At 57.9% G+C, this 121,896-nt stretch overlaps 9 protein-coding genes and 1 long non-coding RNA gene across 36 annotated transcripts; 2 read left to right on the forward strand and 8 right to left on the reverse strand.

The window, feature by feature from the left end:
• Positions 1-3,271: 3,271 nt before the first annotated feature.
• ANO8 (anoctamin 8) lies at positions 3,272-12,762 on the reverse strand. Its single transcript, XM_080565911.1, has 17 exons — positions 12,536-12,762; positions 9,642-9,752; positions 9,325-9,457; positions 9,098-9,236; positions 8,723-8,819; positions 8,281-8,397; positions 8,073-8,200; positions 7,620-7,781; positions 7,250-7,402; positions 7,047-7,173; positions 6,901-6,956; positions 6,738-6,812; positions 5,437-6,117; positions 5,159-5,350; positions 4,928-5,059; positions 4,700-4,810; positions 3,272-4,596 (listed from the first exon to the last, which is right to left on the reverse strand). The coding sequence occupies exons 1-17, from the start codon at positions 12,633-12,635 to the stop codon at positions 3,919-3,921; spliced, it is 3,192 nt and encodes a 1,063-aa protein (XP_080422037.1). The 5' UTR covers positions 12,636-12,762; the 3' UTR covers positions 3,272-3,918.
• A 2,026-nt stretch (positions 12,763-14,788) lies between these two features.
• Positions 14,789-18,646, forward strand: GTPBP3 (GTP binding protein 3, mitochondrial). Of its 5 annotated transcripts, none has more exons than XM_080565926.1 (9): positions 14,789-15,037; positions 15,906-16,144; positions 16,665-16,726; positions 16,858-17,060; positions 17,186-17,258; positions 17,345-17,488; positions 17,650-17,815; positions 17,921-18,215; positions 18,340-18,646. In XM_080565926.1, the coding sequence occupies exons 1-9, from the start codon at positions 14,927-14,929 to the stop codon at positions 18,598-18,600; spliced, it is 1,554 nt and encodes a 517-aa protein (XP_080422052.1). In that variant the 5' UTR covers positions 14,789-14,926; the 3' UTR covers positions 18,601-18,646. The 5 variants fall into 5 exon arrangements, with proteins under 5 accessions (XP_080422052.1, XP_080422054.1, XP_080422053.1 ...); XM_080565928.1 differs by having other exon boundaries at positions 14,791-15,037; positions 17,940-18,215; XM_080565927.1 differs by having other exon boundaries at positions 14,912-15,037; positions 16,665-16,751.
• A 1,482-nt stretch (positions 18,647-20,128) lies between these two features.
• Positions 20,129-22,887, reverse strand: PLVAP (plasmalemma vesicle associated protein). The gene is made up of 6 exons (XM_080565933.1): positions 22,497-22,887; positions 22,123-22,213; positions 21,294-21,883; positions 20,685-20,814; positions 20,493-20,571; positions 20,129-20,393 (listed from the first exon to the last, which is right to left on the reverse strand). The coding sequence occupies exons 1-6, from the start codon at positions 22,872-22,874 to the stop codon at positions 20,387-20,389; spliced, it is 1,275 nt and encodes a 424-aa protein (XP_080422059.1). The 5' UTR covers positions 22,875-22,887; the 3' UTR covers positions 20,129-20,386.
• Positions 22,888-23,217: 330 nt separating this feature from the next.
• On the reverse strand, positions 23,218-27,689 carry LOC308181996 (uncharacterized protein). Of its 7 annotated transcripts, none has more exons than XM_080565940.1 (5): positions 27,258-27,689; positions 26,271-26,367; positions 26,019-26,151; positions 25,855-25,923; positions 25,534-25,672 (listed from the first exon to the last, which is right to left on the reverse strand). In XM_080565940.1, the coding sequence occupies exons 1-5, from the start codon at positions 27,585-27,587 to the stop codon at positions 25,663-25,665; spliced, it is 639 nt and encodes a 212-aa protein (XP_080422066.1). In that variant the 5' UTR covers positions 27,588-27,689; the 3' UTR covers positions 25,534-25,662. The 7 variants fall into 7 exon arrangements, 5 of the variants coding, with proteins under 5 accessions (XP_080422063.1, XP_080422062.1, XP_080422066.1 ...); XM_080565939.1 differs by having other exon boundaries at positions 25,840-25,923; XR_013941633.1 differs by having other exon boundaries at positions 25,619-25,672; positions 25,840-25,923; positions 26,019-26,367.
• A 142-nt stretch (positions 27,690-27,831) lies between these two features.
• On the reverse strand, positions 27,832-29,278 carry LOC308181993 (uncharacterized protein). Of its 2 annotated transcripts, XM_080565932.1 has the most exons (5): positions 28,984-29,278; positions 28,849-28,950; positions 28,589-28,685; positions 28,413-28,482; positions 27,832-28,329 (listed from the first exon to the last, which is right to left on the reverse strand). In XM_080565932.1, exons 1-5 carry the CDS (start codon positions 29,182-29,184, stop codon positions 28,179-28,181), a joined length of 621 nt encoding a protein of 206 aa, XP_080422058.1. In that variant the 5' UTR covers positions 29,185-29,278; the 3' UTR covers positions 27,832-28,178. The 2 variants fall into 2 exon arrangements, with proteins under 2 accessions (XP_080422058.1, XP_080422057.1); XM_080565931.1 differs by having other exon boundaries at positions 28,849-29,277.
• Positions 29,279-34,790: 5,512 nt separating this feature from the next.
• CILP2 (cartilage intermediate layer protein 2) lies at positions 34,791-42,635 on the reverse strand. Its single transcript, XM_080565910.1, has 9 exons — positions 42,361-42,635; positions 40,938-41,036; positions 40,186-40,458; positions 39,814-39,996; positions 39,094-39,252; positions 38,752-39,012; positions 38,506-38,614; positions 38,276-38,433; positions 34,791-38,143 (listed from the first exon to the last, which is right to left on the reverse strand). Exons 1-9 carry the CDS (start codon positions 42,419-42,421, stop codon positions 35,751-35,753), a joined length of 3,696 nt encoding a protein of 1,231 aa, XP_080422036.1. The 5' UTR covers positions 42,422-42,635; the 3' UTR covers positions 34,791-35,750.
• Positions 42,636-43,246: 611 nt separating this feature from the next.
• YJEFN3 (YjeF N-terminal domain containing 3) lies at positions 43,247-49,257 on the reverse strand. 5 transcript variants are annotated; one of them, XM_080565950.1, is made up of 7 exons: positions 49,080-49,221; positions 46,972-47,295; positions 46,444-46,552; positions 44,973-45,083; positions 44,775-44,888; positions 44,173-44,323; positions 43,247-43,583 (listed from the first exon to the last, which is right to left on the reverse strand). In XM_080565950.1, exons 3-7 carry the CDS (start codon positions 46,456-46,458, stop codon positions 43,384-43,386), a joined length of 591 nt encoding a protein of 196 aa, XP_080422076.1. In that variant the 5' UTR covers positions 46,459-46,552; positions 46,972-47,295; positions 49,080-49,221; the 3' UTR covers positions 43,247-43,383. The 5 variants fall into 5 exon arrangements, with proteins under 5 accessions (XP_080422076.1, XP_080422073.1, XP_080422072.1 ...); XM_080565947.1 differs by lacking the exon at positions 46,972-47,295 and having other exon boundaries at positions 44,775-44,858; positions 49,080-49,257; XM_080565946.1 differs by lacking the exon at positions 46,972-47,295 and having other exon boundaries at positions 49,080-49,257.
• Positions 49,258-49,895: 638 nt separating this feature from the next.
• NDUFA13 (NADH:ubiquinone oxidoreductase subunit A13) lies at positions 49,896-51,552 on the reverse strand. The gene is made up of 5 exons (XM_080565951.1): positions 51,378-51,552; positions 51,213-51,291; positions 50,638-50,709; positions 50,487-50,556; positions 49,896-50,158 (listed from the first exon to the last, which is right to left on the reverse strand). The coding sequence occupies exons 1-5, from the start codon at positions 51,469-51,471 to the stop codon at positions 50,039-50,041; spliced, it is 435 nt and encodes a 144-aa protein (XP_080422077.1). The 5' UTR covers positions 51,472-51,552; the 3' UTR covers positions 49,896-50,038.
• A 5,563-nt stretch (positions 51,553-57,115) lies between these two features.
• On the reverse strand, positions 57,116-120,443 carry GATAD2A (GATA zinc finger domain containing 2A). Of its 12 annotated transcripts, none has more exons than XM_080565925.1 (12): positions 120,319-120,443; positions 91,200-91,274; positions 81,522-81,793; positions 70,503-70,632; positions 69,876-70,007; positions 68,327-68,416; positions 66,073-66,204; positions 64,772-64,939; positions 63,793-64,072; positions 62,622-62,911; positions 61,641-61,755; positions 57,116-60,658 (listed from the first exon to the last, which is right to left on the reverse strand). In XM_080565925.1, exons 3-12 carry the CDS (start codon positions 81,782-81,784, stop codon positions 60,528-60,530), a joined length of 1,731 nt encoding a protein of 576 aa, XP_080422051.1. In that variant the 5' UTR covers positions 81,785-81,793; positions 91,200-91,274; positions 120,319-120,443; the 3' UTR covers positions 57,116-60,527. The 12 variants fall into 12 exon arrangements, with proteins under 12 accessions (XP_080422051.1, XP_080422040.1, XP_080422044.1 ...); XM_080565914.1 differs by having other exon boundaries at positions 61,572-61,755; positions 120,319-120,441; XM_080565918.1 differs by lacking the exon at positions 120,319-120,443 and adding an exon at positions 108,117-108,258 and having other exon boundaries at positions 61,572-61,755.
• LOC308182001 lies at positions 108,185-112,029 on the forward strand. Its single transcript, XR_013941635.1, has 2 exons — positions 108,185-108,321; positions 109,172-112,029. It is a non-coding gene; the product is annotated as an uncharacterized lncRNA (long non-coding RNA).
• Positions 120,444-121,896: the final 1,453 nt, after the last annotated feature.

The following is a 121,896-nucleotide window of genomic DNA, read 5'->3' on the forward strand; positions in this document are numbered from 1 at the left end:
TGTTCTAGGAATACATTTAAGGAGTCTGATTAGAAGTCTTAATGCCTTCTGAGGAGCTGGGTGGCTTTAACCTCTTGCGGTGGACTGCCAGGTTTTACCGACGTAAACCCAGAAGTAGGCATTCGGCCGGCAGGGTGGAAGGGCAGCACTGTGAAACCTCGACCCTGTTCCGAACGGAGATTTTCCTCCTGCGGAAGGTGGCTGGCCAGAAGGGTCGGGTGACGTGAGGTGGGCTGGTGTTTGCCACCCCGCACGCGGCGAGGTGCAGGCAGGGCTTTCCCCAGCTCATGGGCTGCGTTCTTGCCCCTTCCACTACCCAACTCCTCTGCCAGCCCTCGGAGGCGAGGGGCGGCCCCGCTCCTCAGCTCGCCAGCCCCCTAGGGAAGCGAAGCTGCCTTAAAGCTGCCTCGTGCACCACGAGGACAGCCGTTTGTCCTCTCCTTGCTACAACTCTGCTTTCGGTTTCCTCCCGTTCCTGACCAAAGCGAGCTTCGTTCGGCTAGGAAGCCAGCAGCGACGCTTCTCGTTGCTCCCAGCTCCACAACCATCACCGGGACGACTTGTCCCAGTCAGCTCCTCGGTGAATTGCCTCTGTTACGCGCGCACGCGGTGCTTTCTGTGCAGACGCACGCCGTGCTGACACCCGAACAGGTCAAACGCTCTCCCCTGCTTGGATAAGCAGCACGGATGCATGGATGTGGGTAGGGCTGGGGGAGCCGGCGTGGCCGCGGGCAGGGCCGGCCGCTTGGTTTGTTCCTTAGCCGCGGCTCTGGGGTACAGGGACGCGAGGCGACTGATGAGTTACTGCAAGAAACAGCGTGAAGTCTGCATGGATGGTCCGAGCTGAGTCACTGCCGTGTCTGTGCCGCGCTTGTGCTGCCTTCCAGATGCATTCGTTTGTCATTAATCAGCGCGCAGCGTGCCGTTAGCAGGCTTCGCTGGGTATTTTTAGTTAAACCACCCGGCCTTGGCCAGTCGCGCATCACGACCGAGCGTCTTAGAGTGGCTCTCGGCTTTCCGTCCTCCGTGCCTGCTTTAACTCCTCGCTCCGTTCAGCACATGCCATCCCAGGCTGGTTTTCGCAGCGCAGCGGCGAGCTCGTGAGTGCGTGTTACTTCCCACCTGTCTCCGCAAGTTCGGTTTCCCTCTTTTTTTGCAAAAAAAATCCTGTCTTGTGGGGCCGGGAGGACGCGGGTTTTTCTGACAGCTGCGTGCTGGCAGAAGGGCTGCCGTCGTGGAGTGACTGTAAATACACTGTTAGTCAAATGTCATGGCCATTGGAATTTTGCATTTATTTTTAAACTATTCCATGTTTGATACTGTGTACAATAAATTTGCAGAATTTAGAGGACTATAACTCTTCATTCTTCCCCTACCCTTTCCTGCTACTGACGGCACGCGGCAGAGCTGCGACGTGGCTGCGGGCGCTGCTGCCTGCGCGTGCTGTGAACCCACCCGTGCCGGCGGGGCTCGTCCTCGTGTCCCTGTCTCAAAGCCTCCCCCTGCCTGGGGGGGACTGAGGGGTGACGGTGGCCCTAAAGTGTCCCCTTCTGCTCTCCCCAGGGTCAGGAGCGCTGAGGTTCGCTCCCTGAGCGCACACGCGTTATGAAAGCCACTTGGGGCAATAACGTAGCGCACGCCTCAGGCTTGTTGAAATATATTTTTATTGCATTTCTGCAGGTTTTACAAAAATATGACAAAATAAATTAAAAAGAAATAAATAACCCCCTTCATTTCTTTTAGTTTCCAAAGAAAGAGAGCACAGCAAGGGAGAAAAGGGGGGAAAAAAAAAAAAAAAGGAAACAATTCCCTCCTTTGTACGGTAACTGCCCGGAAGAGTGAGATACCAGACAGGCGGCCGCTTGTAGAAATATTTTGTGTAGAGAAATGTTTAAAAATGCCCAGGACTGCGGGGGGCCGGCAGCAGTGGGCCCCTGCCCTGTCCCCTGGTAAGTGGTGCGGGGACAGCTCGTGCCAGGGCTGTTACCCCAGGAGGGAAGTGGGACGCGAACAGAACTCCCTTTAGGACCGGCGCGTTTTAACCAAGAACCGAGCTGAGAGCTGGGGAGCCAAACCCGGGGAGAAGCCGAGAACCGAAACGGTGAGCGGGGAACGGGAGGGGGCTCCGCACGGCCCCCGATGCGGAGGGGACGGCGGTGGGGTGCGCAGGCAGAGCGGCCAAGCCGGGGCGAGCTTTGCTGCGGTCCCCAGCAGGACTTTGGGCTCTGCCCAAACACCAGGAGGGTGTTGGGGTTACGGTTCCCCCCGCTCCGGGCTCCCCTCGCTCAAGGCGCTGCCGCTCCCGCTCCCTTTCCAGCAGCAGCTCCGGGGCGCAGCCGTGCTGCTCCTCCTGTCCTTCCCGGGGCCCGTTTGCCCCAGTTTCTCAGCGCCGTGGAGCCCGGCGCTCCCTTTTCCCTCGTCTCGCCCCAGAAATCCTCTGCTCTTCGTGCCTGGCAGGCACTGAGCGTGGTACCCGGCCCCGTGGGAGGGCGAGGGGGCTGCTCTGCCCCACCGTGCCCCCCCAGGGACCCCAAAGCTCGGTGCAAGGAGCCCCCCATCTGCCCTGGACCATCGCCCAGGCCCCTGCAGCGCAGGTGAGTGGAGCAACAGAGCCTTTGTGCTCCCCTGGCCTTATTGCTGTATAAAATGGCTTGGTTCAAAGACAAAAGGGGGAACAAAAAAAACCCACACGTTTTGGGGAGAGGCGGGGCGGGAAAAACAACCTGATGTTTTCTACAGCCCAGGCCTTGGGCCAGGCACAGTGATGGGGCGGCCGCCCCGGGTGGCCGGAGCCCTCCTTCCCCCTGCTTGCTTTGGAAATGGTCGGGGGCTCGGCGGGGGCAGCGAGCGGAGCTGGGGGGGCGAGGGGACAGCGAGCACCGGCCTTTACCCCGGCCCCCGCCACCCCGTAAAGCGAAGCAGCGCCGAGCAGAGCCGCGGGCAGCCTCCTCCCCACGAGGATGGCGGCTCTCAAAGCACTAAGCCTAGACCCAGCGGTGGCAAAACCTTCGCCCTGGCAGAAGCGAAGCTGCTTCCCCCCCCCCCCCCTCCCCAAATCATCGCGTGCCCCCCACCCCCTGCCCCGTCCTTCTCCCGGGCTCCGCCGTGACGTCCGTGTGCGCGAGCGCCTTATTGCGAGTTAATTCCACGAAATAAGAAAGCGGAGAGGGAAGGGGAGCGTCGCAGTCGCTGGGGCCCGGCCGGGCTGCTCCGAGCTCTCGCCTCCGCCGCCTCCAGCCGTCGCACGAAGAACGGGAGCGAGCCGCTTGCCTTGGGTTTTGTTTTGTTTTTAGTGCAAGAAATGCTGCCCATGCATGGGAATCCGAGTGGCCGGCGCTCGCCGCTCACCCCCCTCCCTCCCGGCCGGTGTTGGGGCCGGGGAACATCCCCGTGCTGGCAGGACCGGACCCCGTGCCGAGGCTGCGGGACGGTGCCGGCGGCCCCGGGGCGACGGCTGGTGCAGCAGGACGCGGCGGTGGCGGTAGGCACGGGGTGAATCGGGCTCCTCGCGCCGTCTCGTTCCTCTGCGATCGGAGACGCGGTGCCGAGCCCGGCTGCCTTCGCCCATGGGGGCTCTGCGGGATGCTCCTGGTAGGTCTGGGGACGCCGAATTCCCCTGCGTCCCCTTGGGTGACCGTGGCCTCTGCGGAGCCGTGGAGCAGGACCAGGATTTCACCTGCCTGTCCCCAATTTGCCGGAGGCACAGGAGGGGACGCTCCATCCGTGGACACGGCCGGGCCCTGCTGCTGCTCACACCGACGGTGCCTTCCTCGGGCGTCCGTGCCGCAGGTTGAGGCCGGACCCCGCCGGAGCTTCGGGTCCCAGCAGGGGGGCTGGAGGGGTGCGAGGGGATGCGACGGAGGGGGACGGTGCAGGGCGCGGGGCCAGCACGCCCGTGCTCGCTCCCGAAACGTCGGGTTAGATTTTATAGCCCCCGCTCTCCTCCTCCGTCCGCAGCTCCGGCTCCTCGCGGCCCCCGTCCTCCGGCACCCCGTTGAGGTGGGACTTGCTGGGGCCCGGCCGCTCGCCCCCATCCGTGGAGGGGCCGGGCCGGGGCTGGGGGGAGGCGGTGGCCGTGGCCCCGTTGCCGCTGGCCCCTTCGGACTTGCCGAAGTTGAAGAGCTTGCCGGGGTTGAATGGCTTGGTGGGCGACTGGACCTTCTCGGTCCCCGCGTCCCTCTTAGTCTCGGGGGATTTCAGGAACTTGAAGCTGAGGAAGCCGGGGAGTTTGTTATCGCTGCCGGTGGGGGACTGGGGGGACCTGGCGGCGGCCGTGCTGCCAGCCCCGGCCCCCCCGGAGAGGAACTTGCCCTGCAAAGGGATGATCTGCTTCAGCTTCATGACGTTGTTGGTGGCCAGCAGCGAGCTGGGGCGCTTGGGCTTGTCGGAGCCGTGCGAGGTGCCCCCGGAGCCCTTCCCCTTGCCCTGGCTCTTCTCGTGGGCCGGGTCCTGCCCGGCGGCCTCGGGCTTGGCCTCGTCGCGGCTGGACTCGCGCTCCTTGCGGGCCTGGTACTCGGCGTGCCGCTGCCGCTCCTCCTCCTCCCGCTTGCGCCGCTGCTGCTGCTGGAAGTGGTGCTGCGCCTGGCGCTCGTGCTTCTGCCAACGGGGAGCACGTCGGGCACGGGGACGCCTCGGGGACGTCCCTGCTCCGTGCTCGGCCCCGAGGGGCGCATTGCCCCCCCCCTCCGGCATCGCCTACCTTGAAGGCCTCGCGGCGCTGGTACTCCAGCTTCGCCATCTCCTCGGCCACCCAGGCGGGGATGTCGGGGATGGCCACTTGGATCACGTACTTCAGCAGCAGGGCGAAGTGCTGCGGGGGCACGGGGGGCACGCTGAGCATCCCCTCCCCAAATGCACCCCACGAGAAACGGGGACCGGAGAGGGCAGCGCACCGGGAGACCCTACAATAACAAGCGGAGCGCCGTACCTCCAGCACCACCACGGAGATGATGGCTCCCTCGGGGCTGAGCCAGGGGAAGAGGCGCTGGAGCTGCCCGCACTGGGCGATCAGGTAGCAGTTGACCACGATGGCCAGGACGCCCATGGCCTCCATCACCTTCTGCATGAGGGACGGCACCGGGGATGAGCTGGAAACCTGCGGCCAGCCTGGCCCCCGCCGAGACCCCCAGCCCGGCCCCCCCCACGGCCCCCATCCCACCTGCCACTGCCCGATGCTCTCGACCCGCTGGCCGAAGGGGCGCTGCAGCCCCGTGCACAGCTTGAAGGCGTCGCTGCGGATCTCGATGACGTTGTTCACCAGGGCGCACATGGCGGCCAGCGGGAAGGCGGAGGAGAAGAGCACCACGTAGCCGAATTGGATGAACATCTCCTGGTAGTCCTGGAAGGTGTCCTGGGGAGGAAGAGGAGGAGGAGGAGGAGGAGGAATGCATTGCAGTGGGGCTTGGGGAGGATGCCCCATGCCCTGCTGGAGCTCACCTCGTACTTCTTCATGCAGCTCTCCACCTCCGCCTGCGTCAGCTGCGTGGAGTAATCCTCCTCGGGCGGGTCGATCCAGGAGGCCCGGTTCCGCTTGCGCCCTTCCTCCTCACCCTCCTCCTCCTCCCGACTCTCAGCCGCCCGCCTCCTCCGGCTGCCCCGCAGGACGGCGGCCGGCTCCGCTGCCTTGACCGGGCTTCCCGGGGGGCCTTCGGCGTCGTCCTCATCCTCGCCCAGCTCGAAGACGGAGGCGGGGTCCATGCCCTTCTCCACCATGGTGGGGCTGCCCTCCTCCAGGAAGCTCTCGTCCTCGGGGCCGCCGGGCTCTGTGCCGCGCCGCTCCGCCTTCTCGATGAAGCTCACCTTCTTCAGCTTCAGCCCGCAGTCCAGGGCGCTCTCGTCCTCCGAATCCGACTCGCGCCGCTCTTCCTCCTCCTCCTCCTCCTCCGGCACCCCGCAGCCCCCGTTCAGACACTTCTTCTCGCCCCGCGGCCCCTCGGGGGCGGCCCCGGCAGCTGGGGGGCCGCGGGGACGGGCGAGCAGGCGGAGGACGGCGTGCGCGACCTCGCGGAGGCTGCGGAGGCTGAGGTCCCCCCGGCGCAGCCGGCGGTACAGGTGGGGCTGCGACACCTCCTTGACGTTCTGCAGGAACTGGCGGGTGATGAGCAGCGTGGCCAGCATCTGCGTGGGGACACCGGGAACCCGCTGTCACCCGGGGGGGGGGGCCCAGTTCCCGGGTGTCCCCCTCCCACGCCCCCATCGCCACGGGGTCCCCGCTCCTCCCCGTGGCCGCGCTGCTGGAGGGGGGCACCCAACGTGGTGTCCCCCCAGCGGCACCGAGCTCGCCGGCCTCGTGCGTGCCACCGTGGTGGGGACGGGACCCCCGGGGGTTGGGGTGCGCGGGGGGGGGGGGGGTCGGGGGTGGCATGCACGGCCCCCGCCCTCCCCGCTCCTACTTTGGATACTCCCAGTCTCCAGCAAAAGCCCAGGAGGCCCTTAAAGAAGATGAGGGAGAGGTGGAGGTGGAGGAAGATGAAGGGGAGGAGAGCCTCTTTGAGCTGACGCATGAGGCTTTGGGAGAGAGAGAAGATGAGCAGGAGCTGTGGAAGGGACAGAAGGACGGACAGACAGACAGACAGAGAGAGACCGTGAGCGGTAACGCGGCATGCGGGGACAGCGGGGCGCGGGGGGGGCCGGGTGCGGGTGCCGCTGGCTCGAGGACGTCCGTCTGTCCATCCGGGGGCGTCGGGGAGCTGGGGGGGTCCTCGCTGGCCCCGCCACCCCCGGGCGCTGCCCCTTACCTCCTTGAGCCGCTCCATGTCTTTGAGGTAGAAACCGATGTAGAAAAGACTTAGGTATGAATTTACAAACTGAAACTGCGGGGGAGAGAGGGGGGGTGAGCGGGGGGCGGCCGCCGGGACCCTCGCGTCCCCCCCCCCCCCGCCCCCCCGTCCGCCCCCTTACCAGGACGATTTTGATGATGAGGTGTTTCTCGTAGGCACTCTGCAGGCGGTAGTTCTCTGCGAAGCCCAGGGGGTGAGTTCAGGGGGGGGGGTCCCCACGCCCAGCCCCGACGCCCCCCCCTCCCTTTCCCCCCGGCCCCCACGCACCCATGTCGTTCAGCCAGTAGGCGATCTTCTTGTAAACCTCGTCGCAGGTCGTGACGATGACGGCCAGGACGATTTTGGGCAGGAAGCGGATGATGCGGGGCAGCTCCTTGATGCTCAGCACGAACTCCTATGGGGATGGGGTCAGTGGGGGGGGGGGGGGGGATGGAAGCCCCCCGGCTGCCGGGACCCGGGCTGGGACCCACCTGGAGCTGGAAGCAGCCCAGCATGACGAGGAAGACGAAGGAGAGGCAGGCGAGGCAGACGGGCAGGCTGACCAGGCACTGGAAGAGCAGGCGCTTCCACGGCGGGTAGTAAAACTCCTCCGCGCTGGTCACGGGGCTGATTCTCTTAATGCCCTAATTTTAGGGGGGACGGCAGCGTGTGATCCCAGTGCTGGCTGGGGGGGGACTCAGCCCAGACCCCCAGGAATAACCACAGGTGTCACAACGGTGCCAATTCTCCGCACCAAGCCCCCGGTGCCTTGAGCCTCCCCGCGCACACAGGACCCGGAGGGACGGTGCTCAGCTCCACGGGGACACCCCACAAGGACCCCCCTCTCCCCCACGTGCTCACCCTGAACTGGGGCCGGGGCTCTTCGATGGACTCGGCGGGGGTGTCCAGCGTCCCCCACTTGTAGGCGAACTCGGCCCCGCGGCGCTTCCACTCCTCCAGGAAGAGCGTGGCCCAGATGACGTTGAAGATGGCGAAGACCACGCAGCAGATGTCCTGGCTGGTCTGCGGGGCGGAGGGCACCCACCGCGCCGGGGTCGGTCCCCTCCCGTCCCTACTGCCTCCCGCTCAGCCCCCACCCCATCCGGTGGTCCCGGGGAGCCGCCTGGCCCCGACCCCGCTGCTCTGGGGGCTCGGGATGCGGTTAAGCAGCTGATGGGATTAGGGGCCTCCCAGCTCCGCAGCAATTAGGGCATTAAAGCATCAAAGGGAAAGGCTGGAGTGGGGAGGGGAGGGAAATGTCCCCTTCCGGCCCCCAAAAAGCTGGGATTTGCCCCATTTCCCAGCCCCTCGCACCTGGTCGCTCTCGGTGAAGGTGTAGAGGATGGAGCCGAAGACGGCGGGGTACACCATGGCCGAGGTGTAGAAGCCGAGCCAGGCGAAGTACATGGCGATCTTCACGCCGAAGTAGTCGCAGATCTCATCTGCAGGGGCCGGGGGCAGGGGTGTGAACGGGGCCGGGACCCCCCCTCCCCAGCCCCAGGACCCCCTGCCGGCGCCTCACCGAGCGGCTGAGCCTCGCAGATCGCCTGCACCCAGGACTTCATGAGCCGCTTGAGGATCCTCTGCTCGTGCAGCGGGAAGACCTGCTGGATGACGCCGCGGGCCGCCAGCTCCGGGACTGCGCCGCGGGGGCAGGAGGTGAGGCGTGGGGACGCCGCTGTCCCCCCCCCACACCCCCCCAGGTCCCCAATATGTGTCCCCAGCCAGGCCCGGCACAGGGGGCTTTGGGGCAGGGATCACGGGAAGGATGGGCTTGGGGTGACGGTGCCACAGCGGGGCTCTGTGCCCAACCCGGGTCATGGCACGGGGTGCGCACCGTGTGCCCGCTGTCCCCTTGTTTGTCACCCTGTCCCTGGGGACCCTCTGGGGGTCAGACGTGGTACGGCTGGGATGTGGGGAGGTGGCTGGGGGGGTGGGGGGGGTCCGTGCCGTGCCGTACTCACTGATGGGCTGCCCCTCGAGGAAGTGGATGTTGTGCAGCGCCTCGCCCTGCTTGGCGCGCAGGTTCTCCAGCCAGTACCTGATGATGTTTTGCCGTTCCTGCGGCACCGCAGCGGGGTGAGCCCAGCCCCCAGCGCCCCCCCTGTGACACCCGCGTCTCCCTGCACATCCCCTCCCCAGCCCCTGCCCTCTCCTGTCCCCTCTGGACCTCTCTTGTCCCCATCTTGGGGGTGTTTAACCTGGTCCCCAGCTCGGCCAGGGGGTCTCCAATCCCCTTTTCCCCCTGGGGACAGGGACATGACTTGTGTCCTTGCCCCGTGTCCCTGCCCCATGACCCAGCATCCCTGCCCCCTATCCCTTGCCCCTCCGTGTCCCACCTGAGAGGTGAAGAAGTAAAGCTCGTTCTCGATGTTCTCGTAGATGTAATCCTCCTCGCAGGAGAAGCTCCGCATGCCCCCGCCGAACTCGGCTTTCACCGGCTTCCGCAGCCCGATCTCATCGGCCCCACGCAGCAGGCTGCAGGGAGCGGGGACGCGGCTGGGGACGCGGCTGAGGGCACAGGGGGGGGACGCGGCCGGGGCCGTGGCCGTGGCCGGGAGCCTACCTCTCGTAGGTGGCGGTGACGAAGAAGGCGTAGACGCGGGTGTGCTTGTGGTGCCGGACCTGCACGATGAGCTCGGGGATGCCGAGGCGGATGTGGTTCAGCAGCCAGAGCAGCGTGTGGTCGTCCGTGGTGTCTGGGGGCGCACGGTGCCGGTCGCACCAGCCTGTCCCTCTGCCCGTGTCCCCCAGCACCATCCCCATCCCTCCCCATGTCCCCGCCTCAGGTACGGGGCTGCGAGGAGCTCTGGGCTGTGGTCCAGGTGCCATCGGACCCCTCCTCACCCCCCAGACCCAAGCCAAACCCTCGCATATCCCTACCCGGGAAGGTCATCAGCACATCGCAGTTCTCCGTGGGCACCGTCTTCATCCAGGCTTTGTGGGACATGATGTAGCGCCCGGCTTGGAGCAGCCGCTTCCCAAAAAGCTTGTCTGCCGGGGGGACGGAGCGGGTGAGCGGCCGCGGGCACCCCCAGGCCTCCCCCCCACCCCGACCCGCAGCCCCGCGCTGGGAGCCGGACCCCGAATCAACAATGATTCAGCTGCTGGCACGCACAAGGGGACAGGGACCCCGGTGTGTCCCCAGCGGTGGCCGTGCCAGCGGGTCGCAGCGAGGTGACGCCGGCTCCGGCTCAGGTTTCTCCTCCGGCAGCTCCGGGTGCCCGAAAAAGCCCCGACAGCTGCCGGGGAGGAGGCGGCGGCGCAGCCTGGCAGGGCCGGGATCCCCGGTGCCCCCCTGGACCCCCCCCTCGTGCTCACCTCTGCCCGCAGCCCCTCGGCGGGGCCGGGCTCCGGCAGGGCCGCGGCGCCGGAAGATGGAAAACGGCAGGAAAAATGGGGAGAGCGAAAAAGCAGCCGGTCTCCATGGAAACCCGGGGAGGCCCCGTGCCGCTGCGAAGAGCGGGGATGGGGACGGTCCCCAGGGTCCCCTTGTCACCCCCTGGCTGGGGCTTTTGTAGGGACACAGCCCGTGCCCTGCTCCGGGGCGGCCGTGCCGCAGGGGTTTGCTGTCCCCGTGCCCGGTGCCCCCATCACCTCTCTCGGGATGGATGGGGACCTGGCGCATCCCAAACCGGCAGGGAGGGCAGGATGAGGCCCCCGCCGTGCCATCAGGTCCCCCCCCCCCCCCGCACGCCAGCAGCACCCGGCTGCCTCCGTGCCTCAGTTTCCCCCTGCTGAGCCAGGGCGCAGGGGATGTCACAACAGCCAGCCTGCCCCAGGGCTGGGAAGGTCCCGGGGCACAGGAAATCCTGCTCGCACCGGGCACGCCGGCCCCAAAAAAACAGGAAATGCCGGACCTGCTCCGGGCCCGCTCCGTCCCAGCGGCTGCGCCCCAGCTCCGGGCCCCCATCCCAATTCAGAGCAGGGCCCCCACCGCCGGCTGAGACCCGACAAACTCATCTCCCCCGCTGCCGGTGGCTCCGGGTGGGCAGGGGCCGCGCTGAAAGGCCGCCCTGTGCTGGCACCGTGGGCGAAAGAGCGGGACGGCGCCAGGCTGCTCGGCACGGCTCGGCCCGGCTTGCCGGACGCCCCCGGAGCGGGGCTGATCCTGCACGCCGGGGGCATCGCTCGCCCGCCCCGTACGCAGAGAACGCCCTCGCGGCGGCGAGGCAGGGCCTGGCCGAGCACAAGCCCGGCATTGTGGGTGCCGGCACAGCTGCAGGGCCGGGATGGTGCCAGGGGAGCCGCTTCGGGTGGGGACGTGGGTGTCCCCGTGGGGTCCCCCGGCTCCGCTCCATCCAGGCACTCTGCCCCATACAGAGCCACTGGGACCCCCAGCCCGAGCGGGACCCCCGCTCTGCTCCGGCACGGACAGCGACGAGCACCCATCCTGCTCGGCTGGGGGGTGCTGAGGCCCCAGCTGGACAACGGCAGGGCGAGCTCGGCCGGCTGAATTATTTACGCCCCGCAAAGGGAGCCGTAATCCTAGCTGGGAGAGCGGGTGGCCGGGGAGGGGGCACCGCACGCACACCCCAGCACGCACCGTGTGCGCGCGCTCCCACGTGTGCGAAGCCACGGCAGCGCCCCGGTTTGCACCACGAGGCCCCCCGGTAAGGCGTGAGCCCCCCCCTGCGCGGGGCACGGACCCCGAGGAGCTGCGGGTTGGGGGCGCGGGGACCCCAACGCTGGGCTCAGCTGCTCGGGGTGCAGCGGGGCTTTTCCTTCCCAAGGTCACTGCAAGAGACGTGGAGGAGCCGCAGAGGGGTCCTGAGCGCAGGTCCTGTCCCCCTGACCATGGTGTGGGGGGGGGGGACACCGCATTGACCCCCCTCTGGCCACGGGGCTGTCCCTGCCTCCTGCCCCATGTCCCCTCCTGGTGCCACCGCCGGCAGAGCCACCGAGCACAGGGGGACGAGGGGACACCGCCGCTGTCCCTCTCTCCCCGCTTGTCCCCGCGGCCACCCGCTCACCTTGGGGTAAGGTCACCGGAGCCGCAGGGCTCTGGGGACCCAAAAATCCTTCCCCGGCCACCCCGCGGAGCCCGCGGCCGCTCGGGGCAGAGGCGGGCGTCATTTGGAGGCCGGACCTGCCCGCTGCGGGGGGGTGGGGGGGGGGGCACAAAGTGGGTCACGCTCCCACCCGTGACGCCCCGTGTCCCAGCCCGGCCACGTCCTCGGTGCTGTCACCTGCTGGGGGGGGGGGGGGGGGGGGGCACGCGTTCTCCTGCGGCCCCCTCCCCACGTTGGGGACCCGATGGCAAAGCCCCCGTCCTGCACCCTCTGTGTGGACCCCATCGGGGGGGGGGGGGGGGCACGGACCTGGCAAGGGGGGACAAAAGGACCTTCTCGGGGGGGGGGGGGGGGGGACGAGACACATGGCATGGGGGTGACAGAGCTGCCCTGGGGGGGGCATTGATAAATCCTCGGGCACTCAGCCCCCCTGCACACCCCCTGTCCCGGGGGGGGGGGGGCACATACATCCCAAACCCCAAACGGGCAGGGGAAGGCTGGGCGGGCAGCACGGGGCTGTGCTGGGACCACCGCGACCCCCCCCTCGGGATGGGAGAAAAGGGGGGGGGCAAAAATCATCGCCCCCCCCCCCCCCCACCGGAGCGGCCCCGCCGCATTGAGCCGCAGGGAGCGGCCCCGCCGCCCGGTGCCCCCCCACCTCCCCCCCACCCCGGGGGGCCGGCTCCTCCCGGTTCCGTGCCCCCCCCCACCCCTCCTCCCCCCCTCCGGTGCCCCCCCCCCCCATCCATCCCCGGTGCCACCTACCCAGGACGCCAGCGGGGGCCGCCGGCTCCGGTCTTTCGTCGGCGGCCGGGGCCCTCCGGGGCCGTTCGCCCTCCTGAGCTGCCGCCGGCGGCTCGGGCATGGTGGGGGGCACCGGGCGCGGCGGGGGCTCGGCGGGGACCGGCGCATGGGGACCGCCGCGGCTCCGGGCACGGGGCCGGTGCCTCCCGAAGCCGCCCGAGCCGCCGCCGCCGCCGCCGCCGCCGCCGCGCCCGGCCGGGAGGAGGGACAAAGGCGGCGGAGCGCAGCGCTCCCGGCCCCCCCCCGGAATCAGCCTGCTCGGACGACGGCCCCCCCAGCGCCGAGCAGGGGGACCCAGGAGTCCCTTCACCCCCCCCCCCCCTTCACCCCCCCCCTCCATCACCCCCCCCCCGGGGAGGAGAGGGTGCGGAGCATCCCTGCTGCCAGCCCCCCCCCCCCGGGATGCCCCACGTCCCCAGCGCCCCCCCCACACCTCGCTTGACCCCCCCTCCCCGATGCCCCCTGCACCCCCAACAACGCCCCCCCCTCCTGTTTACCCCCCCCCCATCCTGCCTGCCCCACATCCCAGCCCCTCGCCCCCCCCCCCCGAGCTGCCCCACATCCCTGCCCCCCCCCCCCGTCCCCCCCTAACCCGCCCCCCCCGGCACTGTGCCCGGGCCCGGTTATTTCGGGTGGAGAGGCACGCAGGGAACCCAACCGGGGCCGTGCTGTCCCGCTGACATTTGGGAGCCCTCCCCTTCCCCCCCCACCCCACAAACCGACCCCAGTGACCCCCCCCCCCCCCAAAACCCCCAGGGTGTCACCGGGTGGGGGTCCTGGTGCAGCCCCACCAGGCACCCCGCTGTCCCCATGGCAGTGTGGGCATCAAGGCTTGGGGACCCCCGTGGCCAGGTCTTGCCCCCCCCCCCCGTGCCCCCCCCAGCTCTGAACACCCGCGGCTATTTTGGGGCCAGCGCCGGGTGCCAGCGGTGACACGGTGCCACCGGGAACCGTCCCCTCCTCCGGCAGCTGCCGCTGGGGCTCACAAGCTGGCGCCTCGCCCGGGCCAGGCCTGGCCACCGTCCCCGTCCCGTTTTGGGACCCCCCCCCCGGCCTCGGAGCTGGAGCCGCTCCTCGCTGCTGTGTCCCCTCCGTTGGGCTCGTGGCCAACGGAGCGCGGGGAGGGGGTCGGAGGGATCTGTGATGGGCCCAGCGGGATTTGTAAAGCACGGGGGTGGTGCTGGTGGGTTTCAGCATCCCTGGGACTCCTGCGTCCCTCCTGCATCCCTCCTGTGCCCTCCCGCATCCCTGCCTCCATCGTCCCGCATCCCTCCTGCATCCCTCTTGTGTCTCTCCTGCATCTCCTGCATCTCCTGCATCCCACCAGCATCCCTGCCTCCACCGTCCTGCACCCTTCCTGCATCTCCTGCACCCCTGCCTCTATCATCCTGCATCCTCCCCCATCTCCTGCGTCCCTCCTGCATCTCCTGCGTCCCTCCTGCATCCCTGCCTCCATCATCCTGAATCCCTTCTGCATCTCCTGCATCCCCTCCATCTCCTGCATATCTCCTGCATCTCTTGTGTCCCTCCTGCATCCGTCCTGCACCTCCTGCATCCCCTCCATCCCCTGCATCCCTCCTGCATCCCTCTTGCACCCCTGCCTTGATCATCCTGCGTCCCTCCTGCAGCTCCTGTGTCCCTCCTGCATCCCTGCCTCCATCATCCTGAGTCCCTCCAGCATCTCCAGCACCCCCTCCATCCTCCTGCATCCCCTTCATCCCCTGCATCTGTTCTGCATCCCCTGCATCCCCTCCATCTCTTTTATCCCTCCTGAATCCCTGCCTCCATCGTCTTGAGTCCCTCCTGCATCTCCTGCATCCCCTTCACCTCCTGCATCCCCTTCACCTCCTGCATCCCCTTCATCCCCTGCATCCCCTTCACCTCCTGCATCCCCTTCACCTCCTGCATCCCCTTCACCTCCTGCATCCCCTTCACCTCCTGCATCCCCTTCATCCCCTCCATCCCCTTCACCTCCTGCATCCCCTTCATCCCCTCCATCCCCTTCATCCCCTCCATCCCCTGCATCCTCTGCCCCCCCCGTGCCCCCCACGCCGCTGCAGCCCCGGCCAGGCCCCAGCAGGCTGCCAGCAGCCCCCAGCGCTGGGGGGGGGACGGGTGGACCACGAGGGACGGGACTGAGCCCCGGCAGCGCTGCTGGCCCGCTGGGGACCGGGGGAGGGGGAACCGGGGGGACCCCCGCGGCCACCCCAGCGCAGCGCCGTGCCCCACGCCGGGCGGAAGCGCTCTGCCCCTGCGCGGCTTCAGGCGGCGCCGCGTCATTCCCCGCCGCCGCCCAATCAGAAGCGGCACCCCGGTATAAAGCCCGCCCTCTGAGCTGAAAGAACCAATCGGATGGCGCTGGCGGGCGCGGCGGGGCTCCCGCGCCGAGGCCGCCTCAGGGCTCGGGTGGGAGGGGCGAGGGCTGATGGCGCTGCGCGGGGCGCTGAGCGCGGCGGGACGGAGGTGGGGGCACCTTGGGGGCGGGGGGGGCACGGGGAGGGGGTGCACGGGGGAGGGGGGGGCTGTATGGGGGGGTGCACGGACGGGGGGGGTACTGGGAGGAGGGATGCACGGGGGGGGGTGCACGGGAGGGGGTCTGCAGGGGGAAGGGGGGTGCACGGGGAGGGGGTGCACGGGCGGGGGGGGTGCACGGGGAGGGGGTGCACGGGGGGTGTTCATGGGCGGGGGTGCACGGGGGGGTGCACGGGGAAGGGGGGGGTCTGCAGGGGGAAGAGGGGTGCAAGGGGAGGGGGTGCACGGGGGGGCTGCATGGAGAAGCGGGGGCTTGGGGGGGGGGTTGCACGGGGCGGGGGGTGCCTGGACAGGGGGGTGTGCATGGGGAAGGGGGGGTCTGCAGGGGGACGGGGTGCACGGGGGGGCTGCGTGGGGAAGGGGGGGTTGGGGGGGCTGCACGGGGAGGGGGGTACACGGGGGGAGTTGCTTGGGGGAGGGTACGTGGGAGGGGGTCTGCACAGGGAAGGGGGGTGCGTGGGGGGGTCTGCACATAAGGGGGGGGCACGCTTAGGGCTGGGGGTCCTGCGGTATGGGGCGTGCATTTGGGGAGGGGGTGTCCATGGAGGTGGGTCTGCATGGGGGGGGAGGGGTGCGCCCCTGGGGGCGGTGACTGGGGGGGGCACCCAGGGGCCAGTGGGTGTCCCATGGGGGTGCAGGGGGTGGGGTCACACCCCTGGGGGGTGCAGTTTGCAAGGGGCAGGGGCGCACCCATACATAGGGCAAGGTGAATGGGGGTGGGTCACACCCTTGCACCCCCTCTGCCCCATTTTGGGGTGTGCATGGGGACCCCCACCCCCAATTACGGCCCCCCCCGCAGGTGGGCGCAGCAGCGCCTGTGCTGCACGGCGCGGGGCGACACCATCTTCGCCGTGTCCTCCGGGCACGGGCGCTGCGGGGTCGCCGTCATCCGCACCAGCGGGCCGGGCAGCCGGGGCGCCCTAAGGAGCCTGACGGGGCGCCCCGAGCTGCCCCCCCCCCGCGTCCTGGCCCTGCGGCGCATCCGAGACCCCGCCACCGCCGAGCCCTTGGACCGCGGCCTCGTCGTCTGGTTCCCAGGTGGGGGTGGTAGAGGGGTGCCTGGCTGGTTTCGGGTGCTCGGTGGGGGTTTTGGGTGCCCGGCGGGGGTCTCGGTGCCTGGAAAGGGGGGTGGGGGGGGGGTCTGGACGCCCATCACGGCGCAGCGCAGCCCCTCTTGGTGTCCCCGGCACCGTGGCATCAGGGCTGCGTGGGGTCAACGCTGCCCCATTCTCCCCGACCCTAAGCTCGGCTGCGGGTGGGGGGCTCCCTCTTGCTCCCCTTCCCCAAATCCCTGTGGGGACCCCTGGTGCTACGGGTCTGGGTGTCTGGAAAGGGGTGTGGGGGGGTCTGGGGGGGTCTGGGTGCCCATCACGGCGTGGCACAGCTCCCCTCAGCATCCCCAGCACCGTGGCATCAGGGCCGTATGGGGTCAACGCTGCCCCCTTCTCCCCGACCCTAAGCTCGGCTGCTGGTTGGGGGGCTCCCTGCTGCTCCTCCTCCCCAAATCCCTGTGGGGGCGCCCATCCGAGCCGTGCCCTGAGCTCCCCGCACCCCGCAGGCCCCCAGAGCTTCACGGGCGAGGACTGCGCCGAGCTGCACGTGCACGGCGGGCCGGCGGTGGTGAGCGGGGTGCTGCGGGCGCTGGGTGAGGAGCCCCCGGCCCCATCCCCGATCCCCTCGGGTCCTGCGCCCCCGGGGTGCTCCCGGAGGGTTTCACCCAGCTCGGGGCTCACCCGGTGGCCCCGTGGCAGGGCGGCTGCCCGGGCTGCGCCCCGCCGAGCCGGGCGAGTTCACGCGGCGAGCCTTCCACCGCGGGAAGCTGGACCTGACGGCCGCCGAGGGGCTCGGGGACCTCATCCACGCCGAGACGGAGGCGCAGCGGCGCCAGGCGCTGCGGCAGATGGAGGGCGAGCTGGGGAGGCTCTACCAGCGCTGGAGCGAGACCCTCACCCAGGTAAAGGGGGTGTTTGGGGGGGGCGGTCCGGGTGCTTGGGTTCTCCTCCCTCGATGCGTGGCAGGAACGGGTTGGGGACGCGGGGGCCGTCCCCGCTGAGCCTCGTCCCCCTCGCTGCCCCCCAGGCTCTTGCCCACCTCGAAGCCTACATCGACTTCAGCGAGGATGACAACGTGGAGGAAGAGGTGTTGTCCCAAGGTAAGGGAGGGTGGGGGGCACGGCACCCTGTCCTCGCTGTCCAACCCCCCCCCCCCCACCGACACGTCCCCGTTCTGTCCCCGCAGTGGACGCAGCCGTGCGGGCGCTGGAGCAGGAGCTCGGTGCCCACCTGCAGGACGGGCGCCGGGGGGAGCTGCTCCGCGGGGGGGTCCGCGCAGTCATCGCCGGCCCCCCCAACGTGGGCAAGAGCAGCCTGCTCAACCTGCTGTGTGAGTGGGGCGCGGGGGGGTTGCTGCTGGTGACGTTTAACCCCCACCCCCGATAACAGCAGCCACCTCCCCATCCCCGATGGTGCTGTACGGGCAGGAGGTCCCTGGCGTCACCCCCCCCGGCCCTGAGCCCCCCCCCCCCTGTCTCCCACCCCCCCCAGGCCGGCGCCCGGCAGCCATCGTGTCGCCGGTGGCGGGCACCACGCGGGACGTGGTGGAGGTGTCCCTCAACGTCACCGGTTACCCCGTGGTGCTGAGCGACACGGCCGGGCTGCGCGACGCCACCGACCCCGTCGAGCGAGAGGGCGTCAGCCGCGCGCGGGACCGGTGAGCTGGGGTCAGAGCGGGGGGTGCAGGCAGGATCGGGGGGCACCCCCCCCCCTCCGTTTAACCGCAGGGTTGGGAGGTGGCAGGATGCGGCCCCGTGCCCAGCCCTGCCCCGTCCCCGCAGGCTGCAGCGGGCAGACCTGGTGCTGGCCGTGCTGGATGCCACGGCCGTGCCCGCCGAGCCGGCGGGGCTGGGGGCTGCCGTGGGGTCCCTGGTGCCCCCCGCCGCCCCCTGCATCCTGGTGCTCAACAAGGCCGACCTGCTGGGGGGGGACACGGGGGCTCTGCGTGCCGCCTGCGCCCGGGGACCCCCCGTGCCCCCCGCCGCCCTTCTGTCCTGCAAGACGGGCGACGGCATCGACCGCCTGCTGGAGCTGCTGGGGCAGCAGTTGGCACAGCTGTAAGCGCACGGGGTTTTTTTTTTTGGGGGGTGGGGGGGACGCTCGGGGGACACCGCTTACCCCATCCCTGTATGGGCAGCTTGAGGAGGGGGTGTTCCAGGGTGTTTCTTGCCCCCTCCCCAGGTGCGGAGACCCCCTGGCCGGCTCGCCCAGCCTGACGCAGAGCCGGCACAGCCAGCACCTGGGGGACTGCGCGGCCGCGCTGGCGCGCTACGGCCGGCACCGCGCGCGGGACCTGGGGCTGGCGGCCGAGCAGCTGCGGCTGGCGCGGCGGCACCTGGGGCGCATCACCGGGCACGTGGGCGCCGAGGACGTCCTCGACATCATCTTCAGGGATTTCTGCGTCGGCAAGTGACGGGGCGCCGGGGCGCGGCCCCCCCTTAACCCCCCCCCCCACCTCCTTGCGGGTATTAAACCGTGGTGCCTTGGGCTGCTTCTGGCATCCTTCCCCCCTGCGCCCCCCGCTGCGGTCCCCGCAGGGCTCGGTGGCCCCGTGCCAGGGCGCTGTGCTTTCCCTAGCTGGGGTGGGGGGGGCAGGGGGTGTATGTCCTGAGCCCCAGCTGTGGGAAAAATAAAAAAAAGGCGCTGGGAAAGGCCACATTTCCTGGCCAGGAGGATAAACAAGGAGCTGGAGTGTCTGGAATGGAAAAACCTTGGCTTCACCCTTGGGCATCTCCGTCCCATAGCACGGCACGGGGCTCTGTGGGATGCGGGACCCATCCCGACACCCCAAACGCCTTCCCCAGGGCAGTGGTTGGGGGGTCCCAGCCCCCAGCATGGCCCCACAGCCCCAATCTGTTGCCTGGGTGCCCCCCAGCTCTCCCCCCTCACCTGCTCCGTGGCTGCTTTGGGCTCGGTGGGGTTGGGGGGGCCCTAGAAGTGGGGGGTCCTGGGGGTGCTTGTCCTTCTCCCACCCCCATTTGGGGCTTCAGGGTTATTCGTGGCGGAGCTCCAGGGGCTCCTCCAGCAGCGAGCGGGTCCCCGCGCTCCCCAGCTGGGCCACAGGGGGTGGCTGGGGCTGAGCCCCGCCGTCACCCCCATCCCACCCTGTCCCTGCACCCTGGGGACAGGGGGACCCGGTGATGCCCCCGTGCCTCTGGATGCCTGCAGCGCGTGGCTTTGTGTGGCAGGGGGGACCCCAATGGGACCCCCAGGGGTGCTGGCTAGGGACAGGGACCCTCTGGTGGCCCGCAGGGTGCTACGTGCCACCGGCAAGGTGCTGGTGGCGTGCGGGCAGCGCGGGAGGGGGCGTCCCGGCAGGCCGGGTGTCAGGAAAAGCTCTTTAAACAGGAAGGCGAGGGAAGCACGGCCATAAATCAGAGCGTGGCAGCGGTGATTAATCACCGGGCTCGGCCTGTCCTGCACGCGCTGCTGCGCCCCGGCCCCGCCACCCTGCGTGACAAAAGCCGGGACGCCGGGGTCCCCAGGGACCCCAGGGTTTAGGGGGGGGCTTGGCTGGGCTTTGCTCCTGTGCTGGGGGCTCATGGCTGTGGCATCCAGGGGCTTCCCACGGGGGAAAGCTCCGGGTTTGCCGTGTGCCGTCGGGGATGGGTTTCGTGGTGGGGAGGATGGTGGCTATCCAAAGGGATGCCTTAACCCACAGCCCCCCCACCCTAAAGCTGGGGGTCCTCAGCCCTCATGCCCCCATCCCTGGCGCCCCCATCCCTGGCGCCCCTATCCCTCCCATCCCCATCATTTCGGGGCAGCCTTGGCCGGCGCTTGGCCCCTTCTGGGAACAGCCCCCCCGCCTCCTGACCGCGCTCTTCCTGGCTGCCGTTTCCTCCGCCAGGCTGCCCATCTGCAGCGGGGACGGGATGTTCCCGCACCCCCCCCCCCCCCTCCGGCCCTGGCCTTTGTGCCCCCCTTCCAGCTCTCCCCCCCTTGGGCATCGCAGTACACGCGTGGCGAGCCGTGGCGGTGCTGAGCGGTGCTGAGCGCTGCCTGTATTTCCAGCTGCCGACCGCGCCGCGTGCACGCACGTGTGAGCCGAGCGAGCGGGGAGGTAGGGGGCTTGGGGAGGGTGGGGAAGGGGAGAAAGGGGGATGCGGCCCCGGTCCCCGCTCGCTCCTGGTTGGAGTTTTCCATCGGTGCTGTGGGAAATGCCGCTCCAGGCTTGTCCTGCTCCTGTCCTCGAGCCCCTCGCTGCGGCTCACCCTGCGCTGCTCAGCCGCTAGCCGCTGCAGGGAGAGCAGGATCAGGCCCCTGTGCTCTCAGCCCCCTCTGCTCCCCGGCCCCAGGGGGATGGAGGGTGGTCATCCCATGCCCACCCCCCTCACCTGGGGTTCCTCAGCGTGGCCATGTACTGCTCCATCATCTTCTGCACCAACCGCTGCATCTCCTCCATGCTGATTTTGCCTGGCGGGGCGAGAGCAGCGGGGCCTGAGCCGGGCTGGCGGGGGACCCTCATAGACAGGGGGCGATGCCCCCTGGGGTGACGGGGGGGCTGTTGGGGTTGGGGACGGACTCACCCGCGCTGCCGAAGATGCCCAGGTTCCTCAGAGGATCTGCGTAGGAGCTGGGGCTGGCGAAGGGCCCCGGCCGCACGCTGCCCCCCAGGGTCCCCGGCAGCCACGAGCCCGTGATGTCGAAGGTGTCCAGCTGCAGAGGGCACGGTGGGTGCATCGGTGCTGGCTCTCAGGGCCCTGCCCCACGCCACGGGACCGGTGCCGGGCTCGGCACGGCCACCGAGTGCTCACGGTGCCTCTGGGGAGCAGGGTCCAAGGGTGGCACCGCGGCTTGTCCCTGCCCGGGGTGCGCCGCGGGACCGGGCAAAAGCGCAAGTCCGAAAACTCGGGTAAAAACGCAAGGCTGAAAAGCGTGCGCAAAAGTACACGGGCAAAAGTGCAGGTCTGAAAATGCAGGGGTAAAAATGCCAGGCTGAAAAAAAAAAATGCACATGCAGAAGTGGCTGTGCAAAAGTGCACGGGCGAAAGTGCGGGTCCGAATACCCAGGGGTAAAAATGCAAGGCTGAAAAGTGCCTGTGCAAAAGGCGGCTGCGTGTGCCCAGCCTCGCACTCTCCCGAAGCGGCCGTGGAAGACACCCGGGGCTGTCCCCGTGCCCCAGCTGCCCCCTCACCTTGGCGCCCTCGCAGATGCTGAGCCGCTGCTTCAAGTAGTTGGCTTGCACGGCGGCTTTGCTCTTCTCCCCCACCTCCTTGCTGAGCTGCTCCTTCTCCGCCAGCAGCTTCTTCTTCTCCTCCTGGCCGCCCTTCAGCTGCTTGTCGGCCTCCTGCAGCCGCTTCTCCAGCTCCTGCTTCTCCCGGGAGCAGTTGAAGCGGCACTGCAGCAGGTTCACGTCGCAGGCGCTCTTCTCCCTGTACATGGTGTCGCGCTCCTGCTGCTGGAGGAAGAGCCCCTCGGTGCGCTGCGTCAGCCTCCTGAGCTCCTCGTGCACCGAGTTGCAGCTGTAGGGGCTTATCGTCTCCCTGATGCGCTGGAGGGAGATGCTGATGTCCGGGCGCAGGATGTTGCACTCGCGCTTCAGCAGCTCCAGGTGGGACTTGGTGGATTCGCACAGGGTCTGGGTGCTGAGCAGCTCCTGCTGGCAGCCCTCGCGCTCCTGGTTGGCCTTGGCCAGCGCCGCGCTCGCCTTGGCGCAGTTGTCCTCCAGCTCCTTCCTCGCCAGGGCCGTCTTGTCCAGCTGGCTCCGCAGCTGCGCCTTTTCGGCTGCACGGGGTGGGGGGGGCAGAAGGTTGGGGTGCACGGTGCCCCGCCGCCGCCCGCACCCTCTCCCAACCCCACGTGGCATCGCGGGGTGATGTCCCTGCCCAGCCCCGGGGGAGAGGTGTGCTTCGGGGGGGTGCCCCGGGGGTGCTGGGGGTCCCCGGAGGGCTGGGGGGGGGAAGGCTGGGTCGGGAAGGGGGGGGATGCTGAGGGTGGGGGCGGGTGGGTAGGGGCCCCCTTACCGCTGCAGTTGGCATTGATGAGGTCGATGGTCATGTGGTAATCCTCCAGCATCATCTTCTGGTAGATCATGATCCTCATCATTTCCTGCAGCTGGGGGCAGAAAGGGGAGGGGGTCAGCGCAGTTTGTAGGACACCCCCTCCCCCCCCCCCCCCCCAATCCCCCCCCCCCTCGGCACCACCCCGCTTCGGCAGCGGCGGCCCCGGGGGCTCATCCGGCAGGGCCAAGGAGGTGGGAATCCCATTGATGGGCGCTTCCAGGGCTTGGGGGGGGGCACATCAGCAGGGTCTGCCCCCACCCCGCACCCCCTCATCCATCCCTTTGGGGGGGAGGGTTAAATGGGGTTCCCCCCCCCCATCCCATCCCGGCTCTCACCTTGGGGGTGGCGTTGGGGAGCTGGCTGCTGTTGCACTTGTCCAGCTCGCGCTGCACCTTCTGCAGCGTGCCCTGCAGCCCCTGCTTCTCCTTCAGGGTGTTGTTGAGGGTGCGGGTCAGGTTGGCGTTCCTCCCGCTGAGGGTGATGATCTTGTTGTAGCGGTCCTGCATCTGCTCCTCCAGCAGCCGGAGGTGCGTGTCGGTGCCCGCGTGCGCGTTGCCGTACACCATGAAGAGCACCAGCCCCAGGATGATGAGGAACTGGATGAGGGACGTGAAGAGGAAGACGTACTTCATGTAGAAGCCGCAGTCCCGCTTGGGCATCGCCTCCTTGGCCTCCAAGCCGAACTTGGCCATGGCGTAGCTGCTCTTCTGCATGCTCCCCCCTGCTCTGCTCACCCCACCCCACGGCAGCCCCTTTCAATGGGGCCGCGCCGGGGTGGAGCTTGCTCCCCGGGCCGTGTTTATATTGCTCTATTTAATATTTCCTTCTGCTGGGCTCCTTCCTGCCTCTCCGGATGCCTCGGACTTGCCGGGTTATCACAGCGCAGCTTCTGTTTGCAGGAGGGCTATTGTTCCCGGCTGCTGACAGACGGGGGGCAAAGCGCAGCCGCTCCCCCCCCCCCTCCCCGGTGCCGATGCTGGGGATCGGCTCTCCCCCGGGACCCGCTCCCCGGCCTCACCCCGCACGCGAGGAAATCGGCTCCGTGCGGCGACGGCCGCGGGCTCCGGAGGGTGCTGGGGTGGGGAATGGGTGAGGGTGGGTGCAGCCGGGGGGGGGGTTGGAGGAGGAACCCCCCCACACCGGTGCTCGTGTCGCTGCCGGGAGCTGCAGCACGCAGGGACCGATTCTCCAGCCGGCGGGGGGAAGGATGCGGCCGGCTGAGGGATGCTGAGGGACGGTGCTGGGAGCCCAGAGGCCAGGATGGGTGCCCTGGCCCACGGAGAGCATTGAAGGTGGCCTCAACCCCCCCCATCGAAGGTGGCCTCGACCCCGTTGCCTGCGTCAGCACCGATCCGCAGGGCTGCTGAGGATGCCAAGCACGTGCAGGATGGGCCCTCGGGGGCTTTGCCATCCTGTGCCATGGGGGTGCGGGTCTGCGGCCACCTCCCCTGTCCCGCTGCAGGTTTGGGGTCCCCTGGGCAGAGCGGTGAGCCCGGGGGGGACGACACGAGGTCCAGCTTGGGGACAGGCTGGGACAGGGAGCATCTCCACCAGTGACCACAGCCGGGCTGCGGGACCAGATCCCGGCTCTGGGCTGAACGGGGCCACGTTCGGATCCCAACCACCGCGTGCGTCCCCATCCCCGCTCCGTGGTGCCGTTCCCCAGCCGGCGCCGCAGGATGCCCGGAACGGGGGGGGGGAGGCTCAGCAGGGGGGTGCTGAGGTGCTGGCGCTGACCCCGCCGTGGCTGAGCCGCTCGCTGTTTCCTGCCTTCTCGCTGCGCCACGCTCCCTGGGGCCCGCGAGTGTCTGCGGTGCTGGGGACGGTGTCGGTCCCAAATCCATTCTCAGCTACTGCGTTTCCTTCCTGAGCTGCAAATAACGGTGAGTCACCCCCTCCGCTCCCCCCCGGCACCAGGCCCCGCCGTGGGGACGCTGTCTGGGCTCTGCTGGCCCCTGACCCCGTTGCTGGCTCCGGACCCCGGCGCGGCGCTGCCTTCGCCGATGGGATGCTCGCCGCGGCCACGCGGTCCCCGAGGGCTCCCTGCATCCATTGGGGCGCCCGGGGGTCCCCATGGGGCATCCCCGGCCGGCTCAGCCCCCCTGCCATGTGCACACCCTGCCTCTTTGTCCCATTTTCCAATTAGCCGCCCGTCTATAATTAATCCTTCCTGTGCCAAGGGCTGGCGCTGCATCGAGGTCGGGCCATGGGAACGGGTCCTGCCCATCCCGGACCGTTGGGTGTGGGACCGCGCTTGGGGACCGCTGGGTTTGGGACCCTATCGCAGCCCCCCCCTTTGTCTCAGCCTCGCCCGGCTGCCCACCATGGGGGTCGCTGGGGGCGATTCCCCCCCCTCCGGGCTTGGTTGGGGGGGGGGGGGGCCGGATGCCTGCGCTCGGCCTCTCGCAGCCGCCCTGCCCTCTGCACAGGATATCGCTGTGGCAGCGGCAGGAAAATCGGCAACTTTCCTGGAAACCGTCTTTAGAGAAGATCAAAGGAGCTGGGAAGTGGCTGCGAAACGGCAGCAGCTGCTCGTCCCTGTCCCCCCACCCTCCCACCCCCTCCAGCTCGGCCCCGCAGCCCCTGCCAGCCCCCTTGGGGGTGCCCGGGGGGTGCCGGGCACCCTCCCTCTGCCTCCTGCCTCCCACACTTGGGGTGCTGCTGATTAGCAGGCCTAATTGGAGTTGCCTGATTGTGCACACCCCGAAGCCGTGCCAGGCTTCGGCTGCGGGTCAACGGCTTCACGCTAGGGGTGTCTGCAGGCACTGGGGTGTGCGGAGCCCCCCCCGCTGTGCCAAATCCCCCTGCGCAGGGCTGGTGCTCGAGGCCGAGAGCCCTGACCCCGCGTCCGGTGCTTGCAGCGAGGTAAGCGACGTCTCTGTACTTATGGGATGTTTACGGACCAAGCTTGAGCAATATTTTATACACGTCAAGCTTTAGCATTATTTTGTACACGTGAAGCCGGCTTAATCCTTAGGTGTGTAGTAAGCAGGGGGGGGGGTTGGCTGCAGGTTAACCGTAGCAGGTGCTTGACCACCACTTCTGTTTAATCCACGGATAAATAGAGTTAATGATTAATAAATCCTTTTGGATAACCTCGGGACGTGAAGCTGTTTCAATAAATCAGCTGCGACAAGCGGGTGGTGGCCGGCAAAGGCTTCCAGCACCCGAAACTGCCCGAGCCCGGTCCCTGGGTGCCCGCGGGGCGGTGGGACGCGGGCGAGGGCAGCGCCGGTGGTCTCGCTGCGACGGCTCCGCTCTGATGCTGCCCGGCGCTGCGGGGCTGAGCTGCTGCTGGGTCCCAGTGCTAAGGGGCGCTGTGGGACTGGGAATGATGGGCTCGGCCCCGGCACCCCCAGCACCCCGCTTCGGCTGAGCCCAGGTGGGTGCGGGGGGGGGGGGGGGGGGGGGCGCAGCCGTGCTGGCGCGGTGGCGGTGCCGTACCCAAGCGTGGTCGGTGTGCTGGTAAAACGGGGGGGCAGGAAGGATGCTGCGGGGGCTTCAGCCCTTCCTGCAAGAGAGGGGACGGCCACGAGTGAGTGGGGACACCGGTGACAAAGGGGGCGCGATGGCACGTGCAGAACTGTGCCCACGAATGATTGTGCTGGAGATGCCCCCTCCCCCAGGTGTCCAGCCCCCGACCCCCGAAAGCAGGAGGGCAGCCCCCACAAAATGTACCGGGAAGGGGGGCACCTGCGCCTGGCCGTACGGGACCCCACCCGCCGCCGTCTCAGCGCCTCCGCCTCGGCCGCGTAGTCCCTCCTGCGGGCAGAGCAGAGCCGTGTTAGGGGACACCGTGTCCCTGGGGGGCACCCAGAGGGGGACAGGGGGACACAGCAAAGGGACGGGACCCTCACAGGGTTTTCTCGAGCTCTTTCTGCCGAGCCTCACACTTCTCCCCGCGTGCCCGCAGCGCTCGCCGCTGCTCCTCCGCCTCCTCCAGCCGCTGCCGCAGCCCCTTCGCCTGCTCTGCGCCCTGTGCCAGCTCCTCTGCGGGGCGAAGGGGCACCCCAAAACCTGAGCCACCCGGCCGGGCAGCGCCCCCAGGGCGTGCGTGGCTGAGTCACCAGCCCAGGCTGGGGTCCCAGGGGACGGACAGACGGACGCACCTTGCAGAGCCGCGTTCCTGCGGGCCAGCTCAGCCCGCTCGCGCCGCAGCGCCAGCGCCTCGTCCCGCAGCGCCGTCGCGTTGGCCTCCAGCCTGGCCTGGGGAGAGGGGACACCGCGGCGTGGGAACGGGGGGGGCAGCATCGTCCCAGCTCCTCAACTGCTGCCGGAGGGCTGCCTGTCCTCACCGGTGTCCCCGGAGCAACCCCCGTGCTCCTGGTGACTTTGTGTCCCCCTTGTCACGCTGGGAAGGTTTCTCCAAGAGGTAGGGATGTGGTTTTGGGGGAAAAAAAAAAACCTCTTCCCCTGGAGCAAAGGGACAGCCTGAGCCCAGACTTAGTGAGGATGCATGGGGGGGCACGGCGGGAGCCCCAACCTGCTCAGCCCCCATGGGTGCCTCGTGGGGGCTGGGGGCTCCCGCTCTCCATGAGCTCGCCCCAGCCGGGTCCCCCCGGCCGGCGCCAGCCCCGGGATGCCGGAGCACTTTTCCAGCCCCTCCAGGCCATTGTTCGGCCGGATGGCGGAGGGGAGGTGGGCCCCGCTCTTCCTCCGGCCGCGGCCGCAGTGCTGGGGCCAGGCCCTTTCCCAGCTGGGTCCACAGCTAAAAATACCTCGGAGGAGAGGAGAGGAGAGAAGAGGAGAGGCAGCTCCGCACCAGCCTCCAGCCTCCGCGGCTGCTTTGGGATGGGTTAATTATATGTGTGGAGTGCCTCGGTTTGGGCGCTGCTAAGAATAGCCGTCCCCCCCCCCAGCCAGGCACGAGGAACCGGAGGGGGGCTTTCCACACCCCAACTGCTGCTGGGATTTTCCACGAGCCTGCCCCCAATCCCCCCGGAGACGGAGCATCGACACGGTCTTGGCCATTGCGCCGCCCCAGGAGCCACCTCCCCAACCTTTCTGGGCAGCGTTGCTCTCCCCACATGCATGCAGCCCCATAGCGGGGTCTGAGGGGCAAGTAACCCCCCCGTCCCCATCCCCGCAGCACCTACCGCCCGCTCCCGGCAGGACGCCAAGCTGGAATTGAGCTTCTCGCCCTCCTCGCGTGCTTGGGCCAGCTCCCGGCGCCGAGCATCCTCTGCCCGCGCGCTCTCGGCCGCGGCGCGCTGCAGCCGGGCAAGATCCTGCTCCAGCTCGGCCAGGCGCAGCTCCAGCACCCGGCTCTCGTTGGCCGCCCGCTCCCGGCAGCCCCGCAGCATCCCCAGAGCCTCCGAGCGCCACAGCAGCACGGCCACCGAGACTGTCACCGCCGCCACCAGCACCAGCAGCGCCACGCACAGCCCCAGCACCTTCAGCGTGGCTTTGGGCACCGCGGGGTCCATGCCGGGGAGGGGGACGGGGACGCTCGTGGCTGCCCGGGGTGTGCCCGGGTTGCTCTGGGTGCTGCCTGCGGGTTTTCTCGCCCAGCGCCGCTTTGGGCTGTGGTTTCTTGCAGGTCACAGCCCATAGCAGGCTTGGTTTGTGCAGCGCGTGGGAGGATGCTCGGCCCCGGCCGTGGGTAAAATCGGCTGGGACAAACCCAAGCCGTGCCGGGGAGGCTGTCCTGATGCTGGAGCAACAAAACGCTTTGGGTTTTCATGCAGTTTTATTGGAAAATGGCTCAAACCCACCTAACTGCGCAGTAGCTGCGAACCCCTTGCTTAAAGGCAGCCCCGGGGCAGTGCCAGGTCTCTGTCCCCTGCCTTTGCCCCATCCCTGTCTCACCCTGGCCATAGCTCAGGGGCCAGCATTTTGCAGAATGTCCCCCCAGGATGTCCCCACGCGACGTCCTCATGGTGGGAGCTCCCGACCCAGGCACTGCGTGAGCTGCCAGCACCAGCCCCATCCCAGCAGGATGGGAACCGTCCCTCCTTGCCCCGCGGGGGCGGAAGGGGACGGCGACAAGCCAGGTCCATGCTCTCCCAGCTCCGTGCTCAAAGCAGCAGCGTCCCTGCGAAGAGCAGAGCCAGGAGGACGAGGGGCACGGCCACGCCAGGGAACGTCACGCTGGTCCCACTCGAACGCCAGCTCCGTATGGACTGGATCTCTGACAACGCGTTCCAGATCTGCGACTGGAGGTTGCTCCTGGCGGGGGACAGCGAGAGTCGGTGACAGCGCACGGGACCGGGGCCGTCACGGGGGGGAGCGGGGGGAGCGGGGGGTCTCACCTGCTCCTCTGAGCCTCCTTCAGCTGATGCTCTTGCCGTTCCAGCCTCTCCTGGAGCTCCCTGTTGTTCTCTAAAGGGGGGTGACAGCAGGTGGGGGTCAGGGAGCAGGGTGGCTGGCGGGGGGCAGGAACCAAGGTGTCCCAGGGGGCAGGGAACGGGGTGTCCCCGGTGCTCACCTTGCAGCTGCACCACGTTGGCCTCCTGCTCGTCCCTGTGGTGCTGCAGCTGGGCTAAACGCTGTGTCAGCTCCGAGGCGGTGCTCTTCAGCGCGTCCTGAGCGCAGGGACAGAAAGGGACAGGGGACACAGCCTCAGGCGCCAGCTCTTCCCCTCCCCAGGCTGGGAGCAGCGCAGAGCAAACCACGCACGCACCCCTGGGCCGGGGGGGGTTCCAGTAAGGGACATTTTCCCCCCCCCCCCCTTACCCAGCCACCTACCAGCTCGTTTCTGCAGCTCTCCCACTGCCCCCGCACCTCGGTGAGGGACCTGCTGGTGACGGCCAGTGCCTCGGCGAGGGACCGGTTGGTGACGGCCAGCGCCTCAGCGAGGGACTGGTTGGTGATGGCCAGCGCCTGCCCCAGCGCGGCCACCTGCGCCTGCAGCTCCCGCTGCGCCGTCCCCAGCTGCTCCAGCCCTTCCAAGCCCCTCGGTGGCTCCTCCGAGGAGGGGAGGGCTGTCACCAGGACCACCACGGCCACCCCGATGGCCAGGGCCACGCACATCCTCCAGGACTGCCTGTGCCAGAGGCGGCAGCGCAGGCAGCAGCCCTCCATCCTGCCCGCGCCGCCCTGCACTGCCAGCGCCCACCCGAGCGCGCTGGGAGGGACCTTCGGGCCCTGGTTTCGTTTCTCCAATAACGGGAATTTCCAGGAAATCCTGCGGGTTTTGCAAGCGCAGCGCACGGAGGGGCACGTGGGAGGGACGCGCAGGGTGGCCGGTCGGTGGCCTTCCCGTGGATACGGGGGCAGGGGGTGGGATGGCAGCAGGGTGTCCAGCGGGGCCGTCCCGGCACCCCGTGCCTGGGATGGTTTGGGGGGGGGGGAGACGCTGCAGGGACCCCCCCCCCCCGTGCCCCAGTCCCATGTCCTAGGGTTGGGGGCAGAGCTGGGGGGGCTGTGAGTGTGCGGGGAGCCCCGTGCGCTCTGTGAGCAGGACCGGGGCCACAGGGCAGGGAATCCCCCAGGGCAAGGGGGGGGACGGGGTATGGAGAAACAATGTGGGGTATTTGGGTTGGGGGTCCCTGGGGTCTGGAAAAGCTGGGGTGTGGGGCACTTGGCGTATGGGGTGCATGGGGATGGAGTAATTGGGGTACAGGGTACCCAGACTGTGGGGTATGGAGAAACTGGGGTGTGGTGTATTTGGAATATGGGGTACCTGGTATATGGGGGGACTGAAGTGTGGGGTACACGGACTATAGGGTGCCTGGGATACGGACAAATGGAAGTAGGAGAATTAGGGGTGTGAGGTAACGAGATTGTGGGGCACCTGGGGTGTGGAGAAACTTGGGGTATGAAGTACTCAGGGTACGAGGCACTCAGGGTACAGGGTGCCTGGGGTATAGGGAAATGGGGGTATAGGGTACCTCCGTTACGGGGTACCCCCGATATGGTGTACCCAGGGTATGGGGTACCCGGGATATGGGGTACCCAGGGCATAAAGTAACCGGGTATGTGAACTGCTGGAGTGTGGGCAGAGGCTGGTTATGGGGTACCTGGGGCTTGGAGGTGTCCCCAGCTCTGGGGGTGCCAGCGCAGGGGTGCCAGCGCCCCCCCCACCCCCCCACCCACCCCACCCCAAACCGCCCAGCACAGGGGCGCGCGTCGGGGCCAGGATCCGACCCGTGACGTCCCCGCCGGCACGCGGGGCGGAGGCCAGCTCCGCGCCAACCTTTCACGGGACGTCCCCGTCCAAAAAAAAACGCCCTCGGCTGCTGTTCAGGAGGGCTGCGGGGGGGCCCGGGGGGGGCTGGCGAAGCCAGGAGGAGGCTCCCCCGTCCCGGGGAGGAGGAGAGCATCACGGTCCAGCCACCGCATGCGCTGGCTCGCCGTCGGCAGGGCGGCCACGCGCCCTGTTTGCTTCTGCGGTGGCGAAACCCGAAACTCGCTTTTTCCAGGACTTGTGCTAAAAGTCTGCTTTTTTTTATTATTTTTTTTTCATTTTTTTTTTCCTGCTGACGTTTTTCGGCATGCAGTGGAAAGAAGGGAAGCGTCCCCTGACCAAAGTCAATAGCGGCCGGTGTTTCGCTCCCTCGAAGCACCCCGAAGAATTGGGGCGGGTGGGGGTGAAGGGGAGGGAACGGGAACCTCCCTGTGGCCTTGTGGGGCTGGGAGCGGGTATGGGGCATGGGATGAGGGAGGTGGGTATGGGGTACGGGTTGTGGGAGGTGGTTGTGGGGTACGGGGTGCGGTGCTTGGGTACGGGATACACAGCAGATGGATACGGGATGTAGGATGCAGGATCTGGGATGGGAGGTGTGCAATACGGGGATATGGGATCTTTGGATACGGGAGAAGGGGTGCAGGATGCTGGGTATGGGATGCGGGTATGGAGTGGTGGATATGGGATGTGGGATCTATGGGTATGGGATAAGGGACGCGGGACGTGGGATGTGGGATATGGGATGGGGGCTATGGGATGTAGGATAGGGGATATGGGATAAAGGATGCAGGATATGGGATGTGGGATATAGGATATGGGGTGTGGGACATAGGATACGGGATGCGAGATGCGGCGTATGGGCTATGGGATGTGGGATGCAGGATGGGGGAATGGGGGATGCAGGAGATGGGAGACAGCAGCCCCCCAGCTCACCTTTTCTCCAACCAGCTCCACAAATAGCCGCTCCAGTTTGTGTTTTTCTTCCGCTGGTTCATGTGATAAAAAAAAAAAAAAAAAAAGAAAAAGAAACAGTGGCTGTGAAATGAAAAACACACAAAATATTTACCAAACTTCGAGTTTTGAGTCAGATTTTCGACATCTGGAGAATTAAAATGCTCTGGCAGATTCGGTGAGCTGTCATCATAAAGGGTTTAAGTATGTTGTTATTATTATTTATGGTCTGGATCCTGAGGATGAACAAAGGCCAAAGGTTTCAAAAATAGCTTGAAAAACGGGAATGGATGTTTTTTCCAGAACCACCTCGCTTTGAACAGTGAGATATTGAGATGTAACTCTTCAAATATATCTAAAAAGCAACTGGGAGAGGAATGCGTGCCGTGAGGCGCTGCCTCCTGGGGCCGTGCCGGGTTCACCTCGGGACCAAGGCAGAAATTGGGGCCTCACCTCGCACCTGTGGCGGGGTCCCCGCTGCGGGCATCCCCTCTCCACCTGCCTCACCGATTCCCGCTGTTTTCCCCCAGATCCTGGTTTTGAATGACCGCTTCCATGGGGGAAGGATGGCAAGAGCCCTCCATGTCCCCAGCTGGGGAGGGGGGGCACGGGGATCCCCCAACACACACACATCCAAGTGCAAGCACCGTTTGTTTTCCTCCTCCGCTTGTCCAGAGGGAGCGGCAGGAGCGGAGCGAGTGCCTCTTGGCCAGACGGCCAGGAATTCGGCAGCTGGACCCGGCCCCGCCATGGCAGCAGGGATGGGGAGCTGGCACCTCCCGTGTCCCCCGCTGCCCCCCCCGGGGACGCATCGGGGGCAGGAGAAGCCGCTGTGCCCCCCCAGCTCTCCCCGGGCAGGATCGGGCCCCTGAGGGTGCTGAGCGTGATGCAAAGAGAGGAGCCGGTGGGGATGGGGTGCACGGGGACACAGCTGCAAAATAACAGGGGGGGCCCCGGGGGGGGGCTGCCCGCACTCGGGGAGGAGTGAGGGGCGGCTTCGGAGCGGGGCCGAGCACAGCGTGCACACGTCTGCTTTTCCCTTTCATCCCTTGCCTGTGCGTGTTCCCTTTCAGCCTGAAACGTGGGTTTCTCTCCTATTTCGGGTTGGCTTCTCGGCTGGTTTCTTTTATTATTTTAATTTAGGCACTGTCATTATATTTTCCATTATTTAAAAGGCAGGAAAAAAAAAAAAAAAGGAAAGGAAAGCGAGCGAGAGCTGCTTCCCAAGTAGCTTTCCAGCTCGTGGCTGGTGCTCAGAGCAGCCTTTGTTCTCGGCCAGCGCCGGGACGTGCTCGCGGGGAGCAGCAGCGCTCGCGGAGGCACCCCCATGGAGATTTGGGGGGGCTGCACCCATCCGGGGGGGGGCAAGCAGCGTCCCCGTCCCTGTTGCGGGGACCGGTGGCACCCGAGGACGTGCCCGTGCGCCCCGCGAGGGGTCAGCCACCGTTCTCCCCGCTTGCTCCCCCTCCTCTTTTCCCCTTCCCCACTTTGCAGCTCCAGCTCGGACGGGGTTTGGAGGTAACGAGAAGCAGCCGAGCCCGGCTGAGCACCGCTTCGCACCACGGGGACACATCCTGCACGGGGCTGGGGCGCTCGCTGTGCCGGCGTCCCACACTCAGGGACAGCGCCGCACCTGCGCCTCGGGGGGGGATGACCTTTGGGGTTTGACCTTTGGGGTTTTGACCTTTGGGGTTTTGACCTTTGGGGTTTTGATTTTTAGGGTTTTGCCCTTTGAGGGTTTTGACCTTTGGGGTTTTGACCCCAAAGCCGTTTCATTGCGTAACCCCTCCTGCTCCATCTGTGGGTGCAGCGCGTGGTCCCCAGGGAATTCCCCCCTCCAGCACCAGGGCCCGGCAGCGCCCAGCACCCCCCGGGTGGGGGGGGGCGGGGGGGGGTTATTTTGGTCCCCGATGATGCTCTTTGGGGTGAGCTCAGGGCTGCACAACGCAGGTGGGGTGCGGATCCAGCCAGGAAGCCGCCAGGTCCCTGGGGCTGGGGGCATCGGAGGGTCCCACACCCTCCGGCCCCATGGAGTGGGGGGGGGGGGCAGCAGGAGGATTTGGCTGCAGCCCCCAGCCCAACCCCTGACCCCGGGCGGGTTTCCAGCTCTCGGGAATGTGGGGCTGGGCCGGACACCCAGCACGGGCCTCCCGCACCCGTCTCACCCTGGCCACCCCCTTGCACCCATCTCCTGGTCCCCAGCACCCCAGGGTGGGAGCGGGGCAGCATAGGGGTGTGGGGGTGCTCCGCGGGGTGGTGGAATGGGGGAAAGGAGGGATGGGAGAATTTGGGAGCCCCCCTCCAGCCCTGCTCCCTGTGGAGGGGGGACAGGATGGGACACATCTCCCTGAGGCTTTCTGGGGGGGGTTCAAAGCTCCTAGTGGAGAATGGGAGCTGGGGGAGCCATCCATTTTTTTTGTGTGTGTGCATTAATTTCTGCCATTTTTCACCCCATTTTTTCCTTTGATGCCCGAAATAGCGGCAGGAGCTGCTTCCATCTGCCCTGCCTTAGCAGCTGCCTCCGACCAAGATGAGCAGACGGTGGAAAAAAAATCCTGCCCCCCCCCCCCCTCCCCCCCCGGGACACTGCCACCAGCGATGCCCTTCGGGGAGCGCCCACCGATGTCCCCCTGTGATGGGGTCAGGGCTCTGAGCCCCCCCTGGGAATGGGGACGGGGACCCGCAGCCGGCCTTCTGGGGGCACGTGGAGCCGGGGGCCAGGTGCCCCCCCCCCGCAGCAGCACCCTCCACCCGTTGCATCCATCCTCAGCATTTTTCTTTCCAGGCAGGAGCAGGAGAGGGACGGGTTTTGGCTGCCGCAGCACCCAGGAGTGGTTTTGGCGAACGCCCCTCGTCGTCGTCGTCCCCCCCCCCGGCTGCCCCGTCCCCTTTGATCTCGCCAGCGGCAGCATCCAGTATAAGGGCGAAAAAATGCCTGGATTTGGCCAAACCGTGTTTTAAAAGGGAAACATTGTCCTGCGAGCAGGAGGGGATGTTTTGGACCCGGACACGGAGCCTGTTCCATTACGGCATCCGCCGGGCTGGGAGGGGGGGGGTACGGGACCTCAGCCCAGAGCGGGGTCCACGTGCACGAGCCCCCCCCCCCCCTCCCCCCAGCATCCTACAGGACCCCCCCCCATTTTGGATGGACAGACAGACCCCCAGCTCCCGCCTCGCTTAATGGAGCTGGGCTCATCCCCGTGTGCCGGGGGCCGCGGGGCGGGATGGGGCCCCCCCGGCTGCCACGTCCCCCAGCTGCGGGGCTGGATGGGGCCCCCCCCGCCCCGTGCCGCTGCACGGCCGCCAGCCGCCTGAACCGGGCCCAAGGCAAACAGGAGCTGCCGGGACGGTGCTACCGTGCGGGGTGGTGGGAGGGGGTACGGGGCCAGCCCTGCGTGGAGCACAGCGATGGGATGGGACCCCCGCCCCCCCAAAAAAATCCCCCACCCCATCCTGGGTACATCAAGGGTTGGGGGGGTTTGGGAACGTCCCCGCGTCCCCCAACCTTGTCGCCAAGTTCTGGGCAGCCCAGAGAAACCCAGCAGCCACGTGGGTGTAAACACAACCGTATATTTCATAATAAATAATGTACAAATTGTTGGCGTGCCCGGGGCCGCATCCTGCCGTCATCTCCTCCCCCCCCCCCCCCCCCTCCACCGTGTGCTGAGCAGCCCCGGCTCTGCCCGCGGGGGCTGGCGGCAAGGAAGGTGGGGGTTGGAAGAAGGGGCTTTGGTTTTGCCTGGGGAAAAGGAATTTGGGGCGAAATGCACACCCTGAGGGCAAAGGATCCGGGTTTGTCGAGTGCAGGATCAGGCCCAGGCAGGCTCTGTGCTGAGCTTGGGTGGAAGCTGCGGGGTCTGAGCCCGGGGTCCCCAGCATGCTGCCTGCACCCAAGCCTCTACCACCTGGTGTGGGAGGGAGAAAAGGGCTTTTTTTATCCAAACCCTTGCTTTTTTTTCCCCAAAAAGAAACCCCATATTTCGTTATCCTGCCCCAAAGGGCTGCTGCATCTAGCCAGGACCAAGACTTCCCCCGGCCCCCGTGGTGGCAGGAGGACCCCCAGGTGCCACCCAGTCACCAATCCCCGGTACGCGGTACCCCTTCCCCAACGAGCCCTCTCCCCTATTTGCTTCCCCCCCCGCATTTTTTCACTTTATTTTTAAATAACCCCCGAGGGGCCGCATCCTGCGGCCGGGGCCGGGGGTGAGCACCACGAGCTGCCCCGCACGGGGCTGGGGGGTGAGGGCAGGGGACAGCACCCGGGGGGGGGGGGAGGGGGGAAGCTGGGCTCAGACACGGGGGTGCCTCCCCCTTGGAAAAAGTGTCCCTTGGTCAGGGTGGGGGGACACAGCACAGTCCCCACCAGACGTGTCCCTTTGTCCCTTTGCACCTCCGCGTCCCCCCTAACCCGTTCCCCCCCCCCCCCCCATCGGTCGTTATAAATGAGCGCGGGTAAAAGCGAGGGGGAGAGTGGAGGGCTGGCGGGGGGGGCGCGGGGACGCCGCGGCGCTCACTGCTGCGCCCGGGTCCGGCCCATCCTCCGCCGGCTGCTGGGGGTCCGGCGGGTCGGCGTGGGGCTCAGGGCTCGCACACCGGAGGCAAAGTCCAGCACCTCAGGGGGGGCCCGGCGCATCTCGCCGGTCCCCATCTCGCGCCGGATCTCATCCAGCGCCTCGGCCGGCGAAGTGAGCAGGCGCTGGAAGAAGCTCTCGCGCCCCGCCGGCCGCTCCTGGCAGGTGAAGGTGACGGCAACGCCCGCGTCCGACTTCATCTCCCTCGAGAAGCCGTCCGAGGTGCCGTCGAAGCAGCGGCCGATGGCGATCTCCTTGGCCAGGCGCGGGTTCTGGTCCGTCACCGTGTAGATGCCGTAGTTGTGCCCCAGCGGGTCGACCGGTGCCAGCATGGTGAAGGCGGCCGTGTTGTTGGTGTCGGCCACCGGCGGGTGCCGGGCCAGGTAGTCCCTCAGGAGGCCGTTGACGGCCGTGCGGCGGCAGCTGCCCTGGGGGATGATGGAGACCAAGGTGCGGTCCACCAGGCTCTGGTCGTAGAGCATCCCGCTGCACTTGAACTCCACGCAGGCTCCTGAGCTGTTCTCCAGCAGGGCGTCCCGCACGCTGCGGGTGTCGCGCAGCCCGTAGAGCTGCCCCCGGGTGCGGGGGTGGCTGCCCCCCACGTTGCGGGACCTCACCATGTACTCCTGCGGCCCCTCGATTCGCACCTTGATGAAGCACGCCCTGAACTCCTGCGGGTTGGGCCACCACGCCAGGTAGTCGCCGGTCCAGGAGGTCAGGTCGCTCTCCTTGAAGGGCACTACGTTGTACTCGTACTTGTCCACCTCCACGCGGTAGAATCGGAAGTGGTTGGCGCTCACCGGCGCCTCCTCGCACTCCTTGAGGCTGCGGTAGGGGTAGACGGGGCCGTTGGTCTCGTCGATGTTGTTGGGGTCAGGCTTGGCCACGTTGATCTGGAAGGCCGTCTTCTTGAAGCTGGGGTCATCATGGTCCAGCCGGCGGTAGCCCAGCTTGTTCAGGTAGGGCTGGGACACCCCCACGGCGCTGGGGTTGAGCCTGGGGCTGGAGGCCACGGCCTCCAGCTCCTCGCCGCCGAGCGTGGCGGTGAGATACGCCGAGTAGGCGTCGGGGCGCCGGGCATCGCAGAAGGCGGGCAGGCAGGCGCCGTTGGGGCCAGTGACCACGCTGTCGAAGCGGCCCCAGGCCCGCGGGTTGGCGGGGAAGCCAGGCTGGGGCTCCAGGTTGATGAGGCTGATGACCACCCCCTCCAGCTGCTCGTAGGGGTTGAACTTCTCGTTGCTGTAAGCCCTGACCTTGACGAAGCAGCGGCGGTCCTCCGGCACGTCCAGGTTGAAGAGGCGCCGCTCGCGGATCTCCATGTTCCCCACAAGGAAGGTCCTCTCCTCCCTCTTCCCGCGCCTCTCCTTGGCCGGGCGGAAGACGCCCTCCTCCTCCCACAAGCCGGTCTCGGGGTTCAAGGACCACAGCTTCATCTTCTTCAGGTGCTCCGGCATCCGGATCTGCCCCGCGTCCATCCGCACCTCCACCGGCCCCGTCTGCAGCGCCTCGCCCGAATCCCCTTCCCGAAAGTCCACGGCGAACATGCCGTAGGTCCGCAGGGGGACGATCTCCCCCTCGGCGTTGGCGAAGCTCAGGTCGCTGGAGGCGGCGCCGGCCGTGGCGACGTCCCTGGGGTCCAGGAAGGTGACGCTGGCTTTGACGGTGCCGCTGAAAACCTCCCCGGAGGGACGGAGGAAGGCGCCGGCAGGGATGACGAGCTCCCCAACGGGCTCCTGGCCCCTCACCTCGCCCAGAGGGATGGCGTTGGTCCGGCCGGCGTCCAGCTCCACCGGCTCCTTCTTCCGCATCATCTTGACCTCCTGGTAGACCGCACCGCCCCGGCTGTTGAAGGGCAGGACCTTGATGGCATCCACGAAGCGCTGCTGCCGGTCCACGAAGCGGGCCACCAGGCGCTGTGTGTCCGGCGGCACCTCGATGGTGAAGGAGCCCTGGTAGCCGGTGAAGCCGATCTTCTTCCTCCCCAGGAAGATCTGCCCGAAGCGCAGGGGCTCGCCGGTGTCGGCCGCCGTCACCCGTCCCTGCACCAGGACGCGGGGCTGGGCGCAGGGCCCGCAGCCGCACTTGGCCACCACCTTGATGGGCAGGACAGAGCCGCCGCACTGGATCTCCCGCACCTCCATGCGCCGCACGCCGCAGCAGCGCCGCGCGCCCGCCCCGCACTGCTTCCCATCAGCCGGGCTGCCAGCGCACGGTGCCGGCGGGCAGTGCCCCACGTCGTAGTACTGGGAGCCCTTGGCGTCCTGCCGGCACTCGGCGGGCAGCTCGATGAGGCTGGGCTCTGGCTTTGGGTTGCAGCTCTGCTGGCCCTGGGCTGGGGGAGACAGACAGGTTTAGGGACCCCATCCCACGGAGATGCCACTAAAAATGCCCGTCCCACTCTCCCAGGGATAGTGCAATGCCCCAGCACCGCCACCCTCCCCACAAAGACCCCGTCCCCACTCACCCAGCACGGTGAGCTGCGCCGGTGCCGACCTGATGGCGCCCGCCTCGGTGCTGGCCTTGCAGTGGTAGGTGCCAGCCTGCGCCGGCACCAGCGCCCGCAGCTCCAGGCGGCTGCCGTACTTGTGCGCCTTCCTGTCCAGCAGCGTCCCGTTGTGGTACCTGCAGGGACAGGGACATGGTGAGCAGGGACACGGTGGGTGGCCCCCTGTCCCCCCGCCCACACCCACTCACCAGTAGTACTTCTTGGGCACGGGGGTGCCCGAGGCTTTGCAGCAGAAGGTCACCTCCTGCCCGGCCACCCGCACCTTCGGCTTGGGGTGCAGCACCATGTAGGGCTTCTCTGCAGGAGAAGGGACCAGAGGGTGCAGCCAGTTGTGATGACCCCCTCCCCGCTCCTTACACCCCCCCATTAGGCACCCACTGGGGTACAGGACCCCGAGGGGCGCACGGTGCAGCCTCCGGTGCCGCGGTGCTCACCCAGCTTCTGCAGCGTCACGTGTGCCACCGACACGCCGGAGCCGTTGGAGGTGATAGGTGCCAGTCCCGGGACGAAGCCGTCACGGTGGGCGCTGACGTTGGCGGCGGTGCCCTCACACACCCCAGCCACGTGGAAGCTGCCACGCGTGTCACTGCGGGCCACCAGCACCGGCGGGCGGCCCTCCAGGTAGATGCGGGCACCGGGCAGCGCTGCGCCGGTGGCGGAGACGACGGTGCCCTGCAGGGTGTGCTCAGGGCAGGCTGCGGGACGGCACGGCGCTGAGACCCCGGGGCCACCGCCACCAGTGGGGTCAGCGCCCCCGTGTCCCCAAGGACAGGTACCTGGGCAGGGCGAGGGGGGGCACTTCTGCACCTCGGCGGGGCGCCCGGCGCACAGCAGCTTCTTGGCGTTCTTGCAGCTCCGGCGGCGGACGCGTGTCCCGGCGCTGCCGCAGCTGCGGGAGCAGGGCCCCCACGCGCCCCACTCCGTCCACGTCGGCTCTGCAGGGAGATGCCGGGTGGGCATCGGGCACCGCGCTCCCCCATGCAGGAGGGCGCACGACGCAGGGGATAACGCTGCAGAGCAGTAGCACACAGGATGGGGGACACAGGCACAATGGGGTCCCCACCCCACAAGTCTCCATCCAGCTGCTCATGCCCCATCCAGCCCCCGGCTCGGCCCTGCACGCCCCTGCCAAGCTATTTTTACAAGCGCAGCTTCTGTTATTGCAATTAAGCTGACGATGTGCAGGCGGGGGCACATCGCCCGGGGAGCTGCCGCGTCGGCGCGGGGGCAGCCGCTGCACGGCTGCGGCCCCACGGGACAGCCCGTGCCCCCGCGCGGGGGCTCGGAGCTGAGCCGGAGCCGGCCGGCGAGCACAGCAAAGCGCAAAAACCTTCGCCAGCAAAGCCAGCACGGGAGACCGCAGCCCAGCGCCGACATTCCTGCGGCCGGGGAAGGGCCGGCGCTTGGCTCCGCCGCCGTCTCCTCTCCGTCTCTTTAGGAACAGGGTGGGGAGGCTGCAGGTGGGAGCCAGAGGGCGCGGGGGGGGGGGTCCCTACCTGGGCAGGGGCCAGCACTGCACGCCCGCCGCTCCACCGCCTTGCCCTTGCACTTGAGCTCCTTCAGCGCAGCCACCACCTGCGCGTTGACGCAGCGGCGCTGGCGGGTCTGAGTGCCGCTGCTGCCGCAGGCGCTCCGCGAGCAGGGGCTCCAGGAGGACCAGTGCGACCAGTAGATGTGCTCTGGGAGGGCAGAGGCGGTAGGTGAAGGGGGAGGCTCTTGGGAACCCACCACCGTGGGACAAACCCGTGCCCAGCTCCATCGTTATTTCCCCCAGGGTGGTGTCCTTCGCCATCTCTAGCTGGGGACAGCGGGCACGGACCCCACCCCCCCCCAAGAGGTGCCAGTGGGTTTTGGGGACAGGCACTCACCCAGCGGGCAGAGGAAGCGGATGTGGTAGTTGGAGCAGGTCTTGCCCTGCGGCTGCTCCTTGTTGACGCACCGAAAGCCCTTCTTGGGGCTGAAGTGCACGACTTCACCCACGTCCTCGGGCAGCTCCCACTCGGTGGTGCGGGCCTGGATGGCCACGGGCCGCTCGCACACGCGCCCGCGGTAGTAGAAGCGAATGGCCTCCAGGCTCTCGTAGTCCCCGTCCCCCCCGGGGTGGTCGATGTTGAACCAGGACGTCCACTCGGCCCCTCCACCTGGGACAGAGCCACCTGTGAGCACGTGGCTGGGGCACAGCCTCTGCCCCTAAAAGCACCGGTGTGTCCCCAGGTGCCACCGGGGCTGGGGAAGGGGCACCCTGGGGACAGCTCTGTGGGGACAGCTGGTGGGCTGCGAGGGCAGAGGACAAGGGGACCAAAGCACACGGACTTGAGAGCACTGGGTGCTGGCATGGGAAGCGTGGGGTGCACGGGGAGACCACCACATCCCTGCTGCGAGAGCCCCAGGGGACACTGCCGTGGGAGCCTGCTGTCGCCACTGTCCCCAGGGGAAGATGTCATCTAGCAGGCTGGCACTGGGGAACACTGCGCCGTGTAGCCCCTTTGGACTACAAGGGAGAGGTGTCCCAGTGCGGCTCCAGCTGTGTGTCCCCAGCACCACCGTGTCCCGTGGGTCCCCAGCGGTGTGGCGTCCCGCGGGGGCTCGGGGACAGCCCCCCAGGGCCGGGTGGCCGTACCTGCCGTGTCCAGGTCGAGGTCCGCCAGGCTGGGGGCTGCTTTCCAGGGCTTCCCCGGTGCGCCGCTCTTGCCCGGCTCCGAGTCGTTCTCCAGAGACTCTGGGGGAGGCACAGGGTGAAAGCCCCCGGCACCGGCTCGCCCCCATCCCCAGGACCCTCCCCAAGCCCTGGACACCGATGTCACGCTGCGAGTGACATCCCTGGCTGGGCACGGGGCAGGTGCTGGGCTCGGGGCATGGTTTGGTGGCGGCGGAGCACAGGCTGCCTGCCTGCAAATGCTGCCTGCCAGCTCCCCGCTGCCCCGGGGGGAGACGCAGGGGGTGAGGAGCTGCGGCACGATCAGCCCCCAGCAACCAAACTGGGACACGGCAGGAAATTGGGCTGCAAAGCCCCCGGGGCAGGCTGAGCTGGGCATCGCAGGTGCTGCACGGAAGCAGCCAGCAAGGGCGGGGGGGGGGGGGCTTGCTGCCCATGGTCTCCCCCACCCCAGCTCCCCCAGGGAGTTCACCCCAGGACACCGGGGTTTTCTGGGGGCAGCCCTGCCCCGATCCCCGGTGTGGTGAGCTGTGCAATGAGCACATGGCGGTGGGACGGACAGAAGGATGATCCCCGGAGAGAAAGTGGGGTGCTCAGGGCTGTGCTGCGATGCCCGTGGGGCAAGGAGCTGATGGAAGAGCTGATGGCCCCAGAGCAGCCCAGGGAGGTTTGCGGTGAGCTGATGGGTCCCACGGGTGTCTGTCACGCAGGGCAAGATGTGTCCGAGCCCCCCAGACGCTGCCATGCAGCACGGAGCACCCCATAAGCATGCAGTGGGTACCCATGGGCACCCTACAAACATACAGCGTCCCCCTGCCGGCAGCAATGCCACCCCTGTCCCTGTCCCCGGGGGACACGGCAGAGCCGGGTGGAAGGGAGCAGCCAGGCAGCGGGAACCCTGCGGCGCCCTGCAAGGTGGACGGATTTTCCCCCAGGACCGGGGATGTTCCCGGCTTCCTCGCGCAGATGCTGTCCTTGGCACCCTGCAGAACTCACGCAGGGTTGGGGGACCCCATGGAGGAGCTGGGGGGGCAATTCCAGACGGGATTTCCCACACAGGTTTGGCCACCAGCACTGGATCAGGCAGTGCTGGTGGGGACACAGCACGGGGCACGTCCCCATCCCGCCGGTGTCACAGCCCCGGGGAAGGCAAAGCTCCGGAGCGGGGGCAGAGGGGCCCCGAGCATCCTCCAAGCAGATGCAGGAGCGACATTCCCCAGCTGCTGTCACAAACATCTGGCCCCAGCAAACACCTGGCAATCCCCAGCGCCGCCGTCCTGCCCCACAGCGCTGCCGGCAGCCCCCAGCCCCGTGCCGCAGGGCGATGGGGATGAGCAGTTTTCCTGGAGGGGTCCCTGAGATGTCGTTAAAAATGCCGAAAACTTACCTGGCGCCCCGGCGCAGCGAAGGGCGGCGAGAGCCAGGAGAGCCAGCGGCAGCTCCCCCATGGCTGCCCACGCCGCAGCTGCTCCGCTCGCGACTGCGAGCGCAGCCGCCCCGCAGGTCTATATAGGAGGGCTTTCCCCCTCGCGCCAGCAGACAGCAGAAATCGGATCCTGGCACTCGGGGCCGGCAGCTCCGCCGGGGCTGGCCCGGTGTCAAGAGGGAAGCGGGAAGGAGCCCTCCCCGCGAGCCGGCCGCGCGCTGCCACTCGCCGCTCCAGCCCGGTAAACTCAAGGGCTTGTTTTGCAAAGCTGCTAAAATTGGATGCACTTGGGAATGCGGCTGGGAGGGAAGGGAAAAAGCCGAGAAAGCCCTTCCTCTGAGCTCATGCGGTCGGCGCCGGGGTGCCAACGCTCCCCTGGCACCGCCGCTCCTGGGCACGGCCGGTGGGCGCCCGCGCCGTGACCTGGGCCACGTGTGTGCACCCCGCCAGCGAGCCGAGACCGCGCAGAGCTCGCCGCACCCGTGGCCCCGTCGGGCTCTTGCTCACAGGAGGGAAGCACCCAGCGAGGTGCTGAGCGGGGAGCCCAGCGCTGCCCCCAAAATGTGGCCAGCCGTGGTTTGGCCCCGCAGCCGTGCTGGCCCCCATCCCTGAGGATGTGCTCCCCAAAACCCAGGCTGCTGCAGGGCACAGGGCTCCCGGCACTGTTGGGGATCCAGGTCCCCGGTGCCACTTTGGGGACGAGGACACCCTCTCCCCCAGCTGTTGGGACACACGGGGACAGTCCCAGTGCTGGCTCGTCACTGCCCTCCCCATTAATTAAACCCTGGGGTTGCTCAGCCTGGCACAATGGGGTGTCTGGGACAGGGACCGGGTCCTTCCCCATCACGGTGCCACACCATGGGGACAACGCGGCTGCGCCAGGGACCCCACGGCCCCCCCCGTGGGAGCCCAATGACACTCGTCCCACGTCCCCAGGCAGACACTGAGCACGGCGAGGAGCTGCCAGCGCTTTATTGCCGGGGCTCACAGGGCCACCACGCACTCTGTGCCGGGGTACTCGGGCGGGTTGAGCTCGAACTTCTTCTGCATGTCATAGGGCACGAAGCGGCCGGCCACGAAGTGCTGGCGGCCCAGGAAGCGGCGGGCGCACTGCTTGGGCGCCGTCAGCGACACCAGGACGTCGGGGCTGATCCCGCTGCTGCTGCCGGCCTCCACGTCCCACCCTGTCACGGCAAGAGAGATGCGGGGAGGGGGTCAGGGGGTGGCCGAGGGGGCAGCGAGCCCGCGCGCTGGCGGAGGATGCTGCGGGGTGGCAGAGATGTGGGGCTGGGGGATGCGGAGCCCCCCCCCCCCCAGCACCCAGCACCATCGCTGCCCTGCATGGCTCCGGCCTCATCCTGCCTCTGCACCATCCCTGCGAGCAGCCCTGGCACGGTGCGGGGTTTTTCTTGGTGAGGATTCACCGGCTGCCGTGTCGAGGGCTTCTGTTTGCTCCTCCGGCAGCGGCTGCGGCGGAGAAGGGGGGGGGTGGAGGGGGTGTGATGGCAATTCCAGGCCTGGCCACCAGACACCCGGGTGTTTTCAAATTACATCATGTCTCAGTTCGGGGAGTTTGTTATTTATTGGAGATGCCCTGAATGCATCCTCAGAGAGCCGCCGCCAGCCCTCGCTCCTGGCAAGCCGCGGGGACGCTGCCAAGCCGGGGGCAGCGGGGGGTCCCCGGGGCTGTCCCCGCGCTGGGGGTGACACCGGGGGTGGGCAGGGTGACAAACCCGGGCTGGGGGGACCCCCGTCCCGAGCGCGAGGCCGGACCTGAGGGCACGTCCAGGCTGACGATGGGGATGCGGACGTGCTTCAGGGTGGCGAGGATGCCGGCGCAGGGCCCCCTCCCCTCGCCCAGCTCCGCCTCGGCGCCCAGCACCGCGTCCACCACGGCGTTGTAGGCGTCGTTGATCAGCTGCACCTGGGGGGGGGGACAGACAGTGGGCAGCTGAGGGATCCCCCAAGCCCCCCACCCACCCCTGGAGCATAGGAACGGTGCCAACGGGGGCATCCCTTTCCCCTCCATCACTGGATGTGCGCAGCGACTGGAGCAAAACAACAAAAAAAAAAATCTCCCCCCCAGCTAAAGGGAGGGGGATGCAACGGGCTGGAAACGCAGCGCGCAGCCCGGCCAGGACAGCGATTTCAGGTCACATTCCTCCGAGGGAGGCCGGCGCGTCCAACAACAACAGAGCCGGGGGCTCGGGGAGGCAGGGCCGGCGGCGGGGCGCGGCGGCCGCCCGCTGGATTTCATGGCATCCCCGGGCTCCCAGCAGAGCCGGGGGGGGGGGGAAATAACAACAATAAAAGTAATGCTAATAACGTGAAGCACGTAATGCAGTGAGCGGGGGCAGCTCCTGCTGGGGGCTCACCTCGGTGGGGAGGTAGGAGAGGAAGGGGATGTCCATCTTCTCGCACTGCGTGGTGAAGTCCCGGTACAGGGGGTCCGGGGAGCGTTTGGGGTAGAAGATGGTGGGCTCGTAGTCCTGCGCGGCGGAGAGGCAGCGTTGGGGCCCGCGGCCGCTCGGGGAGGAGGAGGAGGAGGATGAGGAGGGGAGGAAGATACCTACAAAGATCCGCAGGTGCCGCGCGCACACCAGCCCGATGGCACCGTTCTGCGCCGGGCCGCACACCACCAGCACCGTGGGCTGCTTCCGCGGGAGGGACGGCAGCGGGAAGGCCTGGGCGAGAGGAGCCGGGGGTGGCACCGTGGCACCCAGTCCCCGGGGGTGGCCCTGGGATGGCACCCGGTGCCGGGGAGGTGGCGGGGAACAGGGGAAGGGGGAGCAGGGCTTGGGTGGAAAAAGACAAGTGGTGGGACGGGGACGGTGACCGTGGTGGGACGGGGGTGGTGCCACGGTGGGACGGGGAAGGTGCCGTGGTTGGAGAGATGATTCCCTTAATGGGATGGTGCAGGTGGTGGGATGGGGATGGTGCCGTGGTCGGATAGCGATGATTCCCACAACGGGATGGGGATGGTGCCCATGGTGGGACGGGGACGGTGCCCGCAGTGGGACGGGGATGGAGCCCATGGTGGGACAGGGATGGTGCCCATGGTGGGACAGGGATGGTGCCCGCAGTGGGACGGGGCTCCCCGCCAGCCTGCTGGGAGGCGGCGGCGCTCCACATACCAGCAGCCTGCCCAGGGAGGCTGTGTTTATCCATTGACAGATTTTTTCCTGCTCGCCGAGCCTGGCTCCCGGTTCAATCCAAACACCGGAGCCCCGAGCGGCACGGCCAGTTCGCAGCCGCTGCTGCGCTGGACAAAGCCCCGCTTGCCCAGCCCTGGCCCTGCCTTTGGCTGCGGCCCCGACCGCGCTTCCAGCTGCCTTGGGGCTCCTGGGGATGCGCTGGGGGGAGCCTGGGGAGGAGACGATGCTGGGGGTCCCTGGGGATGCCCAAGCTGGTGTCGGGGGATGCTCCCCCCTCGTGGTACCCGTGAGGAGGAGGATGCTCAGCCCCGCAAGGAGGATGCTCGCGGTGGAGCTGGGGATGCTGCGACCTGTGGGTGTCCCAGGGGAGAGGTGTGGGGCCGAGCCAGCCCCGCTGACCACGGGCTGCGCCGAGGCTCCGACACCCAAATATTTCTGCTCCTCTGGCAAAGTCTGTGCCCTTAAACAAGGGGAGGGCACAGAGCGGCCCCGACGCCTCGAATGGAAAAGCTGAGCCAGGCAGCGGAGCTCGCCGCCCTGGCGAGGCACGAAGCTGCCCTTGGTGCTGCACCTCCGCTGCCCAGAGCATCGCTGCCTCCTCCTCCTCCTCTTCACACCCAGCTCGAGCATCCAGAATCCCAGCATGAGTGGTGCCAGGGCATTGGGAGGCCCCCGGCTGCCCCCCAGCACCCTCCTGCCTGCACGCAGTGAGGGCAGGCGGTGCCCAGCAGTGCCAGCACCATGGGAAGGGCTCAGCACCTCCCTCGGAGGCACCTTCCCTGGGGTGGGATGGGATGAGATGGGACGGGACGGGACAGGGCCAGCAGAGCAGCTGGCAGCGAAGCCCCTGTCCCTGGCGGGGTGTCCCCAGCCCTGGCGGCCCCCTCACCTTGGTCACAGCCATGGCACAGGCGTGTCCCCAGATCTCGATCAGCTGCTGCCGCCCGAAGCGGTAATCCTCCAGTAGCTCCTTCTCGATGGCCTCCGCCTCCGCCTTGCTGCGGGGAAGCGGGCAGCGGTGAGGACGGGGACGTCCCTGGGACGCTCACCGAGCCCCTGGGGACCCCGCTCCATCCCCAGGGGCACGGGCATCCCCTGGGGACACCCACCAGCGGGTCAGGGCAGGGGACACGCGTGGCTTGGAGGGGAATTGGGCACCAGGTGAGCGTGGAAAGAGAGTCCTGGGCTCTCAGCGCACCCAGCTCCGGGGCAGGCAGCGCTGGCAGAGGCGCGGCGCGGGGTCGCGGCCGCCTTTCGTGCGAGGCACGGCCCTGGCAGCGTCCCCGGGCTCGCCGGGCTCGTGCTGTTACATAAAGCTGAACAATGCCGCGGTTGTTCACCCGCTGCCGAGCCCGGGAGCTGGCAGGGCCGGGGAGCCTCGGGATCGGACAATAATTGCTCACATCTGTTGGCTCACCTGCGCCGCGGATGGGAACAACATGTGCCGCTTCCAGGACGCCGCCGCCGCGATTGTTATGGGAAGGATGGGGAAATCTGACCCCCCCCCGGGAGGAGCCAGCATCAGCTCCCCGAGGCGCTGGGATGAAAAACTCTGGTCCCAGGGGAGCCCTGGCACGGTGCTGGTGCCAGCACCCACGGGTGCCGCAGGACCACGGGGCTCCAGAGGTGTCAGGTGTAAGCAGGTCTGCAATGGGACCCGGGGCTCCGATTTTGGGGTGCACGCCTCACTCGGTCCCGGTCATGGGAGGGGACACTGGTGTGGTGCTACCGGCCCCGGGAGCTGGAGGGGGACAGGGACGGGGTCCTGGGGGGCACCTGGCTGCAGGGGGGCCTCACGCAGCCCAGGCTGACCCCACAGACCCCCTGTCCCAGCAGATCCTGTACCGTGCCATCCCCTGGACCCTCTCTGTGAGACCCCATAGATGTGACATGCCACGGCCATTCTAGCAGACCCCACAGACCCCATTGCCTGGCCATCCCAGGAGATCCCATTGACTCCTGATGTGCTGGCTGACCCCACTGACCCCCCCCCCCCATGCACCCCCTGAATACCCTGGCAGATCCCACAGGTCCCCAGGTGCTGGCCATCCAGTCCAACCCCATCCCATCCCATCCCGTCCCATCCCATCCCATCCCATCCCAGTTCCCAATCCTTTGGTGCCCTCTAGTGAGTCCCAGCCCGGCCCCAGTCCCACAGCAGGGTCCTGTGGGCAAACTGGGGGGGGGACACGGGACACATCCAGCCCCGGGGTCCCCCCCCAGCGTTGGCAGCAGCAGCTGGGGGCCGGCCCCACGGCAGCTGTGTTGTCGCTCCCCGAACAAAAGGCGCGATTCCGACCAAAATCCCCGCTGGGGATGCGGGGGGGGGGAACATTGCCCCTAATTGCTGCTGGCAGGGAAACCTGGGCCCCGGCCCAGCCTCGCTCCCGGTGTCCTTGCATCGTCCCCGGGGCGGGGGGGGGACATCACTGGGCTGCCGTGTCCCTGGAGCAGCGCCCAGCTGGGAGCCGCGCCCCCCCCCCTAAGAGCACCCCCCCAGCTCAGCGCTTTGCCTCCCCTATGGGACCCGTGGGACCCCCCCAGGGATGTCCTGGGGGTGCAAACGCGGCTCCGAGCCCCTGCTCGGACCCCCAGCAAAACCCAGTCCGGCCCAGTTTAACCCAGCCTCCAGGAACTGGGGGGGGGCAAAGCCTTGGCGGGGGGGGGGGGGAGCAGGAGGGAGAGGACGGACGCGAGCATCCCCCCCGCCGTCACCTCCCTGCCCGCTCCCCCTGGAACCCTGCGGGGTCCCGAATCCGCATCCCCACCCCGTAACCCCAGCCTCCGTCCCGTCGGGGGGGGGGGGCCCCGTTCAGCCCCCCCCCTCGCCCCCCCCCCCCCCCCCCGGGGTCCCCCCGTTTCGGGGCTGCGGCTGCCGGAGCCCTCCGTGCCGCAGCCATGGCGACCCGGGATGGGGATGCTGTTGCTTTGGCAACCGCGGGGTTCGGGTACCGGCCCCCGCCGCTCCCCGTTTGGGGGGGGGGGGGGCTCGGAGAGGTGGGGGGGGTCGGGACCGGGCCGGCATCACCCCCGGGTGCCCCCGGGGGGGACACGCGGGGGGGGCCCCGAGGTGCCGCGTCCCCACCCCGGGGGGGTTCGGGAGCACCGGAGGGGACCGGAGGATTCCCGGGGGGGGTCTCGGAGCAGCCGGGGGGGGGGGCGGGGGTCCCGACCGCCCCACCGCCACCTGCAGCATCCCGGAGCTGGGGGGGGGGCAGAGCACCGGAGCCCACCCGGGGCCACGCTTGCATCCCCTGGGACCAGCCCCGGGGGGGTTGGGGGGGGGGTCCCGGTAGCTCCGGGGGCTGCCCCCCGCCCGGTGGGGGCACACCGGGGGCTGCGGCCCCCCCCCGCAGCGCGTCCCGGTGGGGTTGGGGGCTCAGCACCACCGGGCAGGGTCCGGCGGCACGGTGCTGGGCACCGGCCCGGCAGCACTCCCGTAACTCCCCCACCCCCAAAAAAACCTCCCCGGGACCGGCCGGTGCCGGGGGGGGGGGGGGCACCGCGGGACCGGCTGGGACTCACCTGAGATACCGGGGGGGCTCCCGGGAGGGGCCGGGCGCGGAGCTCATACCGGGACCGGGGGCACCGGGATCAGGGGCACCGGGACCGGGGGCACCGGCGGAGCCCTGCGGGAGCGGTGGCAGCGGCGCGGCCCCCCCGGAGCTGCGCGGTGCCGCCCGGGGGAGGCGGCTCCGGTTGCCCCCGCCCCACCCGGGCTCCCCCCCCCCCCCCCCCCCCCCCCCCCCCCCGCCGTCGGGAGCAGCCCCCGAGCCCCCGCGGGCGGTGCTTTTTTGGGGGGGGGGGGGCAGCAGGGTACCCCCCCCCCGAGCTCTGCAGGCAGTGGCGGTGACGGGGGCACCCCAAATCCCCCGCAACGCGCCCCCCCTTTCCCCCTTCAAGTGACGGGAAGCAGCAAAAACCCCAAAAGCGGGGGGTTTAACCCCATTCTCCCTGCGGCTGCTGCACCGGCGAGCACGAAGGGCGACAAGCTCAGGACCCTCAGGGCGAGCTCAGGACCCTCAGGGCCACCCCGCTCCCAACCATGACACCGAGGACGAGTCCCCCACGTGCGGGACTTGGGGATGGGGGGCGCCGAGCCCCCGCTGCTGGTACCCCCCCCCCCCCCCAAAGCACGCTGCGGGGGGCTGCAGCCCCTGCCCCGCTCCCAGCACCGCTCAGCACCCCCAGGATGGGAGACGGGCACCAGCGCCCCGACACCGCCCTGGCCCGGCCCCTCTGGGTGCTGCGGGGCCGCAGGAGGAGCGAGCGCCCCATAAACGGGGTGAGATTTCCCATGGGGGGGGGACGGGGTTAAAAAATCGATGGTGACACAGAAACGGCCGCCTATCCACACGGGTTTAATGCGGGGTGTTCGAGCAGGGGGACCCCCGGGGGGCACGGAGGGCCCTCGGGGGGCACAGGGGACCCCCGGGGGGCACAGGGGACCCCCCCCAAGGTGGCGGGGGGGGGCCGGGGGGGGCTCAGACGTAGCACTGCAGCCCAAACTTCTCGGTCTCCATCTCGGCGGGGGAGCGCAGGTAGTACAGCTCGTCCAGCGTCGGCGGCACCCAGCGGTCGGTGTGGAACACGGATTCGCCGACCTGGGAATGGGAGAGAGCGCGGGAGGGGGGCGCGGGGGGGACACCGGGGGGGGGGGGTGGGGGGGGGCGAGGGGACACGGGGGTGGCATGGGGACATGGGGGGACACCGGGGGGGACGGAGCATGGGGGCAGAGCCCGCACCCGAGCCCCACAAGCAGCCACCTTGGGGAAAATCGGTGTCGCCCCCCCCCCCCCCAAATTTATGTCACCGCTGTGCCCATCCCAAGGGGACCCCAGGACCCCCCCGCCCCGGGGCACAGCCCCAGCGCCGCCCCCCCCCCCCCCCAGTCCCCATCCCCCCCCATCCCCGTCCCCCCCGGTGCCGAACCTTCCAGCCGGGAACGTCCTTCATGATTTTGGCCTCCTCGTCCAGGTTCTGCCGCAGCATACGGAGGGTCCTGCAAGAGAGGCGACGGCCGTGCCCGGGGGGGGGCCACACCGGAGCCACCCCCCCCGGGACCCCCCCGGTGCTGCCCTACCTGCGGTCGGCCTCGGCCTGCAGCAGCGGCATCAGCGCGATCCGCGCCTCCATGTCCTCGATCAGCAGCCGCCTGCGGGGGGGGGGGGGCACGGGATCGGGGTGGGCTCGGGGAACCGGGGGGGCACCGGGGGTGGTCGGGGGCGGGGGGGGAACCGGGGGGGAACGGGGGAACCGGGGGGGGGAGGCCCACGCAAGGAGGAAGGGAGCACGGGGAGGGAGCGGGGAAACACCGGGAGAGGACCGGGGGGAAACCGGGAAGAGAACCGGGAAGGGGGGGGAACCAAGTGGGGGGTAGAACCGGGGGGGGGGGGGACCGGGAACGAGGGGAGAACCGGGGGGGGGGGGGGGGGGCAGAACCGGGGGGGAACCGGGGAGGGGGACCAAGAGAACCGGGCAGGAATGGGGGAACCGGGGGTGGGAGCCCCAAGGTATGGAGAACGGGAGCGCAGGGAGGGAGCGGGGAAACCCCGGGCGGGGACCGAGGGGGGACTGGGAGGTACCGGGAGGAAACCGGGGGTCACCGAGGGTCACCGGGAGGGAACCGGGGGGGCACCGGGGGTCACCGCACGCCACCTGCGCTCCCGGTTCCACTTGACGATGGTGTAGTAGCCCAGCAGGAGGCTGCCGACGCCGATCGCGAAGAGGCTGTAACCTGCGGGGCGGCGGTCAGCGGGCACCGGGGAGGGAACCGGGGGGGGCACCGGGGAGCACCGGTCCCCCGGTCCCGCCCGCGCTCACCTGAGAGGCCGCGGCGCGGGAGGTGCCGCTTGTAGTCCACGGGCCCGTAGCCGCCGGGCGGCGCCATGTCCTGCTTCACCTTCGGCGCCGCCATCCCGGCCGCCGCGCCCCGCGTCACTTCCGCCGCGCTGCCCGGAAGCCACCGGCGGCGGCGGCACCGGGAGGGCGGAGCCTCGCCCCGCCCCGCCCCGCCCCACCCGCGCGCGCGCGTGGAGCCCTTAAAGGGGCGATGGCGCTGCAGGGAACGCGTGGGGCCCACAGGTCAGGGATGGATCCTGCGCCCGCCCCCAGCGCCCTGCGCGCCCCCAGCCTGGCGCCCAGCTGCAAGGTGCGCGGCCGCCGGGGGCACCACAAATCGTGCACCACAAATCGTGCACCCACGAGGAAGCTTGCACCGAAATTGTGCGCCAAAAATCATGCACCGAAAGCGTGCACCCACGAGGAAGTTTGCACCGAAATTGTGCACCGGCATTGCGCACCCACAAGCAGGCGTGCACCGAAAAGCGTTCACCCACCGGCAAGCGTGAGCCAGGGTGCGTGCATCTCCCTGAAAGCGTGCCCCCGCTGGCAAGCTGCACCAAAAAGCATTCAGCCACTGGTAAAAATACACCAGCAACGGGCAAGTGTGTGCACCAGCAGCAAGTGTGCACCACCAGCAAGCGTGCACCAGCAAGTGTGCACCAGCAGCAAGTGTGCACCACCAGCAAGTGTGCACCCACTGACAAGCGTGCGTTAAAACACGTGCGCCTGCCAGCAAGCGCGCAGTGGCGGAGTGCACCAAGAAGCTCTGCGTGCAGCCTGCATCCCCAGTGGGCAGCCCCAGCTGTGCTCCGATCCCCCTCCCGGCACCCCCAGCCTGGGCCCCGACAGCTTCAGGGGGGCCAGATCCTGCCCTCGTGGCCCGGAGGCCCCCGGTGAGCATCCGTGACCTTGGCTGTGCCAACGCCTCCGTGCCACCGCGGCGGCCGGGGCTGGTGCACGGTGTCCCAGGGCGCTGGGCTTTGCCCCGCTCCTATCAGAGCTTTGTCCCCCCCCCCCGGCTCTGCAGCCACCCCGCGTTCCAGATCGAGGTCAGCCTTGTCTTAAGCTCTAATCGCGCCTCTAATCCCTCGGCGGCCGCGGGGACTTAATAACTTTGCAGCTGGCCTGGCCGAGGCCGCCGGGCAGAGGCCTCCGAGCTGCTGGGGAGGCCGCAGCATCCCGGGGTCGAGGCAGCGTCGAGCAGAGCCCCCGGAGCCCCGGCACCCCCTGCCCGCGGCTGGGGCAGAGCCGGGCGGCGTGGGCAGAGCCGCCCTCCCCGGCGGCGCTTGGCAGGGGTGCGCGGCGCCGGAGCCAAGCGATGCCCGCGGGCAGGGACTGGGAGTGCTGGGAAAAGTGGGGGAGGCGAAGGCTTGGCCGCGGTCACCAGGGCGTGCAAGGCGAGCTCGAGGCGAGCGTGCAAGAGGTGGCGGCCGTGCAGCAGGGGCGAGGGTGCGTGGGTGCGCCCCGGGTACAGGACAGCCTTGTGCTCCTTGTCCAGGGTCATCCCGGGGAATCTGCAGCCCCTGTGGCTACCAGGCTTTGAGCAGCAGCGACCGACACGCTCAGCTTCCCCAGTGCTCGGCCGTTTCCTTGCAGTTGATGTTGAAGACTCGAGACGAGAGCGCCTGGGCAATGTCCCTGCAGAGGTGACTCCACGCCACCCCCAGACCGATGGCACCGTGACGGCCCCAGGAGCCGCCTGTTCTGGCCTCCAGCACCGCCAGCACGCCTGCCTGCAGCCCGAAAGCAGAGGGGAGCTCCCGATGCTCAGGGGATAAAAGAGCGTGCATCCTGTACGGGCGTTACCTCCCCATCCGAGCACCCCATGCATGTCTTTCTGCTGCAATGAGCCGCGTCTCCGAGCCCAGCTGCAAGGGAGCAGCACCAGGCTCCAGCTTTCCAAGCCCCCATCCCATCCCATCCCATCCCATCCCATCCCATCCCATCCCATCCCATCCCATCCCATCCCATCCCATCCCATCCCATCCCATCCCAATGCACAGGAAACCCCAGTGCATTTTGAGCAGCATTCCCGGCCCCCCAGCGCCCACCCCCCTGCGGTCCCACAACCATCCCGTTGAGGATGCTCCGGGGGCAGCCGGGCTGATAGATGGGGGCAGCCTTCGGGGCGGCAGAACGAGGACAGCGAGAGGCGACAGCACCCAGGGGCCTCACTCCTGTGGCACCCAGGCTGGGAGCCGTGCTGGGAGCCGTGTTTGGGGTTGGGTACCCCAAAAGCACGACCAGGGCCGCTGCTCCTCGCTGCCTTTGCTCCATCCAGCTGCGCTGAAGCACGGATCAAACACAGCTCGCAGCAGCCCGCGTGTTTCTGTCGCAGACCTGAAATTAGGCAAGCAGGAGGTTCGCAGCTCGCTCCAAATCGAGCGCCAGACCTCAAGGAGCTGGGATTTTTTTCTGCCAGATGACAGCCACCAGGCAGAGCACCCTGCGGTGGACGCACCACACGGCTTTATTACTGCAAAAAGCCAACAAATTTTGTTTTTCCGAAGTAATTATTGCACGGCTCGTCTTGGCCGACAAATTCCCTTTTTACGCAAACAGCCCTTATCCTTAGGAGTGGAATTCCTCGTTCAAATAATTATTAATGCAAGCACCTATTAAGGCCTTTGCCGAGCAATTGCTCACCATTCCCACCCGATTTGCCCGGAGGGAGCAGCTCAGACTCCCAAAGGGGCCCGGGAGCAAGGAGGAGGAAAAGGAAAAGGCACACCAGGGGCCGGCCACCCACCCCTTCCCCATATCGGATGGCCCCAAAGGCACTGATGCTGCTGTTCTGCATCAGGTCCAGGTGCTGGAGAAGGGTAAATAACAGGAAAATCAGGCTTTTAAGATTTTACTAGTATTTTAGAGGGCGTTTGTCATTCTCTTGCTGGTACACCCTAAACTAATTGTGGCTGCAGTGATGGACAAGAGGGGCTCCCTCGCTTAGTGCTTGTATTTAAAAGCAAGGACTGTATTTGAAGCGCCGGGTTTTCCCATCTTCACCTGCTCTGGCTCCAGCTTTTACCGTCCTTCCTGTGGCCGAGGGCAGCGCAGGAAGACACGGAGCAGCCACCGCATCCCAGAGCAGGAGGAAGCCGCGCACCGGTGGCCGTCCCCGGCCCGGGGAGCGTGGCGGGAGCTGATGCAATCCTGCCCCGCTCTTACGCAGCCACCGCATCGCGCCAGGGCTTTTGGGACCGGGCCAAGCCGTTGTAGGATGGGAGCGAGCAGTGTCAGCTCTTTGTGCCCGACGGGAGGCCAGCACCGACCCTCCCTGGGGGATTTTACGCCAGGCACTGCGGTATGGGCAGGATGCTGCCCCTAAAAGCAGTGGTGGAGGGTGGTGGGGTGGGCTGGGGGGCAGCATTTCCTAACGAGGAGCCTGAATTTGGAGTTTTTCAGGGTGGATTGGAGTGGACCTTGGATGCCAGCAATGCCTAAATTAGCAGAGGCAAAATGCACACGAGACGACAAGCCGGGGCACAGGACCTCGCTGCAGCGCTCTCGCTGATGGCACCGTGCTCCTGCCGCCCCCTCGAGCGTGCCAGGCTCAGCTGGTGCCATCTTCTTCTGCTTTAATCCCCAGCAGCTCCGTGCTTCTGGTACCAAAATAGCCCGGCACCAATAGCCTGCACTTCAGCACTTTTGCATAAAAAGACTTGGTACGAGCCTCCAGCAGCACAGCAATTAAACAGCTCAGAGGAACACGAAATAGCTTGAATTCAACTGGCTCCTGGACCAGCATTTTTGGAGAGCTGGAGGTTTTCCAGTTCTGGAAGGTCAGAAGGAGCCTGTAAAGGACCCAAACCACCACCTTCCACCCCAAATGAGCAGCAAACGTCTCCAGGGCTCAGCTGGTAGCGATGCAGAGGTGTCCTGGGGCTGTCCCGGTGCAGCCCGGCTTCCCTGCGATGGGCGCGTGGGGTCTGCCCGCATCCCGCGGGACCTGGGCGCTGCTCCCATCACATCGCCTCTCGCCCTTCCAAAACCAGCTTCTACGGCGCCAAAAGCTGTTCCTGCTTTCACCCAAACCAAGCCGCTTTTCGTCCCGCGGTGGTTTGAGGCATCTCCATCAGGAAGGCTCGCGAGGGCGCAGCGAGACGGCACCTTCCTCCTTACACCACGGCACGTGCTGATGGGACAGATGGCAATGATCCTGTTAAATTCACGATCTGAATCTCTGCTCGCCGCCAGGAGGGCAGGGATCCGCTGGTGTCTTCCCCAGGTTGGCTGAGTTATGGCGGAGCGTTTAGGCAAGCTTGTTCATCTGCTCAGGCAGCGCAGGAGCAACGTGCGACGCGTGCAGGTCTTGGAGTCGGGAAGCACCAAACCACCGTCGCTGCTCTCCAGCTCCCGTCCGCTTCTCCAGCAGGGCACAGACACCACCGGAGGAGAATTTCCTGCATCTTCTGCACGCTCATTTGGGGTCAGGCTCTGCCATGGGTCACGTACGAGGCGGGGGAACAGCGGGGCCAGGCACAGAGCAGCGATCGCACAGAAGGCACGGATCCACTCGCAGATTTTAGTTTCGAAGCATCGGCTTCACCTCCTCGTCCCCTTCCTTCCTTTCCTATTGTCCTCCTCATCTGTTTTGGGGCAAGTGATCGCACGATGACCAAAGGAGCCACGATGACGACCCACGGCCGCCTGCCTCCCTGCCCAGCACCATCCCCTGGAGGCGACCTGCAGGGAGCGAGGCGCGCGCCCGCGCTCCGGCAACCCACCCGAAAGAAGAGGCGGACACGAGCGTTTGTCCATTTGTTTATTGTCATTCAAATACTAAAAATCCCTCACAATACAACGTACAGTTATCGAGTTCAGATTCTTCCTCCATTGAGACTGACTATCAGGTTTTAGTGGGATTTTTTTTTTTTTTTTTTAAGTTTTCATTTTATTATCAAAGATTTAGAGTCACAATAAATACGAGTGACAAAAACATACCCTGCGCTGGCGTAACGTTACTCTGTTACACTCCTTTGTTAGATGATTATAAATTCTTTTCTTATTTTTCTTTTTTTAAAAAAAGCACAATGCAAGTTATTTCCCTAAATGCAATATACAGCGTAACTCTGCCTTAAGCAGACAAACACTACTGCGGTTCCTTGAGGTCTTTTTGCATTATATATATATATTTATATATTTATATATTTTATTATTAAAAAAATGCCTTCTGTGCCCCCTCCTTCCAAAAGGAGAAAGTGACAAATGAGCCAAATAGGGTTTCTGGTAAGACCTGCCTAAGCCTTCTCTGTTCTGCTCACTTCTACAGCCTAAGTCCCCCATTTTCAATTCTTAACTGTACTTTGGTAATTTTTTTTTCTTCTTAGTAAGCAAAAAATGTGATAATTAGGTCTGACAATTCAGATGAATGGTTCCTAAAATGATGATAAAAAAACACCTATAGAAAAAAAAAACACGGCCACCTATCCGGAATTTAAGATTAACCAAAATCTTCCTCGGTATCACAGCTGGAATGCCATTTACAGGAATCCCAAGTACAAAAATCAGCAGAGTCACCCTTTACACGAACTGGAAAAGCTGTCCGAGTCGGCTGCACTACAAAAATAAATCAACCAGGCCACTCGTCGTGTTTCTGAGCGGAGCTCTGCCACCTAGCCAGCGCTCAGAAATCCAACAGATAATAAATTAGGTTATATATAAAAAAAAAAAAAAAAATTAAAAAACCACACAGCTCCCACATCGCAACACTGGTTCAAATGAAAATCAGGGGTTTATTTCACAAGTTGCTAAAATCTAAGTACAATAGTCATTTCTCATTATTACTGTATTATAAAATCTTGTAGTTGCAACGTCTCAAAGAAAGGTTATATGGCTTGCAAGAACCAACGCTGCTCTAACCCTCTCCCCAGGAGAGGGGGGAAGCAAGCAGCATCTGAGCAATGTCAAACCAGCTCATGCAGCAGTTTTGCAGCGAAGCAGTGGAGGGTCGGGGAAGCAGGAGCCGGGGCGCGCTGCCGCCTGTTCCGCCCGAACGCCGCCGCCGTACACGCAGGCCGTCGAGCAGCACGGTCGGTCTCTTGTTCTGAGGGAGCTTTAAGTAAAACGGTGTTTTCCAGGAGCGGGCTGGTGACGCGGCTTTTCTTCGAGAGCCCGCACGCTGCGCGGGCAGCTCTGCAGAGGAACGAGTAGCCCTTAGGGTGGCGGGAATCCCAGACGTGACAGCAGTACAAAGAAACCAAGGGTTTGTTCTTTAAAGTGTCTCAACTCCCCTCCTCCACCATTCCCAAACAATTCAACCTTCAGGCCATAACACCATTATTTTGAATATTCAATCTGATTGAGCTTTCCTTTTTTTTTTTTCCTTTCCTGTTTTTTTTTTATTTTTATTTTTTCCCCTCAGGAAGGGTAACATACAGATGGGGAAGAGGAGAAGATCTGGAAAGACTGCAGCAAGTGTTTTAACAACTACCTAAACCTAGCATGATACCTTAACTAGCCCGGTTAAACACTACTCAACTGAATACGCAATTCTGACTATAAAGGAAGAAGCAACTCTTCTGGCATTTAACACATGAATACCACTCAAGTCTTCCCGGTGTACTTATCTAGAACTTTGCAGAAACACATATGCAATAAATATTTACTCTACGTTACCTGCAACACTCCAAGAACCACAGATTAAAAACGATGTCAAAACTGGTCTGGATCCCAACGGCCTAATATCCGGGTAATGTTTTCTGCTCGCTTTGAAAGCCTTTGAAACAATTCTGCCCCGATGCATAAAATAGGACCTGGGGGGCTTTGTAGTCTGTTATGTGGAAGCTAATTGCGGTCTAGCACTGCTGAGGGAGCAACGTTTGTAAGACCGTATGTGCAGGCTCGTTTTTGTTTTCAGTTCTGTACCTTACCCCAAGTCTCTCTCATCATTTTAAGACCAATTTCCAGCCTCCCCTCTTTCAGCCACTGTGCTGAAATTCCGATTTACACGCTGCTGCGCTGAACTGGCAGTATCCAAACAGGTTTTGACATACCTTTTAAAACAGGCTCTTTTAATACTTCCGCCCCTCTTTCCATTCCCCCTTTTCCAGCGTCAGCTGAAGCTACACCCCAACACCGGAAAAAAAACCAAAACTAAGAAATTTCCCAGCCTTCCCCAAAAGGCATTTGAATTTTACTTTGAGAAGTTTTGCTTTTTCTTTTGAAACAAATGCACTCTTCCCAGGTCATTGAACAGTACTGGACATCTGTAGCAGTGATGAGATAACGCAGCCATTTGTCAGAAGAGAGAAAAAAAAAAAACAAGGAAACTCCACACGTGTAAGGAACTGAAACAATTTCGTTAATATTTCAAAGTGCAAAAATAAAATGCACTCAATTTCTCTCTCCACATCTCCCAGTCCAAAATATCTTGGAATGAAAAGAAAAATTAAAAACCCAAAACAATTCCTCTCATCCCCGATTAGCTCTTAATATACATTTGTAAAACAAACCAAAAAAAAAAGAAGTCAAATTGAAATTCTAGGGCTTTATACAGCAACAAATACCATTTTGCAAAACTAGGCCTTCTAGACTACCGAACAGTTTCCAAAGTATCTAATATTGATATTCACACAACAGAACAGGGGCTAAAATGAATGAGTTTTCGTTTTCACTATGCAATAGTTAGATCCGAAGAGGGACAACCCTACACAGTTATCGGTTTAGTTCGATCTAACGGCAACTGCTAAGAAAATAGATTCAGCATAGAGACTGAGTAGTACCCCCTCCCCCCTTTTCTTTTATATATAGATATATAGATATATATATAATTTTGCAAATAATTCTCATCAGCACTACTTCTAGTACTGATATGCAACATAAGTAGTAAGGCATGTATTTCTGCCGCTTAAATTCAACTTTAATTTGGGAGAAGCACAGGGAAGAAGGAGAGAGGATGACGAGAAGAGAAACAACTGGACCTGATGGATTTGGGCTGAAACCTGTGGAATCCCCGACACGTATTAAAACCACGTAGAAACCTGTCCTTAAAGCAGGGTTACCTAAAGCTCTATCAAAAATGAAATACTGCGGTGACGGACAGAAGAGCATGCTTGGTACGCCTGGAAGAACGGAACTCGGGAGGGATCGGGCGGTCCTGCCCCACGCGTGCCCGGCCACCAAGCACGACCAGGAGCGACGGCCACCGGAGGATGGAGCCCGCTGCCTGACCGCGGCCTCCCGCTCCTCCGCGCCCTCCGCTCGCCCCTTCTGATTGCGTGCAGCTTCCGGAATTCCTAGTTGGTTTTTTTTTTTTTTTTTTTTTGAGTAAAATTGCTCAAAACGATAAACCTCTCCAAAATGAAAATAATCAAAAAACAGTTTCGCTTTTAAGTCTCTGGGAACGTATGAAAGGCCCAACTGCTCTTCGCTGAATTAGAAAGACTGAACAAAGGTGTTTGTCTATTCAGTAAATTAGATTTTAGGCTACCAACAGTTCAAAGTCTATTCAAAACAGAATCCAACAAAAGTGAGAGACTCCTGCACTGGTTCCCACCTACCAGACAAGTTTTGGTGGTAGCCAGTCCCTTAGAAAAAACATACTCAACTGGAATTTGAGTTTGCACTTATTTATCATTAGCTCATCATTAAAACATTATAATCTGTAGACTGCCTTCCTGGCTGGAGGAGGGGCAGGGAAGAAAAGCAAACATGAACTCGGCTCACTAAATGCGTCTGCAAGATCGGGCTGAAATTCCTCTCTCCTTGAGCTGACATCCATGCTTGACGGCGAACGAACACCGCGTTCGTGGTGAATGGGTAGTTATTAATAAAAGAAACCAAAGGCAGAGAGTCATTTAGTCCTCCTTTTGTGCTGGTGACAAAAAAATCCAAACTAAATACATAAAGCCAAAAAAAAAAAAAAAAGAATTCTTCCCCTTCCCTGACAGCCTTCATCATCAGTCAATCACAAGAATCTGATAACCAAATGAGCTCAAGTCTTTCCCACCCACGTGGTGTCATTTTCTCTTAGCAGGGACAGCAGCACTCGATGGGATGAGGAGTGGTCTTCTTGCATCCTACAAAGCCTGGGGCATATCCAGCTGGGATTAAAGCAGATTCCACTGTCATGTGGTATAAAAAGGATGGCAGAAACAGGAAAGTCTTCCTCTTGGGTATTCCTCTGCATTACTTCCACGTGGCGGACTGTGGGATGGACCGTGGGGGAATCATATCCAGGAGATATTCACGCTGGCGGTCTACTGCTGAAGACGACTTGTGCACAGCTAAACTAGGATTAACAAAAGGTAAAGCCCCACCTGAGGAGATACAAAAAAGAAGAACGAGTGTCACAGTATGGCAAAAGCAGGAGACGAAGCAGTGACAAAAAAGCACTACTCACATTTCGCCCACATGAAAACAGATAAGCTAAGTAAGCATGAGTCACTATTGGCCACGGAAGGTCAGACACCTTCAGAAAATGAAAATTTCCCAAATCATCTAAGCAAACAGGAGCAAGATTTTGTACCAGAAATGAAGACTTGAGCAGACTAGGGCTCTCTGCAATGAAATTATGCTTGCGTGATAAATTAAGATGTCAAGAGAAAAAAAAATCCATTCAATATCGGGCAAGAAAGTAGATCACAAAAGAGCTAGTTGCTACGGAGTTTCCTTCCTAGAGATCCTAATGATCACGTAAGAAAACAAGTGGCTCTTCTCAAGTCAGATTCTTAACATACAGAAAAGATTAAATTAGACTTTAACATTTCAATTTGTTCAAAGCAACAACTTTAGTTGGTTCCAAACCCTAGGAATGCTGGGAATATGTACTGTAACCTTACCTAAAGCAAAAATATTCATTTATTGTATGTGGCTTTCAGCAAAGAGTAATAAACGCAGTCAGAATTAAACGACTGAATTCAACTCCTGCAGCGTGGTTCTGACTGTGCATACGGAGTCAATGATAAACAGTCTGATATTACATTTATTTAGCCTATTTACAACCCTGTAAAGCAGCACTTTCTATTAGGTAGCACTTGACTGCCTCTTTCGAGGAGCACAAACCATACCAAAAGCAAGTGCCAACAACCACACGGAGAACAGAGCCGTGAAATCACCAGGCCTTCATGCAGGAAGTGTCAAAGAGAAAGCATCCTTACCCAAAGAACTATGATTGTTGGACAGAGTGCAGCTAGTAAGTAGAAAGAAAAGAAACTTTAGAAAAAAATCTACCTGTATTGATGGGAGTCTTCTTCCAGGCGGCAGCGCTGCCCTTGCTGACAGGTCTCTCAGCATGCTTACCTGGCCTACTCCCAAGTGCTGCTGCAGACGATGCATTCTGCAACTTGGGTGACTGGCTAAATGCATGCAACACTCCCCGTGGAGCTCCAGGGCCTCGAGACATCTGGCTAGAAGTCTGGCAAGAGAGCAGATGGTAAGACAGGCACAGCACGTGTCTCTCCTTCAAATACAATAGCTCTGATCAATATTTACTGCCTATTTTTCTCTCTCATTTCTTGGCTTCTTCTGCCAAACCCAGAATGTGTTACTAGTTGCAGGGCTTAAAACTTACAAGTCATCTCTAGATAAGAATAAGAATCAGCTTTGTGCTTCTGAAAGCACCTGTAAGAACGCGGAATTATAATCAAATGCAAAGCAGCAACAAAAACGTGCTGTGTAAGCACCTCCATACACCAGAAACGCTCCACTTCCCTGACCTAAATAATCAGTACCTTGATTATTTCAACTCAAGGCAGCACTTAAGCAGTTTCCATCTTCTCTCAACTGAAAGGTTTTACAGGGTGTATGAGATCCAGTCTCCGTCATAGATGATCGTTGCCCATTACCTTGAAACTTCACAAGCAACATTACGTGCTCCTGGCTCACAACCAGACTTTTTTTTTCCTACCTGAGGTAAATTTATTCCTGGGTATTTGGCATCGGAGCAAGTTTTTTCATTTGGTACATCCTAAAAAAAGTTGAGGAACAGACTTTGCAGCATGTGAACTCAACACCCCAGGATAATTACGATGACTCTTCAGAAAAACATTACCTCTGTTCTTCATGTAGAGAAAATAAATTACGCATCAAGTCCCCGTATGACAGAATAGGGCTTTAACCAGCCCAGTTTTAACCTTACACCCAAGCACACGCTGCGGAGCTCAAATAAAACAGGTTCATGCACAAGCTCCATGCCTGCACACTGAACACCAGCGCACGTGGAGCCACGGGACCCCTGCCCCATCACCACCACGATGGGGCTGCTTGCAGACAGAGCCTCACCTGCTTGAGCGAGTGGTGCTGCACTATGGGGTCTGACTTGGTCTGTACGGGAGACGCAGTCTGTTGCAGTATCCTCTGCTCAATCTCCTGCTCTTGCTGCAGCGCTTTTACGAAGGCAGCCTTCAGTCGGTTAGTGTGCTCAGCTTTCAAGGCCTTTTTCTGATTTGATGTCATACAGGTTTCACACATAATGGTTCCATTCTTCTCCTCCCTCCAACGGCAGGTGAAGTCAGTCTTACACTGAGCACACATGTAGGGCTCGCGAGATGATACGGGAACTGAAACTTTACCTGCAGAAACACAGCCAGGTTAGTCCTGCTCATCTTTGGCTTTGACGAATTACGTTTAACAACCCTCAAGAATATTCCAGCATAAAAAATATAAAAAAATAAAAACAACCCTCCCACCCTTAACTCTCCTCATTTTAAAGCCTTTTTCATTACTAAATGTCCTTTAAACTCTGTTAGTGTGTGCACTTGCACCCAGCAGGTATTTATTTCCTCACCCTTCTCAAATCACTTCAAATGCCACAAACGAGCATTATTACTATGTCAAGTGCTGCCACAAAGGTGATTTCTAAAAAACAGTGAATATGGTAAGAGATGTGACACTACTTGTAAAGGCAAAATCTGCTCAGCTATTTACTTCATAGATACAATACAGCTGATTAACTAGAAAGGAGGTCTGGAATCCAGAAGGTAAGAAGTCAATCTTCAGTCAACTACATTTCTCCTCTTGCCTTCTACATGAACTTGGCAACAGATCTGATTTTCATGTGTTTGGAGGCGGTTTCCCCAGGTTATCCGTCCATATCAACCTCATTTCTCCCTAGGAACATCCTTAAAAGATAACTGCTGAAAACAACGTTCAGAGAGAATTCTGTGGTGATGGACACACAAGTGAGTGATAGGAAATCACCTGTCCTCGGTGTATTTTAGAGAAGTCTTTACAAATGGTGTCTAGCCTGTGAGAAATCATTGTGAAATCCTGGAATTTCACAGTTAAATAAAGCAATTTGACAACTGTTAACAGAAGTTAATCCCATATTAGACAGACTATGGAAATTTAATCCAGGAAAGCCTGTCACTCTTTGCTGCTTGCTGTTTTGATAAAGTCCAAATGGAAAAGGTTCTCTCCTCACCTTTGAGGCACATTTCTAACGCCATCTCACCTTGAGTTTCCAGCAAATTCTGCACAACTTCTTCCAACCCAACTAAGTAAATAAATTCGTTATTAGCTGCGCTCGGCAGGAAGTTCATCTCTGGCGCAGGCGGCTTGGGAGGAGGGATCTCCAGCAGCGTCTTCTCCAGCTGCTTCCGCAAGGCGAGCTTGGCGGCGGCTTGCCGGCTGGCTGGCGAGTCGTTGGAGTTGACGATAGAAGCAGCGCTGGTCGTAGTAGCGTTCGCCTGAGCAGACGTCACAGTTGTACCTTTGATTGAAGTCGGAGAGGCCTGGGAGGAAACAGGACACGGCTTAGAGACAAGGGGCCAAATGGTTCAGGGCTCCCTCGCTCCACCGAGGTGGCCCAAGGGAGGGTAACTGGGGTTTGCTTTAGGGCTGCGCGGGGCTGCCGGGGTGTGCGATGGGAGGCAGGGTGCCTGGGAGCCACCTGCCCCTAAAGCTGATCTCTGCAGGTGATGAAACAGGTCGCAACATTTATGTTTATAGCAATATTGTACCTCCTATCTTTACCTACGCTGTTTGTATGCCAGTATCTGAGTTAGAAGCAAAGTTGCTCCTTTATTATCTCCCGGTGTTTCAAAACAGAAGCACTAGCCCATTTTGAGCTCCGTTTATTACTAGAACACTGTTTACACTTCTACAGAGGAAAAAACCCTTCTAATGGACAGCTTCATGTTGAAATACCCAATGCAAAATGAAGCATGACATTCAGTTCACTGAAATATGTATTTCTTCCCAATAATCTGTAATGGTTTTCTTCATTCCCACGTACAGGAGGCGAATGCTACCAGAGAATGGGAAGAAAACGGAGCAAGACAGCTGTAGTAATAAGCACCTGCACCCATTAGATGATAGCAGGCTGGGCCAATTAGATGCAGTAACTGGACGATCAGTAATCACAACTGTTCCAGCTCTGTTTCTCTGGGGTTAAAGTTAAGTTTGGCAAAAAGTACGTTATAAAAACTTACCTGCGGGATATTGACAAGCAGGCTGGTATTGGGAACGTTGGCGACACGGATCAGACCCTGCTGGATAATTCTCTGCCCCTGAATTTGTACGCTGGGGACCGATGCCCGTGGCGCCAGCAGCAGCGGAGGTGGCCCCGTGCTGGAGTGCTGTCGGATGTTGTGGATTTGCTGGGAAGACACAGAAATGGGCTGATGCAATGGTGCCATGAACGATGGGGAGGATTAGACAGCGGGAAATAAGTGGTGGGAGTCAAATGGGATGACATGATCCAGTGGAAAATGAGGCAAGGCAGGGAACGCAAAGAAAGCGTGACGATTAACATTTGTGTCAAAATGCGATGTTTTTCCCTTTCCCTCCGTCAAAATGAAACAAGAAGAACACAGCATCAAAAGAGATGCTCGTACGTGAGGGCCAAAAGAGCTGTGCCAAAAATCCAAGTTTCCAAGTCAAATTTCTTTCATTTCAAAAGTGCAGTTGTTAAGCCTGTTTCATTTTAAAGGCATTAGGAAAGCTATTTCTCAGAATGAGGTTCTCTCCATAATCAGAACAGAAAGAAAATGAAATACCAAATGCTCTACCTTCCTCTTTAGTGCTGGCTATGCAATAGATAAAAGTAGACCTTTCACTGCAAAATAAATCCTCATTTAACAAGGAAATATACTTTTTCTTGGTCCTCCACAGAAGCCATAGTTCTAGAAGACCATATCAAATTGAACATTGCTTTCCTACTCCTCTAGTGACACCGCTGTTTTCTGTTACAGGTGATAAAGACCCTGCGAAGCGGCACTTTCAGATTTCCAGTTGACTATCTCATTTCAGCAGCTCTTATTCAATCTGAAGACAGACACAATGAGGGAAAAAAAGTGAGTTTTAGCACTTGAAAAGGTGAAATTGATATGACAGAAAGAATAATGTTAAAAAAAAGGAAGAGTAAGGGACTGTGTTTCATTTCCTCTGCTCTCCTAAGCAGCAGGTGAAGCTGGAAGCCCCTAAGTTAGCTTTCACAATAAAGGCACACAAAATTCTCTGGTGCAGCTGAGGGAGGAAGCTATGCAGGTGAGGCAGCATCCCACATCACACCAAGGGATTTTCTCATGGTTCACTGCAAGTGTTATGGGACAGCACAGAAGCATGAGCTACAACGATGTAGAATCTTTCAGTGGCAATATCTCTAATCATATCAAGAAATTCCAGCAAAAACTTCGCAAGATCCCTCCAGACAAGGAGAAGGATAATTAAGAAAATAGTTAATAAAGATGCATTCCAGAAAAACAGAGTAGGTCCACCATGAAGCAAATACCTGCGCTCCTCTGACAAGAGGTGGCATTACTATCTGTGTGTTTTGCTGGGTTCCTAGTTTTGAAGAAGTCTGCTGCCCACCACGGACCAACGGAGGAGGAATAACAGTGCCCGGTATACGTGTAGAAGAGGTCTGCAAAACAGAGGACATTTTAGTTGCATTTTTTCATCCTGGTGCATTTATATGCACGCTCTCTTCCGTCGCTTAGCGTGCCAATAAAGCACTATCTGAAATCTTACGCAGCAATACAGACATAGGTAAGGACACGATGGTAGTCAGGCTGCGTGCTCGGGAATTGTTCTCTCACATCCTGCACAGAATTCAAAAGGTAAAGCGCAGCCCTCAACAACATTTTCTTCTGCCACCCCCACAAAATTCAATAGCTCCAGCACTGCTGTACTGAAAGACACCAAAGAGGCATGCCATAACAGGAGTATGAAGCATGGGGTAAACACGAGCAGCTTTCCTCTCTGGCTGATGTGATGAATGCAACATCTGTCTGGAGCATCAGGATTGCAAAGACTGTAGGGACAAGAGATGGCCAGGCTGGCTTCAGTGCAGCTAGTGTTCCACGGCAAGCAAACAAAACCAAGCAAACAACAAACAAAAACTTCGTTTTTTTTTTGTGGGGAGGAAGAGAACAGGGAAATACACACGGCTGGCTTCAAGGAGAAGCACGGGCAGACAGAAGCTGGAGATGCAGGAACCTGGGAAGGCGAGCAGACTGGGCGTGTGCATGTGTGCAGGAAGGAAAGAGGAGGCAGGAAAGGGAGAAAAGCGTTAAAAAAAAATATGAAAAAGAAAAGGAGTCAAGCGAAAGGGGGTTTGAAACACTGCCGCCCTTGTTTTTGGGGCTGCAGACTGCACCAAACCCTGAAAGTTTCTCATAACGCAATAAAAGGTGACACAGCTCCATGCACCGTTTACATTCCTGCAGACCGCTAGGGCTACGCAGCCTCGCCAGAGAGGCACTGCTCAAAGAGCACCGAACCTCTCCGTCCTGTTCATGTGGCTTTGCACAGCTTGCCACTTCCCTTACTCCAGCCCCAAACTGACTGTCACCCACGAATTAAGACTTCTGAAAACACTGAGGCTCCCACTTTCATGAGTTATGTGCGCGCACACATGCATATTTAGGCACGGGGGGAGCTTGATCCCCTTCTGTTACGCCTTCCAACTGAAGACCAAATGTTACCTCAACTCCTACACGCAGGAATTAATAGAGTTTTCACAGTCAAGCCAAAGCAGACGGAGGTTAGGTTAATTTGCCCAAACGCCACGAATTAGACAGAATAACTGGAATTCCGGATTATTGGCTCCCAGCTCTCTGCTCTGCCAAACGGCACAGACGAGCGGAGTTTCACTGCCTGTTCGCTGCAGATTTAACTTGTGGTCCAGTTCCTCTGAAAGTGCTGTCTTCAGTGAAGGCAACTCGCCTCAAGGAAGAGATTACTCAAACTGACAGATTGCTGTAAGTTTTGGGAATGTTTCCTAAATGGAGAGCAAATTTACCCCAACCCTCAGGTAGAGCATGCTCGGGGTTTTTCACACGAGCTGGCATTTTCCAAATTAAAGCATTATGTGCTGAAACCGTTCTGAAATTTGTTGCAAATCAGGCCAAGGTAAATAACCAGAAATGTCTCAAATCCAAAAGCGAAACAAGATACTAGACTCGAGAGGCAGATTAGGCTGACAGATGTCAATCCCCTCTGCTTTTTTTTTTTTTCCCCTCCCCAAGGCCTTCCCGCATTACACTTAATTTAGCCTGAACCAAGACCTTTCTTACCATCGTGTGCCATTCAGCCACAGAGCCAAAAAAGAAAACCTTACTGCTCACTCAGTTCTTACAGCTAATCACACTGAGGACACGGCTGGGTATCTGGAGGGTTTGACAACAGGTTGCCACAGCATTTCTAGGACAGGACTCTATGGCAGCCTCATTTGCCAAAGGTCATTAGCACCGGTAACCTGTGTGTATGTCACAGCAGAGCGGATGAGGCCCTTCGGGATGCTCAGCCACTGAAAAACGAGCTCTCGAGAGTCACCTGCGTGTGACATCCTACCTCCGTCTCCCACCCCAATCATTCTTAAAAAAAAAGCTTAGAGTGGGGTTGGCGGGAGTTAGCACCGGATCTGTTTAGGGAGAAATTCCACCCGGATGCAAGTCGTCAAGGTGCTGGGGCTGCCTCTCCTGCACTGCGCACCCTTCTCCGCTCCGGGACCTAGACGTGGCAGCCTGGCCCTTCCCACTGACCTGCAGGGACGGCTTGCCAGCAGGAACACTCTGCGTGCCCCGCACCAAGGGCGGAGGGGTGGCCACAGCACTCCCAGAGGAACCAGCAGGCTGGAAGAGGAAAAAACCAGAAAGAAAGCAGAGGAGTGTAAGGGTGTAAAGCAGAATCACAGAAGCTAAGGGAATAAAAGCGTTTACCTCCTTGCGCCTTAGCAAGAGAATCTTCAAGGCTTGTGGTTTTCCCCCTCCCCCAGCCCTTTCTTCCTCTGAGCACCTCAACATGCGTATTTAAATGAAGAAGTTATTAGGCAAGTATAGATAAGATTATACCAGAAAAAAAAAAGAAAAGAGCCTCCACACCAAAAGCACAGCAACGTAGAAATCTATTTTAGTAGTCTCGGCTTGCAGCCTGCTTCAGCCTTATTCACCGTTACTGCTGGTCTCAACAAATTCGGTTCAAGCATAACATGAAGTGAGAAAAGTTAGGGAAAAAGACTTCAGATACTAAGTTTATAATACGCCATTTCGCCCTACTTAGGTCAAACATCCAGAGTTCATCGCTCAGCAGCAAATTGCGCGATGTGGGTACTTGTCGCATTGGTTTTGATTCCATCTACTGAGGCACTCAGACGTCCAGGAGACAGACACCCATAAAACAACCCAAACCAGCCGACAGAGAGGTGTTAATATCCATCTGCAGCACGAAGCACACTTAAACCTACACAGTGCCCTCCCAACACAAAACCCACCAAGTCAGCATCACACGGGCTGTAAAATAAAATAGTTCAGTTGCCATTGTTACAGGTGCTCAAGTCACTCGGCGCCTCGCGTGGGGTGTTTGCACGCCCCCTCTGCTCCTCTCCTGCCTGCCTCCACCTCTACCCCTCGGTGGCAGCGTGAACAGCACATGCAGAAGGCAGCTCCTCTGACAATAGATTTTTTTTGCTGGGTTTGTTTCCAACGAAAACAGTCCTCCCAGCACTTTGGAAAGCAAATGTGTGATACGAGGGGCGGGGAGGAAGGGAAGGGGGCCAGGGTGGGAGGGCTGAGCCTCTCCTTTTAGGCCGCCTGGGTTTCTTGACATAACTACAGGCTGGCTGCACCCGGTAGGAGCTGGAATCCAGATCTGTGCCACACAGCAGAGCTCGGCCCTCGGTCACAGCTCCCAGCGGTGGAGATGGAAATGCTTCAACAGACGTGCTGACAGGTGAAGTTATGTACGAGAATCTCCTCCAAATGCACGCTCGTGCCAGCTATCTCTACGCCGGACAGCGCTTAGTAATTTGGAGTGCATTCCACTCAAAAACGTCTGAGTTTACTAAAAAGATGTTCAGCTTTTGCATATGGTTGACAGGAAAACTGTCTAGTCTTTTGGTCTTGGCGACACCAAAAAAAGAAGGAATGGTTAATGGGATACACCACTACAAACTTCAGGAAGGTTTTATGAGAAGCGAGACATGCTTTATTTGAGAACTCTCTTCTGTTCTACAGGTTATGGCAGCTGCCACAGTTACTTAATTTTTTCCTCCACTCTAGAAGACAAGACACGTATCCGTAGGAAAATAAATACCTTCTGAGTAGTGGTCTCCTTCTGGATTTGACTTTGCCGTAGCTTTTTCAATAAAACAAGTTTTGCTTCTTCTAACCGTAACTCTTCTTTTAGTTGTTTAATCATCCTCTCACGTTCCTCAGGACTGCTTTTCTGCAGGGCCAGGTAAGGCAATCGAGGATGGGAGAAGAGGGAGGGGGGAGAGGGTAAGGACAGATACCATACAAGTTACGACAAGAACTTCCAGCATTATAATTGTCATGTATGTCTTAATATCACTGACATGTCTGCAATATGAAGACACAAACTGAGCACGGAAAAAAGAGAAGTCAGACAACAAATCTATGTTACGCCATGCTGAATAAGGGATATTATGCCCACAAAGACAAATTTCACTAAAAAAACAATTCCTAAAAAAGCATACTTTAGAAGCATGTAAAAAATAAGCAAATAAAGATAAATAATAACGATAATAAAAGGCACACATCAGCCTTTAACAGCTCCAAGACTGCCAGCCTGCAAATCAGTCTTCAGGAAACCAGGTATCTACCTGACCCTGTGACTGCAGGTGTCTCTGCAGGAACAAGAGGAATGTTTTCTTACATTTAGATGGCAAAACTTGAAGTGCGTCAAGACAAGCAGACTCACCATGAGCGCCTCCGTGTTGGTCTCTTTTAATGCTATTTTTGTTAAACCATTCATTCTAGGGCTAGAAGGTTCATTGTCCGATAACACTATAACGTCCGGTGAGGGGACTCTCTTTTCTCTCTTTATTTCACTGCAAATCAGAAGGAAAACACAGAGAATGAGTTAATGAAACTAACAAAAACGACCACTTCACACTGCATAGCATTATTTATGACCTCCTGACAGATTATTCCCAAATCTCCCAAATTCCAAATAAACCCAGCACAGACGAGTTCCATCCATTTCTGTTCTCCTCCTAAATATGACACATTTTTGTACTGGTAAGCTTCACGAGGCAAAACGCGGCCACAACAGACAGGAAAAGGAGAATTCCCTCAAACCAGGAGCTTTTCCACCAGCCATTCCCTCCCTGCCAGAGGCAAGCCCTGCCAACCTTGGAGGGCGAAGGCTCTGCTTGCACGGGGAGGACCACCTACCCTCCCCTGGTCCAAAGCCACCAGGTCACTTAGCGCTTATTTAACGCGCTGCAAGGCAAAACCAGCCCCCCCCTTCTCTTTTTCCCTTTCCTAGCGCAAGGGTTTTTACGTTGTGACCTTCCCCACCCGAGCTACTTGCCTGAATCCTGAGGAAACACGACTCAGCTCACACACCTTCACTTACCTAAGTTTGGGCACTTTATGGCATAGCCTTCTTCATCCATCAACACCGCTGAACTCTTGTTCAGCAGAAACCCCTAACGGTCTCAACACACACACACCTGCAAAGCTTTATCAAAAACTCCTGAAATACGTCAAGACGGATGTCGCTTTTAACTTTTTATTTGGTTTTAGTGCTTTAGTGTGTGGACCCCACAGCTGAACTCCTGACAATCCATCACCTCCCAGCCCCACCACACTTGATTATCATACGAGAAGAGCTGTACTGGCTTCGGACACGCGGCAGGGTCCCTGTTTTCAAAGAAATTTTAAGTGGAAGTTGAAGGGAGGAGCAGAATACCTTCAATACCGGGATTTGGGATTTCAAACCGTAAAGCACAAGTGTTTCAGAGCAAGGTTTGTGGCACGTGAGAGCCGAGAGGTTTGGCAGGAGCGGTACGGAAACAGGACAGCACAGCCCTCTGCACCGCCCAGGAAACAATGACAGCGCTTGCAAAAGGTCTGACAGCAAGAATAGCAGGAGAACGTAACACATGGCATTGTTTTGTTTTTCTTGTAACCCAAAACCAGAAGTAGGAACAATAAAGTTTACACTGAGAACCTTCTAACTTGCAGCGAGTTATGCTTTAGAAGAAACGCATAAAGAGCTCGCATCAAGCAAGACTAAGTAAATATTTAAGCGTGGCTCGTACTGCTCAGTAACAAGAGATGCGGCACACAAGCTTTCTACTTTGAAATATCAGATGATTACTCCTCAGATCAAACAACAATTTCTAGACTTAATTATTTGTTTTTGTGGGTATCAGTTAAGTTAATCCTTATTAATGATGCAAAGGGTATTCACACTAACATCACCAAAAAGCCGTGTATCCCCACAAGCCCTGTAAAACACACCTCCAGTAAACACTCATGGCACATCAAACAGTACTTTGGATAAAACAAAAACAGTTCAGAACACTGGAAAGAAAAAAAAAAGCAGCTTTTTAAATGCAATTTCTATCTCGGTGAAACACAAGAGAAGGTAGAAGTGTCCTCTAGAGGGCACAGCGAGCCAGTAAACCCGAATCATTTAAACTCTGAGGCGGTTTCAAAAGTAGCAGTGGCACAGGTGAAACATTTCCAGCTTTTTCCTGCATCTCCATGCACCAAACTGGTTCCCGTGGCTCTCGGCAGGGCCGTAACTGGCCCGGGCCCAGCTGCAGCCGGCACAGCAAGCTTCTCCTGGCAGTGGCGAGCGGGGACGGCACCGGGACGGGGATGGCACCGGCTCGGGGAGCCTCTCGCTGCTGAGCCCTTCTCAGACGACAGCTGGGGCTCAGCGTGAGCGAGGGGCTGGGATGGAACTGGAGCAGCGGCGCCCGCCTTCGCTGCTCCAGCTTTAAGGCTCAGTCCCTCAAGTGAAGCAGGAGTCACGCAGCAAGCCGAGACCCCCGTACGTGCGGGATTTGAGCGGATGGACGGCTCTGCACCCCAAATCGTGCCCGTCTCCAAACCCCAAGGGACCTTTCCGCATGCTCCCCGCTTTGACCAGCCCGCACGGAGGGAAGCTGCAGGATCGCAACGCAAACACAGCGCTGGAGGACTTCATTCTGCTGCAGACACGACACCAAGCGACGCTTTTTGGAGGCTCCTCGCACCCTCAGCCAAGAAGCAGTGACCGAGCCAGGGGTCTCCCCACGCCACTCATGTCACCGTGTCACCCGGGCCTCTTGGCGACACCTCGCAGATGCCAACATGGCCGCTCTGGTATCGGGGCTGTCAACTACGGACCTATTTTTATTTTTTATTTATTTCTTTTACAAACAACCCCCTGCCTCGGTGGGGCTGGCGCTCAGCCCAGCTCGTGGGGAGGCCCCGGCCTCGCCGTGCTCCCCGCCGCGGGGTCCGAACCCGCTCCGGGGGCACCCAGCACCCCCGGGACCCCCGGCGGGCGCCGCGGGCGGGCTCCGTCCTGCGGGGAGCGGGGCCACCGGCGGGTCACGTGAGGCGGCGGGCACGTGACCTGCCACGGCGAAAACCATGGCAACGGCCGGTCCCAGCCGGTGCTGCCCGGCCTTCATTTTGTGAGGTGAGGTCGGGCCTCAGGTGCCGGCAGAGAAAATGGAGCGGGTCCGGCCCGCGGGGCCACGGCGCGCCTGGGGGCCCGCTGCCCGCCCCGGGGCGCCCACGCCGAGGGTCACCTGGTGGTGTTCGAGGGGAAAAAAAAAAAAAAAAAGGGAGAAAACCACAAAATGAGCCCTGACAGAGTCACTCGCTTGCCGCACGGATCCCTCCTCGTTTTGTTTTCAGCGAGGTTAAAGACGACGCTCGCCGGACCCCCGCGCCTGTTTCTCAAGATACCACAAGGATGGGAGAAGAAAAAAGAAAAAAAAAAGAAAAAAAGAGAGCTTAATCCCAAACTGGTTAAACAACATGTGCTGATAGGTGATGAAACACCTCAAGTGGAATGTCATCAGGAGGTTTGAGTTCATCAGCAATTAGCATACTGTGTCTGAGAAAAAAAATAAAGATATATAAAATAATTACCTGGTGCCTAGGTCGGGCAGGAGGAGCAGCGAGGAAAGCGGGGCGAGCTTGGGCCACCTGGGAGCACCCAAGGCATCCCCTGCAGCCGATTGCACCCGGATGGAGAGCAACCTGCCCAGCCAAGACAGCTCCTTGGGAAGCTCTGACACCGCGTGCGCTGTCCCCCAGGTCCCTCTGAGGGACTGGGCGATGGCACCTCCACGTAAAGGAGCAACCAGAGCTTCGAGAAGCAGCCCTCTGAGCTGCACGGGGCTGTGTGCCCGTTCATTACTTGTACTCAGGAGAAAATAATGCTCAAAGAAAGTGCTCTGTGGCAAGATACCACTGCTTCGCACCAAGAAGTAATAATAATAAAAAAAAAGCGTCTTGTAGGACCACGACATGAAATCTGGAACTAGCAACTAACACCTTAGCTGTAACAGCTCTGTATTAAAAACCATCCTTTACTCTCCAGCTGCAGAACAGAAGGAGATGAGACCAGGACCTCCATCACTCGCCTCATCTAAAGGCTTCCCTGAAGCCATAGGATTTCTCTTTGCTAGACACATTATGATATGCCCGACAGCTCCATTCTAAGATGCTGGTCTAACAGCACCTGGATTAGAAACTACCACATTCAGAGTTTATATATAACAAAAGTAAGACTATCACTCCTGAGATCCTCTGCAAAGGAAGCAAAGAACAGAGGATGTTCGCTTTGACTCTCCAATTCTGCTACTGAGCCTACGAAGCCAGTACTACCTACCCATTCGCTGGCAGAGATGAACATGGTACGGAGCCTATTACGCTCCCATAAAATCCTTACAGCATCAGAGCCACATTTCGGAGCATCTCCCACCTACCTACACCAATGGGCGAGCTGAGCCTGCTGATGCGAGACCTCTCAGAGGGAAGTCCTTTCTGCAGAGGGGAGACACCGTCTGCCTTTTAAAGGCGAGACATCCTGACCCCAGCAACAAAACTATTCATATTCAGTATCACTGGATTTATATCCTCAGCAGCATGACCGATTTTATAGCGGATGAGCTGGCACAAGACTGAACTCCAGAAATGTAGACCAGAACTCTGCAAAACAATCTTCCTTTATAAAGGAGTTTGCTCTACTCTTTTGTTAGCCTGTGTGTAAAGCAAAAAATTTAAAACAGATGTTTCAAAATAAGAAAGACAATGGAAATATCACCACTTTCAGAAAAATACTGCCACCAGCAGTTAATAATTTGGGATAGCTGCCCTGATACTGTGACCTTTATCCTCTGAAGCCATCAGGCATATCCTTTAGCTAAATAAAGGCATAGTTCTATTATTCTCACTTCAGCTTTCATAAGTGTTGCTGTCTCAATCACTTGGGCTGTACGCGAGAAGATGAAAACAGCACTACTGCCCAGCTACATACATCTATTTAAGCATCCACAGCAATAAAACACAATTTAACAGAGACCTTGAAGAAAGTTGGTGTAAAGAATCAAACAAAGACCTCCTAAGTCACTAAGTGCCCTAGGAAAAAGGCCACGCTTCCTCTAATACCCTCTTGTAAAACCTTAGAGCACAAGGACAGATGCATCACGCTATTCAAGAGTTCTCCTTTCGATCCCGTTGCATCCTCCAGCAATTCAGAGCACAACTACTCCAGGAAAAAAACAAACAAACAAAACCCAAACCAAACAAAAAAAAGCCGCTTTCCCACAGGGATGCTGTATATTTAGTTGGTAATCTGAAGGAAAGGGGGTCAGGTGGCTGAATCCAACCTCGCAGGTCTGATTCCACGTAGCTGGGGCAGAAGAAGATGAATTCAACTGCTGTTTGAGGATGATACACCTGAGGGCTAAGGTATCTTGACACGGATTCGACTTCTCTGACAGATTCCCCTTCCTTGAGATGGAAGCCTCAGCGATACATGACCAAGGAAAATAAAGTTATAAACTTAATGCCAGTAAGAGAAGAAGAGATGCCCAGGGCCCACCGGCTCCGGCAAAAGTTTCATCTCGGAGGATGCTCACTGCAGCCCAGTTAATGGAAGACCTCCCCTATCACAAGAAGCAGCCTGTGCGTTTGTTCGTACCGATCCAGAAGCATTACACCAAAATAAGCTGCCTTTTACAGACCAGATCTCATCCATGCTCTAAAATGCCCTTTCAATCCCTCTTCCAAACAAATAAATAAATAAACAAAAAAATCAATGCGATGCTCAGTTGTTAAAGTTACAGAGCTACTGACCTGAATCATGAAATTCCCCACTGCAGAGCAAGAGACCTACAAAGCCTCATCCTGTGGCATGCCAACATACTCTGTCTGTCTGTAGGTAACTGACGGAAGCACCACAACTATTACTTAGACTGAAGTTTAATCTACATTAGCAAATATGCAGCAGTTTTGCCTCAGTCCATTCGGCAATCTCTTGTATACACTCATCCAAAAATACTTGGCAGGGAGGGAAGACAAACAAGGAAAGAACAAGCAATGCAGTAGGGAAAAGAGAGAATTTTTTTCTGGAGATATAACATCTACACGAATCAAAGCAGTTGTGATGGATCTAGCAATTGCGGTGTGAAACTGAAGCAAAACAAACTTCACTCCTTATCTGCCCTTCCTCTGAACATAAATTAAATTTTAATCAAACTCTCTCTGCATTTAAAATAAAACATTAAAGTTCCCCAAGAAACTTTGGCATCAAATTTTTTACAGCATCCCTTGGTAGAACACATACCACGAGGAATTAGAAGACACATACACTGAGAAGGAGATGTGAAGGACGGGGCCGTGCCTTATTTCCAGTCCCATTAATGGGTAGAGAGGAGCCCATTACTGGTGCTGCACTAGCACCGATCCCAGTTAATTCCAGTAAAGTGGGGAGTTTGATCAGCCGACCCAGACTGCATTCTGATGTGCTTAAACGCATAGTAAAATTTCAGAGTCAAATCCATCCATTTAGGAAGTTTTAAATGTGATTTGGCCAGCTTAAAAACAAAACAAATAACAAATCCCAAACTCAAAACCCTTCAAAGCACCAACGTTCAGCATCCAAACCCTAACACGAAAATTCAGGGCACAGCAACCAGGCCAACTTTCATGCAATCTCAAAACAATTTCTATTCGATGTTATTTTAATTATACCATACAACGAAGGGAGAACGCGATTATTCTGAGGTTCCAGAGCAGCATTCCCCAAGCACACAAATCATAACCAGCAAGACCCAAAATTAAAGGAAATAAAGAGTTCAGACAGATTGCCTTGAAAGCACCAACTGTAGGGATGCCTACAAACTCTTCATTCTCATCTCTCCTGGCAGTTTTCATTTAAGCAAACAAGCCGTGGCTTAAGTCAAGCCAGCTCACATGTAATTTCAAGCAGCAAGAGCTTAAAGCTGTGGGTGTATCTCATACTTGTGTGTAACACACATCAGGAGACAACAGAAGGGTGCAAGCAATTTGGGGGGAATATAAAGCAAACGTATCAAATGCAGACTCTTTGGCTTAGCCAGACTTCTGTTTCTACTGGAAGGAAAATCCAGACTCTAGCTTGACGTGAGTAATACAACACAACGAATAGAGTAATTTGTGGATGATTTTTTTTTAAACAACTGAGACCCCATCTGATACAGAATCTGTAAAAATATTTTTTATCATCCAGTTTTAAATTGGTTTTGATCAAGCCGCAATTAACGCATATGAGATAGTTAATATGCTAATTCACCACTCTTGGCAAATAAATAGAGGAAAAATAGCAAGACGTTCAACTGCCTAAAAAGTCTTCCAGTTTTCTTTACACAGGACACTTTCACCCCGAGATTACCAACAAGACAAAGTGAGAACTGGGGATAGGTATTTAACAACACCGTGCAGTTTTTGGGTGCTCCCGTGAAAGAAGCGAACGATATAAACAGCCTCGCAACCACCATAGCAGAAGTACAGCTCACGGTGGTCAAGCCAGAAGCCAACTCTTCTATTTACATTTTATTAAAAATATCACCATCACTGCCGGCATCGTGCTTGTACGCTCTAACACCACCACCGTCCTGCCTCCTCCCTCTTCCCGTACCACTGAGAAGTCTCGGCTTTGACAATTCCGAAATGAAATCCATTTTGAGGTCACCTATTTGGAGATTTACTGTCATTTTGAAGATTTGGTTTAAGATAGCACAACCAAATCCAACAGAGCTGCTCACGGGGCCAAGCTGTGTTCTTGTCTGTCCCATCCCAGCTCATGAACAAGGTTTTGCTAGACGTTATCCCAATGTTTTAGGATAACATGATGCTGCTCCTGAGGGATTCTGATGCTTCTCCTCCAGCACAGAGGACAGTTTGTCCCCGGGGACACGTCTGAGGACAGCAGCTCCTGGCCAGGTAGCTGGTGGTAAGATTGCGCCCAGGAACACCTCTCGAGGTCTCTACCCAAGCTTTCTATGAGCAGACCAGAAGTCGTGAGCTTAACCAGGCCTGCACACACAACTAGTTTGTTTTGTCTGGTTCAGGAAACACCACTAAAAAACCACCAAAACCACCACCATAGCAAAGTGCCAGAGCACGCAGCACAGACGAAGGGAACTGAACCTGGAGCGCAACAAATGCAACGTGATGCAGCAGGCAGGACGATCCAAGACCGGCTCCAGGAGAAGGTGCCAGCCTCGGCTGGAAACGACTGATGCTGAATGCAGGGCAAGTGTTGGTAGGAGACTTCTGCGCTTAGGGGGAAGGAAAGAACAAAGTGATGAAGAGAGGAAAGGGGAAGCAGAGCTCGGAGGAGTGGTAAGAGGGCAGAATTCAACCAGCTTAGATAAATGTTCCCTCTAGCACCCGTACTGACATACATCAGCGTATTCAAAAGCAAAGCGATTTACACATGACACTATTTTACCATCCCACTGCAAAGGGTACGTGTTCTTATCAAGAGGGGACAACTCTTTCCCCCCATTCCTCCTCTGCAGTAGGTCCAGCATAATTACACACCAGCGTAGCTAGCTCCCAGCGCTGCAAAAACGCCGTGCAGAGGAGCAAGATTTTGGTTTGGCCTTGGGTGACCTCTCATCAAAGACTTCTACCACTACAGACTTTCTTCTGTTTCTTCTGGCATCAGAAAATGTGCTCAAACCAGATCCTATTTTTAAATTTAACTTCAATGTTTAGGAAAAAAAAATATTAAGAGAAACGCATTTTTCAAGTTTAACGCAGAGATTTTTGCCAGGCCTATATTTCAAATTTTGAAAAATCAACTGATTTCAGAAAGACAATCCATTCAATCAGCTTTACTTCAGCTAAACTGTGATTATTGCCGGGCCACCTTTTCCAAGGAAAATATTATGTTTTCAGTTCTAAAAGCATTAAGGAAGTTTAAAAGCCAAAACACCATACATCACGAAGCATGAATTTACCCAACCAAGAAGTCTGTAGTAGTTCAGTCATTTTAAGCAACGGCTTTTATTCATCTCCTCAGAAAACCAGCTCAGTTGCTTTAAAAACACGGGTATTATGAAAGCTGCAAGCTGAATTCCTCTGAAGATCAAAGGTCTGGAAGGTAAGTCCCTCACTTAATTTCAAGAAGGGATTTTTTTTTTTTTCCCTTCCCCACAATTGCCAACTGTACTCTTATATATGCAAGGGATCAGATTCATCCAGAGACAAGTTTCCTCTATATCAAAGGCATCTTCAGACTCGGATTGCATTCCCGGGGAGGTGTTTGCATCCTGAGGCTGGTCGGCAGCGCTCCCGGCGCGGAGCACGGCATCACCACGATGCAGGAGCCGAGCCCAGAGGCTCAGGAGCTGCTGTGCCGCTTCCAGAAGTTCACAGAACCGTTCAGGCTCGCTCTTTGCCACTTGGGAAGACCCAAGGTTTAACCCCTCTCTATTAAGAGCACTGTATGAACACAGGTTTTGAAAGGTGTTCCAACTTACAAACTGCATCCAAAGGGCTTACCTGAAACCTCACCAAATTCTTAATTATATTGATTATGATTAACTTCAGTGGACTTGGGATCAGACCGCCTCCTTACGCGAGCATATTTTTTGTATGGGGAAGCCTCCTCTCCCTTCTTGCCGAAACTAAATACAACAATATCCTATTACCACCTGAAATGAGAAGGCTGTACGGAAAGAGGATGTTCTCTCATCTCATCTAAATAGGTGTTATTGTTCCAGATGCTCTCTGGGAAGTTAAGTGTACAGCTCCTCGTTCACCATCCTGTTTGTGCGCCTTGCAGTGCACAAACAGAGCATAAACACTGGCACGCATTTCAAAAACAGAAAATCACAAAGAGCATATGCATGCGGGGGCAAGTACTACAACAAAAGAGTAAGGATACCTGATTCCAATTTATTAGCTTTTTGGTATGAGCAATCTTTTCAGGTATTCTTCAGAAATCACAGTATGCATACTTGTGTTAATGAGCAGTTAGTGATTATGCCAAAAGATAGCTGAAGAGATTTACTCCTGGCCAGCACAACGCAACTGCTTGACATGGAAGTCATCACATATCCCCGCCAACTTTTCCTGGGCAAGACATAAGCACCCCCTAGCCATCAACTTCAGCAGCTCGCAGAATTGTCCCTTTTGCAGAAGGTTTATGCAGAAAGCTGAAAACCCTCACTTTGCCTCAATTAAGCTGATGGGAGAGATCTTGTTTTACAAATACCGAAGCAGTATTTGAATAAAGCTACCAGGCTCTTGCGATCTATGTTCCTTCTCAAGCATCAGAAGTCGGGAAAAGTTCACAGATGAACTGCCATTAAACATCAAAGATACCAATTTTCCCAGTAGCACTCATAAGCACCCCTCCTCCCAATAACTCCTGTGCAGTTGATAAGAATCTCATGTTTTCAGTTTCTCACCTCAAATCTGCACTGCTGTAATAGCTCACATCCAAGCAGATACAGATTTATCACCCTGAGAACTGTTTAACCCATTTCGCACAGACAAGCCTCAGTTCTTACACATTACTACTCCAACATCAGCCAGTGGCAGAGTGGGGAATAAATGAGGCTTCCGACTTCCCCTCCAACATGCTGGATCTTTCTGCACTAAAAATAAAGTAAGGTCTTCAGGGTGGCAGAGTTTTTATCCTGGTACAGATGGAATCTGGGTTAGAAATACGGTGGAAGATTTGGAATCTGCCTTTAAAGCGATGCCCTTTCATCTGCGTGTCAGAACCACACGATTCATTTGTACATCTCAAATACAAGTCCAAGGAAACATCTTACATTTTTGTAATAAGATTCTCCAAAGTGATCAGCAACTTTGAATTCATGCTTTCAGATGTCAGAATTCAGACATCTTAAGGAGGCTGGACTTTCAAAAGAGTACTAAGAATCTGTCCTACAAAGAACTGCTGCAGACGGGTGATGTCTTTTCACAGCGCTTCCAGTGTCAAAATCCACCAATTACTCTAAAAAGAAAGTCAGACTTATCCATACATACTCTGTCAGGAAGAATCAAGTTGCAATTAAAACTCCTCTGTTTGGGCAATTACCATCTATTATTTTTCCCTATATCACAGCTCAATTAAAAAAAACGACCTTCTTCCTCACCTAAATCTCAATCAGTAGCTGAAAATGTGTTCTCTTTCTAACCTGTACATTTTTCTATTCAAGACTGCATTTCTTTACTCAGCTGCTCATCACAGCTGCCACTGCCGTCAGAGCTCGCGTTAGAAAATCAGTAGGGAAGTTACACTGAAGTAGCTGTTCAATGTCACACCAAGAACCGGAGCTGCGACTTACACTGGAGATTTTGATTCCTGCTACCTTTTAGACACGAAGAACTTCTTCCCAGTGCCATCTGACCACGTTTTCCTGTGCAGGTATCCCCAGTGCTACTGCGCAAGCGCAGCACGTAGGTCACAACTCACCTTTTTGAAGTACTCATGTCCACAGGCTCATCTCCCGTCTGAACCTCCACTTTAATGGTTGCTTTCACCTCTCCACTTTTTAATAATCCTTGCACTTTTCCAGCTCCGGGATCCGTTTTTATTTTCATGTCGCCTTCAGCAGTTATATCAGTTCCTAATAGTCCTTTCTCCATTTTTAGTTTTTTACTGTCCACATCGTTATGCGTTATCTCACGTTCTAAGGCTCGTTTCTGACTTCGTGTCCTGCATGCTTCCTCTGTCATTGTGAGGCTCTGGGGAGAGAGGAGACACAACGAGTTAAGTACATTGGAAAAAAAGTAAGTTGGACAAAACACCTTAACTTCAAAACAGGGCAAAGTACATCGGTTACTGCAAAAGAAGTTCAGAAAGAGCAATAAAAGTTCTGCTGGTACGCTCACTTACCCTATCTTCAACATACATCTCAGGCTGAAGCTATTAAGCACCCAGCATCACCGTACTTAAGCTTTTCATGTTAAGCAAAAACAAACAAACAAAAAAAGCCAAACAAGAAAACACACAGAGACCCCTCTGAGTATAAACTAGAAGCAGGAAGAATAATAATAATAAAAAAAGCCTACACCAGAGCATGGGAGAATACACAACCGCCCCCCCCCCCCCCCGATTAAAAAAGTTTGGACCGCTACCAAAAAGCAGGAAGAACGAATGTATTTGCCTCACATGCAAATAACCGTAATTACAAAATTCGAGATTAGGATCTCCCTGGGACCGCTGCCACGTCTCTCCTAGGACCTAAGCCCGGCTGCGAGTTTCGGGAAGCGGGCGTTACGGGGAGACGGGACCACCACACCCTGCGTGGAGAGAGGCTTCCATGTTTCTTGACAGCCTGCCACCAGGCGCTACGGCACTGCCATTGTAATAAAACCGCTCAAGTTGAGACTTTCTCCCCTCCTGGCGAGGGGAAGGCTGGGCCGGGGGGGGGACCACGCTTAACTCCTCGCCTGCCAGCGGCGCGGGGAGCCCGGCTCCGGGCGAGCTGCGCCATGGCAGCCGGCACTTCGGTACCTGCGGACACCCCTCGGACGCGGAGCTGAGTCAGGCTTTGATCCCATGACATCACTGGGCTCCACATGACCCTTCCCAGGATGCAGCCTGCGAGACAAAGCACTTTCCAGAAACCAGTCTGAGCCGGCGGCAGGCAACCCGCAGCGGGGTTAACCCCGCCGCCCGGCCGGCACCCGCCGGCGCCCGCAGCATCCCCGCTCCTCCTCCTCCTCCTCTTCCTCCTCCGCTCAAAGCGCCGAGGGGGCGGCACGAGGGAAAAGGGGGAGCACACCCCCCCCCCCCAGCCTTGCATTCCCAATTAATTAATTTTAAGGATTCCTCCCATCCCAGATCACCCCCCCCCCCCCTTAAACTAGATTTCAAGAGCAAGGCCGACGCACAATAGTTGGACAAAGTCTTTGAAACGTTTTTAGCGCTGAAGCGATTAACATAATTATGCAACGTAATTAACCTCCGCTCACCCCCCCCCACTTCCAGCCCCCCCTTATTCAACAATGTCACATAAGCGTTACGTGAAATCGCGGTTTTGGTGGTGTAAGCCCTGTGCAAGTGACCGCAAGTTTCTCCGTGCGGTGTTGTACAAGGAATTTTTTTTTATTTTTAGAGAAAAAAGAAAAAATGACAATCAGTCAATGCGCGGAGCGGCTCCGCTCAGCTCATCTGCTGTGCCAGCCTGACCATGCCTGAACTCACAGCAGGGAAAGGAAGGTGTGCTCTGCTGAGGCCGAGGTGATTTTGGCGTTTGAGAGAGGCAAACGCAGCACACAGAGGCAGCCAGCAGCACCCAGGGGTCCCAAACCCCACCTGGGGCTCAGCACCTCGAGAGCACAGCTCTAAGTGCAGCCAGCCCCATGCTTTAAGCGTCTCTGCTGACAATAAGGCAGCAAGGCGACTGCTCCTCGCTCGGAACGAGCTACCCAATAACCCGACCAGGAATCACAGAAATTACTCCCATTAACACGCTGCGAACGTACCCGACCCCAGAGCTAAAGCAAAGTGCTGCCCAGCCTGCTAGCAGCCAGCTCACATACACCGAGATTTGCCACCGACTGCGGAGACTCTCCAGGAGCAGGACTGCTTGGTCAGTAGGAAACCTCCTCTAAAAATAAAAAATAAAAAGATGCCCGACCTGGGTTCATTTTCAGCACCTTCATATTCTGCAGTCTTGCATGGACGAGCAGCACCGCTCCCAAAGCCTGCGCTGATCCGATGGCTACGGCGGCCTGTGCCTCCGTGCTTCAGAGACTCGGGCCCCAAATTTTAAAGGCATTTATAAGACATAATTGCTGCTACTTCATTATCCCCATTTTTGATAGGGATGGGGAAAAGCAGTACTTTGGGCTATAGTGGGATGTTTCATAGCAGATTACAGGCAGAGCTGCCAGGCAGAACTCTGCACCCTCACGGTTCAATCTCTCTTACCTGCATTAACTTCATAGGCAATGGAAACAATCCAAATCTTGCATTTGCAGTGAGTTTATGTAAGAAATATTACACAGCCAAAATCATACCAGTAGCAGAAAACCAGGTAATGAACAGTTGCAATGGAGAGGCAGACGCTGGGCACCCCACTCAACATTTTCCAGGTGCAAACCCTCCACAGGTCAGCCTTGTCACAGCCTTGATGAAAACGCAGGATGCACCTCTTCAACAAACCCTTTCCTACTACGGATTCTCCAGGACATGACGCAGGCCGGTGGCAAACAGCCTTTCTGATGGCCAAGCCCTGCAGCTTCCACTGGCTCAGGGCTCTCCCATCTCCAGCTCTAGGAGAGCCAACACAAGGCCAGACACTGGAAACTCTGCATCACCTGTGAGCAGTTAATTAAATCCATTTATATTTACAGCACTACCCTGCAATTCCTTCCCAAACGAGAAGCAGCCACTTGTAACATCATCGCTCCCTTACCAGATACTTAACCCAAACTTTTAGCTGGAAATGGTTTCATCCTCCTCGTGCGTTCAGTACTCGCTGTCAAGAAGCTCGCAGGGTCACTTCTCCTTGGAGCAATGGTGCTGCTGCTACGGTAACTTTTCTGCAAACCAAAACTCAGCCCAAGTTTTTGTTAACAGCACAGCATTTTGTCACAACGACGTGGGCTGGAAGGCAGCAACTGGAACAGCAATTGCTAGGGAGAAGAGTATTTGTAGCACAAGGGAAACAGCACGTTGTGCAGACCTGCGTTACCAGAGAGACCTCGGGACTAGATTACACCAAGATTTTACAGCTAAACCTGAAGAATGCAGGTGCAGGCTCAAGGTTTATACACGCTGTCATAGGGAGATCTGGTTCCATGGCTCCCCTACCACTGCAATACTGATTAAGTCGTATTTATTGTAGATGAGCCCTAAAATAGTTGTTTTAACCCTTTCGGGAAACGGTACTAGGAAAGTTTGCTGATATGGATGCACATGCAGAGAGACCTGAAGGAAAATAAATGTAGCATTGAGAGAAGGAGAGGAGAAAAAGGATGAAAATAATGAGGAGGATTTCTTAAAAAGGTCGTTCTCTCTCCTTTTTCAGGGAAAGAGAGGGAAATTGGTAGTGTCAGAGGCTTTTATGGGAAGCACCTGTGTTACTGGGCCTCATCTCCTGCACCTCCAAGGGCATCACAAAGTAGGAGCACAGCTCAGCAAGTCTTCTGCAGGATGGGTTTCACACAGTGGCCAACTATACAAAGCACTTCCCAAACCTGCCTAAACTCAAGACCCGTAGGAGAAGACTGAAACCAGAAGCCTGCCCTGGGAGAAGAAGAGGAGGAAGAGGGCACTGGCACCAGCAGAGACATCCCGAAAGGACGTGAGCTGCTCCTTGTATGACACAAGAGGTTAAGAGAAACCCCAGCTGAGGTGGGGGAGAAAGTTCCCTCCTGATGGCAGATCTGGCATCATCCCCAGCAGGTACGATGGCACACCTGCCATCAGATGAGCCCGTACCACCACGGCAGAACAGCACCTTACAAGTACCCCCAGTACCTTGGCTCCTACAGATTCCTCTCTCCACTCCCAGAAGGAAACTATCTGTTGGGGTGGGGGAGGATGCAGAGCCCCTCCTAACTCCCACAGACAAAAAGGGCAAGTCCCGAAGCACAACAGAGTTTGTGTTTAGATTTCACAACTTTAACCGAGAAAAAAAAAAAAAAAAAAGGAATGGATCTGTACACTCAAAGCCTGTATTCTCTGCCATGTTCCAGCAAGTCCACTGAATTTATTGAGATCACATCTTCACCAATTGATTCCACCAGATGGGAATAAATCAGCTGGATGTTTCAAAAATACCCAGGCTCTTTCAAGGATAACACAGCAGTTTTGAAGCTATTCTCTAAATCCCCATTCTTGCTCCTCCACCACTAACAGCAACAGGACCAACGTGAAGTGTAAACAGCTTCGGTTCAACTCGACTGTACCTTTATTTTAAAGAAGGATGAGTAAGTAAGGGCTATGCAGTAAATTTTAAGTTTTTATGGATGGTTCTGCCTTTTATTACAAGGAACAGCATAGCTTGGGGCGGAGCGCCTGGGAACTAAGTAGCAAATACTCAGCTTTAAGTGCCATCGCTGTAACAGATTAACCACTATGATCAATTCAAAAGGCAGTTTAGCGCCCAACATAAAACACTGTAAACTCCTCGGACTGCAGGCCACAGGATTACACCTGGTCAGCCCAAAGTCTCATCACGAAGTAAGTCCTCCGTGCTGTTCCCCTGCCCTCCGAGCACGTTGCCAACAGGAAAAACCCAAACCTCCTCCTTGGAGTTCACAGCCTGGGTCTGCCAGCCTGGTGAGCATCGCGCTCGGTGCCAGAGGCAGGGAGCTCCTGCACCGTCACCTGCTCGCTCGCTTTTGCCTCTGCTGGAAAAGTTACAGAACAGGGAAAAAGTCAGAAAGTTCCAGTTTGGGACTTGGGAAATTAATCACTCTGTGCTGATTTTTCCAGATGTGCAATCCAGCCCAGAATAAACCTAAACAGCTGCAGAAGCCATGCCTGGCTCACCCGGCTCTGCCCCATCAGGGCACCTCCAGGCAACCAGGGAGCAGCCGGAACAGGTTTGGAGCACAAGCACACACAGGGAATGCTGACACTGTGCATGGAGACAAAACCACAATTAAAAAAAAAAAGAGGAAAGAAAAAGCACGCTTTGCTTGCTGTTTGTAATGTACACTTCCACTTTTCCCTGCATCACACTCAGTTATCCGTATCGCCTCCTCTCTCCACTCCCATTCATGATTTATAACTTCCTCATACAAACTTCAAGTAATTCCTTCACAGGAAAGCACTTATGCTCACTTTTTTTTCCCCTACTATTTAGCTCAACTTGGTAGCATGAAATAAAAAGGGCTGAAGTTAAAATTACATCCTGAGGCTTTGCTAGAATCAACATTGCTGGTGAGCACCGGCAGCAGATACGGGCTCAGCGCAGACCATTTGCAGACGGCCTCGGATCCCACTGCAGCCACACACAAACCCGTCCGGCTACGTGATATTCACCCTTTTCGGTAGCCAAAAACAAAGATCAACAGCCCTCTTTCCCAGCATGATCTGGAAACTTTTACAGTGAAAGGGAAAAAAAAAAAAAAAGCAAGGTTACAGAAGAGGAAACGGGGAGGTTAAGACGCATCCAAGTCAATGCCCCTGAGTGAAAAGAAGTCAGGGATGGCTTTGGATATTCCCTAAATGCAGCTGATCACAAAGTTTCTGGCTCAGCAGTCGCTCGGACCCAGCACAGCCCCTGCACACACCAGACCTGCCTCCGGCAAGCACGGCCGCCCGGACCACCCGCACGCCCCCTCCCCACCATGCCTACCAATTAATTTCTCGTAGCAGCACGCAGGAAAGTTTCTGTAAGAAGTTGTTTCAACTGAGCTTAATTACGTCATAAGCGCTTTTATTTCCTACATACTCATTGATAACGAAGCTAGAAGTGAGATCTCTGACAGAGTTGTTAAAAATTATTGTGTGTGTACCACTGTGTGAAGGTGTTCATGTCTGCATGTGTATTAATGTGCGTACATGTGCACACACAGGAGCTCATGACCTTGTTGTATGAATTTTTAGAGGAACAAACTTCAGATATCCAAATTAAGAACTGACCTAGAAAAAAGAATTAATGCAACGGGGGAAGGACGGTAACAGGGGGGTCAAAAAATAATAATAATAATAACACAAGGCCCACACCTGAGCTCCCCTGGGCACCACAGGGCCTGTCCCTTCCCTGAAGGAGTCGAGGCGATGCGGGGGGATCCCCTGGCTGTGCCCACCATGCTCCCCATGCCACGAGCCCCACAAGCGGGGCTGCCGCTGCCCAGGCCCCCTCAAAACGGGGCGAGGGGCAGGCGGGCGCCCAGCACCCCGAGAGCGCCCACAGCACGGCCTGGGCCGGCTGCCAGCCCCGGGGCCGGCTGAGCACGGCAGCCCACCAAGGGTTAAGCCCTGCCATTTTGGTGCCATTCACCGATATGTCCATTAAGGGTGTTACATAACAAAATGGCAGCCCTTAACCCTTCCCGTGCCGGCTGAGCCGCGGGTGTGCTCACGCCGGCCCGGCAGCACCTCCCCGGGCACGGCAGCCCTGACCCCCCCCTTTTCTGTCATGATTATCGTTTCCCCTCGCTGCGAGGGCGCAGGGGAAGATAAGTGACCTCGCTGAGGGCTGCTAAGTACTTGCGGTTAAAAGGAGAAGGAGCCCACAAAAGTTTCCTCTGTGCCGGGGTGCGAGGCATCGCGCGGCGTGGCGGGGAGCAGCTCTGGCCGGCGAGGGGCCGGCGGCACGGCAGCGGCCTGCCTGCAGGCTTCAGCAGAAAAGCATCTCGGGGGCACTGGCCTGATGGATTATCGAGGGAGAACGGCTGGGACACGGGGTGTGGGGGTCCCACGGATCCCTCCGACACCCTGGGCCTGCAGGAGCGGCTTTGTTATCACCCGAAGGAGCAGCGGCGCCAGGCAGCCCCGGCACAGCGCCGTGCCCGCAGCGCAGTAGGAAGCAGCTCAGCCCTCGTTTGACTAAATATTTACGGAAATTAACAGACAAACATCTGTAGGAGCATGCTGAAGCTCCGAGCACCACAAACGTTAAGCTCTGGTTTTGGCCAGAAAGGAGACTTTGGAAGCTGGAGTCCCGCTGCACGAGGAGTCACCAGTCTGCCTTCCATCGCTTTTGTGTCAGCTCGCCTTAAAAAGAAAATCGCTATTAAGGCAAGGTTTGGCTCCGTTTCTGAAGGAAACCTGCACTCTAATCATTATCTAAGCGCCGTGTGCATTGGAGAAGTGGTCACAATTCCTAACAGAAAGCTCAATGTGCCATACAGATTATATTAAACATCTAATAGCTGCGGCCTGTAAAAGTCAATCTTATTCGCTAGAATTCTGTAAGAACCTCAGAGAAGCACTGCCAGAGGGATCTTCAAAAAAAAAATACTTAATTTTTTGAAAAAAAATCTTGCATAAAGCGAACAGACGTTTCTCCTAAACCTCTCTTACCGGCGGTGCTGTTCTCTCCTGAGAGCACCCAGCGCTCCAAGCCCCACTTCCTGGCCTCGCCGTGGGGACGCGGGCGCCCCGGCAGCACGGTGCCACCTCTCCTCATGCTCTGCCACCGCGATTCAGAGCTGCAGCTTTCAGCAACGAGGGGGGTTCATCGTCACCCCCAGCTCGCCGGGGGAATTCGGCAGGAAAAAGACAGAATCAAAATCATTTTGTTTAAAGGCAGGAGCACGTGGCCTGGTGCAGCTTGGCAGGAAGGATGCTGCCTCCCTTTACTGCGTGGATTCTCCAGTCACGTCAGCCCCTCACAGTTATTAGCTAATAATTAAGAACTGTTTATCCCGTGTTTATTTTGACTCAGAAATAAAACCTACTGCTTAGAGGACTAGAATTCGATTTTAAATTTCATTTAAATATTAAGTAGCAGCACTGTAGCACTGTAGATTGCAATCAAGTCCCCCCCCAATTTCACGTATGCTTCTTATTAAAGAAGGGATCTAGGTTGGTTCATTTATTTTATGCAAGAACAGCAAAATTAGCATCGTTAAATACCCCGTCACAACAACAATCAGCTTTTCCAGCACTGCATGCTGTGCATATTGTAGCACGGGTGATTCCTCGCTCCTCTGTGTTTTAAAAACTTAAAGGAAGAGAGGCTCTGTGCACTCAGACCATCCCAACGGGCTGCAGCATCACCCTGCCCAAGCAGGGCCTCACTCCGGATTCATTCAACCCAATATTAATTATTTAACACGGCCGCAGCCCAACCATAGAGGGAATTAGTATAAATGAATACAAAGGACTGGGCACCAAAAGAAAGATCTGAACAACTTAAAGAATTTTCTTCTTTTCCAACCACTAGCCTAATTCTTCTGAAAAGACCTTGGATGTTATATTAATTCTAAAGCCACAGCTTTGGGTGTAAAGGCGTTTATTTAGAGGGTACTACTTGCAGCCACTACATGAGGGATTTGTTTGACCTGAATTCTCCCCCAAGTTTTATGGATCTATTTTTGTCTAGAAACTACTGGGCAGGAAGTCTGCTAATGACTATGTCTGGGCTTTGTATTACCAAAAAAAAAACCAACAAAAAAACAACAAAAAGAGAAATCACCGAGATTCCTCAGTGCAGAACAGCAGTTAACACGAGTTTCGATTAGGGTTCAGAACAGCAGTATTTGGGTAACAAGTTGAACTGGCAAAATAAGATAGTATTTAGGCACACATCTCTACAACTTCACAGAGCTGCATTTCAGGTGCTTTAAGTCACTGATCAAGAGAGCAGATTAAGAAATTTCCACAACTGTGGTGGATACGTCGAAGTGTGAGAGTAATACAACTACTCTCACTGCTACTCCCACTCCTTCACCACTGACTGATGTCATTAAGGAGGATGTTTTTATGATTTCATGTGGGTCTAATGAAAGGTGGCTCTACTATGCACAAGTTTGGGCTCTGGCTCAGTTCTGACGCTGACTATGTACAAATAATAAATGAAGTAATTAGTAAATCTACCAGCAGAAACATCAACACCTACACTAGAGAAGAAAAACAGAAGCAAGGACCAGAAATGCTTAACACTGATCACCAGAGCCTTGGCAGTGTGTCTTTTAGAGGGGGAAAAACAAAACAAAGACAACCATTGGACAAATCCTATAAATTACTATTTCTAAAATGCTGCCTTTGACAATACGGTGAGATGGGTGAGCACCATCACAGGACAGTTGCTCCAGAGAGCTTTCAACTGCGTTACTTCAAGTACACCATTAGATCACTGCCAGAGCTACAAGCTAGCTGCAGAAATTTCATTTCCATTCACCATTTTTCTTCTGGGGGTTGCACAAATGATCAAAATCTACAGGAGTCTCAAGGGAGGAATTTCAGTGCACTTGCTTTTGCTTCTCCTCTTGTTCAAGACTGAAAATACCGTGCAGCTGTTGTGAATGCCCAGCTAAAAGGAAGCGAAACTTCTTTGTTTGCCCATTAGCAAGCTGTGGAGATTTACATACTTTGGAGCGCTGATTAAACGTTAAATGAAAGGCAACGTTTGGATAAGGCACAGGGACCAAATCCAGGTCCGAGTTTAGCTCTGCCATCCTGGACAAGGCAGGAGCAGAGGTGTAAAAAAAAAAAGCACCCGCCCACAACTCTTACCCGTCAGCGAAGTTCATGGGTTCCACCTGGGGTCCTGTCCAGGCCGAGCGGCTGAAAGTGACTGCGCAGAGGGTCCTGAGGAAAAGACAAGTAGTTTAGTACTCCTTTAGTCTCCCCGGTGACATGCCCACCGCCTTCGCCCAAAGCACACTCGATCACCAGACGACAGTCCTAAAGCTCCGCTGCCCGCGTGAAAGGTGACAAGACCACATCTTTTACATCCTATTAGTTGAACTGGAAAGGAATTGCAAGTCAGGCTCGTGTTCCAGTGCTTTGGGATTAAAAACAGAAAGCGCGCACAGAAATATTTCCATTACTACTTTTCTTGCTCTCTATTTCTTTACTCTTTGCTTCTTCCCAGAGGAAGCCAACTGCTTCTTGGTACCTCTGGTTTGCCCCGAACACCACTGGAACCAACATCCCCAGTTCTAAGTGACCGTTTTCCTGGCTGGGTGAGGACACCCCAACCCCAAATATTGCTCCAGCATCAGTCCCATGGGGCGAGCCTCCAGGCAGCCCCGGGCCATGCACGCGGGCAGGGGAGCACCACTTGAAGACGCGTCTCCCGAAGGAAACTTATTTACTCTTCCCCAAACCAATTGTGGCATGACCTCAAAAGGCATGCTGCTTTAAAGACAAATGCTGACAAAAATAAACGTCTCATTTCATAAAGGTTTTCAGCTGCTTTCAGCTTTTCATTTGCCCAACAAGCCAGCAGGCCCCTGGACCAGCATTTTAATAGCTGCGACGCAGCGAGATGCGGCAAACAAGGCAGTATTTGTCCAGCGGTTTAGGCTAGCGTGGCTCAATGCCACGAAGCTGCTGATGGCAGGAGAGCCTTGTAGCTTGAGCAAATTTCTTGAGGAGCCTCTGTACTCGAGCTCCCAGCTCCGGGTCCTCCTTGCCCTCGAGATGCTTTCCTCTCACCTATTCCATCCAGCACCCAACGGCAAAGCCGATTCTTGGTTTGTGCTGTGTGAGATCATTCAGCGAACAGCCAAGATACTACATAAAGGCAAGGCTCCTTCATATTGATTTGTAAGTAAGGAGGTTTTGGTGGGGTTTTAGGGTCCCCCGTAACGTGGACCAAGTCAGCTATCCCCTGTTCCTGGTCACACCTGAGGACACATCCCAGGTCCCTGCAGAAGCTGCCAGGAAGTTGAACATAAAGCAGAGAAATAAAGTGGAAAGGACTTCTTACCCAAGTTTTGCTCCTACAGGAGAGCACACAAAAAGCATCCTCATAGACGATGCTCACGTGCTGTCTGCTTTTTTACCCCAGACCAAGCCCTGCTGGCCCACACTTGCTTATGCCCTACAAAACCCCTTTTATCGCCCTGCACATACAGCACACGACATTCACACCTTGTTCTTCCCTCGCTAGGAAGCGAGAGGGAAGAAACAGAGCCTGTGCACACCAGCACAGTACAACCAACTCATTTCACCATACAAGAGGGCCAGCAGCTGCCTGTGCCTGCAGCAGGAGCTCCCTCGGCACCGCCTGCTCTGCTTTTCACCTAGCACGAAGTGGACACCACGACAAGAGCTGCGATGCCGGCAGCGAGCCCCACATCACGCACACCAACTCGAAGCTGGTGTTGGCACGGGGCAGCAGCGCCGGGCTGGAGGTGGAGCACTGTAATTGATGCACGCCGGCTGCCAAGACGACTCCTTGGAAGCTCGGCCTCTTATTTCTGCTAAGCCACCAAGAACTCTGAGTCATTTCCCTCCTCAGAAAGTTGCAGAGCTATTTTCTTTTGTCCAGCGGGCAGGACAACAGCTCACCGACTTCTCCTCCTCCTCCCTGCCGGATGGGGAGGAGATGCTGAAGGGTCGCTGTCCCCGGCACGCTCCGCCTGCGGTCGGTCACCTCCACAAAAGGAGCTCCAGCGAGCTCGGAGGTCATCTTGTCCCAAAAGCTGGGAGATCCTGCCCCGTACAACTCGTCTGCTTTACTATTTCCAGCACCCCGAAGGGTTCCAATAGGTTCAACGCATCGCTACGAAATTGCAGATATGGAAAGTTAATGAATGGATATGCAACTGTGTGCGGGCCCTGATCAGCCATCTAGAGGGCAGGTCTTGCTAATTATAGCTCATCCTATTAGTCCAACGCTTTTCTAATTAGTAGCCCACTGAAAACCATTGCTAGAGCCACTTCAGGGGCTTCACAGGGGTCCGACAAGCGAGGGGCACTACGGTACTTCCATGCTGCTCCTCGTGTGCCCGGCCAGGACGCGAACCAAGGCTCCTCCATCACCGAAACCTCCGAAACACAACCCACACGACGCCGGGTCGCGGCGGGAGCTGCCGCGTTAATCGGCAGCTACGACACTATTGCAGCAGGCAGGAAGCCACAAGTTGTGACGCTGCTGGGAAAAAGGGGGGAGGGAAAAACAAAAAGGGGGAAAAAACAGCATTATTTGTATGGTGGGGATAGTGCTGGTGGGACCGGCGAAGGTCGCAGTGGCAGGGGAGGCTGAGGGATGGAGCCCACGCCGCAGGGACAGCCTGCACATCTGCAAGTCCTCCCCGAGAAAGAGGAATAGGGCGACACGAATGGGCTGGTGGCAGGGTTTTAAGGGATTTTGGGGAAGGTTGGTACAAGCAGGAATCCTTCCCTCCGACGTGCTCTGCACATGGGAAGTCTGAGCTGCCGAGTCGTCTTCCTGAGCCTCCGGCCGGCCTCCATTTTTAACGAACCGGAGCGCTCAGCTCCCAGAGTGCTCCTGTCATGGGACTAAAATAGTTTTCATCTTGCGAGGACACCAGAGGAGCACTTTAACCGCTTCACTGCCATGAAATGCTGGCGGCGCTGACCCACGCCGTGGAAGTTTCCCCGGTCGGCCCCGGGTGCCAGGCGCCGGGCTCACTCCGCGGCGCAGCCTCCTCCTGCTTCTCTCTCCAGCACGGGAAGGTTGCTCGCACGGCGCCGAGAAAACCAAGGTGAAAATGTTTATAAAAGCGTGTTGAAGGAGTTATTTTTAAGGCATCTATTTAGGGCTTCTCGTAGGAAGCGGGCGATTAAACGGTTAAGGCTCTGAAGTGAAACTCTGTCTAAACAGCAGCTCCAAGTTTTGACAGCGCTTCCATCAGAGAAACCTCTCTGCAGGAGGAGGCAGCGTGCGGCCGAGCCAAGATGTTGGCTGTAAAGCCAGCCACCCAACAGACACGGTGTCACCCTGCTGACCCCTGCCCACATCCCCCAAACCCTCTGAATCAGGGCAAGCTGCACGTTTCAGCCCCCCAAAACTTTCCTATTCCAACTCCGAGCGTGGCAGGGTGGTCACAACCCAGCAGCATTTGATATTCTGAAAAATATCCCAATTCTCCAGCGTTGCTTACAAAGGTTTGATGCGTCAGTTGAAGAGAATCACGGATCTCACTCTGATATAGCAACTTTTTACATCTGTACGAAGTGAAACACAAGAAATCCACCAGGCACTGGACCGAAGGTACTTCACCAGCAGAGCAGAAATCACATCTACTTGTTCAGAGCCGACTTTGTCACTTGGTGAAGGTTTTTCCTCTACAAAATGATGATGGAAGTCGAAGATCGGAACACTAGGCATTGCATTTTTTTAGCAACATTGCTGAATTCCAGCAACACTATCTGGAAAAATTATGATCCGCTAAAATTCAAGAGATTTACTGTGCAAAAGAAGGCTTTAAAAATATAATATTTTCAGAATAAGACAGGCTCCAGATTCTATAAGAAGATTAAGGCATGGAAACTATGACACAGGTACCCCAGTGCAGCAGTGCTGCTACACATGCCTCCTCAAACAACCGAGATAAGAAAACTTCTGTACTTTTTGGAAGGCTGAGCAAACTGGTCAGCAGAAAAAGGAGTCACGTTTCAATTTAAATATTGACACACGAGGGGCTAGCTTCTGTCTCAGGTGCTCAGGCTTTACTTCCATAAACATTTTTGAATATGGGAGTGAAGTCTTCCAAGTATTGGTCTGAAAAGAGAACCCGAAGCCGTACAGAAGTATCAAATGGGGGTTTTAAGCACCAGAATTTCAGCTGAAAGCACTTCTGTACACTCCAAAAATGCAGCCTCCTGCCTGCAGGCGTCTCAACAGAATTCTAGGAAGAGCCACTGGATGGAAATAATAGTCACGGCACTTGTGTTAATACAAAAGCCATCATCGTGGAGTGGAAAAGCACTTCTCTGGCTTTTTATGAATGTGCCAATCCACTCTGTACCTGGAGCACGTTAGTGTTTCACCGAATAGTCAAGAACTGCTTTCTAACTTCTCCTGCACGCCCGAAGACCCCGGCGAAAGCTCCCGAAGCCCCCCTGGCCGCACGCCCTCCGGTTTCAGCCTCTGTGCAGCGAGGTGCCACCTCGCAGGGAGGCAGAAAAGCTCCTTTCAGATGCTCGCTAATACCACCGCTACCAGTTCATTGTGCACGAGTCAGATGGCAAATAAAACCTGTTACAAATTAAAAGTCTCCCCGGCTCCCTCCTGAATTCCTGCGCCAGGGATAAAGCGGGCGGCTCCCCTCCCCGGCCGTCAATAGCATTCCTAATTACCCCCTTCAGATCAATGCCTGCGCTCGCGGGGCAGGGGCGCCGGGAGCCGCGGTGACCCTGGGGCGAAGCCGGTCCGCAGCAGGATCGCGCCACGCTAGCGGCCAGGGAATCGCTCGAGGTAGGAGCAGCAGAGACAGAAACGGGAAAACTACTTACAGGCAACGGCTGCTCTTCAGACATGTCACCCCGGCACGTCCGTCCTTCGGGGGAGGCTTATTTTGCAGCATTTATTCTCCTAATGGATGCCAAGTCTAGGGGTGTCAAATCCCGTGGAAGCACACGTGGGGCTTCAAGGAGAAACCCTTCCCTTCCTTCGGGGTCCGGGCGAGCTGGGGGGACCGCTTACAGCGGCACAGATCTCGCTGCTCACCTGCTGGTGCCCAGCTCCATTCTGCCCCCTGAACCCCACCACAAGCATGCACCAGCGTGTAGGAAAACGGGGAACCAGGGAGCGAGTGCTCCCCAGAAAATCCAAGCTGAGCCTTCTGAAAAACCACGGGTGCAATCTAATCTCTCGCAATCAAAACTCGGTGTTTTCAGATCAAAGTGCAAACGCGTATTTTGACTTCTCTCGTTCCTAGCCTGGAACATCTCAGCGGTAATCGCATTACCAGGCTCCTTCCTCCCTCCCCGAACAAGCCCCGCATGGAGCGATCTACCTGTGCTTTCCCCGAGATAAGCCACAAGTCACTCAAGTGTGGGGGCCTGGAAGATGCAAAGATAAAGAGGCCCCAATAATGCAGGTCAGAAAGAAAAAACGGTACCGAGCGGAGTATTTCTCCTTCCAGGCAGCACACTGCTCCAGACCTTGAAAATCTGGTGTTCTGTAAGCAGAGCCTGGGGTGCCCCATTACTGCTCGCCTGCTTGGTGGCACGGGGCTGACGCGCACGCAGCCAACGCGTGGGGTTTGAGGTCTGAAGATGCCACATGGAAAACGCCAATGGAAACATCGCAGATGCCACACGGAAAACCTTTACGAAATGAGCCCCAGGCCGGCACAAAATGGAGCGCGTTTCTCTGCAGGTTGATTCAGAAGATCGGGCAGGCTCAAAATACCCAGATCACGACGTGGTTGGCTACTCATGAATAGAAACACCCCCGATTGTCTAGGGTTGCACCACTACGGGCTCTAGCAGACAGGCATGCAGCTTATATGGCTTTTCACTCATATTGCGATTTATGTCTTCGAACGGGGGGGAAGCTTCCCCTGCAAATCTATGAAAAAGCAATTATTCCCCCAAAAGTCCACAGGGGACTGCTCTTGGGACACTTAAGCTTCATAAAATTAAGAACAATATGTCATAAAATAAGCAACAAAACGCTGACATTTCGAAACAAAGTCAACCTTCAAGCAACAGCTTGGATAAACCAGTTGTGATCTGCTCTGGTTCTGAGCCGTGTTCCCCTGTACAGACATCTCAGCGATTTCAAGTTCTCACTCCAAGGAACAAAGAGCTACGATAAGGAATTAGGAGAGTCGTTGAGTACAGAATACACCTCCTCGTGAAATGGCCAGAAAATATTTTTGTCCTTAATTTTACAGTTAATAGTTATCCTATGAAACCTCATCCACTGATGAAGAAGTCGCACCAGACCTTCGGAAGAGCCAGGTCCAAGCAGGGATCCACATCTGCTTCACATCTACCCAAGTGGATCTTCGTAACGACTACATGGGCAGACCTGACTCATTAAATCAAAATCTTTGCAAGAGGCTGACTCGCAGTCACAACAAAAAACACCCGGCACGTCAGACAACAGGCAGGCAGCAGACGTGAACAAAGCAGTGCCCGTTTTCAGAAGAGGAACTGCAACATTTGCTGTTAAGCAGAGGGAGAGAGCTCCACGAAGAGTGAAGAATGGATTAAATGTCTTCAGGTTGGGGGTTCTTTGGCCCTTTTTTAATTTATTTTTTTTTTAAATATATAGGACAGTTTGCACTATTTTTGGTTACTCTGTATTTCTGGCCGATTACATCGATCCTCATGCAGGACTGAGAGTGACTGGATGCGTGCGGGACGCCCGCCGTCCATCCATCCACAGCGGCACCGCGATCCTCTGTGCTGAGAAGCTGCGGGCTGGCTTTGATTAAAGGGCAATTTGATCACCTAACGGCGCAGGTTTCCGTGGACAGCTGCACCAGCATGTTTTTCAAGAACTGGAATTACTATTTTCGATATGTTTAATGTTTTGGACAGAGAAGGAGGGCGTCTCTTTTCTACGTAAAGAGGCAGCGTTATGAAATGCATTCGCAGAGCATTAAATGGAGAAAAGGGATATGTGCATGACCTTATTGCCCCCTTCCCCAAGCGCCCAACTCCAAGGCAGGAGAAGGGAAAGCCCTGGATCTCCCATTAGGGGTCAGAGGCTAAAATGAGTGGCAACATTTGATTAAAAAAAAAAAGAGCAGGTGGCAAATTGTTGTTTCTAGCTCTGGTGGAAAAAATCTGTTCTACTTCGAGCGAGTAAGCCGTGCCTTCTGCATTCACCGCGTTTGCCCTGGGATGCCCTACCTGGGGGCTCTCTCTCGGCTGCTGGGCGATGCTCAGTGCTCCCGCGAGGCTGTGCTGGGCCCTGCAGGCAGCTCGTGCCCACCGAGTGCCAGTGACTTTAACTGGGCCACCTGGGATCGAGCAGGACACGGCAGCGTCTTGTCACCTTCCTGCACTGAACAGGGTGAGCGTTCAACACCTCCTGCATAATCCCGTCTGTGCCTACCTGGCTTCAGCAGCAAATACAGCACAAAGACTTTTTATTTTTATTTTTTGGAGCTCGTGATGCCGCCCTCCGCTAGTACTGCGTTCCCAATCTCAGTTGTAGGAGTACGTTAATAACCCATAAGCTAATAATTTTGCAGCAGCATTCTTCGTTTTCCCCGATGATATTTAAAAACCTCGCCGAGGGTGTGTGCAGAGAATGACACCGCTCAGAAAGCCAAAGAAGGGAACGAAATGGCAGCTTGGCAGCCACCCAGGGCCACACCTATTTACAGGGGAAGCCGAGCACAGCCACCATCATTAATTAATTCAGAAGCCTCGGCACACACAACTTGATCTGGATGCAAAGTGCAGCCCCCACCTGAGATCAAAAGGGAGCGCTGCACGCCGAGCACCGCACGCAGCCGTTCCTGTTCTAAAAGCAAGGTTGTGGGGCAGATGTTCAGCCCGTGGTCCCGCAGCCAGAGGGCAAAAGGAAACCCAAGTTGTCCTTATCACCCCTGGGATCGAGGGGGGGTTATCTCGAGCAAGCCTAACCACTAGCAGCGAACCCGCGAGGGTCCCTCGACCCAAAACAAGCCCAAAGTAAGCAGACACAGAAGATGAGCAAGGCAAAATTTGGGCGCTCAGTTACTTCAATTGCTTTTTGCAAAACGACACCCAACTTGCACAAAAACACGAGGGTGCTTTGGGTAGAAAGCAACCAGAGGTGTTACAACTACAACGAACAGCGTTTTGCAAAGGAAATAGTCTTATCGAGTTTGCGTATCTAAATGTCCTAAGGGATCAATAACATGCGCAATATTAAAATGAGTCTTATTTAATTACTTCTATAGGCTTCATCGTCGCAATTCTCAGGCACCTCATGGCAACGTAGGGATTAGAAGTCACCGATCGGTTCTTCAGCTGCCAGGACTCGCATGCTTTTGTTCCCCAAACCACTTCTATCAGTTAAATTCCTGGCTGCTTGTTAAGCCATTGTCTCCAGCTTTAAAAACCAGCTTTGGCGCAACAAAAAGGAATTAATACATCCCTCTCTGGACACCTTTGCTAAAGGAAGCCGAAAAAGCAGAATAATCCTAAATACCTTCAACACAAACTAATGGAATAAAGATTGCAGGCAACAAGCCTGGAAGGGCACTCCCCCAGCGCAGAGAAACGCACCATCATTTAAGAGAATTTAGGAGAATTTTAGAGCTTTGCCAGCCACAAACTACTTCACACGTGCCACACGCCAGACCACCCCTAAGGACATGCTGCCTTCCACCTCGTATTCTACGTTACTGATTAATCATACGCCTTCCCACAGGGAGTATTTGCAAAATATCTTAAGGCCTATTGACACAACAAGTCAAAAAGTTTCTCTGGGTGATCTTCCTGTTCAACCCTTTTAGCCGTGCATGCAGCCGTGGCCCCCGGAGCAGTAACAGCCCAATGCACAAGCAACCTTTCATGAACTGCAGGACACACATCTGATGTTAGCCGTGACTGCAAGTGCTCCTACTGCCTGTGAGCGCGACTTCAGTGCATGCAGCAACGGGCACGCAGAGCCAGCCCGGATTATTCCAGAGCTGAGCGCCTCAAACTTACGCAAGGATTACGTGTTGAGTTTTATCCAGAACGTCCTCTGCCCATTGGTACCTTCCCTTTCTGAAGGAGCCACACCACGAGCCGAAGCCTTCTTGCAGCATCACCTGTTTTCAGGAACAGGGACAGAAAAGCTGCTAGGAATGCCATCTCCCTTTTACTCCAAATTCACTTTTGTGGCTGGGGGAAGAGAAGCCAAAGAGGGTTCGTGGCACATCTGGTGGCCCTGCTTGAGCGGGGGGGGGGGACAAGATGACCTCCAGAGGTCCCCTCCAACTGCAGCCGTGTCGTGGTTGCGTGATTCACAGAGTTAACTGAGGCATTCACGGTACACTTCTCCCTGCTGCTCGCGTGGCCCGGAAATGGGGAACTCTGCCCACGGACCATGCCCAGCTCTTCATGAGCACAACCCAAGCCCCTGATGGAGAGAAGCTTCACTGCACGCCCTCCAGAGATAACAAATAGAAGCAAGAGGTGTTGGACTTGATGATCCTTGTTGGTCCCTTCCAACTTGGATAGTCTATGATTCAAGAACCCTTATATCAAGCACCTAAAACACCAAAGTTCTTCCACCACTTATGACAGGCTGCCTTATGAAACAATCGCTTTCAGAGACTACATCTAATAAGCCTTAAGAAAAAAAAAAAAACAACAAACTACCAGAAAACCAAATTGCACGTCCAAACACAACAGCATCCTCCTACAGAGCGTCACACTACTACTGTGCCTGCAATAGGCACCTAAGTAATTTTACTATTGTACAATGAAAACCAGAAAATTGTAGACCTGTATTGTGTTTGAACCTGAATAGGTGGTTCAATGTGTTTGTACATACTGCCACAACAGAAACACACACACAATTGCAGTACCTAATTCTGCTGGAGACGGGATTTTCTAAGATCCTATTAAATATGAATGCCTTCAGTTTACTTCCCCTAATGCTTGCAAGCATTTCAAAGCCCGCGATCACATGGCTGCTTCAGCAAATGAACACACCGGGCACAGCTGACAGCCCATGGCTAGGAAGTCGCTCCTACGTACAGCAGTAGGTAAATGAGCAGAAGTACTGCACAGCCTCACTTGCACGACCGAGGTTTTGGAAACCTCTCCAGGTACCTGACCACCGCTTCGATGCTGGAAGCGGAGGGGAGGCTCGCCTCCCATTTCCTCGCCCCCATGCACATTGCTGGTCACCCGTGGCACTACAAGGTGCCGCCGACCGCGTCCCGACACGGGTCCCAACAGCCCTCGACCCACGTGCCTTGAGCTACCGGGCCTGGCGAGACTGCGCCCAGCTCTGATTGCCTCTGTTCGTGTTTATACAGGAGTAAGCCCAAGTCAGAAGGTGACGCATACGACACCAAAACCAGCAGACGACGTACTTGCACACTGATCCCTTTCATTCCACGGCCGAGTTCACTACAGGGCACCGTAAATTAGCAGAGAAACTGCATTCAAGTTGTTAGTCACCCCCTAATTGTTAAAGGAATTGGAGAGTGACTCTTCTTCCAAACACGGCAGGAGCAGAGCCCTCCCGGCAGAGCCCTCGCTGGGAGCCGCAACGTCTGCGACATCGAACTCGTGAGCGTCCCCAAAGGGATGGGCCGCAGCACTGTGGTCAATACGAAGGAATACCGACTGTGCAGAATGAGAAGGGCAGCTCTGTGCTCCCAGAATGAGACTGGCTCGTGTGAATGCCCAGAGCTCTTTCAGATGAATTGTTTTCATGATGCACTCTGCCTAACGCAAGCGGCGGGGAGCACGCTGTAGAGGAGCTCTACACGGAAAATGATGCCCATCAGGTCCAGCTCGGCATGGGGCTGGTTTTGCATGCAAACTGGGAGCAGGGAGCGCCTGACAAGCCACCTTGCAGGGCCAGCATGATGACCTGGGAACCTATCCGCTGGCAAGAGGCTGCTGCCCACCTCCCAGATCCTTCCTTCCGCAAGGACAGTGATGGGAGAAAGAGGCTCCCAAAACGGAGCCGCCTCACAACACCAAATATCCACACGTGACCACAACAAGCTTCTGAAAGTCGTAGTCAGAGGCATTTTAGGTTCACAGACCTGACCCCGTCACTGAGAGACTGGCCATTCCACCCCAACATTTCTATGGGATTTATAGAGAAATGTCGTAGAGCTCGGAAATTCACCTGCCTCGAGCACATCACCTGCAAAGACACGGAGCCTTAAATTAACGAGCATGAGAGACCAGGGCAAACTCATCGCTCCCTCGGTCAAGGGATTTACCCAACTCCTCGTTAGACACGTGATAATCCCAGCCCTTATTTGTCTGGCCTTCAGTATGTGTGGCTGGTTGTTAAATTTTACTCTCCTAGATCTTCCAAATGTTTGCATTTCCTAATACAACCAACTGGCCTTTACAGATTGTGGGGCAAACCCACGGACTTTTTTCTGCTCTAATCTTCAGTTCTACCAGCAATTCTCATTTGGAAACTGAGATGGCACAGGGTTAAACTGTTTCAGAGATAAAAGCCAAAGATGAAGATTAAAATAAGACTGGAAGGAATTGTTGCTATAAGCCACATATCGCACACTTCCTTCGTAACACACGCTTATACCCATTGCGCAGATGGGATGGCCAAGGCACAGAGAGGTTTAAGTGATTTACACAAGGCAATACAAAACTTCTCCTCCAGAGAGGACAGGAAAACACAGGCAGCAGTAAGAACATGTTACTTCACATCAGCTGGTCCTGAGCAGTGTGCTTTTCAAGACGCAGTAACCAGGAGAACCACCTGCGATCTGCCCACCACACCTCTGAAGGCACCCATGGGACACCGACCCATGGCCAGCCAGTACCAGCCCATGCTCAAGATGCGACGTTGAGGTGTGTTCAAACCCTACTGACAACGAAGGCAAGGAGGAAAGAAAGAGACGTGCTATAGCTGCAAGAAGCTAAGGCTTTCCATTTTCTAGCTTATTTCAGTATATTCCAACATTTTTGCTTAAGAGTCAACACATCGAAAGCTAAGGATGTGCAAAACTTTCTTGCTAAACTTTGATTATGTCCCACAGAACCCAAACGGCCTAATCAGACTTATATTTCCCCCCCAAAACCCTCAAAGGGCGAGCTGTGCCCATGAAGCGAGAACCACACCTGCTCTAGAAACCGAGAGGAGCGTGCACGAGGAGCGTAGCGGACAACAGCTTCAAAAGCCCCAGCACGGCGAGGAGGCAGCCTATAATTAAGGCGTAGGAAAGCTCTATGGGAGAATTCCTTCCTGCCCCGTCTCGGCCGCAGTCTCCCGAGGTGATGCTGGACCAGGACGGGCACAGACACAAGCATCCGAAGGCAAACAGCAGCTGCGTACCGGGTGCCCCGCCGCAGACTCCCGAGCCCCGGCACACCACAAAGCCAAACACCGCCGGCGGGCCGCGAAGCAGCGCCAGCACCTCCAGCGCCCGGCGTGGTCTGGAGGAGGGTGGGGGAAGGAAGAGGAAAAGTGCTGAACAACAGAAAGGCAGCGTAGGAAACTGCGTATTAATAAACCTTAACCTTTGCTCTGTCGCTATCCTGCGGGGCTTGCTGCGGGTGTTTCGCTGCCGGGTTCCCCACCTGAAAACGGGCCCGATTCACCTGACATCAGCTCGCCGCAGTACGCAGGGCATTCTGGCTGAGAAGTGCTACTTGGGGAGAAGGTATCACAAAGAAGTTAATAACCTCTTAAATTCCAGGTAGCGTGCACGAAATAAAGCAGGAATTGCTAACTGAATGAGGGACAGTATGTTCAGCAAGTGTCCAGTTCCTCATGTAAAGGGATGCCACAGAAATGCAGAGACAAGGGGAGGGGGAAGAAGGGTAGAAAAGCCTTAAAAACCAAAAATAACAACCCAAAAAGGACCCCAAGTGAGTCTTTAAACCAATTATTTATAATATAGATGCATAAATAAGCAGAGTATCTCTATATGAAGTGTCAAACTTCTTGTAAGTTTTAAGGGCATGAATCTAACCCAAGCAGCACAGGGAGAGCAGGGGCAGCCTGAGGAAACAAGGAGACACTTTCAAAGAACACCCTTATGAGGCTGTCCCGGCATTTCCTAGTCCCTAAGAGCACATTCTTTACCCTTTTTCCCCCCAACAAAATACACGTACCTAGTACCAAACTATGCTGCACTTCGCATGCTGGTCTTCAGCCCGTGCTATGACACCTCAAACATGAGCAGCATTACACAAAAGCAAACGCTACTTCCCCAAGTCTAAAAATAAGCCTGCCGTATTTTCAGATGCCACAGTCTCCAGGAACATTTGGAGGGGGAACAAAAAAAATAAAAACAGTTCTACGTTACTTAGATTGTTATTGAAAAAGAACGAAGCTGGAAGCCAACAAGTGCCTGTAAGGGGGCTCCTCAGCAGCACCGCTCTTCCTTTATGCTGTAACGAGAGCTCAGTTTGTGTATTTTAAGTCATCGGGGAACAGGCACACCGTACGTTTTGTTTCCAACTTTTTGGTTGTGAATTATTTGGGCTGCACCTCCCCAGGCCAGGAAGAGCCCCTGCCGGCACAGGTAGGTCACCGCACACCAGCGCTGTACAGAGACACAACCTTCTAAAACAGGGTGCTTTGTGAAACAGGAGCAAAACAAGCACACAGGTATCCCCCCCCAGAGCACGGTGGTAAGAAACATAACTACTAAAGGTAACTTCAGCCCGGGGAAGAGCTCACATGTGCATAATATCAAAGAGCAGGCTCTGATGTGCAAAGATTTGAGCTTTTAGATGTGTAAGAACACCTAATATCTGCTATCAGAGCCGAGCATCTACGCAGCGCATCTACAAGTTTGTGGTTCAAAACACACTCCATGAAAACAACCTAAATTTAGGCAGCAAAGCCGCGTTTTCCGCTCAGAGGGAGCGCTCCCTGCCCGGCGAGGGACCCGCGCTCCACCGAGCACCGCGGCACCTCGCCGGCTCTGCCCTCCCCGAGTGCCTGCGCCAGATGCCGGGACCTCTGGCTGGCTGGCGGCCGGCCAGGGACTCTACAACACGGCCACCATTTCAGGAGGCACAACCGAAAGCGCGAGATGATCTCAGACGTGGCCCCCCTCGCACCCGAAGGAGCTTTCCGCTTCGCGTTTAAATCCCTTCCAGCCCCATCCACGAGCTATCGGAAGTGGACGCCCTGTAGTTTTACCCCCAGCATCCTTCCTCCTCCTTTCCCTCCTGAAAAGCAGCAGGGCACAAGCGCTGCAGGACTGAACCAGGAGCGCTGAGCCCACGCAGGCGGGCAGGGCTAACGAGGAGCACACCCAGAAATAGCAGTGTAAGACCATAAGACAGTAAGCCCGGAGTTCCTCCCTCCGCTGTCGTTCCTTTGACCGCGAGGGGATAACTCCAGGGCAAACCTTAGGCCGTGCAGAGGGGTCCCTGAAGGGGACAGACGTTGTACATATGTGCACGTGCGGCCACCTAGCTGAGAAAGTGACCCACATCCTTCACCTTGCCCTGCATAAGCCTCAGAACTACCGCACAATGCGTGAGCCCCATCTGAATTCAAACCACCAATTCTGAACAGCTCCACATATGACTGCCAGCCTGTAATTACCCCAAAAGTCATAACACAGCTATATTAAGTTACAGCATTAGCATACTGACACTGCATCATACGCCAACTCTGTTGCATCATCGCCCGCTGCCGTAACCTCATGACTATGTAACGCTGCTGGGGACGGCGTCAGCGACTCCTCGCTGCTTCCACCTCTGAGGAAAGAGAAATATCTTCGGCTATCCCCAGCTCCACCACGAGTTACTGAGGGATCACGGATCCACAACGCCTCCTTCCCACCGTAACCCATCGGGGTGCTTTTCCCTTCGAAAGCAGAACTTGGCCCTTTTCACACTAATACAGAATTCAACCATAGCATGCTAACTGTTAATATTTGGTCTTTTTCCCAACAAAGGTTAGCAGAACATCAGCTCAGCGCATACAGGTGTCAGCTTTTACAGCCAGGAAGCTGTGTGCCAAGCCGTGCTGCCCTCCCGATTTTCGAGACCACGTAGCGGGGGGGGAAGAAAAAAGAAACCGAGCGGCTCCCTCAGCCCTGAAACTAGCTTGTTTTGTGATCCTGCCTGAGATACTTAACCGCAGAGCCTCGCTGCCGTCAGGATATCACACCCCTTTCTCGTCCAGGGCTCGACAATCCAGACACACCGACGGCCGGGCAAACAGCAGGGAGCAGCGGAGCGTGGCGTACAGCATACGGCGTTCCGCCCGTGTCACAGCCCCTCGCGCTGTGAGGTGGCGCCGGGGCCTGGCGGCACCGTCCCCGCTGCCTCTCCCACCGCCTCCAGCGGGTTTGGGGGTGCCACCGGCTCCGTGTGGCCCCCAGCACCAGCAGGTGTCACTGCGACGTCACCTCCACCGCCACCCCACAGGTACCTGCCCGGGCTTTTGTGGGACCAGCCCAGGGCCGCACACGGGTGCCCAGGAGGCCACCGCATGATTTAGGCAGACAAGGAAACCAACAGCGTTCAGTTTCTTACTTTCTTCTCCTGTCTCCAGCCTCTGGTCCTCTGTCACCGCGTGCCCTGGGCTAACTGAGCGCCCCTTAGGTTCCTTCTGCGTCCTGCCCAGGCCTCCCTTTGCCCGAGACGCGGTCAATAGCTGGTCCAGGAGAGCAGCGGGATCCCTGCCTCCTCCTGCCGACGCGCGGCTGCTTCCAGCCTGCCAGCATGTCTCTTATTCCCAACGGCCCCTCTCCGTTTTTCACTTCCTGTGTAACACTCTCTGCTAGCAGCTCGGCTGCCTCTACTTCCAGCTGCCTTCGCAGCCAGATGAGAAAGAAACGTGAAAGCCAGACACCTGTGAAGGAAGCTGGAGATGAGATTTAGGGGCCATGCCTGCCAACCGGTCCTTGGTGGCAGCCGGCATCGCGCCCGGCAGCTCGGGAGCCTCGGTGCCGGGGGAAAGGAGCCTCCCGCCCCGCACGAGCCTGGGAGAGCGAGGGGCAGCTCGAGGAGCCAAGCGAAAGTAAAACCCGAGGCACGCGAACGGGCTGAAATAAAACCGCGAGCAGACGCCGCGGGCCAGCAAGTCGGCGCATCCCAACTCACGGCTTCGTGGTGCCGGTCAGAGGCACCGGTGTCGCCGCCGGGACCACCGGGCAGCTCGACCCCCTCAACCGGGGCAGCCCGGTTCCCGGCGGGGCCGAACCGGGGCTGGCGGCGAAGGGTCCCGGGGGGTTCGGCGTGTGCCCCGGCCCCACGGGCGGTGACCCCACGGGCGGGGAGCGGTGGCGGCGGCCGGGCGCGGCGCACCTTGAGGCGGGGACGGACTCTTATTGTGACACGGCCTCGGCCCGGCCGGTGCCACGGCGGGGGCTGCCCGGGGCGGCCGCTCGGTGCGGGGCCCCCGGGGGACGGGGGGGGGTGGGGAGGGGAGGGGGGGTGGGAGAGAGGTGGGGTAGGGATGGCGGGGGGGGGGGGGGGGTAGAAGGGGGTGCAGGGGGGGCTGCCAGCCCGCACCCCGCCCCGGGGGTACGGGAGGAGGAGGAGGAGGAGGAGGAGGAAGCAGGCACGGCGGAAAGCCCGGACCAACTTTCCGCACCGAACGCCTCGCAGCTGCCGGCCGAACGCCGAACAAAAGCCGGCGGCGAGCCCCGGGACGACCGGGACCGAGACCGGCCCCCCCCCGGTGCTCCCCCCCCACCAACCCTTCCCCCCCCCCCCCCCCCGCGGGACTTTGCACTCCCCGAGCGCTGCCCCCGGTGCCCTCACACCCTGGGGCGGGGGGCTGGGGGGGGGGTTCCCGGACCACCCCGGTGCCCGCTCCCCCCCCCCAAAAATCCAGCCCCCCCCCCCCCCCCCCCGACACCGAAGCCCAAGCCGAAGTTTGGGGCTGGGAACTCACTCTCACGCCGCCTCGCATCCGGCCGCCCCCGCTCCTCCTCCCCGTGCTCTCCTCGCCGCCCCCGAATTTATTATTATTATTATTATTTTTTTTTTTCCCCCCGCACAGCCGGGGGCTCTCCCCCCACGGGCCGGTCCCCCCGCCCACCCCACCCCACCCCCCCCCCGCAGCGGCTTCCCCTTGCCCACTAAGGCGCCGCTCACACATGGAGTCGCGGCGTCACCCGGCGGAGCATGCGCGGGGCCGGGCCCGTCCTGGGCCGCGGGGACGGGCCGGGGCCGGAGCAGCGGCAGCAGCACCACCAGCAGCAGCAGTAGTGGCAGCAGTGGCAGCAGTAGTGGCAGTAGCGGCAGCAGCAACAGCAACCGCGCGGGGGCCCGGCGCCGCTTCCGGGCAATGGTGGAGCAGGTTTGTGACCCGGGGCACCATTGGCCGGAGGGGTCGCGGCGCGTTGGAAGCCGCCCGGGGATTGGCTGAGGAGCGGGCGGGGGGCGCCGCCGCGGGGCGCGCCGAGGAGCCCGGGGCCACGTGGAGGAGCGGCGGCACCCTCGGGGGCGGCGGGGGCACCCCCGGGGCGTCGCGCCCGTCGGGGACATCGGTGTCCCACCGGGAGCATCGGTCCCCATCTGGGTATTGCTCTCCCGCCCCCCCCGGGCATTGCTCCTCACCGGGGGCATCGCTCTCCCCCACCGGGGCACCGCTCTCCCCCCCCCCCGGCGTTGCTCCCCCCTCCGGTATCTGGAGAATCAAAAGCTCGTGTTTTCCGAAAACGGCCCCAAACAGCCCCCAGCCAGAGCATGTACGAGATACGGAGCAAAGCCCGGGATGCCAGCTCGGGGCAGAGCCACCGGCAGCCCTGCGCTCCTAGGAAACTTAACGGGGGGGGGGGGGGGACGGTTCTGAAGCCGTGTTCACCAGACCTCAAGCCCAGCACGTAACCCACGGTGGGCTGAATTAACAGGAGAAAAACGGAACAGTTCATATAACTGACCCCACCGAGACACTTGCGACCCCCCCGAGACGCACTTTGGGCCCACCGGCTCTGCAGCTGGCTACCGACTTCCTCACGTCCTTGCCACATGCCGCTCCCTCCCTGCCTTTTGCTTGCCCGGTGTCACCCACAGGGTGCCATCGGAACAGCCGGGACGGCCTTTGCAAGGCACCCAACTATCAGAGCTCGCCTAGCTCCCCACAAATACCGCTTCTGTACCAGACTAACGCCAACAACCCTTCGTATCTCCCGTTTTCCATATTTCAGGACACGGGGTATCACCTGGACGGGGTCTGTTGGCTCCTAAGTCGCCAGCCTGAGCGCATCGCATTCCCTGTGCCCCCCAAGTCTCAGGCTGATCATTCTCAGCAGGGCCATACCCCATGCTCTGGGGTCCTCCTTCCTCTGGCAGGATGAAGTTTCTGGCTCTGCAGTCACGTTTCCGCCACGTTTTCTAAAACCTAGTTGAAGCATGAATTTAGAAACGGGAGGGATGTCACAGAGACCTAGGGAGGAGGTTGCCCGATAAGCAATTTTCTGCCAGACCTTGTGTGCAATGCTCCCCGCCAACGCGTTTCCAAGTGTGATGCTGATTGAAAGTGATTTGGAAGCAGAATAATTAGCAAAGTTCTTTAGAATTTTGATGACTTAATTCTGAGGCTGAAAATTAGTTTGTAGGTCCTGTGAAAAGACGGGGAGCCGGCTCTGTGGGTTACAACCACTTGTTTATACCCCGCACTCGAGCACAGAGGATTTCAGACAGCAACGGTCTCGCGGTCAGCACATCATCCCAAATTTGGCCAACTACTTTTTTTTACATAAAAAATGCCGGAGTGGCGAGGCCCCCACGGGCGGCTGGCCTTAGCCCTTCGCTGTTGCAGGTCAGGTAACCCTAACCCTAGGAAACCAACCCAACCACCGAGTCCTTCAAACGCCATGCGCAGAAACGCTACCACAGGCCGAAGAGCACGCCGCCTTACGCTTTTCTTTCATCCCCTTACTTAAAACATCAATGCAAGTGATTATTTAGGAAATATTTTAGGAGCGGATTAAGAGGAGCTGCTGATTTTTTTCATTTCGGTAAAGACCTCCTTCTCCTGGGGGGCCACGTTGGTGGGGGACGGCACCGCGGTAGCATCCAGAGGGACTCGTAACGAAGTCACCTGGAAGGTGCGGCAGTGTTGTAATGACTTAACAAAGACGCGAGCTGCTGCTCTTTCAGTGAGAAACGAGTGCGGCAGCTTGCTGGCTCTGTCAGCGAGAGAACCACCGCTGCCACAGAGCTGTGCGTTCCTAGAAGTGCCTGCATACGGTGAAGTAACTCTGCAACACAGAAGTGCATGCAGGTGAAGTAACTCTGCAACACGTTTGTGTAAACGGCTGAAGTGAGACTATTCCTAACGTGCTTTTGGGAGGCAAGTTCTGTGAAACCTCAAATTAAGGAAAAAAATAATTGATCTACCTGTGTCAGTCTGACTTTAAAGAGTTCGGAGTTCAAAAGTTCTGTAAATACGTATCTTGGGTTCAGAAAAAAATAAAGCTGATGCTACTTGGGTCCAAACAACCCGAACCAGACACCTGAAAGGGCAGTTAACGAACGGTGCCTTGCCCCTGTGTTAAACAGATCACCTCAACATCTTTGCCAGGTAGAGTAAGAGAGAGCTGGTGAAACACGATTAGAGCAGTCCCCTCCTATCTAAAATAGCACCTAAAATCTTCACGGCTCAGTGTCAGCGCTCCTCTAAGCCAAATGCTCTCCTTTTGGGCCTCTGAACTATCCAACGAAATACCTGAGCGCCATGCATCACCGAGGGACGCTTTTATTGAAATAGGCAACATCAGACTATTAACATTATTGGATTTTAATCTAAATTAAGTGCTGCGTTCAAATTAAAATCCAATAGTTCAGGAGCCGTTTAAGTAAGCCAACAGCTCCACTTTGGCCAAGCCTTTCCGTGTCGGATGCTGCACGGTACAGGAGCGCCACACAGCAGTGTTACCTCACCGCTCCTCACCCGGGCCTTGATTACACGCACGCAATTAAGCGTCAGGCAGAGAGGGTATGGTCAGGTGGGAGAAGGAGTGCTGGAAGTCGGTCGGCGTGCCCTGGGCGTGTCGTTACGGTGACGCTGCCGGCGGAGGCAGCAGCCGCACCACGGCCATGCCTCTCCCCGGGCCCCGGGCCTGCAGCCTGCGGGTGGCCACGGTGGGAGCGGTGCCTGCCGGCCCGGCCAGGGGCACCTCGGTTGGTTCCATCTGTCCTATCAGTTATCACCCGTATTTCGGCATGGAGCCGACCCAGCAGGTTCCCCCGAATACTCACTTGCGTGTGATTTTCACTTAGGAATGTGGCATAAGCCCAGGGACCGGCACCGCTATTGATTCTGGTAGCCAAAACTGACATTACGTAGCCCAGACTCGGCGTTAACGCCGAACACCTCGTCAAGAGAGTAAAACTAGGCTGGAGCCATGAAGTCCAACATGAAGTTGTTCTTGCAAAGGTATTTCCCTCACTCCAAATGCAAAGTCCATAGGTGTTATCAGGGATGAAATACTTCATCCTACTTCATCCTTCCTGTACACCCTACTACCACACCTCATAAAAACGCCACCCAACGTAACATACACTAGGAAGTTAATTTTATTGCGACAAGAGCAGAATTTGGTACTGGGATGTGACCAGAAAAAAATAAGATGTAAAATTTGTGCCAAATTCGCAAGTATCCCAGAAGGAAAACTGAGATTAGGCCTTTTCTCAAATTCAAGATAACGCACGTCGGAATGACAGGTCAAAGAAGAACAAGAAGTAAAACTCGATTTGGAAGACTTGGTCATCTTCCTGCAAACAGCAGCAGATGCAAGACGCACGGGAACATGCTAATATTGGCATACAGAACAGGCTAAGCAGGTCCTGAAGCTCGGCAGCCGATACGTGCTTTAGTTAGGGCAGAGAACATCATTGGATGGTCCAGAGGATCAAGGAGCACAGATAGCTCGGAATAATGCTTCAGACCGGTGGCTCTATCTGTTAGGCTCACCTGGTTTCCACCGTACACCAGGGGCTGTACGGGGGGGGTGTTGACCTGGTGTCCGGTCCTAGGATGACAGACTGCAATCTTTCATTTTTTTAAAAAAAAAAGACAGCTCCAGGACCTTGTAGAGAATGTATCATTCCACCTTTTACATTGCTGGCTAGGAGTTTGAAATTAACAGACTATATATTTAAATATTTAAAGGGAAAAAAGGATAAAACTGTAATCGTGCTACGACGGTGCTAGAAATTACAGGAATACAATTTTAAGATGGCTTATGCTAAGAATGAAAGGAATTCCATAGATTTGGGACCAAGAGACCTTCCTTTACTTATTTTCTGCTGAAACTGTGTTCCTGCAAGCACAAGTTGCAGTCATCACCAGCTGCTCAAGACAGAATTTCTGGAAAATAGTTCAGGAATAGGATGAGGAGGTAAAAGGGTGCTTTTTGACAAGAAGAATCTGCCCTTCAGTCCCTATATGAGCCGTACCATGGGGTTTGTCTGCCCATCTCCCACCCGCAGGGAGTAACACTTAAAGGTTTTCTGCAGCAAAGCGGGACGCGAGATTGGAAACGGTCAAAATTCCACGGTCTAAGCACTGAGGTGAATAGCCCCAAACAGAAATGAAAATTAATCTTTCTGAACTGAAAAAAAAAAAAAAAAAAAGATCAGTAAGTTATTCAGGAAATGGGGAAAGCAGCAGACATATGCAAATACTGCCGAGCCAGAGATGGTGCTTCAGTGTGATATTATCTGACCCCGTCCCTAATAAGCACTTTTATGGCTGGAAGGGGATATATTAGGAGCTCTGCTCCAATTCAACAAGCGCTTCATGGACTATCGATTTTGCTCAGAAGTGGGAGAGCACAAAGTTCAGCCGGCATTGCTTTTATTTAAAGATCTGCCAAAGACCATCTCCAGCTCCCAAAACTGGTCCTCCGCAGCCCGGCGCAGATCGCTTCGGTTAGGCTCGTGACCTGCAGCTTCGGACACAAACGTTTCGCTGGCAAACAGTGAGTCAGACCCACAGAGCCATTCCGGCGAGGGATGGCTGTAAACAAGCACCTCTTGCTTGTTTACTGATCACTGTCACGTGGCTCATCAGAACTTGACCCTGATTAGGAGAAGAATTAACTAGTCGGAGAAAACTCTGACGAGATCCTAAATGGCTCGGATCCCTGTGAGCCCTAGCTGCCCCGGTCCCACGGGAAGCAGGACCCCACACCCGGCTCTGCACCAGCGGGACTGCTGCTCGCTGACTTTCCCTTCTAAATGAAACTCTGGGCTGTGCCACAGTCCACATCTGCAATCAGGTGATTTTATCGTCATCTGCTGATTTCCTCCCCTCTTGCGCACACGTTGCATTTGCCTCCCCTGACTCTTTGGGGCAGTCTCTGAGGGCAACGGGACCGCTGGGCTATTCACAAAGTAATTTTAAGTATGAATTGCCTCCTTTCGGAGCACAATAATGAACACTTTCAGTTTTATACTTTTTTGTTGACTCCTTATTCAAAAATATTTAAATTACTAATTCACCCTGGTATCAATATCTATATACTCTGAAACCCTGGACAGGGAAAGCAGAAGAGAGCTGATGTTAATACATTGCTAACAGCAAGTGCTCTTAGAATTAAAACATGTAAGACATTTCCTCCAGCACTGAGGGCGTCTGATCCTTCTCAGATTTTGGTCTTTACCACCCTCCAAATTAGAGGTAATTGAGGAAATACAACCATGACCTCGATAACTAATAGCTTTTACCAGTTCTAGTAGAGAACTGTATTCTCGAAGCTCTATTTGTAGCTATCCCATTTCCTAGAAAAGCAGCTTTTTTCCTTGAGGGGACCAGTCGGGCTGACTGGTGTACTTGTGCTGAAGTGGTTAATTTCTCCAGAAGATAAGGAGCAGATCTACAGCTGTACAGTACTGTAAATGCCACGCTCAAAACTTTGCTCTCACCCTTCCTCTGACACACTCGAGGCGTTCCTGCACAGGGCTGCAACGGTTTTCAGGAACTGCACCAAAGATGCTCTCGTTCTGAGTTCGAAAGCCAGACTGTGCGGCTCAGCTGAGCTGTAAATTTGCAAGGTATCAACTTAAAAAATGGTTTGGAAGGATTTTTCGGCAGGATTTGTGTTTATCCACTAAAGCATCTTGGAAGCTGCAGGTTTGGGGTTGTCATTGTTAACAAAGCATCGTTCGTTGTTAACCAGATTTGAACAAACTCCGCAGTCAGAGCTGGCCAGTTGGTACACGGGGCACGGAAAAACCCGATTCAGGACGGATTCAGCTTTACAGTGCAGACCCTACAAATTAAGGGTTTCAGAGCTCACAGGGAATGTTTCTCCCAAGGTCAGTGGGTTTGTAGTTGCGGCATGAAGAACTCCACCTAAATTCTACAGATGGATTTGAGCAATTCCCAGCAGTTATTCTCTCAGTCCAGCATCAGACTAGATTCCTCATGGAGATTAGCACCAGCACAGGCAGGTATCTGTCTGCATGGGTGCCGCGACACCAACACTTCTCTGTGGTTTAACAGACGAGTACTGGCCAAAGATCCTCACGGTTGGGGCAACTGAGAAATAAAGAGCTGACAGAAAGCATTCTTAACTCTAAGTGCTGCCAAGGCAAGGCTTTTTCTCCCGTGGTACGGTTCTGATGGAAGGGGATACAAGACCCTCGTGTCAGGGTACTCTTACTCTAGATTTCTTCCAAGTATGCAGCCAGTGATTGCAACAAAAGGTAGATAAAGAGCAAAAATTAGGAACTTTGAGCAAAGCACCTTCAGAATCTTGTCCCTTCAATAAAGCAGGCATTTGCCTTAGGGCTGCGAAAGGCAGCGCTCGGTTGTTCCTGGCTTCTCAGGGGACCCAGCCCAGGATCAGCATTGCACCGAGACCTGCACTGCATGCAAAGCCACCTGTGCCATCCCGCTACAAAATCATCACCTTGATTATAATTAACTTTATTAAAATTTGTAGCACGTCAAGGCCAAACAAGCAAGTTATCTGTGCCTCTCAAACAACTTTCTTTTAACCTTTCAGAGGTGAACAGAAGTTCGACAGTTCAACCTGCTGTTGGTTTGCTGTAACTCGTGGTAATTTTGTGAAGATGAATGCTTTGAGCCTTTTGTTACCTGTTGCTGCCAAGGACTCAATGTGTATTTGCAAGGTGCCAGCAAAGCCTCACCATCCAGTTATGTCACAGGCAATCATGGGCACATTGATGTAAAGCCAAAGTCTAAAAAAGCCTTGCAAGGTTTTGCTGATCTCCATCAAGGTGACTGGATAGTTATCGGAGTAGGAAAACCTCTCTATTTTCAGAAGGATTATCCGAGTCTTACACCATGTTTACTGTAAGCATTTATTAACATTGCTCCTTCTGGTAATAAGATGTTTATTATCAGCGTGTAAAAAATGCCAGTCTTTTCCCCTAACCCACTGCTAATTCCCTCTCTTCCCCCAACAGAACTGTACCAGGTCAGTTCCATAACCTGCTTTCCTGCTGAAAAGCAAGGCTTAGAAATTAGATTCATTTCTAAATTTAGGATTGATGGGATCAGTCATTACTGGTCTTATTTTTTTTTCAGGTAGATTTCAAGGCAAAGGGATTCATAAAGCAGCTCCTGTTCCTGGTGCTTGCTTAGAGTTTACCAAGTCCTCAACTGGAAATGTCAGCGCGCTCCTTTGCCTTGCTTGCTGTGCCCACCCTCACGGAAGCTAACGTGCTGCTTGTGTTGGGAGGGCAACACCGGGGGTTCTTCCAACAGACTCTCACGGTGTAAGCGTACACCACAAACTCCACGTGCAGTTTCCCCCCCAGCCTTTAAGTCAGAGCATAGAGGCTGTTCAACAGGAACAAGAGTAGTTCAGAAAGCAAAGAACGCCTGGCTGGGTCAATGGGCTTTGGTAAAGCTGTCTTCCGAGCTGAAATTTGTCCTGGATGACAAAGCCAGGTACTGAGAAGAGACCGAGGGGGAGACCCCTCACAGCCACCAGAAGATCCTACTGGTTACGTGCCGTTCCCAGTGCTTTGCCAAGAGATGGCTCGGGAAAAATCGCTTCTAGTTCACCCAAACCTGCAGCTCCCTTTGCTCCCCTTTGGGAAGGAAACCTCTCCTCCATCGCCCACTCCCCCAGCCTTGCCTGGGACCTGCAGGGGTGCCTGCAACCGAGCAGGAGAGCGACTGCCACACAGCCGCATCCTGCAGTCTCAGTGCTCTGACGAATAATCATTTACTTGTTTAATAACTGCAGAAAAGGACAGCCCAATTCTTATCATCAGGCTCTCTAGAGATTTGACATCCTTGGCATTGTATCCTAAGAGGAAGGAAATTTCTCACTTCCCTAGCTATTTCAGTTATATAAATCAGTTGTTGAGGGAGAGTTTAACTGCTCTGCGCAGGGGAACCAAGGCAACTACACTTGGGCTCCCCACGGGCTAGGGAGATGCTTTCTATAAATTAAGAATACAATGTTTATAATGTATCAGTAATTACATGCGAGTACACTGGGAAAAAATGTGAAAGCTAATAGCTAGAAAAAAGCAACAACTTGATTTTCTACTGGCAGTCATGCCCTGGGTCTGTCAGAAAATGTCCCCAGCATGAAGCTGGTGGGTTGGGGTCTGTTACCAACACCGATCACCCGCCTCTCACGTTCTCCATCGTCCTTGGAACTCCCTCGTCAGCTGGGTAAGTGGGTTCAGTGGCAGAAAATTAAAGAACTAGTGGCAGAAAATTAAAGAACTAATAAGAGACTATTAATAAGGGCTGGTGGGTTTGAAGATAAAAGAGTTTTCTGGCAAAGAGAAAGCTGCTATGGGCTGCAGAAAGAACAGTAAAAAGATGGATAAACCCTGAAAATAGCTCTGGTAGCTCCATGAGCATAAAGGCACTGGTTTACAATGGCAGGCAACCCAAAAGCAAACGCTGCAGGTATTCCAGTATCTCACCTTGTTACTAACACCCTGATTATTCACTTTAGCAGGGACTGGGTCTGAGCTAAGCAACAGAATCTAACGTGTGAGTAGATTGCTGGACAATGAAACTCTGACAAAGAGGGGGCAACTCACACGTGGCAAGTGTGTCCGAGTATCTGCTTCTAGGGAAATGGCATGTTCCAAGCGAGTACCCTTCACAGCTAAAATAATTTGCTTATTTTGCAAATCTAGAGACCTATTTGATTAAAAGTAACGACTCAAGTGAGCAGGCAGGGAAGGTTCTGTCCTGCAATGGGACGTCTTGTCTTTCTCTGAATGCCAACTTTGGAGCTCTCTCCTCTAACCCTCCTACTCCTAGAGGAGTATGCTCTCCTGGGATTAAGATGGGTCAATGGACTTGGTTGGTGTGATTTATTTTGCTTCGGTAAAAATACAACATTTATTATGCTATGACCCCCGGCATCTAAGACTCAGATGCTCAACAGCCAGCCTACCTGTGCGCACACGGTACAACAGCTCAAATGCCTTCAGTTTTCAAACCTGGGCAAGAAACAGCACTGGTCACGTTTCCAAAAATGCACACACCACCTTGCTCTGCAGAAAAGGGAATTAGTCAGCAAAGGGGTATTCTTTAGGGTGTCTTCCCTCATTGTTCTTTGGCTGCAACATCCACTGATATTTTTGGTTGCAGACCAAAATTGTGAAATTGGGTACTCTGAGTCAGCCCAGAAATGTAGATGAGATTGAAGCCTAGCATTCTGCAAGGAATGGAGGACACGACCAACAAGCCGGACAAGGGAAATATTTTTCATACATCTTCTCAAAGTGTTTTTTTCTCTAAGCAAGAGAGCCACAGAGATATTTCACACCAAAGTAGTGGCCCACAGACACTGCTCAGTTCCTCAAGGGGACACGTTCCTCAGTTCCTCAAGGGGATGCGAGCAGGCCGGGAGTTTTGATATGTGGGCATTTTTAATTCACTTTGTATGATTTTAATCCGGTTTGTATGGGCCTTGGCAGTACAAAAGCTTCACGTCCTCCTCCCACAGCGCTTGGCTCCTACAGGGAAATGTGTGAGGGTTGTCTCCTGTTCCCCTGGGAGTGCTCACAAAGATGTGGCTGTGACCCGCTGAGTAAAGTCACCACTGTTTTTAATTCCCTACCTGCCTTTGGGAAACTGCAACAACGCACGAGCCAGTTTCTCCAGGCTCAGCGGGCTCCTTAAATTCAAGCTGAAGATATTAGGGCCACAAGCAGGCAATCTCTCTCTGGTCCAAACAGCTGAACTCTATTGAGACGAGAGACATTCAGTTACAGCTTAATCTAGTAATGACTTTGTATTCTTTTTGCTGCAATAAGGAGGTTAACATTCTATGGGGCTGCCTCTCGTGCACAATCCTTGAAGCACTCAGCCTGTTATGATGGAAACCGGATAATTAACCTGGGATGAAAGCTCGTTCCCATTCTTGAAGTAGCTTACAAAAGTTAGTATGTTCGTGTGCTTTTCTTTTTAAACAAAAGTTGGGGTTTTGTAGTCCCCAACTCATTGCTTATAGACAAGTTTCTTCCTGCAAGACCCTCTGGAATTGCTCACGGCAACAGGAAATTAGGATGTCTAAAACGAAGCCAACTGGGAGCCATGAAATAGCCTGCGGCATTTTGCTTGCTGCAGAGAGTAGCCCATTGGACAGCGGGATATAGGGACCACTGGCACACAGACGTAATTTCAGTTCTGCTTGCGTGATAACATCATCTGTTTTACTCTCTGGGAGATTTAGTCACTGTTTGAACAGTGTGCGTACTCAGGTTTGTATAACACGTGTCATTAAACTCTTGAAAAAGTCTTCAGAAAAACAAGAAATCATCTGTACCACTCAGGCTGAGAGGAGAAGCTCCATCTAAAAGCTCAATCCACAAGAAGCCTGCCTGCTACAAATACGTGTTTTCTTCCTTAAAACTTTGTGCTTGGGACAGTCACGAGAAACGCTGCAGCACTTTGCATGATTTTCTTTGCACCTACTAGTGCTTTGTATTCCACTAGTTCAAACAAATATCACCAATTTCTAAGTTGTTTAGTCATTATATTTCAGGGTCCTTCTCAAATTAGAGCAGAGAGAAAAGCTTTTTCGTGCCTTACAATTTTTTTCTTGCTTGGAATACGCTGCTAAAACGCTCTGAGGAGTCAGAATTTGCGAAGTTAGTTACTTCTCAATACTTAAACTGACAATTATTTTACCTACAGCAACTGCCACAGTGCACGCAGCTCCTGTGCACGCTCCTTCTTCTCTCTCTAGCTTTTCACCACACTTATCACAAAGAAAAAAGTGGCAAAGGGGATAGAAAATTAATAATGAATTAGATTTTTAAAAAGCCATCTATACAGGTTCTGTGAAACATGGCAGATCGCTGGGGGTGAGGAGAAGGTGGTAGACCACAGACAGGATATAACTTTATTTTGAATAGAGCTCGTCTCGCGTACAAACTAAATCCCCCCCCCCCCCCCCCAAAGTAGTACAGAGATGAAACGCTGCCAGAAAAAGAAAGTAATTGAGTTACGGAGGCGAACGCGACGCTGGGGCTTTCAGAGCCGTGAAAACGAGCCTCGTCCCCGCACCCGTAACCTCCGCACATCCCGAAAGCCGGGCAGAAGTGCTCGGCTTTGGCAGCGGCCCCACCGAACACCTCCATCTTAAGTCCTGTCGCGAATTCAACCCATCTGGCACCCTCCAGCAAGCAGCCAGCCTTTTTGTTCCCGCTCGGCAGGTCCCCTCCGCGGGCCGCCTCGCGCCGCTCCCCTCAGGGGGCACCCAGCCTCTGCGGCCCCCCCAGCTCCGTCCCGTCCCGTCCCGGGGCGCCACTTTCCTCCTGAGGGGGGCTCCGGGCACCTTCCCCCCCCCGGTCCTTGCCCTCTTCTCCCTTCCCCTGCTCTCTCCCTTCCCCTCCCCGCCTTCCCTTCCCCTCCCTGCCGGCCCTGCCCTTCCCCTCCGCCCCCAGTGGCCCCGCTCCCGCCCCGGGGGGGCTCCAGGAGCTGCTTCCCCCCCCCCCAGTACCAGCGGGCAGCTCCCCGGCCGCGCTCCTCCCCGCCCCCCTTTTATTTTATTATTATTATTTTTTTAATTTCCCCTCCCCCCCCCCAACCCCCAACCCCGGGGCCAATCCCCCAGAGGCCTCCGGGCCCTCCCCTCCCCCCTCAACCCCGGGGGGGGGGGCCCTTCAACCACCCCCCCCTTCCCCTCCCCCCCCACGCCCCCTCAGGGCGCTCCCCTCCCCCCCCCCGGCTCCCCTCCCCTCCCCCCTCCCCCTTCCCCCTCAGCACCTCAGCCCCCGGGGTCCCCTCGGGGCGCCCCCCCCCCTTATCGCCCCCCCCCCCCGGGCTCCCTCCTCGCCCCCCCCCACCCCGTGCCGCGGGGGGGGGGGGGGGGGGGCCGCTGTCACTCACTCTCCTCAGCCCCCTCGGAGCCGCCTCCTCCTCCTCAGCGGGGCCCGGGCCGGACTGGGGCCGTGGGGGGAGGGGAGGCGGCTCCCTCAGGTGGCCACTGACAGGAGGAGGGAGGGAGGGAGGGAGGGAGGAGGGGGCTGCGCGCGCAGGGAGACCCCGCCTCCCTCCCTCCCTCTTCCTCCTCCTCCTCCTCCTCCTCCTCCCTCACCGCCCCCCCCCCCGCCGCGCGCCGCCGGCGGCGCGGGACTCCCGGGGCGGCCGCCCTTCCCGCCCACCCGCCGGTTGCTAGGCAGATTTGGCCAAGCTCCGCTCGCCCCGCCTCCGGCTCTGGGGAGTGGGCGGTGTTTTTTTCCTTTTTTTTTTTTTTTTTACTCGGCGCCCAATGAAAAGCGGCGCTTGCCGAGCCCGCCAGCCAATCGTTAGTTAGAGCCCGCTTTCGGCCCGCCCCCCTCCCCCCGTTCTAAGCTGTGAGGAAAAGAGGCGGGGCGGCGCGATGATTGGCGAGCGGGAGGACCAATCGGCTTCACGCGGAGCGCGGCGGGTGGGGAACGCGAGCCAATGAGCGCGGAGGGGGCGGGGCCGGGCCGTGAGGCGCGGGGCCGGCCGCCCCCGGGGAGCGGGGCCGCCTGAGGGCCGGGCTGCCCGCGGGGAGGGGAGGGGCCGCGGCCGCCCTTATCCGCCCGCGCAGGCCGGGCTGGGGCCGCGGATAGGGGCGGCGGGGGCCCGCGGTGACTCAGCCCCGCTTCCTTCCCCGATCTAGGGCAGGGGTGCTCCGGCGTTTCCCCGCCGCCGCCGCCACACCTCCGGCGGGGCCGCTAATTAACCCCCGCGGCTCTCCTCAGAGGGGCGTTAATTAGCCAGCCCCCGCAGCCCTCCTCACAGGAGCCCTGTTAACCCTTCAGGATTTGTTACTCGGTGCTGCTACACACCTGCAAGCCGGCTTGCGCTTCGAAAAAGGGAGAATAAAATCCTGGGTGAAGCAAGCTTATAACCAGGGGGAAATAAAAGCACAGTTCCTGTCACGTTGTTCGTAATTCCAGCGCCAGTTTTCCATCGGGTATTTTCCACAAACAGCTGAGGTAGCTAGTAGGGCTGGATGTGTCTTTATGTCAGGTTATTTAGGTGCTTGTTTCAAAAGCGTAAAAAAAAACAATTACTTATTTTCATTCATAATCTGTAAATTTAATAAGCATAGGTCAGTATACTTCCCACTTACTGAAGTGGGGAAGTGAAAGCAGAAGGCGAGCAATCAAGGCTTTTACAAGAAAAGAGCAGTAGAACCAGAACTGGAATCCACATCTCATCACTTCACCCAGTACCTGCTCCCGGAACACGTCCTGTATTCACCATGGTAGGAAAATTCCAACGTGCTCAGCTTTTTCTAGCTGTTTTCCACTCTAGAGCTTCACGATTTCTATTAACTTTGCGTTCGATATCCTTTTTAAAAGCCTGAGTACAATTTTTGTTAGAAAGTACCTTCCTCCACCCTTTACAACCCCCTATGGTTACACATGGTGAAGGGTTAACAGCAGAGCTCACAACCAGTTCCTGCTCTGGTTGATGACTTACAAAGCACCA

This window comes from Anser brachyrhynchus, assembly GCF_964034855.1.
Source record: "Anser brachyrhynchus genome assembly, chromosome: 23".
Taxonomy (NCBI): domain Eukaryota; kingdom Metazoa; phylum Chordata; class Aves; order Anseriformes; family Anatidae; genus Anser; species Anser brachyrhynchus.

Bases quoted from the DNA above. Each gene is read 5' to 3' on its own strand.
- GATAD2A (XM_080565914.1), bottom strand. From the start codon at position 81,784: ATGACAGAGGAAGCATGCAGGACACGAAGTCAGAAACGAGCCTTAGAA. The intron at 62,912-63,792 runs GTGAGATGGCGT...GTGTTTCTGCAG, and splicing joins GAATTTGCTGGAAACTCAAG to GTAAAGTTTCAGTTCCCGTA. The intron at 61,756-62,621 runs GTGAGGCTCTGT...CTCTCTTGCCAG, and splicing joins AGCACCACTCGCTCAAGCAG to ACTTCTAGCCAGATGTCTCG.
- GTPBP3 (XM_080565926.1), top strand. From the start codon at position 14,927: ATGGCGCTGGCGGGCGCGGCGGGGCTCCCGCGCCGAGGCCGCCTCAGG. The intron at 17,061-17,185 runs GTAAAGGGGGTG...GCTGCCCCCCAG, and splicing joins GGAGCGAGACCCTCACCCAG to GCTCTTGCCCACCTCGAAGC. The intron at 18,216-18,339 runs GTAAGCGCACGG...CCCCCTCCCCAG, and splicing joins GGGCAGCAGTTGGCACAGCT to GTGCGGAGACCCCCTGGCCG.
- LOC308181996 (XM_080565936.1), bottom strand. From the start codon at position 27,587: ATGGACCCCGCGGTGCCCAAAGCCACGCTGAAGGTGCTGGGGCTGTGC. The intron at 26,368-27,257 runs GTAGGTGCTGCG...CCCTCTCCCCAG, and splicing joins CGTCCTGCCGGGAGCGGGCG to GCCAGGCTGGAGGCCAACGC. The intron at 25,673-25,839 runs GTACATTTTGTG...CCTCTCTTGCAG, and splicing joins CGCAGGTGCCCCCCTTCCCG to GAAGGGCTGAAGCCCCCGCA.
- CILP2 (XM_080565910.1), bottom strand. From the start codon at position 42,421: ATGGGGGAGCTGCCGCTGGCTCTCCTGGCTCTCGCCGCCCTTCGCTGC. The intron at 41,037-42,360 runs GTAAGTTTTCGG...TGCCTCCCCCAG, and splicing joins TCGCTGCGCCGGGGCGCCAG to AGTCTCTGGAGAACGACTCG. The intron at 39,013-39,093 runs GTACCTGTCCTT...GCCGTCCCGCAG, and splicing joins CCCCCCCTCGCCCTGCCCAG to CCTGCCCTGAGCACACCCTG.
- LOC308181993 (XM_080565931.1), bottom strand. From the start codon at position 29,184: ATGGAGGGCTGCTGCCTGCGCTGCCGCCTCTGGCACAGGCAGTCCTGG. The intron at 28,686-28,848 runs GTAGGTGGCTGG...CCCTGCGCTCAG, and splicing joins AGAGCTGCAGAAACGAGCTG to GACGCGCTGAAGAGCACCGC. The intron at 28,483-28,588 runs GTGAGCACCGGG...ACCCCCCTTTAG, and splicing joins CAACGTGGTGCAGCTGCAAG to AGAACAACAGGGAGCTCCAG.
- NDUFA13 (XM_080565951.1), bottom strand. From the start codon at position 51,471: ATGGCGGCGCCGAAGGTGAAGCAGGACATGGCGCCGCCCGGCGGCTAC. The intron at 51,292-51,377 runs GTGAGCGCGGGC...GCCGCCCCGCAG, and splicing joins CCCGCGCCGCGGCCTCTCAG to GTTACAGCCTCTTCGCGATC. The intron at 50,710-51,212 runs GTGGCGTGCGGT...CCCCCCCCGCAG, and splicing joins AAGTGGAACCGGGAGCGCAG to GCGGCTGCTGATCGAGGACA.
- PLVAP (XM_080565933.1), bottom strand. From the start codon at position 22,874: ATGCAGAAGAGCAGCTACGCCATGGCCAAGTTCGGCTTGGAGGCCAAG. The intron at 22,214-22,496 runs GTGAGAGCCGGG...TTCTGCCCCCAG, and splicing joins TCCCCAACGCCACCCCCAAG to CTGCAGGAAATGATGAGGAT. The intron at 20,815-21,293 runs GTGAGGGGGCAG...TGCCCTCTGCAG, and splicing joins GCATCTGCGAGGGCGCCAAG to CTGGACACCTTCGACATCAC.
- ANO8 (XM_080565911.1), bottom strand. From the start codon at position 12,635: ATGCCCGAGCCGCCGGCGGCAGCTCAGGAGGGCGAACGGCCCCGGAGG. The intron at 8,398-8,722 runs GTGAGTACGGCA...CCCGCGGCGCAG, and splicing joins CCTCGAGGGGCAGCCCATCA to TCCCGGAGCTGGCGGCCCGC. The intron at 8,201-8,280 runs GTGAGGCGCCGG...CGGCCCCTGCAG, and splicing joins CTGCGAGGCTCAGCCGCTCG to ATGAGATCTGCGACTACTTC.
- YJEFN3 (XM_080565946.1), bottom strand. From the start codon at position 49,126: ATGAGCTCCGCGCCCGGCCCCTCCCGGGAGCCCCCCCGGTATCTCAG. The intron at 45,084-46,443 runs GTGAGGGGGCCG...CCTCTCGCCCAG, and splicing joins GTGCCATGGCTGTGACCAAG to GCCTTCCCGCTGCCGTCCCT. The intron at 43,584-44,172 runs GTCCGGCCTCGC...TTGCCGTGACAG, and splicing joins CAGCCTGGACGTGCCCTCAG to GGTGGGACGTGGAGGCCGGC.